This window comes from Bombus bifarius, unplaced genomic scaffold (genome assembly GCF_011952205.1).
Source record: "Bombus bifarius isolate JDL3187 unplaced genomic scaffold, Bbif_JDL3187 scf7180000008244, whole genome shotgun sequence".
NCBI lineage: Eukaryota > Metazoa > Arthropoda > Insecta > Hymenoptera > Apidae > Bombus > Bombus bifarius.
The window spans coordinates 733917-878095 of NW_022884538.1; the positions used below are offsets into that span (position 1 = coordinate 733917).

Here is a 144179-nt window from a genome sequence, read left to right on the forward strand (position 1 = left end):
CGCCGGGTTCAGCGATGCTGCGCTCTCTCGACTGGAACGCACGCCAGCCCGTGAATCCAAGCAAATTGGAAATATACTTTCGTACGGCGGAGGAGTCGTTCGGAGGACCGCGCTTGAAGATCGCTCGCTCGCAAATGTTGGCCGGTTGCACGCGCAATGATAACTTGACGATTCCTTTCGGAGAATGGCACTCACGGTCTTTGTATCGTTCTTTTTCCTGCAATTCTAATTCACACGGGGTCTCTGTGAGCAGATTACGCGCCACTATGTTACGTGATCGATCGTCAGATATTTTTTCTCTATTTATCGATATTTGAATATATAGATCTTTGAAGGTTGATAGTAATGCGGATTATCAGGATAAATAAATTAGGATAAAAATAAAATCAAGATAGATTCACACAGGTCTCTGTGAGCGGATTAATGCCACTATGTTACGTGATCGATCGTCAGATATTTTTTCTTTATTTATCGATATTTGAACTTTTTTTTCAACAGATTAGAATTACAACAGGGTCGTAGAAGACGAGGGGCAATTACGAGTAACGTAAGACGCGCGTAGATCTGTGCAGGCTGATATTAATGCGGATTATCAGGATAAATAAATTGGGATAAAAATAAAATCAGGATAAATGCAGGTAGTTGTACTATGTAATATCGTTATTGTACTGGTATCGTGTATCGGTATTGTAATTTAATTTTCTACTCTTTCCTCGTTTTTCCTCCAGCAATTATAACTCACACAGGTCTCTGTGAGGAGATTACGTGCCACTATATTACACTATACTACGTGATCGAATATCAGATATTTTCCAACAGATTATAATTACAACAGGGTTGTAGTAGATAACGGGTAATACGAGTAATATAAGACGCATGTAGATCTATACAGGTTGATATTAATGTGCATTATGAGGATAAATGCAGGTGCTTGCATGTATAGCTAATAGAGTTTACCTTAAGTTATAATTATCATTATGCTTTAACGTGCATGTGTTTTTGTTTATGCGCACGTTTTACGATTATTGTTCTGATTTATTTCCTATGTGCAACTGCGAGTGACCGCAGAGCTGTAAGGCAGGTCAAAATACACGATACGATTATGATTCTAATTACTCATTATGTTCTTATGATTAGTTTACTAGTATACTTTCTCAACTATCCTTCATACTATGCTTCTTGTATCATCTGTATAGTCGCAAGATAGTAGCTGCACATATTTTTCAAGAATGAAACGCTGTATGCCTGTGTGCCACATTGTTACGCCACTTTGTGCTCGCTTATCTGCTATATTTCTTACACTATACATTTACAACATTACATAACACGTCGTTGCTCTTGAGTCAACGGAAGACTCACGCTCTTTTGTGCCTTGGAATACCAACGTTGTTTTCGTTTGCTAGATACCATCGCCGTTGTTTTTGATCGCCAACCGGAGTTACATCTGAACTTTTCATAACAACACCGGTCGATACAAATAAACGAACGTGTTCTCTAGGACAGTTATCATAGCGAGTCAGATAGTCGAGCAGAGGAGCGTACGGTCGAACGGTAGCATTGAGCGAGCAACGACTACGACATACTCTATCTCTGCACTTGTACTTGCGATGATTTTAATATAATCGACTATTATCATTTTCATATCACTCGTCTCTTTAATAAACCAACCAACACGTTTAATATCCATCTGACTGTTATACAATTTTTAAGGAATTGAATGAGGTTACAGGGCTACTACGATACGTTTGCACGATAAGATATTCGCACGAATGAAATACAATTTGCAGAATTTGTTAATTCATTTAGTTCTCTGACTCGATCGTTTGCACTTGGTTTATTTTAATATGCATTTTCGTTGGGAATTTGATGGATCCTTTGGAAGGAGAAATATTTTATTCGATATCCTAGTTAGTGGCCGGTTAACCGAATTTCTGCGGATTAAATTCACTTATCTAAACGTGAACTCCTATTATTTGAATGAGAAATTGTAGGTAGCAGGCAGAGTCAGTAAACTTTCATTATATGAATTCTAGTTACAACGAACAGCATAACCGAACGAATTATTCTCGAATATATCAAGCCACTGGCGAATAACGAAATGCTACTGATTGGAAACAATTGAATTCTACTTAATTAATTTTCATAGCAAAAGGAAATAGTTCGTAGAAATCTTATGATTGTTTGGTATTCACTATAATAGAATCTATATATCGTTATAATATAATAATAATAATAATAATAATAATAATAATAAATGACGAAAGTATTAGAACATGTGAACGTTCATATTTAGAGATATGCATACAAGAAAATTTGATGAAAATTCGGAAATTTACATAGAAATTACAAGACATTTATCACATTCTAAACAACCAATTGCACGTTACAATTGCATATTTAAAAATATTTAAAACGTTACATTAGTGGGCCTCGATATTTAGCGCTAATTATACGTTCAAATTATTCATTTAAAAATACAAATACAAATTTGAAAATTTACATAGAAATTACAAGACATTTGTCACATTCTAAACAACCAATTGCACGTTCCAATTGCATATTTAGAAATATTTAAAACGTTACATTAGTGGGCCTCGATATTTAGCGCTAATTATACGTTCAAATTATTCATTTAAAAATACAAATACAAATTTGAAAATTTACATAGAAATTACAAGACATTTATCACATTCTAAACAACAAATTGCACGTTACAATTGCATATTTAAAAATATTTAAAACGTTACATTAGTGGGCCTCGATATTTAGCGCTAATTATACGTTCAAATTATTCATTTAAAAATACAAATTTGAAAATGTACGTAGAAATTACAAGACATTTGTCGCATCCTGTACAGACAATTACGCGTTTTAATTACACGTTTAAAATGTATATATACAGATTGGAAATAAATTCAAGAACGAACGTAAAAAGCACAAGCTGCCTGTTGTAAACGTGCAATGAATGTGAGTCGCAAGATTATTTAAACAATTCAACATACGTTACAGTAACAAGCCTCAACGTTTAGAACCAATTAAGACAACTATGTTAAGGCTCTATACTACTTTTTTATCAGGTATACGACCACAGTAAACGCCTTGTAAGTTTCATAAACATTTGCAAATCGCAGAGAATGAAATTGATAAGAAATGGAATTTAAAAAAGCTTCGTATAATACGCGCAATAGGAAATGTATAATAACAAAAGTCACCGCGCGAATTCATGCGAACGTTTTGCTTCCTATGTTCGGATAAATAAAATCCTAATATCTGCGAATTATCGCCATATTATTCAAATTACAGTGAATAAAAAGTAATGACATTATTAGGAACAGGTCCGAAGCGATGAGTATCGTGTGGAACAGTGAGCCGCGTGTTTTGAAAATTGGCCGGAAGTGGCGGCGCCTCGGCACCTTCGAGCGAAACGCTGAAAAGAGCATAACGCGAGGGCAGAAGCCGTGGGAGAAAAGCAGGATGAAACGAGTGGCCGACCTTGAAACGTATCGTACGAGTTCCGTGTAAATGGACGATCTGTGCCCGGCCGAGCCAAATAAGCGGTTTCGAGGTATCGATTTTAATTTAACATTAACGAGCTCGTTCATTAAACTTTTGATAATGCATTGCTCGATAAATTTCGCCAGGTGAACTCTCGCCCTCGTAACAAATACGCGGGGTCACTATTACGCGCCAGCTATAATTATAAAATACTTTTCGAAACGCGGGAATATTTCCGCTACAACTTTTCAGCGTTAACCTCGAACAACGAAATTAAATTCTCGTTAACGCCGTGGATACAGCTCGATCAATTAATCCCGATTAATAAAAGAATAATAGACGAAAATGAGCGTTTTATTCGACGAATTTCATCGACTAGAATTGTCGCGAAGAATTATTACGATCGATGAAACGAATCGCGTCAGTGTAAATCATTGCCATTAGAAATTGTTCTCAGACAAGGATGAGAAATGTGCCGGCGTGTGTGTGTGAATTTAAAAAAAAAAATGGGATTGCCATGAAATTTTAAACGTGGAACAGAGAACTGTGATAAAGAAGGTCGGAGAAGAAACTGTGAATCGCTTCGACTACGAAATAAATGTATCAATTATTTCGTGGATAAGAAATGGAATTTACGCAATGAAATTTTCAACGATAAATAAACGAACGACGAATTAAACGAACGCAGTGCTTCGAAAAAAGTAACTGAACCTCGCTTCGATTATGGATTCGATTGCCGTTAATTGCACGCCAGATATTTCTCACGGCGACAAGAAGTAACATTAATGGAAATAAAATTGCACATATAAATGTATAAATAATCTGGCTAATATATAAAGCGAAAAACTTGGCGTCGACCGTGGACTTAGTCGGCTAACGATCAAATCGGTGAACCGTTTTGCACCTCGTATTCACGCGCAATGGCCCGTTCGTGAGACCGACGACACCGGAAGTCGTCGACCATTCGTACGACAAGGTGGAGACTCGTGGAAAGTTAACGAGCGTGCCACGACGTCGCTCCATCTCCTCGCGTAGATTTATCGTAGATTTCCGATTTACAAGGCAATTCGCGCTCACGCGTGCTGCGATAATAAACATAGTTATTTGGCGAGTAGCGATAGCAACAATAACAGTAGAAACAGCAGCAGCAATAATAACACTTTGAATTTCACGAGCGATGGTATTAACAATTACAATGGTAAAAATAACGACGATCGTCGTAACGAATAACTGATAACTTGCCTGTAACGAGCGTCGTTGTTATAATTGCGAAATGAAGATACGATAATAAAGGAATAGAATACGAAGAAATTGCAAGTGGCGTTTATGATAATTTCCGTATAGTTGCGATATTTTCGTTCGACGATAAACGGCAGCGCGTACGTTCTTGTAAGATAAATCCGTCCAAATCTCACATTTGTCGCTATGATTTCTAAGGGAAAATAAATTGGGAAATTTAGTTCGCTTTCTTACTCGTTACGCATCGATTTTCCATATCGACCTTGTAGTTTCAAGTGTGACACATTATTCTAATTTTAATCGCCACTTAATCTATCATTAAGTAGCTTAAACTTTCATAACAAGTTGAGCCGAGATTAAATGTAACATTGAATACGATAACATATTTCTAAGTATTAGTTAAGTACCAGTTAAATGCCACATTCTTAAGATTAACCTACAACTTCTGAAAATGTACGCCACGTCCTTTCTCCTGGCTGTGAAAATAAATAGAGCCACAGACACACACACACACACACATATATGTCGGGTTATCATTAGAGTTAGGGGCGTTTAACGAATGTTCCCGTGAATCGGTCATCCTTGTTACGTGCTATAAATGATATCTTACTGATACAAACGTAATTACTGCAGAGTTTAACGAGTCATAGCGGTGATGAGATAATCGGGATGTTGATGACGATGAATTTAGATTCGATAGCGAATCCACGGTCAACGGGACGACGAATGCGATTTCTGCCACAGCCTGAGTCGAACTCGACCTACCGATCCACGATTCGGCTGTGTCTCAACGTACTTGTCCCCAGCACGAGAAGAACTTGTCTGACTGACCCTCAGTCCAAGTGGAACTGCCCTTGTGTACTCCTCCCCGTACCTCTCTGTACCCCTCGGGTCAATCTTTGTTTTTAAGGAGAGCTATTTAATTGCTCCGTACCTCTGTTAGGTACAGTGACCGTGGCTACGTTCAGCGACCCGTTATGTCACTTCGAGTCAAAGCCCACTGTCATAAATCTGGGGCATTAAATCATAAACAACTATTTCTCGGTTTTATTGTTTAAGCACAGCTATGATAAGAAGTGTGGACTATAGTATCGGGGACCTTGCCAAATATCCCAAAAGAAAGGCCCCGATGTGCCTTCATCCGCGACGTATGTGTCGGAGTCAGGATGGAATTTTGGGGCGTTCGATGAACCTTTGCTTACTTTACGGATGTAGCTAATGTTTATCGGTACAAATGTGGACACTGCAAGAGGCTGTGAGTAATAGCGGCGATAGGATGGTCGAGATGATGGTGACAACGAATTCAGGTTCGATAACAAATCCGCGGTCCACGGGATGACGAGTGCAAACGTGATACACGATTCGGCTAACTTTCTCAATCAACAATTCGTCCAACGACTAACTAACTCGTAATCCAAATGAAACTGCCCTTATATATTCCTGTCCCCACTTCTCAATCTTTGTTTTTAAGGAGAGTCATACAATCATTCCATACCTCTGTCAGGTACACGTCTCTCCCGTGACCCTGGCTACGTCTAGTGACCTGCTATGTCACCTTGAACCAGAACCCATCGTCCTAAAGCCAGATTCGAACATTAGAACTATTTCTTATTTTTATTACTTAAGTGTAGCTATAGTAAAAGTCTGGACTAGGGTATTGGGGTTTCTTCCAACATTCCGTTCAGGAAATCCCCATGTTCTTTCATCTCCGACATATATAATCCGTAAAATTGTTATCATTCGCTGTACCCATAGACTACGACGTGAAATCTGACAATTTTTTAGAATTATAGATCTCGTTAGATATTCCTGCAAGCCGGTTGAAAATTTCATTTTGCAGCGGAAATATCGGCCATAAAACTCGCAGCGATCATGCACCTTTTGCTCCATCGCGTGAATAATACAACCTCGTGGAACAGCGAGCCTTTGTTTTTTCAAATCACGCGTGAATATCGTTTTGTAGCGCTAGTTAAACGTTGCAGCGAAAACCACAGGCAATGAAATACGTAAAGAGCACAGCGTGTACTCGCGCGTCCAATAAACTGTATGTAAAATTGCTGTACGTGCTGCGTTATTTATTTCGCACGATTATAGACGTAATTGTACGGTAGTAAATACGAGCGCTTGTTGAAAAAGCAAAGAAGCGGGTTGGCGCGGCTCTGTGCAAGGGGCGGAAAAGAAAGCGATACTCGACGATCACTTGCAGGAGCAACCTTGAAAACTCCGCTTCGGAGAAACCACCGTGGAAAAGTCACGGGAACGTTGCACGGGGTTAACGGGGGACGAAGAGAAAAGTAATTATTGCTATACAATGCACGGATCTTTGATCTCTTTGGATAGGAAACCGTAACAACCAGGTAAAACTGTACGCCAAAGTATTTGGAGATTTAGCATGGCAAGCTTTATGCTCGTATCGCGTGCTTTATGTTGAATACTTTGAAATTTCCTTGCGACTGGCTTGATCCTATTGGTAAAGTTTGAAAACGATGTAAAATTGTGTACGTAGAAATTGCAAGGTATTTATTGCACATGTATATTTGATAAAAAATTAATATACCGAGTGAACGGCACTTTTAAGCAGCTCGTAACAGATCAATGAAATTTGAAAAATTCGTAAAAGGTTTCTAGAAGCGAGCCTATGTATATCAGGTCTATCCTGAGAGCTGATATTATATTCCACTTCAGGTTCTTCTTTTTCAGATTAATCAGTTCTTTTGTACGTGCGATTGATGTAAGTGAGAGTGTTTGCCGTTAGAAGCTGCTCCTTCTGTCAGAGTTCTCTTCTATTGTTTAGCGTGAATGAAATCAAGTAAATTAATTATTATTGAAAAGAAAGAAGAAAATAGACCTACAGTCTTAAGTACACGGATTTGTACGGGTCTCTCGTACTTGTGGAAAAGCAGCGACACGCGATCTTCGACAGACGCGTCGTCGTATAAAGAGAACCCGGTTGCAAAGTAACACTGAACGCCATCATCGTGGCGAAACAAAGCGGCTCCGCGGCACAAAGACTATTTCATCCGTCTGTGAAGAAATGTCAAACACGTCGGTTGTCTAAAGGCAACTGGAAAACGAAAGGGTAAGATAGAGAAAAATCGCGGTCTGTGTATTCATAGACGCGGCTCGAAAGAGACAGTGGCGGAAGAAAAACGGAAGGTGAAAGAGGAAGCGAAACGTGAGAAGCCGAGGAGGAAAGGGAAAGCGAAGGAAATGAAATAATCTGACGGCACAAAGCAGACAAGAAGAATCACTCGAGGTGACTTAACTCTCGAAAAGTTTGAACTTCCAACGAAAACCCTTTAACCAAGTGAAAACGACGGATGTAGAAAAAGAGGAGGCAGAGTAAATTTCAATTTCCACGGCGCAACATCGTGTCTCTTTGTCGAATGTTCGAAAGAGGATTCGGCACAGCGTTGTCGCGTTTCGTTTAAAAACAAAGTAACAGGAGGAGAAAAAAGAAGAGGAGAAAGAAAAGCGGATCGGTGTTTCACCTCGCCTTTCTCCGCTAATTACAAAATTAAAGGACCAAAGAGACTGCTCGCGCCGCATGAATGAAACCCCTAATTTACCGGGCAACAGTCGCTTCAAGGTTACAAACGTTTGAAACAGAAACGCGGCGGTAAAAGCTGCGCTGAATGCTCCGTGCATCGTGCGGGGGCAGGGGAGAAGCGTAAAAAGCACGGCGACGCCGTCATCGTCGCCGTAAGAAGAGAAAAAGCAGGAGAACAGAGAATTAAAATAGTGGCGCCAGCAAAGAACAAGATACAAAACCGGCGTGGATGAAGGGAACGAAAAGGGAGGAGAGCCAGTGACACGGTACCGGTAAAAGAAACGAAACGATCGTGATACGCGTCTAGCGAAAGGGGTGACGCGAGTAAAAGCGGCCACAGCGAGCAACAAAGAGGAACAGAGAGGAGCGAAGAGAGAAGAAGAGATGGAAAGATACGTTGGAAAGTGAAAAATAAAAGCGTCCTTCAGCCGTCTAATTATTTTAATTTGCATCGGATAATGAACGCTGCAATTAAAAATAATAAAAAAGACCTGTTCACTCCTCGCGTCCCACGTTGCCTGCTCGCAATGTGCAAAGAGAATGTAAACACGGATGAACGAAGGCTGACGCGCGACAACCAGCCAGAGAAGAGAGGGGAAAAGGAAACGGGAGAAAAAGGTGGAACGAAACGAGGCGAAAATCGGGCTGACATCGAGTCCTGCGTGATAGGGTTAATGAGTCAACGGGTCAATTACACGGCGTCGATTGTAAAGCGCGTTCGAAATACAGCGGAGTCTCGGCTATCCGATTGCCGTTTAGCCCAAGTTCCGTATTTTATCGTGACTTCACTTTGCTTCTTTTTCCTTTTTCGCCATGTTTTCACGAAAAGCACGAAAGCGTAAATAGTTGAATATTTGCGAAAGCAGTTAATCAAACTTTCGACGACCATCCATAACGAATTAAACTAAAACAGCCAAACGTGGAAACGTTTTCTCTGATTTCATTGCACGATTTACGAACAACGATACCGTTTTCCGTGCGTGTGCCAGATAAGTGGCATCCACGACACGTGGAATGATGGAGGTGCCAGTGCGAGGACGAAAAAGCAAGACGAAAGAAAGAAAAAGGTCGGACGTATTGAAATTGTTGTTTGGTCATCGTCGATCGAACGGCTCGCTTCTCCGATGTTCTCGTTACCTATAGGAGCGACGAACACCTTGAAGCGCAATCTCGTAGAAAGGATTTCTTTCCTTAATTTCAATATGAGCTTTCTTCCGCCAGCTACGGCACGATAATGGGCGAAACGAAAGAAACGTTAATTCCATTGGCCTAATCCGATGTTATCGATGAGAATAAAAAGCCCGGCGAGTGACTTTGCCGCGGTGGAATTTCTCGGCGAGCACCGCGCGCTTCTTCCCTTTCTCGCGTGCCCCGTTCCCAACCGACCAGATCCTCGAATAATTGTGATTCTAAAATGTAGTCAGTCTTTCGCGAGTATCTTCAGAAAATGCACGCCTTCTCATACTCTATTAAGAATATTATTTCCTTCCGTGGAATCGTTCTTCCGCCACCACTGCCCGAGGACGCGAAAGACCAGAGTGGAAGAAGCATCCCCCGATTCAACTTCTATCCAACCACGTGCGTCTCTGTCTTGCTCCCTGCGGCACCGTTTCCATCCTTCTTCCACCCTCTTTCTTCTCGTTTCGCCTGTTTTTCCTCGCCTTTGGCCGATCTCTGTCGCGCTCACGACCGGCGCAAGCCAGCCTCGATCTCTTCCTCTTCCGCCTCTGTCTCGTGTTCTTTGCCACCGCGCCGTTTGCTCCTTCTCTCTCTTTCTTCATTTTTCTCTCCGTCTGCTTCCCTTCGGCTCGCCCTAGCCGCCCTCGTGCGCCCGGCGCACACGCGGAAGGGGAAATTTTCTCTCCTCGAGTTTTCTCCTCTGCTCGCTAAGCTCCGCTGATATTACCCGACGAGGAAATTTCGCGATATTCCTTGGCGAGAGATTTATAGAAAAATTAATTATGCAACTTGGAATCCTCTTGCCTCGGACGGCCGGTTTGCACGCGAGCCGAGAAGAGAAGGCGAAAGCGAAGCAGCCGGTAGACGCGCCACGCGTGCACACTTCCAATCGCCGATCCTCTCGCGTTTCTATCGATTTTCCTACGTTTCAGTCGTTGACCGCCTGAGTAGCGGCCAACGCGACAAAACGCTTCCGCGTCACGAATCCTTTTTTCGCGGCCGTCCTATCGATCTCTTGGAAAAATAAAAACGCGCTGTTCTAATGCTTAGTCTTACGTGTATTAACCCCGTTGATGATGGATAGTCTCGGCGAAAAGAGAAGAACGAAAAGCCGAATGAAAGTCGGCAGCAGCTACCGATCCTACGAAAGGGACGCGTCACTTGCGTCTCTCACGTGTTTGTTCGTTCAAGTACGACCAGCGTTTCTGCTGTTTTAGATGTCTCTAATGAAAATATAAATTCATGAGAATAGGCGCCAGTTGATGTATTAATCGTTGGTAGGGTAAGATCAAGATTGTGAGAGAATTAATTTAGGCGAAGCTAATGAATTTAGGGCCAAGGTAGAGATAAGCTTTGTGTAATAATGTTTATAGAGCAGCTAACATTATGTGCGTTATGTATGTATAGGTGGTACATGTGTGTTTGGGTTACGATCTTATTAAATAGAATAAAACGTCTATATACACATGGATTTTATTGTATTTATATTCTGTGATACCGTACGATGCGCGGTATTTGTACGGAAGCGAACGTAGTAATCCCATAGGGAAGGCAATAAAAATTATTATAAATTTATAACGAAATATATTTTCATAAGTTTTTATTCGAAAATAGTGTTCGATATTTGTCGCTACTTTTGCACGTTCGTAAACATTAATATCCTTCGATGATTTATTCGGTTTTCCTAATTGTTCGCGTGCAGTTTCACTAAAAGTTTGCCAGACACTTGTACAAGGCAAGCAGATATCAAGAAAACGATGAGAAGGGAATAATCGCGGGATCTATAACTGGCACGATCACGACATATTCGCGCAACTATAAATTCCCTCGATTCTAAACACGTCGAGCATCGTGTATTATCTCGAACATGTTCAAAGATCTGTTAAAACAATCAATGTCCGATTCTCATCCTTAGAACCGATACGTGCAAGAAAGAGGGCGGAGATCTCGCTAGAGCCAGGCGAATTATGCGCTGAAAATGTTTAATGGAAGATAAAAGCTGGCATAAAAGCCTGACGTAAATAATCAACAACGAAAATACGCAAATTACGCGCATTGTTTCATACGACTGTGCACTTTCGCTGTGGACAATAATTTCCTTCGAACTGCATCTTTCAGATTAATCGAGATACACCAAAAGGAGTCTCGTGCGTGTGTCACTGTTATTTCCAGATCATTTCAATCTTGACATTTTCACAAATTCACAATTATTGGAAATATATCAGGCGTTTGTTCTCGCCCAAATCGTACAGGAAACAATCAATTTATTACAAAACTGCCATAGACGACAAGAATCTTTCAACAAGCTCGATCAAATTGCAGGGATAAAAGCTGCAAATTACAAGAGCACCAGTACTTTGCTTGATCGTTTATGCGTCGAATTCTATATCGTTCTACGAACAGAGCGAATAAAATTATTACGGGCGCCGTGTAGAAAGTTTCCTATAGGCTGGCGCTCCGATTCTATCGAGAAAATCAGGAAATCGGGAGAAACAGGATCCACTGAAAGGGAATAAGCGAGTTTTCGAGTTATTTCAGTAGGTAGAGACCTTTCTGGAAACGCGCGAGGCACACCGACTCCGCCAAACTAAAAACCTACAAGTGGCACGAAAGCTCGCGATTAATAACAATTTATGTGGCAAATTCTGCGCTGTCGTACGAACGACACGCGTTAACAATCGAGTCGCTGTGTCAGAGAAACGACACGCCTCTCTAGAAGCAGCGTACGAACCACCTCGGTTCTACCGATAAAAGCTGAAACTCGTGCAGAGAAACACCTGATCGATAATTTACATAGCGGATAGTTCATTCGTATGGCAGATTGCGCGATATTCTGCGTACGGTGTAGAAACGAGACACGTGAGCAGCCCGCTGCCAAGTCCTAAGGGAACGTTACCGAAGAGGAGACACCGCGAAATGGCAGATTGGCGAGCACCGGCGAAGACTGTGCCCGGTAATGAGATGAACGAGCACGCGGATCGCGGGAATTTCAAGAAAGATACAGGATAAACCTGGACAATGCGGAAAATTACAAGGAGCCGTTGCACGCGGATAACAATGCCGCCGGTGGAGCCCTAAATGCCCGGGCCCTTTTCCGCTGACGAGGTTGCCTAGTTATTGCCCCGGAGAAGATGCGCCCGATGCATAGATTACGCGCGGCATGCGACGCGCTCGTACGTGATGCGCCGCAATTTCGGGCAAACGGGTTTATTCTGATACGACGTCGTTCAGACACGCCAGACGAAATTAGTCCAACGTTCGTAAACGCCGAGCCCCCGAGAGAATTTACAAGAGTTACAAGGACTCGCTCTCCTTCCGGATAATAAGGAACTTTATCCTGTCGCAGACTTTCATTGCGCACGCCCCTCGCTTACGACGTTTGCGCGAGAACGTATCCTGGTTGACACGTGCAAGAGTAGACAGGTCTTTCATCCTTTGTCTTTTCGTTTATCTTTCTTTCTTCCTTTTGGTGATTCCTTTGGCCAAGAGCTTCGCTTTTATAGAGTTCGTTTAAGTTGCTCGTTCGATAGGCTTTCTTGAAAGTTGAAAGAAGTCGAATCAATTTTCAGGGGGTTTTTTTTACGAGTTTGTTCGCGTTGACGGATTGCGAATTTAGCGTTGCGGTTGTTCCACGAAAGAGGATTGCGTGGCTTTCACTGGGAAGCTAATGAAAAATTGGTCCAATGTGCTCCCGTTCGAGTTTTTCGAATTTTTCTCAAACGTTCTACGATAATATTACTTTTAGATCCTGATCGACCGAAGTAGTTGGTAAATCACCTCTTCCTTCTCTATATTGTCTTCTCTCTCCTCCATTATTTCCTCCTGCGCTCGAAGCTCCTCCGTTTTTCTGCCCTCTTCGTGCTCTGTTTCTTCTAAAATTTCCATAAAGTGATTCTTCTTCATTTATACCCTCTCTTCTTCTAGATTTGTTTATGTATTTCCACGCTTCCTGTTCCGTTTTGATCCTGTTGATTTTCTCCATTTCTTCTTCTTCGTGTCTTTCCTTTCTTCTTTTCCTCTACGAGCGCTTCTCTACTGCATTTTCCTTTCATAAACTTTGTCATCTCCCTTTTCCTCTCGTTCCACTCCTTGTCGTACCACACTTTCCTTATCTTCCTTATTCCTTCCACAATTTCCTTATCTTCACTTTCTTCCTTGGCATTGCTTCGTTTGTCTTCTTCATTTCTGTCCACATTTCTTCTACTGTTCTTCCATCGCAGGTCCGGTCTTTACGTTCCTCCAAGTATTTTTCCACACTTTCGTTTGTCCATTCTTCTTCTCTTCTTCTTTCTTTTCCCCGTTTCCTCGTACTTCTATTTCTAACGGCATGTGGTCCGACTCTGTTCTTTTTCCTACTTTCGTGTCAATTATTTCTTCTGATCGACCGAAGCAAATCGATCAGAAATTACCATGCAATTCGCGTAATTTGGATTTGGAAATGTCCTACCACTTCTGATTGCTCCGTTTCTTTTATATCTCGGCCATCGAATTCCATTTATATTCGTCAATGGCAAGGAAATGATTTATCGAGCGATTTATATACGATCATGTAGCAGCATGACGCGAGCAACTTTTTCCTATCGTTCAATTAATTACTCGATAAATATCCATTGCTTCGGACGTTGGACTAACAGCCTGAGCAATTATTACGAGCTATATATGGAATTAATTGTTAGTAAGAAATGTCTCGTATCAATAAATTCATCGGATCACGCTGTTCCATTAACATCACCTCGCCAGCCGAAATTAGCACCTGCACTCGAGAGGCTATTTCATACGCTGAACCGGCTAATACGCGATGGTATGTATCGATGACGTTTTACGCTGCTTAATGACTGTATTACGCTGTAGCGTTAGCTCAAGAGATGCGCATCGATAGAGAGAAAGTGACGCGGATATGGCAGAAGCTAACGGGCCCGTTTCGCCACAAATTAGCGTCGTAAACGCGCGCCTTGATATTTCATTTGCAACAATGTCGCGTGAAATAAACTCGCAGGGAAGACGCTTGAAACGTGTGCTCGTATTTGCGTAATGCAGAGCTTAAGCTTTCGATGGCGAAATAATTCGTAAAGTTTCCGTAAATAAAGGAAGCATCGGGTCCAAGGTAGTTGACTGTAACCAATTGATAAGACGATAAAACAAATAAATTTCCTAATACCAGGCAGTCCAACTATCGATGAGCTTATCAAGCAACGAAGTAACGTGTGAAAGTTAGATAATGAAAAAGCTCGTGTGCAGAAGATTTTCGATCGGAACGACCAATTAATAGGATGATAAAAAAAAGCAGATTTCTGTCGTTCGTACTTCCGTAGTTTCGTAATTCCGGGCTCGAAATAGTAACGAGTTTATCAAGCAGCGAAATAATGTGTCAGAGTTACGTAAACGAAGGAAATTGCCATGTCCAAGAGATTGTCAATTCTAACGACGAGTCGAGTCTAGCCAATTAATAGGATGAAAAAACGCGAACAAGTTTGTGCAGTTTGTACCGTTCGTATTTCCGTAATTCCGTGCTGCGACTGTTAACGAGTGAAATAACATAGGAAGGTTATGCGAATAAAGAAATTACTATACGCAAGATGTTCTTCGATTCCAACGACTCTGGACTCGACTCTGGTCAATTTTAATACGACGACAGACGCTGAAGAAATTCTGCTTTTTATTTCAGTCGCCAAGTATTCTTCAGACCCGCTAGATTCAATTAATTATCTAAATTAAGTAATATTCACTTATTTATAATACTTATAAATTATCTATAATAAGTATTAACTTATTATAAATAATTAGCCACGTCACTGCGCCACGCCGGAAAAAATTACGGAAAATTCTCAATGCGAGGATTGATTGTAAATTTTAATAAATAAAAAAAAAGTATTCTTCAGATGTGAGAGGTCACGTTTGACCCGTTTGTCAGCCTATATCAGTTTATTGCATCGACCATTTTAAAGAATTCCACGAGATATAAAATAATTTAATTTCTTATTTGTTTCTTCCAGACAAATAATTTTTTCTTTTCTCCTCTGTTATAGAGAATGTATGAAGTATTAACTTATTATAAATAATTAGCCACGTCACTGCGCCACGTCAGAAAAAATTACTGAAAATTCTCAATGCGAGGATTGATTGTACATTTTAATAAATAAAAAAAAAAGTATTCTTCAGATGTGAGAGGTCACGTTTGACCCGTTTGTCAACCTATATCAGTTTATTGCATCGACCATTTTAAAGAATTCCACGAGATATAAAATAATTTAATTTCTTATTTGTTTTTTCCGAACAAACAATTTTTTCTTTCCTCCTCTGTTATAAAGAACGTAAGACGCGATGTTTGCGAAGTAACATTGTCTACCAATCTTTTTTTTTTTCTTTTTATTTAGTTGTTTACATTCACAATTTGTCCGATTTGGACATTTGGTAGAATTTTTTGGCTGTTTGGTTATCATGTGGGTGGCTATACCATCTTCGTGTTCGTTAGGTTGTATCCCTTATGAGATCTGCTGGGTGTTTCCTTTTTAGTCTTCTTTTCTATGCTCGATGCGTCGATCGTTTCCGCTGCCAGCCGGTTCGGCTGCGTTGCTATTCTCACCGATCGTTTCGAACAGTAAATTTTCGATAGACTCCACGAAGAATTCGGATGTCATTTACTGCACCTACGACCAGTCCTCTGAAGCAGGGCAAATGGATCAGACGATCCAACAGCAAAGTGGAATAACATGATAATCGAACGATTTAAATTCGTCGAAATCGAGCGAAAGGTTGCGCCGATGGAAGATTAACAGCGGACGAATTACGAAAAGCGCGGGAAAAGCCGAGCATCGGGAAACTCGGTAGTAGAGGAAAAAAATTGAGTAACACAGATTAAAGGCGGAGACTGGATTCTCGTTGTAGTCGTACCACGTCGACGGTGCTTAAAAAGCGCCCCCTCGGCGCCGCGCGAGAATACAAACGCGACAAAAAACTCCCCCTCGAGAAGCTCCTCGGGATTCCCAACAGTCGCCCTAAAACCGACCACCCTAAAAGGGCATCCCTCCGCCCTTCTAACTTCCTGCCTGGCCGCCACTGCTGCTTTACCGACGTAGGGGACCCGATCGAGGAAACTTTTCCGTAGAACAGGCTACCTTCGTCCGATGTCACGATCACCAGCAGGTCGAAGGGTAGAACCGGCTTCTCGCAAAAATTACGCTACCCTTTTCCATCTTCCGTTGGTTCTTCTTTATTTAGTTGCCAGCTAGTAGCTAGTCAGCTTCGGCGTCTTTGCAGTCTTTCGAAATTAATTCGAAGGAAGAATATCGTTATCTTTCGTTATTCACGATGAGAAAAGTTGTACGAGTACGGCAGAGAGTTAGATGGGAAGGGTGGACGATATTATTGGCGGAAAATTGAGGAGTTAAAGTGGCCTCTATGAAAATTTAAAGGTTACTTCCTTTTTTTTTCTTTTTCGCATTCTTTTCGAGAGATGCCGCGGTCTCGTCGCCTTACATCAACCGCTCGTTGTTCCTTAATTAAATTGACTTTTTGACTACGATGCAATTACCGCGTCGTGAATAAAGCCGGAAAGAAAATTCTCTGACCCAGAAAGCGTTGCTGAAAAATTGCCGTGGTTAAGCATGACGAAGAACCGCCATTTCTTTTCTTTTCTCTAACCTTTTCTTTTTTTTTTCTCCACTCCCGCCCTCCTCCTGCTCCTCCTCTTTCCCGCTTCTTTTTTTCCTCGCCCTGTTTTCGCAGATTAAAAGTAAATTTCGGATTTACGCGTGCCCACCGGCATCCGGAAACCGCTCGATCCGAATATTACGGTCGGTTTAATGAGAATTTACGATAACAAACCTGACTGTAAAAATCGATCGCGGTTCCAGCTATCGTACCGGTTCCACTCGAAATGGAGAGTGAAATGCCCGCTTCGAATCATTTTCATTGGCTCTTTGATAAACGCTGGCGACCTGAGCTTCGAAAAATAAGAGAAATGGAACTAAGGCTGAATGTTACGTAAGCGAAAACTCCGTCCTGAGTACGTAATTCCTGCTAAATTATAAGTTTCTTCTCGCTTCGTTTTTTTTTTTCTTCTTTTTTTTTAATTCAACATATACGCTGGATATTAACATTTCTTTTCAAGCAGCAACATCCCGTGTTACGATCGATAACGTGTTTTCGGCACACGCGTATATCTGGAATTGGACCGGCCGCATTTCGTATTCATTGCGTGGAATGAGCATTAATGGGGAAAAAATAATAATTCATCAAAAGTGCGGACAGGTTTTCGTGCTAACGACCTCCAGTCACGAATCCAGCATTCCTGCGTAATGAATCAAGATGGTGACACAAAGTGGCGGCACCCTACTGACCCTAATGCGTACGATCGCGTTAAAAAGAATAAAACGCCGGGAAGAAGGAGACAAAGAGCTGTGTAACAATTGGCAAATTTTCTATCGCTCCTCGATATTTCTATATAAAAGACAAAAATATAGATATACAGCTACGCGAGAAGATCTCTTAGTCTGGCGAAGAATGCGATAACAGAGGCACTACTAGCAGGAAAATAATTAGCCGATAAAAATTGCTGCAGAATAACACGGTAAGACGAGATCGTGCAGTTTTCGATAGGAAACAGATAAGAAAGTTATTTACAAAAGATATTTGCTGGAGTTGTAGGGAAACGGTGGATTAGCAATTACGTACACGTATCAATTCACACGATCTTCTGATCTACATCCCGTTAAAGTTATCTGGGATAAATTAAACAGGAAGCTAATAGCAGATTGATTGATTATTATTATTCATTTCTCTAAGATTTCGATAATTCCTTAGGAATCTTTAATCTTGCTCGTTAATCCGCCTTTACGTCGTTCGGTTTCCAGCTGCAGCTTTATCGTAGAATATGATAGTTTGCAAGAACAAGCGTCGATGTTCGAAGATATTTCTAGAAAACAAGGTGTTTCTTATAAAAAGCCATAAGAATATTGTTCCTCCATTTGTCACGAACAAACATGTTCGATTGTTTTCTTTTTTCTGGTTTCTTAAGGCACAAATACCAAGCAACACATTACGTAAAAAACAGGTAATCGCTACGTAATAGGATGACACGTGTGATTTTTTCGCCAGGAGCCGCGTCCTACTTGTCGCTTGGCGCGAGAACGTTTGCACAATGATAAGCAAGTCCATTTCTGTATCATCGCTAAGTGTCCTAACTTTCCGATGATACGATAGACGATAGGCGATCGTTTAACACTGCACATTAGTTTACACCAGTGAATATTCCTTAGCCGTCTGAACGATGAAACGAAACAACTATTACATAATATCCACGTCATGTAACACCTACGCTCTTCATATTTGAACACTACTGCCGTGAAATCGCGTTGTTATTTTAAATATTGCATCGCTGGCTACACACGCAACCGCTAGAATGCGGATTTTTCTGCGTTTGCAGGAGATTCGAAAGCGAAAAATTCTGCAAAACGCGTGTGTATGAAATACCCAAAAGCATAGTGTTTTCCACTATACGATACGATACTTTGATACAATAATTTTATAATAGTTGATCGATGGAACGCAATTTTCTACCGAGATCCTATTTGTTTAATTATATTCTCAAACGCGTGAATTCGCATAAAAATGTCTGATTATTATGTTTCGGATGTTGGATGTAGTATATTCTGTAGAAAATTTGGAAATGTTAGCCAATTGTTTGGAACGGTTAAAAAATTCTACCAAGTGTCCAAATTGGACAAATTGTGAATGAAAAGAATTAAATAAAAAAAAAAATTGTTTGGTTGCTTAGGATATTTTTGAAATTAGTTCATTTCGATTCGTTAGGCGAATAAAACTGATACGTGAAATTAAAAAATTGTTAGGAAATTAGTTTCAGGTGAATTGTTTGGTTACATAAAGTTACATTTGGTTTTAAATGTTAGTGTATTTACATGTATTGATTCACGTGTATATGCGTTTAATACGTCTCTTACGAAATTAGAAATTCTCTGTTAAATAATCGTTAGTTACTTGAAGCACGTTAATAAATCATTTTGCTTCTTGCACAATTTACGTGCTTTTATTTTGGAGAAATAGCTGTATTTATATCATTCGTATAAATTAACCAAAATGTGCTGTTCAAGACCGAAGCTGGAGTATTTGAACAACAGAAACATTTATCTTATTATTATACTAAGCCACGTCACCGTAAATCAGGCACAGATTAAACCTTGATTCTACGACCTTCTACTATTTCAAAATATATTTAATATTACACGTCTTAGCTGCACTATATGTATTTAAAGCTACAACCTTGTAATGAAACATCGATATAAGACAAGAACGAAGGATTGGCTACTGAACGAGAAATAAAAATGATTTACAATATCGCGCGTTAACGAGGCAACAAACAACGAAGAGATTAGAACTAGTCAGATAAATTAGTCGCGTAAATAGAACAACGACGAATTGGGTAGAAAAGGACAAATAAAGAATAATTTACAATAGAGCTCGTTATTAATGAACATGAAACACAATGACGAAGAGATTAGAACGAGTCACGTAAATATAAGGAGCGTAGAATCGGCTACAAAACAGGAAATAAAAAATAATTTACAATTCACGTTAATGAACGCATAAAACGAATAAAGGAGAGATAAGAAGTAACCGCGTATAAACATAACAGCGATGAATTGGATAAAAAACAAGGAATAAAAAATGATTTACGACAGTGTTCATTAATGTAGAAACAAATTGACGAAGAGATTAGAAATATGTTAGTCACATAAATTTCTCTGTTCGTTCCAATCGCTTCTCTACGTTCTTTCCACCTGCATTTCCAAGACGGACGAACGAAGAAGAAAAATCGGACGAGGAGGCTTAAATATATTCAGCTACGTGTACACGTGAAACGTCTTTTGAGTCGAAGCTCAGGGTCGACCACACCGGATACGGGGACACAAAGTTTCGACTCTACCAATTCCACAGGCTAAAGGAATTTCGAAGGCCCTTTCGGGATAATGGGCCATGGGACCGAGGGTTCAGACCTGTTTGAACCCGGCTCTCTGAACTTAGGCTACAAATACCACTGGGCGCCAATATTTCGAAGTAAACTCGACCCTTACACTTCAGGTAGGTCGCACAACCTTTCGACCAAGCTTAGGCCCGTTCAACCACGAAATCGTAGACTTCGCCGATCAATGACCAAACTTTCCAAGAACTACGATTGTAAAGCTGTAAAATGTTTGAAAGCGAAGGAAAAATATCTACTTTATTACCAATACATATCTGTTCCTGCTAGAACGAATAATTTTTCATTGATCAGAAGGACTTGAAGAAAGTAGAATATCTACTTTGTCATCGATATTTATTTCACCATTAAATCGATGAATAGTTGTTTCTGTCGGAATGAATAATTTTTAATTAGCCAAAAAGGTGAGCTTGAACTTGAAGGAAGAACACTTTGTTATTAATCCGAGGAATATTTGTTTCTGTTAAAATGAATAGTTTTTAATTGGCCAAAAAGGCGAGGATGCTTGAACTTGAAGGAAGAACACTTTGTTATCAATTCGATGAATATTTCTTCCTGTTAAAATGAATAGTTTTTAATTGACCAAAAAACTTGAAAAGTTTGAACCTGAAGAAAGAAGATCTGCCTTGCCTTTGTCGATGATCTACTTTCTTATTGATCCAATGAATATTTCTTTGCCAGGATGAATATTATTTATCGATCAGGAAGCTGAAAATGTTATAACTCGAAGAAATGTCATCGATACCCATTTTATCATTAAACCGATGAATGATGTCGAAATGAATAATTTTTAATTGGCCAAAAAGGTGAAGGTACTTGAACTTGAAGGAAGAAAACTTTGTTATTAATCCGATGAACATTTATTTCTGCTAGAACGAGTAATTTCTAATTCGTCAAAGAGTGGAAGATTGGTCGCTAATACTAAGAAACGCTTATTCCTGCAAAGCCGCCATCGATAAAAATTATCTGTCGAAGGAGAAATTCTGTTCGCACCGAGGATGAAAGAATGAAAAATAAACTACAAAAGAAGACACGGATATGGTAAAAAGTATTTATAAAAGGTATTTTTTTAACAGAAAAAAATTGACAAAAAGATGACAAATGACAGTTTCTTCCACCCGTGTTATATCTACAATTGTTATCTGCTTTGCTGTAACATTCAAGGCTAATGTTTCTAAAAATGTATCGTTTCTGAACAAGAGAAAAAATGCGCTATACTTGAAATCGATTTTCGCTATTCCAAGGGAGAAATCAAAGTTCGCCTGCGGAGAAGAGGTCGTCTCCTTTTAAAGGGTCATGAGGTCACATTAAAGTCGAGCTCGTGTTACGCACACCCTTTTCGTCCTATCTACGCACACGTAGCTTAAAAATGCGGACGAGTCGGAATAAGGTCGACTTCAGCAAACAAGTGCAACCCTCGGTGACAATAGAATCCTTTAAGACCGCGGTTAAGCCACCTTGCACCTACAAAACGGGGTACAAAGGCTTCCGTAACTAGCTAAAAAGCCAGACGCCTTTTCTTTCAAGTACAATGCTTTGACCCCGTACGTTGCTCGGTTCACCGATAGAGTCAGTCGATTCACCAGCACAACCATCGCACGCACAACCATCGTGTTAGCGTTGTATTCGATAACTGTATGGATTATCGACACGTATATTAGCGTGCCAGTGTTAGGAGATTGTTTTAATCAACTAGTTGATCCAACGTGTCATGATTGTTTTCACCGAACATTCAGTGACTGTACATTCGAGTGTAATTTGTGTTAAAGTTTAGTATAACGCAGAGACTTATCATTTGTTATGATGAAATTGTAATCAAGTTCGTACTAATATGGTTAGAAAGCATATTACGAGTGAAACGATAAATTGTTTTTTCGTTTCTATGAAATTTGATATATTACAAAGGACATGGTAATTGTGCCGTTGCTGCGTTTTTATACATTTATAAAACTGCTTAGGCAATTGTGAAACATCTTTTAGCATATTACAAAGTTAAGTCGCCAGATATATGAAATATTCGTCAGAGTGCAGCTCTGTAATATTTATGATAAAAGTTTTATTTGCCTGCAATGTTTCCATTTTAACAGAAATAAGGATCGAAATATGACATCCCTTCGTGGGTGGGACATGCAACATTAACAACAGAAAGTTCTGCATCTCTCCCCGTAGTAACATTCATACGCAGGTTTCGTAAAAGCTGAATGAAATTCCATTATACGCTTCGGGCTAATCTTCAATTACCCGCCATCCTTTTCGCTACTTAAATAATTTATCAAAAGGCAAGCTATAGAATATGTCTTTTGGAAAATGTATAAAATACAGGAAATTTATAAAAACCAGATCTCTCGGATTTGTCCTACGGCCACCAAGTTCAAAGCTTTGTGATTTCGCTGGTAAGAATACAATTATTTAAATTAATCAAACCGTGAACTCCTCGGTTAACGAAATCCTGTCTAGAGAGTAGGAAATACTTTTTACTCGAGTCGCGAGTATTTCGTGAATCGTAACTCGACACTTTCTAATTAATAAACAAAGAGACACGAAGACATCGCAAATTAATTTTCACTACTTGGAGAAGCTGAAGGAGGATTTTTCATCGCTTCATCCAGATATCACAACGCCATACTTTGGATATCGTAGGCATTTTGCTGTTGTATCTTTGAATTTCCCACGAATATATAAACGATTATTCAAAGAAATTCAAAATATACAAACGACGTTAATTTGGTCTTGTCGTATAAGCAGGTCAACAGGCGTAGCATTATTTGCACTGCGTGACAGCATTAAAAATGCAAAAAGATGGACTTGGCCTCGCCACGTCCAGTCGACGAGAGGAAATTATCATGAACGTTGCGTCAGTGTCGGATCAAAGTTCGAATTTCCACCATCGAATAACAGATCGAACTGTCTTCGATTCGTTCGCGTAAACTCTGCAAGCAAATACAGGCGCATTAGCAATTAACGTCGCGATATAACGCCAGCGCAACACATAAGCCTTCGGGTTAATTAGGTGAATATCGAATTCAGCTGCACACGCGTCTGTCAAAATTCCTCTTACATAAACTCCAACTGTACGTTTTCGTGGAGACAGAAATTTCGCCAGCGGAAGCCCCAAGCTAAACTACCGTTTGGCGCAAACAGTGCAGCGGGGCTAAGATTTAATTCGCCGAAAGCGCGGAGGTGCGGGTCATTAACGTAATGGTAAAATCATCCGCGGATCCCCGCTTAATCTTTCCAGTTGTAAAATCCTCACGTTCCTCGTCATCGATGTAACGCTGCAGAACGACCGCCAGAGACATCGTAGAACATCATCGCGAACTGTCGACGTCCCGTGGCGGAACGACGAGGACGAGAATTCTCTGCCTCGTCGCATCGTCCGAGTGCATCGGAACGTCCACTTAAAAATAGAACGCGCGGTCTTGATTCAATTTCAGAAGCCCGAATTACATCTGCCCGGATAAATTTGCGGTCGATCCGTTCTCGAAATCAATTAATAACGATCCCACCAAGTCATCCTGCGAAATATATCGCCGCAAAATCGTGATTAGCTTCGGTTAATAATCCACGGCCATTATGTATTTAATCCTCTGCTCGAGATAGTTCAAAGAATTATTAACCCGCGTATGGGTGTCGCTTGATAAATTATCGAGCATTTTACAGCGTAATGTAATAAATAAAACAAAGTATTTAACTGGTAGATAGGGAGGACGGCGAGTATATTCGTCATTCGCCGTATCGATCTGTTTTCGACGTAATAATTTCTTCATTCGAGGATTCATAATATTTTTAGGTATTTCTGTTAACGATAAATCACGTCATGGTTAAATGTGGAAAGGGTAAATTGACTTAAGTGAAATTGATTTATCTTTCTTACTTTTTTGTTTCGTGATTATGCAAGTTTCTAATTAAGGAATAATCTGGTTAATAGGTTAAGAGAAGAAAAATATTTCCTTCCGCGAAATTTCCAATTAACTTGAAGATTTTGATATTTGAACTTATTTAGTAAAAACGGGGGGGGGGGGGGGATGGGAAAGCGCGATAACGTGAATCGAGCGACGCCTGTGTTTCCAAAAATGGCCAATTTTCACCTTCCGCCTCAACCTCGAATCGAAATCCAATGACGAATTTCGATAACGTTCAAACAGCACTATAATTCCGTGAGAGTAAAAGAGAATCCATTTCGTATAATTTTACGTGTAAACTGTAATATACTATAATATTGCCTTTCGTATATAAAATATATATGAACACGTTTTTCGTATTCCATTATCGTGCACGTATATCGTTTGTATAGAGCGACATAAAGGTAAAAAGATATTTTCTATTCGAACGTTATAACGTTAATTAATTAAAATGTCACTATACTATATTTTTAAGAATCCATGATATTTGCCGAGAAAATTATTTCCGTTTCACGAAGCTGGTTGCCTGTGAAAATGTGCGCCGGTATTTATACGGCGACCCGAGTTTACCAGGCAACGTACAACACCTCAGACGAATGGAGAGGAGAAATGCGCGCGGCTGCAGCGAAAAACACTGCAAGGACGCACGCCGGATGCTCATCCGTACATGCTGGCCGACATTCAACAAGTGACTGACACTGATGTCGCGCGAACGATATCCTACATCCTCTACCCTACGAACCGACAGGGTTGCATCGACAGGAACGCGGAGCGGGGTCGATCGTTTTTCCCCGAAAGGTCAAGAACGAATGAAAAAAAAGTTGTGTTCTTTCGCTATTTCTATGCGCCGGCCCGCCAAACGAACAGAATAACGAGCGCACTAAAATACTTGAAATAGCCGGCGTTGAACCGCATAGTCGCGTAACCTCAATATCAGCAACAGTAAAACAACTTTTAGACGTTCCTCGTAAAATGTAATAGAACGCTTCGAAATCGTTTAATAACCCCTTCCCGATTGTGAACTCGATTAAAAAGTCCGCTTTCGTACAAAACATGCAAAATCACACAAGATTGTTCGGGGCAGATGTTAATTAACGACGTGAAAAGAACGTACTCATATATTCGTAGGGAAGAAAAAAATGAAACTCGAATGTCTGTCGTTGTTGTGGTTCTTGTTATTAATTCGGTGAATATGGTTGGATGTACGATTATCGAAAAAAAAAAAAAAAAAGGAAGGGAGAAAGAATGAAATCCGTAGCGGATTTCAATAACAATCAAAACACGGACGTAACAAACGAGATGCGACGGGTTTAATAATTTACCAATTGAAAGTGCAATTACTCACCGTGCTCGCCGATAATTTCAAGTGACTGAAGGGCCCGTGAGACATACGGAGTGTATCTCAAGGGTTAATTCTGGCCGGTATACCGTTGCCGAGATTTCCAGCCGATCAATCATTGACTGGTTACGCCAATGCAGCCACCTATAAAGCCACCAAAAATTAACGTGAAGCGATAATTGCCGCACCTATTCCTCGAAATATGTATACGCGATCAGCCTTGTTCATGCCTCTCCGCGATCTCTGCACTTACGAGTGAGTTCGTGCATATCGGCGTGAACGCCGTGAAACTGCGTCGTTACTTTCCGGTTATGACTCAAATAATTAATAAAACTAAATTTTCATTCTACCTAATTAAATTCAAATTTCATTACGCTGAAAGTTTCGTTTGAACACGGACAACGTGCCTCCCATTCTAGCAACGTCTAGTAACGCGGATTAACCTAAATGCCATATTTTTTCGTTTACTAGTTCAAGTATGAAATAACTTTTACTTTTTCTTGCATGCGTTTCTTAATACTGTACATAAATTTCATTGAATGAATATATACATCGACTATAATTTCATTACAGACGCATAATGATACTGATCGACGTCATGAAATAAATAAATATATATGTGTGTATAATGCGATAAAGAGAAAGAGGCAAACACAATGGCACGTTCGAAATAAACGATTAGCTACGGAATTTTCTGACGATAAATTCAATTTCATTACGTATTAAATAAAAAATACGTTTATTTAATAATCACCGTAAGAAGCTTTATATTAAAAAATTAAGATCCAATTCATGTATTAAAAATAAGAAGATAATGTATTTGATTATTATCGTAATAAAGATAAACTAATGGTTATGCACAGCAAGTAAGCATGTACGCTATTCTATTGATTGTTATTGTTTAAAATGAGACGACTTTATATAGTGTTAATTGTAAAAAGTAGATTAACACAAAGATGAAATACATTTGATATAATCATCGGTCGTTTTTAAAATATATATATCTACACAGAATAAGAACATGTATGGTAGGTACGCGGTATTTATAATTAACGATCGAACAACATACTCGCCATCAGTAGTTCTCTGTGTTCGTTAATGTACGCTGATTTCCGCTGTAACTTCTTTATCTAACCTTCAAACCGGTTGGCCATCGTTCATCGTTATGTTGAAAAATTGCATAGTCGAATTGATTAACGAAGAAGAACAAAGCTGCTACGACAAATACAAGTTCTTCTCAAACTGTTCAATTAGACATATCGAATCGAATATCGAGAATTATATTACAAATAACCTAACCTCGAAACGCATTCATTTACTCCTGCGCACCATCGACCATCAGACGATGGCGCTGTTTCTGCAATTCTTGACAAGCACATATATATTTCTTCCGCGTCGCCACAATTTCGAAATTGTACGTTTTCTTTGTCGCTTGAATCAACGTACGGCGCAAATTGAGGATGTTCAAGGAACTTTGAAAAATATCGCTTCATAATTATATCTTTGGAACGCAGCTTTCGATTCTCGAACTCGCTTTGTATATCGAACGATATCATTGGTGGAGTTCAGGTAATGGCGGCGCTCGCTGCACGGGGCCCATAGGCGCGTAAATATCAGCACGGATGAGCGCCAACGAGCAAAGTAAAGAACTGGCTTTACTCTCTACTCATCTCGAAACAGAAGAGAAAGAGGGATAGAGAAGGAAACTAGTGACAAAGAACGAAAAAGAGGGGCTAGCAAATAGAAAAAGAGAAAATCGAGGGGCCGTCATAATTCCTTGAATTGAACGGCGGGTTATTCTCCACCAAGGTTACACCGACGTAGAGGTTGAACGAAGCAAGCGGGCCAAGCAAGCAGGCTAGCAACCTAGCAGGCAGACTAGCATGCAAGCAAGTAAGTAAACGAGCAAGGCAGTCAGGCAAGCCAGGCAAGCAGACAGGCAAGTTGGCTGGCAGTGAGACGCAGAGAGAAAAGCGAAAGAGGGGGCACATGACGAGTAGGATGAGAAGAGGTTGGGTAAGAGAGGAAGGAGGAAGGTAGGGAATCGATAGAACGACAAGGACGGTGCGCGAGTATATACCGCAGCACGGCAGCATCAGGCGTCGTCGGCGGTATATGGAGTTGGATCAGACGGGTGGAGAGAGAGGAGGGTAAAAACGTTTCGAGGCGTCCCTGTCTGGCGGCGCCACCGTTGCGTCGCTGTAGAAACGTGGTACCAATGCTGCTGATGGTATATGTGTGTGAGTTAGCGGTAACGATATAGAATAAGGGAATGTTAGTGGTAGTAGGAGTACGGTGGGGGAAACGTCAGGCTGGCAGGCTCGTGGGAGAGAGAAGTGAACGGCGGACAACGAGAGCTCATGGGGCGACAAGGAAGGGGATTGGTCGAAGCGTCGGTACGACTGGGGGGAGGAAGGAGGGCAACACGATCAGGTCGGCAGGCGGGTGAGAGAAGGAAGAATAGAGAGAGAAGGGGAGAGAGAGAGAGATGGAGGAAGAAACGTTGATGTCGAGCAGCGAGGTGAGCGAAACAGAATGAGGAGGGGAGTGGACGGGCGGTTGGTCGACAGCATGGGAGAGGGTCAGAGGGGTAAGGGGAGGTAGAGCCGACTTTATGCAGCTGCGGGACGATAACAACGATGGGCTACAGGACCGCCGCTATAGCTGGGGAAATGCCAAATGGGCTACAGGACTGTGCCGGCCTAGCTGTACGTTCGCTCGCTCGTAGTGGCATGGCGGACGGGCGGTAGAGAGAAGCAGGCAGGAAAGGCGGGAAGGAGAAAGGGATTTCAAGCGGTCGTCTCTTCTCGTCTGCCTCTGCGCTCTACCTACCTATGTATACCTACCTACCTACCCGGCCCGGGTGCTCTCTCCGGGTACTCTTCTCTCCACTGCCTGGAACGTACCGTCCTGGCCATACCTAACCTCTACTGTTTTCTGCGGCTAGCGCCCTTGCTGATGTTCCTCAACATCGGAGCACGTAGCCGCTTACGCAGACTTCGATGTCATTCATCTTGAGCGAGGTCGATTATTGTTCTCTTTCGGGTACCTTATGTCCGCACGAGTATGATGTCACGCAGTACTTAGGAGCACAGCAGTCTCTGTTAAAAACCATAGAAAAATGTTGAAAATTATTTCTCTTCACTTAATTGGTTGAATTTGTCAAAAATTTTATATTAGTTTATAATAAGTTTAATTGTTCGAAAATGGACAACCTTTTCGAACGAATACGTATAACTTTTTGAAACAAAATATCTGTGCCAATGTTCAGACTAAGGTTATGTAGAGTACGTACTAATATTTTGCTATGTATGTTTTATATCGTTGAAATGGGAGTAATTTTCCTCTTCATTTAAAAGAAACGACATTCGTTACTTAAAATAAAATTTCTCTTATAATTAGTAATTAGTAATACCAACGAAATTTTAGAATCGTATAATAAACGTTATATTAATAAACACCAAGAGAAGTTGAGTTCACGGTTTTATAAAGCATATTATGACTTCTATGTAGCACAAAGAATACAAGCAATAACGTAGATGGTACGTGAGGAATGGGGGAATTGTATATACATATACAAGTGAAACGAGAGTGTATTCTTTATATATATGTTATATATATGTTATATATATACATACATATATATATAAAGAATACACGACCCGTAAAAATCCATATTTAAAACACCAGGACTTCACCTTCATGAGAGAAATTAATAATTCGTCCCTTTTCTTTTTTTGCTTCACAGTTTTATACCAGCCTGTCCAGAGTTCTATCTGGGAAATTTAGATTTCGTTGGAATTTCAAAAAACCATCCGAATCGATAATTCACTGTTAGAGACGAAAGACTAATTTTTTCAAATGATCGTACCTAATTCACTCATCGTTGCCAGGCACGAGAAAAAGTAACGTTCGATTAATGCAATACAAGAGAAATCTAACTTTATCATGTGTTTGAATTTGCCGCTGATTGCTGTAGGTGGATATATAGAGGCGCGAGAACAGCATGCTTTCGACAATCGTCAACGAGATACGTCGGTCCACGCAATGACGTCAGAGGCTGGTCCAATCCTGTCGAATACGTCCGTGGCCCGATCTCACCCTATTGAGCGAGAGAGAAAGGAAGATGCGGTGTATACGTATATAAGGTAAGCTAGACAGAGATGGAATGGCAGGTATATAGATATCGACAGGGAGGAAAGAGACAGAGAAAGAGAGTCGCAGAGGGACGCAAGAGCCAGCAAATAAGAGCACAGTCCGACAAATAGAAGGAGAAGACAGTTCGAGTTCCGCTCTCCTGCTCTTACGAGACGTTGTGCACGCTGATTCAAGCCTTGCGATATTGTTGCCAGAATTGTTCGTTATAATTTACAATGTTCAGAATATTCCTGATGTGATCGTTCAGACGAATCCTGATTTTCTATGACATATGACACGCTCGAGCACAAATACATATAAGTATTTTTCATACATGACAAATTATTTTTCATGCAAAAGAACGAAAGAGGTTATGCGACAATGATTGAGAGAAGAAAGTATCAAAACACCTACATATTTTCTATTCTATTCAAATGTCTAAACTAGAAGTTTATTAAATGTTATAGCTTTAACAGACACGATTGATAACGTAAAATAATTTTAACTGTGTTTTATATTTTTACCGTTCACAAATTACGAAAGAGATTCAATGCTAGCTTGATGTTAGAGTTAGAATTTAAAATTTCCAGTAAAAATCCCGTCTTTCGAACTTCATTGCATATTTATCGACTAGCAGTAATAAATGGACTTACAAATTAGTTCTCTCTACAAAATTGTTTATTGCCACTGCGAACTAAAACGGTCAATTACTAAAAGACAGATACGTGCATACTCAAACAGAAAACGATACAAGTGTTTCATTCGAAAATTAAACGTGTGAAGTTATTAGCAATAAATTATGATAGTAAAATAAAATTATTAATGCGCACCTCATGTACACATGATATTTCCAAAAGTTTTGTATTATTATTGAAATTATTGAACTTAATTGTCGAAATTAAAAATTTAGTATCTGTTTTTTTGGTATTATAGTAATACCGTGTTTATGAAATGAGATATTATTTCATTTTTCAAATTATTAATTAGAGGTTAGTAAAATATTCAAATTTGCAGTAACCTCAATATTATAAATTCAATATTGAATTCAAAACTTTCAATAAAGCCTTCATATGTTTAAAATACTTGTATATCATGAAAATTAGGCATTATTATATAAACTTTTAGAGAGCTTTAGAAAGGGAGATTTAGAAAAGTTTTCTACATTTTATTATTTGAATGTTTTTTTATGTGATTAATAACTCCATATTTAACATTATTATATCTTTTCCAAACTACAAATATAAATAAAAACATATAGTATAACACGAATTGCAATATTTATTATATAAACGAAGTTGAAATAATTTTAAATATAGAATAAATATAATCATCGGGAAAACTGATAAATATAATGTTAATTTTAATATTAATGAGTACATAAATGCAAAGACATAATAAATTGTTAAAAAGTATATTATAATATAAATTAATAAAAATTTCATGGTTCGTAGATTGATTAAACTCAACATAAAATTAAAATCTATAAATATACGAAATTAGCAATTATATGTATATACATATAATGTAAAACTTATTGTAACAATATATACTATTATTAGCTAAAGAAAATAACGATAAACTATTAAGATTGCTAAAAAACATTGCTAATTTATGTTGTATTTAAATTATACATAAAAATTTATTTTTAATAATAATAATAATGCACGTTTAGTTTTTTTGTTTCGTCAATTAAGATCAATAATTTCTATAATAATGTAATTAAAGAAGTATTCTTAGTGAGCATATACATATGTATATATAAAACACAAGGGAGCAGTGAGAAAGTAGGTTTGGCATAGCCTACGAATAGGAATTTCTGATGTTCTAAAAGAAGCTTACATAAATATTGAAATCCGAAATATTTATCTAAATATCTTTGTGTGTTACACAAAAAAATGGGAATAATAAAAATTAAACGCACATTACGTGCAAAAATGAAAGTAAATATTATTTTACATAAGAGTTTAAACTCCAGTTATAAGCTTAGTTCGAATTGCAGTCGCTAGGCAGCGCATGCGCATATACATCTATCTTTCCCACTGAAAGTTTTTATGCAAAGGGAAAAATTGAAATTTGACGTATAAAAATCAAAATATTCTATCTTGAGTTATTAACCGCTGACAGTACTAATAGTGTATAATTATTTGTAACAGAATTCTTTCTCACATTACATATTATGTTGGAAAAGTACGAAAATAATTAGATACAATATCGATTAATACATTAACACATACATATATAGGTAACTATATTAATAAAGGAACAAAATTGTATTAAATCGTTATGTTACTACTTACAACTTATTTTCTGAAAATGAACGAACATTTTCCTTTTCCTCGCTGTTATACCGTTCAGCAATTTAATAAATATTAATTAATCAATGAAATTAATCTTTTCCAAACTTCAACATATTCACTTTTATACAGGTCATAATGTTCAAACAATCTACACTAAACCAAACATTAAAATAATTTAGAAATATACTTATTTCATGGGTAATCAATTGCAATTATTGTTGATTAATTTTAAAATACTGCACATAAGAACTTAGTATAAAATGTTGTAAACCAAGCATATAATTTCAACTTATTAATTTTTTAAAAATTGTATACTGATATAGATTTGTAAAATTTATGCAGGTACTAAAACAGTGTCAGCAGTGCCATCTGTTGATACCATAAAAAAGTATAACGGTTATAGAAAGAGTCGATAATTTAAATTTATACGTATCTTTTTACTCTATACATATTTATTAAAATTAAAACCATAAATAGAATTAAGAAATATGAAAAAGATGATAAACAGTAAAAAGGATATAAATTATTTATCAATTATTAATCAAATTATGTTATTATTAATCAAATTAGAAAAATATGTTTTAAATTACTTATTTTTAATAATAATAAAATTTAGAAATCACTTTAACCAATTTTTTTATATTGTACACATCACTGTAAAACGAAAATAAAATATTTAGACGCTATACCTTTAGAGATAAAAAATACTGCAGAATTTTATTAAGGTTCAGATGAGGAAATATATCAGGGGATATGTAAAAACACTGAAAACGAATTTTCATTATTTTATTTAAAAAGACATTCGTCGTACAATATATGTATAACAATTCATCTTTGGTATAGACTATCTAACGCGTAAATTTTAATCAAAATCTCTATGCTTCTATCGACGAAGCATGTACAAAAAACCTTTATTTTAAAAAACCGTCTAAAAATTCACTTCACCATATTATGAGTATTATGATATTTGTCAACACTTAGAATCACGTCTCAGTATTCCTGACACAGATGAAATAAGTAAATTATCTCTGTTCCCAATGTAACTAAAACACAAAGAAAAGGAAAAAATATTTGTATACACTTGTACTTTGAAAAACTAAAGGAGAAATTAAGAAAAGTTATAGTTAAAACCATTCTCAAGTATTAAACGGTCGTGGTTTCATCTTAGGATTAGATTTTACATTCGTGATAACTGGTGCCTGGGACAGAAACTGCATACACTGCATAGCAGCATGGAAATATAAATCAACATAGAAGGGCACGTTTTACCGCAAAAAGGTGTACAAAGAATAAGAGGGCGCAATTAGGTGCAATATTCGCGAAGAAGAAATCATTAAATTTTAGATAATGCCGAGATAACATGTAGCAAAGCATTGAAAAGGAAGCTTATGTATTACTTGTAGCGTACGAGAAAAAGGTTTTAAAACGAACACTTAGTTGAGGCTAGGTACGCGAACTTTTTTGTACCGGTGAAAGACCTTACACTTACTTCGCGTGTAGTAAAGGCTTTCAAACAGAAGCGACTATAAAACAGTTTTTTATTCCCTTCGCATAGCATACGTTTTGTAAGAGAAAGTTTAAACGCTTGCAGCCTTTAATTTTATATAAACAAACCTCTAGTAGAGGACGTTTTGACTCGTTTATTATTTTCTAAACATGCACTCTTAAAGCGTTGATATATGTGGAAAAAGAGATAGATAAATAAAGGAATAAAATTTATTTGTTGTAAAAGAAATTTATATAGAAATTAAATAATAGAGAAATAAATATGACACAATTTAATCGGTAAATGAGTATATATTTGAAAAAATGTATTAAGAAAAGTATTATAAGATAATACGTATAATCAAACGCATAAAGTTTAAATTACACGAAGAAGTCAATTAAAATATCACAAAAAACATGTACATATATGCATGTAAAGGTAGCAAGAACATTTCAAAGTTACTAGTATTCTTTTTAATAGAATTTATATTTCTTCTTTTTAATACAAGTAGAAAAAGTATAGCATGATATATTAGAGCGTATTGAAAAATCTTTATAAATTATTTATTTAGAAAGGAAGTCTCTTATTGACACAGATTATTTGGATTTTTAAATTTCTTTAATCTTTAATGTCCTTCAATTCGTAATTTTAAATCAGTGTACCTTCAATATTAAATATTGAACCACTGCATGGACACTGAAACCTTCTGTATATTCTTACATGAAACATAAAACATCTTACAAGATGATTTGCATTTCCCAGTAAAAAATGGTATTTCAGCATTTTATACAAGAGAAAAGTGTCGTAGAAAAAGCAATATCTCATACGTTCGAACAATATGTATTTCAAGTACCAAATATTCGATACATCTTGTTCTTAACATTATGTCGAGGAAAAAAAAAGAATCGTATCCAGACAATATTATTGCTTCAACGGAAATTATCGTTAAAATGACGGAGACTTTTTACATCTCGATCTACTGAATTAGTTGGTTGAAAATTGATGCTCCGGTGCGCATAGTAGAATGACTAGCACTCAGGATCGATCGGGTGAAAATGCTGCTGCACCTAACATTATCGACTAGCTGAGGACAAGAGTAGCACGAACCAATTCGAGGAAACAATACCGAGAGCGGATTAGTTTTCAATCATGTACATCGATATACTTTAATCGCAATTCTTTTATCTTTTTATGCCGTTCCTTTAACTCTATGTTGCGGACGCTAATCTTTTTTTTTTTTTCTTTCTTTATCCCATTATATTTAATGTAATAATATTACCACGAGAATATATACACCTAAACAAAATTTACAGTATGAAGAATATAAGGATGAGTACGCTCTGATTTCGATTCGATATCACGGTTATCCTTTCTCTTCTAAAATAAGTTTGCTCGCGCAAATTCGAAGCCTTCGTTAGGAACAATGAAATAAAAGTTGAATGCTCGGATTCTAATTGCAAAATTCATTTATTTTGCTCTACGAATGCAGTCAAGAGTTCAGAGAGAACAGAATCCTCAATCCTTTTCTTTTCCTGTACAGTGCATACCGTTCCGGAGTCAGTAATGTGTTACTCTTCGTTCAATAAAATGTGTGTTAAGATCCGATGATCGTCGAACTTGATACGATGAAATAGAACTGAGTTTTGTGCCCCTGCCATGTAATACACACACGCACGCACACATACATATTACCACGCATACGTTAATTGTTTAGAGAACACTGGAAAATAGTAATTTTTCTACAGATGATCTCGTGTAATAAAGAAGAAAAGGAAAAGTATTCAAAATACTTGACTGAGAAAGAAAAGCAACGGAGCAGTCTCTTAGAGGATACGAGTCTTTAAGGATCTCCGTCGAAGGTTATCGTTAAAAAGTATCAATTAAGTCCGTACATTCTCTCCTACACTTATATTGACATGTTACATAAAATAGCCAATGAATTACAAATAATAATCGCTAATCGATACGAAGCTATTGTTTATTAGTATTCCCTATCTTCGGTACTTAATGTATCTCGGTATCTAAGGTATTTTGAAAGGACGACAAATCTTATGCATACAATTTAAGTAGCTGTACCACTTGTAAGCCGCAAGAAAACGTATTCTTGATGGATATCACGTTCTTCGGTTCGCTTACAAGATCTACAACCATTATTACATACGAGTTCAACTGATAAAATGTGTCACGAGTAAAAATAATATCTATATATAGATATTTACATATAAATACCGTTTTTACTACATTACAGTATACATATATATACACTATACATGTACATATACATACACATGTATAAGCGACACATTCATTTCATTTCTAACAAAATACAAAGCATCAACGTTTTATTAGTGATTTACGACTGATTTGACGAATATCCGATATTATATCACGAAAAGATAATAAATAACAAGGCAGTGTACGACGGCCATGCGACCATATGCGAATAATAACACAATAAAGCTGCGATGACATACAATCTTAGAGCGTAGTCGCATCAAGTCGAGTATCAAACGCTGATTGAAGGTCTCTAAGTTGACACGTCACAGTAAAAAAAATGTCAACGTTAAACTTACAAACGCTTCTTAATTTAACGCTTTGCGGTTCATAGTCACATTGAAAAAAAAAAAAAAAACAAATGATTTATTCCATTGAATTTTACATGATCAATAGATTACATTCTCATTTGTCGTATCGCGCGTTATCCAATTAGTTTTATCAGAATACTTCAAGTTCGACGCCTGTAAATAATACTTATAAATCAAACCGCAAAGAGTTAACGATCCCTAAACTTAGAACATCAACGACGCTATTTTACGTTAATTGAACATGATCGTGTACGTTTGAAGAAAAAATACTAAGGTTCGTTGAAATCGAGCACTCGAATAAAAATGAAACACAAAGCAAGTAAAGAGCAATCTCATACGTCGCAAATTATCAATATGTACTTCGGTTCTTCCGACTATCGACGCAAGAACAAGAATGGATGATATGGGGATGATGATATCTGATGATGCCGTGAAAGTCAGCCGAGAAGAACTTCATACATATTGTCAGTTAGCGTCCAAAGATTTTAATTTTATCGTACTGATTGGCAGAGTCAGTTCACATTTTCAAACACGATATTAATAGACATAATATAAAAATATAAGGTATTTACCGAAAGAACAATTAAAAAACACGTTATGGCAAAATGTCGGCAGTTTACAGTCGTTAACGCTTCGGGGCTGTTAACATCGAGCTTTTTAGTATTTTTATTAATTATCGTTAACAGAGGTGACCCTAAAAATTTCAATAAAATCGTTCAATCGTTGCGGTTGAGCATTTTCGGGCACACTTATGTTATCGATTATGCATTCGATGAATTTGCAATCGTACTAGATTTTATAATATCAATTGGAAATTTTCCTTATATATCTGACTTAAGGATAAGTTATTGTGTAGGATCAAATCGAACATCGGCAACGGTCTTATCCGCTCTGATATATCCTCGGATATATTTCATCGTGAAACGAGGACTATCAAGCATACAAGATTCAAATTCCGTTTCAGGTAATAAATGGAGATCATTATTTTTTAACAATCTCTATTCTCTTTCTATCAATTCATGGTGAATCGTGCAACGCCAAAAAAAAAAAAATTTATTGAGTATTGAAATGGTTTTTGTTGTAAGGACACCTTATAAATAAATGCGAGGTCTGTCAAGTGTCCTGTAAAATATGCATTCGTTTAAAGTCTCACAATCGTTTAAGGTTCAAAGTCTCATAATCGTTACTGACTATATGTGCACTTATAGATAACAAGTCTAGAACACGCTGACGTCGCAATTCGTTTATTTCATTTATTCGCTTTTGTGGGTCGCTGAGCTTTTCTAGCATAGCCGCTGGCGAAAAAGGGAAACGAACCAAAATCAAAAAACAGAAAAGAGAAAATACGGAAGCTTCGATTGCTTACTATACTGTCTACAGTCTACAGTCTTCACAGTGTCTTCAATCAGGCAGGATGTATATTAATTTCAATAAAAATATTAGTATTAGTACGATAATCTGCCAAAGGAATTACTACAGGTGATTAACAAATGAATTGTTTTAAATTCCCTATGTCTATCAGCATATCGTTAAATCACAGTCAATTTTGCAGGAATGGATAATAAATAAATAATCGAGTTCTTGTCAAATTCGGAAAATAATTTACGAATCCTAAAAAGAAAGAAAAGAAACTGTCGGGAAAAAAGCGGTCATTTCATAGAAAAAATGTTCACATTATCAATCCGTAGGAATAAATGAATAAATTTTCAAACCGAAGTGTTTTTCCTTCTAATCGGATTGTTCTATATTAAATACATTTTATATAACTAATAAAATAATGAATACGTGCAATACACCATGTTACAGTCACATCATTGACCATATACGAATGTCATGATTTTTATAGGACATTAATAAATGCAACACAAAACTTCCAATCGCTCAAAATCAACTTAATATCGATAAAATGTTAATTATGATACACAATATAAAATACAGAAATACGCAATGCATATAGGCCAACATCATTCTAAGCTAGAAGTATATGTTTCGATAAATAAATGTCAAAAAAGGCAAAAAAAAAAGAGAAAAAGATAGGAATATGATATTACGTTATAGTAACTCGCACAACGTTCCTCACAACGCGAAAAAATATATCTAATATAGTCGAATAAAATTCATTGTAAAACACAGTTTATCGATAGTAAGTGTAGACTTATGATTCAAAGATCACTGTGTTACTATCAGTTTATAAAATTAAGTACACAAGAGAGTATGCAAAAATTATATCGTATAGTCTAAAGCCAGCGACTTTTCGAGGCATTACCAATTCAGTCTTAAAATCATATATAATCAAAGTTCCCTGATTGTTGTTAGAAACTAAAACAGTGATCAGATCTTTAAACATTATATGTATAATTATAGAAAAATCTTCAAACTGATGAATTAGTTCATTTGGCACAAAGTACATTCGGTATTTTAGCATACTCCAACTATGATGAATTTGCTATCCTATAAATGTTCATACCGTAACATTTCGTTTAGGCAATACAAAAGAAGGATACACATCGTAAAATCTAATAGAAAACAAAAAATCAAAAATACTTTTTAGTCTTGCTACAGCGAATGACATTTTCGATTATCTCTGGGTCGATTTAAATTAAGAATAATCTGTCTACTATAAAAAATACATTTGTGTAGACAAACCAAAAATGGCAGGATAAAGTATAACGAAATAAATTAAGCAAGTGAAATAGGAACTGAGTGTTCGTGAATTTTTAAAGAATTTTCTATTTAACATAATCGACAAGCATGCAATATATCAAACTGTAACATTAGAAAAGATAATCGAACGTGAAACACGCTGTATATGTCGCATCATCGTCTTCCTTCACATTTGTTGAAGAAATAGAAATCTTATGAACTGTATTTTAAATTAACGTATTACATCTTTAACGTCGTACGATTTATGTAAGGTGTAGGGAGCCAACTTTTCAGTTTATATCTGCGGATAAGTATTGTGGGTTGGGGTTATGTATGAAGGACTTCTTAAAATGTATAAGAACAAGATTAAGACGTCGCAGCTACAACTACAGGGGGAACAACGTCAGGTTCGCCGGCACCATCGGCTACTGCAGAATCAACGACCTTTTTGACTTTTATAGATTCTGCACTAGTCTCAGAGGAACTCTCTGGTTCACCATTTTGCGCAGATGTACTACCGCTCGTTGACGAATTAACATTTTCATTCGATGACCCCTCGTTTAGTCCATTTCTCTGTAATTTATCATCTGACAGTGGTACATCTGTATCTCCGTTTTGTGTTGTACCATTTAATTTTTTCTTTTCAGAATCCACTGTATTCGTTTCTTTTGTTTCATCCGCTACAGCTTCTTCTTTCGTTGGTTTCTCTGTCAATTCCTGTTTTGATGCTTCTGCACTTACTTGTTTTTCTGCATCGTTTGCGGACGTTGCTGTTTCCTCTGTTTCTTTCGTTTTAGGGGATTTTACGTTAGTCAATTCTGTTTCTGTTTCAGATTTTGTTTCTTTAGCTACTTCTGTTGTATTTTTAATTTCAGTATTTGTATCTGCTTTGCTACTAGTAGCTTCTGGCTCTGTTATCGTTGGCGCAGTAATTTTTTCTACACTTGTCAATGGTACATTACCATTTTCTGCAGGTTTTTCTTCTGTCTTAGTGGGTTCCTGCGCAGGTTTTACCGAAGATTCATTTTCTGATGCTTTAGTTTCTGTTATACTAGGAGTAATTACAACTTTTTCAGTGGATTCCTCTTTCGTTTCTTTTTCTGGTTTATTAGCACATTCTTCTGATTTTTCGTTTATACTGTTACTATCTTTCTCTTTTGATGCAGTTTCAGCAGGTTTTACCTCTGATACTTTCATGTCATCAGATTTAGTTTCTTTAGCAGTATTTGACGATTCTTCAGTCTTATTCTCTGTAATAGAAACTTCTTCAGACTTTGATTTAGGCTCACTCATTCCAACGTCCAAGGGGTCATTTGCAGTAGGAGTTGCCTCTGGGATAGATTCTACAGACTTCTCTGTATCTATTGGCTTTTCGACTTTTTCAGAAATCGCAGATTTCTCATCATCTTTTGAAGGTATTGCTACTGATTCGGCATTACTACTCACGTCAGCTTGCACATTTTCGGAAGTGTCTAGTTTTGTACTCACCTCTGATGGCTGAAGTTCTACCTTTTCAACTGTATTTTCCAGTTTTTCAGCGTTTGGCGCATCTTTTGTATCAATAACCATTGGTTCTTCCATTTTCACGTCTGTGACTGGAGCTTCCTTTTGTTGCTGATCTTTTATACATTCTTTTGCTTCTTCTTGAACAACTTCTTTTGTTTCTACTTTATCGGTCATTTCAACATCTTCGGAAGTATCCATTGGTTCACTAACATCAGATGTACTCTTACTTTTACTTTCTTGAACTTCTGTAGTTTCTAACTTTTGTCGTTTTGTAGAAGTTTGAAACGTTAAATCTAAGAATGATTTAATAGTTGTGAAAGCCACTCTTTCTTCATCAGTAAGAGGAGCATTGCCTTCACGCAGTACTATAACCGTTGATAAGCCTGCTTCTTTTGCAGCAGCAGCTTCTATAATAGAAAAACATAAGAATTAGTATCTATTCATGAGTATCACTGTGGTTTGTAAATGCTAATATATCACGATATACATAGTTACTAACCTTTGACAACATCAGTTAAGAAAATTACGCTTGATGGTTCAGCTCCAATTTTATTTAATATATTTTTATAACTACTTGATTCTTGTTTTGCACCTACTTCAGTATCAAAATAACCACTGAAATACTAAAACACACACAACAATATATTGTTATACTTTATATAAACTATATAATAAAATATAATATAAATAATTTATTACATTCAACGCTCATATAGTTATAAGTACTGGCATCTATGACAGGTAAACTATAATAAAGTACCTTAAGTAAGTCACCATGTATGGAATGTCCAAATAGAAGTTTTTGTGCTTCAACACTACCACTTGAATAAATATAGACTTTTTTACCATCACTCGTCCATGATTCTAGTGCTTTGGGTACATCTTCATAAACACTATACAAATAATTCATTTATCATTTCATGAATCATTTTTAATTGTTCATTATGTTATAAATTGTTTATCATAATTGTAGTGATATATTTATGCCAAACTGAAGTGAGCCCTTACACAACATATTCACCTCACTACATATGGTGTTTATATAGCTATATATCATTATTTATCTTTAAACTCTTTTTAGATATATAGCATTTTCCTTTGATATTAATTAAAATATAACAGTTAGCAATAAATTACGAAATATATTCAGGGATATCTATAGTAGGCTTACAGATAAACTTTTTATAAGCATACTATTGAAAATATATCATATTTCATAATCACATATATCATAATCACATTTTTTACATGTACTAATTTTAAATATTGAATTTTGGAACCTGAAAGTGTTTTTGTTGTAAATTATAATGAGAAGAAACTATCAGAAACTCACTGTGCTTTAATTGTTCCAGAATTATAAGCTTCATGCCACATGTGCCCCTGTAATTGTTTCAGTGCTCCAGTTTTTCTGTCGCCATCCATTTGCCATAATATATTTTTTGCAAGTGATTTTCTCTCTTCTTCTGCATTAGTACCAGTAATTGGTACAAAACCATCAATTTTATCTTCTTCATCTTTTTTTGCCTACAATCAAAATATTGAATACTTAAACACAATGCTTTCTTTATTAACAAAATCACACACGTGAAATTTATTTTAAATAATAAATAAATATTATTATAAATATTATATCTTTAAAAATATGATTATTTTTAAAAGAATATATAACCAAATAATTATAAAATAATTATCCCAATTTATATTTTTTTAAAATTGTATTTTTTATTTATAATAAACATTCTTGTATTTAATTCTATTTTTGTTTTAAATTTCTTTTTACTATATTATTTATATTTACCTTAGACATATGTGATAACATTACAATAAATTTATTATAAGTAAATGAACTTTAGAATGTAAAATAATATGAAATAACATGTAATAATATAAAACTTCAATAATTAGAAAAGTAAAATGTGTATATTAAATGAAATTCTAAAAGAATAATCAAATAACAATAAACAAATGAATATTCAATGATTTGATTTAAAGAAAATTATATTTATATAATTTGAAGAATAAATATAGTACTAAAAATTTATTTAGCTCCAATCTCAAGCTTTATAAATGTGTAATCTGGGTATCAATCTTCTGGGACAAAGAATGTTCCCAGGTCAATGTCTAGCAGCAAGCAGCTGCCTCTTACCTGTCATGCTATTGGTCACTCTCTAAAATACATCACTAAAAGTTGAAGCACTAAATTTACTGTACTGAATTAAGATTTTAACAACAAAAGAAAGATATTTAAAACATAAATAAAAGAGTAGTATAACATATATATATATATATAATATATATATATAGATATATACATTTACTATAAACAATCTATCTCATTCAAGTATCATAATTCTTTATATTATCCTCAAATATTTTAATATTTCAATATTGATTAATAAAACGGTTATTTTTACATACAATATTTATGTTAATATTCAATTGTTTCCAATATTTACCTGCTCCTTTAATTTTTCAAAGTCTTGTTTGAATTCTTCATCCTCCCATTTAGTTTCAATATATTTCTTTAAATTCTCTCGCACGTAAGGAAAAAGTGTGTCCTGAAAGGAAGGTAAACGTGAATGTAGTGTGTGCTCGTCGATCGAATTAACTGTGCGATGCGCCGTTACGGTTTCCGTTATTTTGAAAAATCGCATGTGTAATTATGTTACGCACAGTAATGCTTTCGTAGCTAAATAATCCACGTTTCGAATATGCAGAATTTTCTAAATGTTTATTTAGTTTGTTTTCATTTACAACATGTTAAAAGTAACAACCTCAACATTTCGCAAAAAAAAAGAACATTAACAGTAAAAGTAAACAAATATAAAAATGTTAATGTTCGAAATAAGAAAGTTCGACATGATTTATATGATATTTTATTCGCTTTAGATTAGACGAAAGCATCTATTGCCTGCCATGAAACTCGCTGTCTCACGAACAGGGAACCTGAAACTGGATTTCAGCCGGCATAGTAAATGCTGAGAGAGAACACACACATACAATACGCGCGAAACTATAATCCACAAATTTTTTTTCGTACAATGACTCCATGATAACATTCGGAAATTTCTCTGCGAGATATTAGCTGTGTGGAAAATTTTAATCATTAGGTAATGTCAGAGAATGTGTTGGAGAACCGGTGAAATGCGAGAACTGTAGGGCGCGTTCTGCCTCACGGCCATAGTCTTTGTTACCTTCACGAAGCTTATGCTCGTCGTGGTGCCTTCGATGTCAATTAAGATCACCGTTTCCGACAATAAAGTTTCCTCTTGATCCTGAGTACGTTTTTCCCCGGCCATTTTTACGATTGACTCGCCTTCGACCGTAGGATAAATAACAAATATATCACCTCAGTACGTTCAAGCACGGTGTATATGTCGACGCGTTCTTGTTGAGAGCCGGCGAGTGAATTCGTTCCTCGTTCTGCGCCGGTGTGTGTGCGAAGCTGCCTCTCCCTTCACCCCTACTTGTGCTGAGCAACCAGGATCGTATTTATCACGCTTATTCTCGATTGCATTACCATTAAACTCCCTATTATTTTTTCCATTAAATAGTTGCAATTTTTACAGCTGTACATAAACTTTCATAATATTTTAGTTGTTTAGACATCAAACATTATTTTTACCGCCTTTGCATTCGCTATTACTATATTAATTCTATGAAATTATCATTCTACTTCTATGGCAAATTGTTCATTATACGGTATTTAAATTTACGATTATAGAAGTATAATTCGAATGTAATTTGCAAATATAATGTTTATATTTAGTAATGCAATGGTAAAGTTGAATTTTATATGTTTTTGTTCGAATTAAAAACTTTTTGATAGGATTATTAGTTTGATCTCAATAAAAAATTATTATCACTACATGCAATGTTGTTTTGTTACGAAATGGATGTTTAAACATATAATCTGAGACAATAAATTACTGAAATAAGAAAGATATTTTTTAAAATGTTAAAGGGATCTCAGGCGATAGATACATTCCTGAATCTGCTACGAAAATTCTAGATTGGTGTTGGTGAATATGTACTTGCAGAAAAGAGCATGTGTTACGTATGTGTGAATCGCTCACTTCCTTCAGCCAATGAACGAAGCTGGTTTGCGTCTGTGCGATCGTAGCACGTCATTATTGCTCCGCAAAAATTGTTTTGATGAATAGCCATTTAATAAATGTAGACTTTCAAAAAATTTTCTATTAGAAGCTTTCTAAAATTTAAGTATGTTCTCCACGATTTACTTTTCAAGTAAAGTAAACCATGATTACAGTAAAAAAGCAGGATAAATATTGACTCGCTCGAACGGTTTCCGATATTACTCCGCGTAAAAGTAGTTCCTCATGTGTTATTTTTGTTGATTTTCCAAAAAATTAAGGAAATTTGAATGATATTTACAAGCAATACGAAATACTATGTACGATTCTTTTATATTTGCTGAAAATGCAGATTTTCCTACATCAAAAAGTTAAATGCCTTGTTATGTACGATTGCAAGTACAAAGTAACACAGCTGGTAAATTCGACCACCTGATTTTTGCGAGACAGCGCCGCATCGGACACTGAGGCGCAACCATTTAAATTTTGACATTTGTCTCAGCTGCACGTGTCTACCTTGACTGTATCTACATATGAGAACAACGTGCACACTACTACTGTTAAAAATTGTTATGCGTTTTCTTTTCTTTTTTATTGCTCCATCCACTTATGTTATGATATTATATATTTCATTGTAAATATATAAATATTTGAAAAAATGATATTAAATATAAATATAAATATTTAAGCAGCACTTTAATTTTTGTAATATGATAATAAAGATGTTGCAATGTATAAAAGTTTCAAATCTTATTATTTTAATTCAACAATTATAAATAAAATTATTACATTATTAAATATTTTTTTGGGACATAGAAACTATATTTTATACTAATTAATAAGGTTGCATGGAAAATATTATACTACAAAAAAATTAAAAATATAAATGCTTATTTGGTTTTTATTATAAAATTTTTTTAATAATTTATTCACAGCAATAAGAAGTAATTACATGTCATATATACAGTATGTTTAGAAAATGTTAACTATGTACATGTATAATAAATTACATATAATTCTTTATTGTAAATATATTCAATGTAATTACAGTATTATAGAAAATTGTACTAATGTTATAAATACATAACTGAATGTATGTATGTGTGGAATAAAACTGAAATAATGCACAATAAAGACTACTTTGCAATGATTTTTCAATATTTTATTTTTGTAATGCTGTTTATATCTATGAGTTTTTTCATATACATACATATAAATTATATTGCTTTACTAAAGTAAAAAATGATATGTTAAATACGTCAAATAGTTTTAATATTTTTAACTGCCTTGATGTTGTGAAACACGTTTATGACATTTTCAATATTAAATCCTTAATAACACTAAAATTAGTAAGCATTCCTGTAGTTACAGTGGTATCTTGAGTAATTAGAATTTATTTATTTTGGAATCTTCATATTTCTTCTACATTTGAAGTTTTAACAATAGTTTATTTTCAAATACTAAAATTTAATTTTCAATGTTTTTATAGATAATTTCAGGTACTATGTTTGCAACACATTGCAGTATATGCTGTTTATGTTTCATACTTAATTACTCTAAGATATTATATACATAATGAAGGACTAATTTGAAAAAGTAGTATAATACACATATTATTATCATTATAAACCAAATAATTATAAATTTACTTGAGTGCTATTAAGATCATTCTAAATTAGAAATATTATAGTAAATATATCTTACAAAAACAAAAAAAAAATGAAGTACATTACAAACATATACAAAAGTTGAAAAATATTTCTAGAAACATGATATTAATTTTATACAAGCAAAGAAAAAATTATTTTCTTTTAGGAAGCTTTGTATAAAATTGTATAAGTTTTTGTGTAAAATGCTAATAAGCTTTTGTATTAAAATATTTAATAACAAGTAGTTTAATAAAATATAGTATTTATAGTAATACTATTTAATATAGTATTTATTATTCAGTTGTTTAATATGAATGTATTTATTTCATGAAATAATAATTCAATGATTAAAATATACAAAGAAATATTTTAATACATTATTTAGTAGCAAGTTACATGTCATTTTTTTATGGAAGAAAGATAAAGAAATTCCTGCTTTTAATTATTTAAGTAAAATAAAATTAATGAAAATAATTTAAATTGTAATGAAACAGTAAAAAATTAGATGTTAGTCCACATTCTTAGTCAGCTCTTTTAATTTTAAATTGCATTTATAAATATATAAAATAATTAAAATAAATACATTTTTGTAAATAAAATAATCTACTAATTATAATTAATCAGTGCAATTTTAATTTAGAAATTTAATTTAGTTTCACTGTATTTTTGTTTGAATTGTATGTAGATCATATCTACTTAGATTTTATATTTTGTAATTTTTTTAGTTTCTCTCCCAGATGTTTATTTAAATGTATTCTAATTTCTTGTTGATTATTACATTTTTTTCCACATTCTGGACACTCTGGATCTCCTTCTCCGTGTTCTTTCTTTCGATGCTTAGATCGATTATTATAGGTAGAAAATGATTCACCACAATCTGGACATTGATAAGGTTGTTCACCAGTATGTTTTCTACGGTGATAATCTCTGGAGTCTTTTCTTCTAAAACTCATATTACAATATTCACAGACAAATGGTTTTTTTCCAGTATGTAATAATACATGATTATATAAAGATTTAGTGTCATTAAATCCTTTTTCACATTGAGCACATTTATAACGTCTTTCACCATCATGTTTACTTTTAATATGATTTACTAAAAGTTGTTTTACTCTATATGTTGCATTACATATGTCACACTGATAAATAGGGTCTACTCTTCCTTCATGTACTCTCTCTTTATGTGCTTTTAAAGACATTTGATGTTTAAATTTCTCGTGACATTCTGCACATTCATACCATGGTTTTTGTTTTATTAAAATTGGATCCTGATTATTTATTTCATGAATTTGTACCATATGATATTTTAACATACGGTAGGTTGGAAAATCTTCTACACAAATTGGACATGTAAATAATTGTGGTAATGTTACACTTTTATCGTTTTTCCAATGCTTCTCTAAATGTTCATTCATATTTTGCTTTTTACTAAATGACTTATTACATACGTTACAAATATATCTGTTATGAGAAAAATGAATTTTTCTATGAAGCTTTAAAGCGTTTGTAGTTCTACATCGTTGACCACAGATATCACATTGATATGGTCTCTCACCTGTATGAATTCGATGATGTTCTTTTAATCTAGCTTTTAACTGAAATGACTTACCACATAGTTCACAAATGTGAGGTCTTGCCCCTTTATGAACAAAGAGATAATGTTCATATAAAGAATTTTCTGCTCTAAAATCTTTTCCACAAGTACTACAAATGAATTCATTCATATTTTCATTATGCCTCATTTCATGAAATTCTAGTCTTTCTTTTCGTACAAAATGTTTAGGACACTTAGAACAATGATATTGACGTGGAGAAATAACTTTTGTCTCATTTCCATCTATCATTAAAGAAAGTGTAGAATCTTCACAAGTAGCACATGTAACTAAGTCATTAATAGCATCTGGATCTAAGTCTGAAATTAGTTTACCACAAAGATTACAATTTATAGATACTTTCTCCTGTTTTGTTGTTGCTATAGCTTTTTGTATGACATCTTCACTAATATCATCTTCACTAGTACCAACTTGTATTTGTTTTACACCAGAATGTTTATAATTTTTTTGATGCCCATTCAATCTAGTTCGTTTTGTAAATAATTTTCCACACTCTACACAAATATAACGTTGTAAACTCTTGTGTGTGTGAAAATAATGATCCCATAATAAGTTTTCATTACTTGTTTCTTTATCACATAATGTACATTCATATCTATCTGTTTTACCTAGCTTGTGTCTTTCCATGTGAAATTCATATTTTAAGTGTGAAAGATAGCGAGCACCGCATAATTTACATACATATTTTAAACAAGATTTATATATATCATTTTCATCTTGTATATCATTTTGTTCAAGCATAGTGTCTTGTGATGTTATACATGTATCTTTCTCACTTTTATAATCGGTCTCACTGTCTAGCCAATAAGTATTATCACTCTCAGGTTCATTTTTCACTAATGGATCTGCAGAATTATAAACATAATCCATTAAATTATTAGACACATGTGATATTTCTTGTACTTTTGATATTTTTGAGAGATGAACAGAATTAGATTCCTTAAGATCTTCTTTTGTGTCTTGTTCTACTTCAATTTTTGTGTTTTGTTTGCTAGATAATGCATCAATACAATTTAAATTTTCCTCTTTGTAGTAGTTTGTTGAGATTAATACAGGTAATGTTAGGCTTACTTCTTGATTAGGCATATTTTCAATATCTTCAGTAATTGTTGTTTTGTTTCCATGTTTTAAATGTATATTATTTTTAGTATTATTAAGATGTACTACATTTTTATGTATTTGTATATTCTTTTTCTTTATATGTTTGTTTTCAGAATGATTTACCATAGCTAATGAGATTTGGAAGGTATAATCACAGCCTTGAGAATTACTAACTAATAAAATCATTAAATCTACATTACAATTTGGACATGTATAAATAGCATCACTATGAATTTGTGAAAAGTCTGTTACTTCTTTAGATCGATCAAAGAAGGATTCTATTTGTGATACATTTTCTAATCTTTTAGAATATTCCAATACTTCTTGAATAAATTTGTAGTAAAAAGTAATTTTGTCATAACATGACAAACATACATATTTTGAGCCATTATCATCAATAGATATCTGTAAAAGTCATTTAAGGTAATATTAATTCAAAACCTTTTCATATGATATATTAATAATGTAACAATATATATTTTCTTATATAAAACAGATAAATTATTAAGATATTTTAATAATCATTAAGTTTAAATAAAATGTTCAGATTTTAAACTGCAATTAATACTTTTAATTTCTATCACGTATTGTATATTAACGTACTGAAATTGGCAATGTTTCCTTTATTTTATGTATTAAATCTGTTGATCCTTCAAAGATACTTTTATGCTTTCCTTTTACAAGATTTACACCACATAAACGACATATTAATGTATCCTTTGAAGTATCCATAATTAGATCTCTGAAAAATTTATTATTAAATATAATTTATGTAAAGATTAAAAATGTATAATATATTGCATATATTAATATTTTTCCATATCTTAATAAATCATTGAGTAATTAGTTGAAATTTATAAAAAATATATTGTATTCACTAAAATATACCACACTTACACATAGTTTTGATGATTTGTTTATTTGAGGTTATTATATCTTTATGCAGGTGTAATTACCTGCATTAATTAAAACATAATTCTTTTGTTATAAATAGTATATATCTTATTAAGCTTTGTTTTAGAGATTTTAGATATTACTTAGTATTATAATTATATTATTAGAATTACAATATTAGCAAATATTTTTCTCAATAGTAACTTAAATTTTTATATATACTATATAAATGACGTTTGGCAAGTTGTTTATCTTTAACTCTATCATACTATACAAATCTTCATGCAAACCAATAATTACTAAATACACATTTTCAAATGGAGGTTACATGAAAAGATGGTCTTTAAGTTATGATTTATGTACATACGTATGTAGAATGTATATATACATCATTTGAAACAAATATTTGAAAGAAAATAAAAGCACGTCAGTGAAATGTACAAAATGTATTAGTGGTAAAAGTTAATTCTATAATGAAAAATTTAATAGAAACAAGATGGATAGATAAAAGAGTATAAATTTTCTTATTTATAATGCGTTCAATATTTTCTGTCACTTTTATATATCAAAACAATAAGTTTTGGCAAATGAATTGACAGGTTACATGCTTAATTTGCAGTTTATATACTATTTTCACTAACTCATATGCAACATAATTTGTTGCTAATTTGAGAGAGTAATATTTCATCCAATTAAAAAATATCAATAAAATGTTGCATGAAATATTAATGTCATTATGGGGATGTTCAACCAATGCTTTGCAAATATTGGAATCAGATGTAATTATAATATAATATTTATTGATATTGTAATTCATTTTGAATTATATATACAGTTTATTTGTGTTTTTTAAATGTGCTGTTTTCAGACTGTAGATCTTGAAAAATATTTACATCCTGGTGAACGTGTATTACTTAAAGAAATATTGGATGTAGTTGAACAATGTAATATTATTAGGAATTTCATTCAAGAATATACCACATCTGATGACTTAAATTCTACTCAAAGTATTACAATTTAGCAATTAGAAAATTTATCTCATTATATATTAATTTATAAATCATTAATTCTTAAATATAAATTGTAGATTTACAAGATGTTCCTCGTGGTTTATACTTACAAGCTCTTTGTGAAGGAATAGATGAATCTTTGGAACCATTTCGTAAGGAGATTGTTGATTTAGAAGATGTAGTTCTTCGTGATAGTTATACTCCATTGTCACTAATACTTTGTCGTATCCAAAAATATATTTGTCTATTTTCTGTTTTAAATTCTATCATAAGAGAGGTAAATAAAGAATATTAGTATAAAATAATATAATATAATATCATATAAAATGATATATAACATACTTAAATAAAAAATTAATTATTTTAATTTATTCCAGATTCGCACACAAAAAATTCATGGCTGTAAACTATTGCAATGTTTGCATCAAAATATGTATACTGGTATTCCTGATGTTAGATCTGCAATAGAAAAGTAAGTATTATATTACATTATTTTGTTTTCTACTATTTTAGATATTTACTTTTGCCAATTATTTCATTTCATTTAGAATGTCTCACTGTGTGCATACAGTTTTTTATAAACATTTAACTAGCTGGCTTTTATATGGCCATATAGAAGATATGTACAATGAATTTTTTATTCAAAAAATATCTGAGAGGGAAAACAGTTTGATATTAGTAGACAATAAGGATAATTTTGATAAAATAAATACAAAATTTACTGCAGATATGTGGAATTATGACGTTCAAATTGATCTACTTCCCTCTTACATAAGACCATCTTTAGCAACTAAAATCTTAACTATAGGGCAAACTATTATAATGTTTGGAAATGACCCAAGACAGAAAAAAGGTAATTTATATTTAAAAAATTTTTAATTGCTTAAAACATGAAATGAAACCACTAACTTGTTTACCTATTAACAGATTTTGCTATAGTTGATCAAACTGAAACTTCTATATGGGGAGAAAAAGAATATGAATATTTTCTTAAACTTCAAAATTTACAAAAAAAACATATTTTTAATATTGTTGAATTTGAACGTACAATCGATGAATTGAAACAATGTATAACAGAACTTTTATGGCGAGTTGCTGTTGAAGAAGCACAACTTGTGCAACAACTTAAATTAGTAAAAGATTTCTTTCTTATGGGACGTGGAGATTTGTTTCTTGAGTTTATTAGACTTACGGCTCATATATTAAATAAATCTCCAACACAGCATACCTCCAGGGATATTAATTTAGCTTTCCAAATGGCCTTAAGGAAAATGCATTTAAATGATGAAAATGCCATGGATAGTTTTAATTTTATAGTTCCAGTTCCACCACATGAAAATGAAGATATTGAGGTAGAAGGTACAGAATTTACTGAAAAGGAACGTGAAGATCCAATTGGTAAGATATTTTCTTATTTAATGATATATTTTTTAAGTGGACAAATCTTCCGATAATATAGTATTGATATTATTATAGAAAGACGTGGGTGGGGTATGATTACTTTAAAGTACAAAGTCATATGGCCATTACATTTGTTATTTAATCCATCAGCTTTAAATGATTACAATACATTATTCAAATTTTTGCTAAGAGTTAAAAAAACACAAATTGATTTATGGAACCTTTGGAGTGAGCATATGTATTATAAAAACATGTAAGATATGATTCTAATATTTTATACATAAACAATCTGATTTTTATCAAATATTAATAGTTTTCATTGTTACAGTGATATTGGTGTAATTCAACTAAGAAATAATTTAATTTTCATTATTGATAATTTACAATATTACTTACAAGTTGATGTATTAGAAAGTCAATATACTATAATGGAAACAAATATGAAAAATACCCGAAATTTTGAAGATGTACAAAAAGCACACTGTATTTTCTTGGCTAATGTTATGTCACAAACATTTTTATTAGGGAGTTCAACAGAAAGAAAAAATCCTGTACGTTATATTTTAATTTAAATAATTTTTTAATTTTTATCTATCAATTCATTTGATATATATTTTTGATAGGTCAACAAATTAATAAAACTCTTATTGCGACTTTGTGATGATTTTATCTTACAAGCATCTATGTGGGAAGTAGGTAATTTGCTTTTAACAGAACAAGAAGAGCTTAAAACATTATCTGATACTCTTGATAGTTTAATGGGTTGGTTAACCAAAACATTGAATAGAGTACGTGCACAACCAAGTGGAGAGCATTTAGCTCAATTATTGTTGAGATTGGATTTCAATAGATGGTTCAGTAAAAAAATGTAAAGAAGATTTATTTGAGTATCAGTAAATAATGGAGAAACATATGATGTATCTATGGTATTTTGTTTTAAAATTATTCTTTGCATAAATTTATCTATTATGTATATATTGAACTTATCTTTTTTTTTTATTTAAAGTACTAGTCCTTTTTTGACAGTGAAAAGTACAGTTATGTAAAACTCCAATTTTGAGCTTAATTTAATAGGAATATATTAGAAAAGAAAAAATAATATCTTTAAATGAATGTAACACATAACAAGTATTGAAATAAATTTTTCATTCATTTGTTTATTGAAAATAAATTATTACTTATTATGATAATTAAATATATTAAAAGTGAATAATTTAACTTAAACTTCAGCCAGACTATTGAGTACATTCAGTGATATCAATGGAAGGATAAATAATTGTAATTCTCATAGAGGAAATTAAAAATTTTATATTTTTATTCTCATTTACCATATTGTTGACTAAGTGTAGTCAACACATATACACATAGATGAAAATTCATCATGAAAAATATATACAGATATGCTTATGATAAGAATAACAATATTAATGATTTTATTTGAATTGAAGATATTCACATTTGTACATAGCCTACCTCTCATGTACCCAAGTCAATTGTGGATATATATATATATATATATATATATATATATATATATATATATATAAATGTATTTACAAATTTAAATACTTTTCTTTGCAACTTTTATAAATAATACCATATCTGAAAAATAATTTTATTATTGTATAAATTCTTATCATATTTCATACAAGTACATTATAAATGTATTTCATAAAAATTAATAACTACAAAATTATGCTATGATATTTCAATATTATGAATACTATAGCATAAATAGAGTTACATTATGCACTAATACTTACTGAAAAATACAACTAAAACAAATGCGATCATCACCCACATCCAGCACCGCCAATATGATTGTGTTTGTTCTTGCAGTTTTAGTGATTCTGTTTTTAATTTACTTGTATTAACATCAGTTAATTTATCAGATTTTTCAAGTAAACCAATATCTTTTTTTATAATGGCATTTGCTGCTAAAGCATGTTCTTTTATGCTACTAGTCATGGAAAGCATATTCTCAGCAATTTTTTCTTGAATATTTCTATTATATTTTAAAATTGCACCTAAATCATCATCATGCATGTTTGTACTAGTTAATCTTTGTCTTATACCATCTTCTAATGTCCCCAGAAAAAAAGATGATTATTATAGTTGTAAATTATCTTTTTTACAAATAGTGATATTGATATACCTTTATCACTATGGAATAATTCAGCACGCAATTCTCTATTATATTTTGCTGAAGTTTTTTGATGTATCTGGGTTGTTATATTTGGACCTATTGAATCATTAAACGTTGTAGAACTTTTTGGTAACATTTGTACAGCTGCAACTCTATCTACTGGACTTGTAAGTTTAGTTGTATTTACTAATCCCTTCAGGAAATCTATTCGTTTAATGTAACCCATCATGGTATCCTTAGATGGTTTACTGAAAAAGTATTAAATTTTAATAATTTTATAATAATTTCAAGTACATTAAGTTGTCATGTTGCTCATATGGCGCACATTGCTTAAAATTGAAATCTTTGTTAATAAATATATATTTTTATTAAAAAATAAAATAGAATTGTACCGTGGTAATGTTTGTAATTGTTTGATCATATCATCCAAAGCAAGGATGTACTGAAATGATTAATACATTTGTTTTGAATAAATTATATTAATTTTAAATAATTAATCATTATTTAGATTATTTTTTAACCTTTTCAAGCTTCCAATCCTTATGAGGATCATCTTTTGCCATGATTTCACATCTTGTTAAAAGTCGCCTGATATCAATTTCTTCTCTGGACATTTGATTCATTTCTGGTAATTAATAAACAGTTATAAAAGAAATTCATAAATAAGTACTATATATAAACATATAACGTTTTTCCAAGTTAATCCTTTTTACTTCGAGATTAAAGATTACATATGTAAAATATATACAAAAAGCAGAAGTAACCACAAACTGATACAAAAGCACCACACATTATGTATCTATGTCATTTGCACACTGTTTTACACGTTTACAAAATCCTCCTAGAAACATCTATCTAAATTATTTATTAAATTAATATATTATGCATTGAGAATAATGTTTAATAGTTTGTAAATTTTTAATCGTCGGTTTTTTAAAATATTACAGTACACCTGGCTACACGTATTATTTCGAAAGTAATTAGTACACTATTAACGCAATATGTACATATTCTTTGTTATCATTTTTAAATATGCCGCTACAAATTCATAACTAGACGATAACAATTTATTGTGAACGAAACGGTACATAATGCATTTTTTGATCCTACTGCAACTAACTGACTTCATCAGTAGACGCCTTTATAATAACATAATTGTTAATTTGTTCTATGTATATTACATATTACAGGTGTGAGAATTCTATACTAAGGCGCGCGGAATGTGTAGTAAAGATAAGTTAGAAAGTTTATAATACACGAATATAGATAGGCACTTTGAGAAATACGATAGTCACAGATAGCGATTGACGTTGGCATACGGCATACATCACTTGGGGGGCCGATCCCAGTACATTTCTCGGTAGATTGACAGAATCGCTAAGATGGCTGATATAAAAGAATCTCCGCCGCTATTTGATACTAATGACGTGAAAGTTGATGATTTAGACGACGACGATGAAGATATTTTTGCATCAGCAGTACAGGTAGTTTTTATATTGTTTTCAGACATGTGCATAAAAATTTCACAACCTATGTATTAGGTTCACAAGTTTATTTCTGTTGTATTAAATGTAATATTTGTAATTTGTTACTAAAATATAATAAGATCGTTTGTAATAATTTGAAACATTTCTTGTAAGATAAAATTTAATATTGTTTAAACATAGGATCAAAGTCAATTAGAAGATTCACCTCCTTACAACGGAGTATCAACTATTCAAACAGAATTACCAAAGTTAACTTTACGAGATGCACCAGAAGAAAATTCATTTTCATCGGTATCAAGTCCTGCACCAGGACCACTAAGTTCACCTTTGGGACCAATGAGTACTGACATAGGTGATCTCCATGATGTTCCCATAAACGATAATACAGATGTACTTTCAACAAATGTTATACAGACTCAGTCACCTGATGTGGTATATTTTAGATTATTAAATGTTAATAACAACAAGTTAAAAAGTATATGTTATAGTTTATATTTTACAGGTATCGACAGATTCTTCTGATGTTTTCTTAAAAATTACTGTAACTTCTCCTCAAAAAATAGGAGATGGAATGGGTGCTTATGTTGCTTACAAAGTTGAGACAGAAACAAATATGCCAATATTTAGAAAGAGAAATTTCAGTGTTATTAGACGCTTCAGTGATTTTCTTGGCCTTCATGACAAATTAACAGATAAATATCTTAGAAATGGCAGAATAATTCCTCCTGCTCCAGAGAAGAGTGTTATTGGTATTGATAGATATTTTGAAGTCATATTATTTTTATCATACTATTCAGTAAAATAAATGAAATAATTATGTGATTAGGGACAACTAAGATTAAAATGTCTGGCGACAAGAATCAAGAACAAAATTCCAGTTCTACAGAATTTATTGAAAAACGCAGAGCAGCACTTGAAAGATATTTGAATAGAACTGCAGCTCATCCAGTGCTTAGTGTTGATCCTGATTTTAGAGAATTTTTAGAAGCTGGTAAATCGTAGTATAAAATAAAATAACTTTTTAAATGCAATCATACTTATAACTGTGTATGTCTTAAACAGATATGGAATTACCTAAAGCTACTAATACATCTGCACTTAGTGGTAAAGGAGTAATGAGGCTGTTTAACAAAGTTGGAGAAACTGTTAACAAGATAACATATAAAATGGATGAAACTGATAAAGTAAAATTAAAAAATGTTTAATAACTTATATTTGCAATATATATATAAAATATATATATATGTATATATGTGTGTATATATATATTATATATATTATATATATTATATATTATATATTATATATATTATATATTATATATATTATATATATATTATATATTATATATTATATATATATATATATATATAATATATAATATATATATAATATATATTATATATATATATATATATATAATAAATATTTCGTATCATTTATTTTATTAATTATATGGAAAATTTTTAGTAATTAAATTTATAAAACATATTCGTGTTAAGCTGTATTTTTCATTTTTCTTATTTTTCAGTGGTTTGAAGAAAAGACATCACAAATTGATTCTCTTGATGTTCAACTGCGTGCATTACATTCTGCTGTTGATACCTTAACTAATCAGAGAAGAGAATTAGCAACATGTACTGGTGCAACAGCAAGATCCATTGCAGTTCTTGGTCATGGCGAACCAGGAGCATCTCTTGGAAGGGCATTAGCTCAGTTAGCTGAGACATTGGAAAAAGTAGAAGCGATCAGAAGAGCGCAAAGTAATAGCGATCTGTATCAGTTTGGAGAAATGTTAAGAGATTATGTTGCACTGATTGGAGCAATAAAGGTTAATAATCTATTTACATATAAATGTTGCGCATTCCAACATTTTAGATATTTTAAAATATTACCAATTTTAGGATGTATTTCATGAAAGAGTAAAGGTTTTTCAAAATTGGCAACATGCTCAAATGATGTTAAATAAAAAAAGGGAACAGAAAGCACGATTAGAACAATCTGGAAGAACTGACAAAACGAGCCAAGCTGCTACTGAAGTAATAGAATGGGAAGCAAAAGTTGATAGAGGGCAAGAAGAATTTGACAATATTTCAAAGATAATTAAAAAAGAAGTTGAACGATTTGAATTAGTGAGAGTGGAAGACTTTAAGAAACAATTAACAGAATATTTGGAAACCATGTTACAATACCAAAACCAACTTATTAAATATTGGGAAAGCTTTTTGCCTGAAGCACGAGCAGTGGCATGAACATTCCTGAAGTAATATTGAAACTTTTTCTTATTATAAGGAAAAGCAAAATCTATAAATGAAAAGTTTCGTGCAATTTTTTAAAGCAAACTTTTAATGAATGATAAATAACGTTTTATGGAAAACGTACATTTATCGATTTGCGGTACAATAATAATGTTTGCATAATAATGAAAGAATTATCATCTTATGGCAATATTTGGAAAATTCATAAACAATAATTTCGAAATACTGCCAATAATGCTTTTATACATGAAAAAGCAACAAAAAACGTGGCATATTTCATTCAAATTCTTTTATGTCGATTATTCCTGAGTATCATGCGTTTACAGTCTTCTTACTATTAGTTTATATTAGAGATATAAAGCGCATAATACTGTTTGTTAAGAAATGTTATATGATAATAAAAATCGATTAAGATTGTATAAATAGAGAACATTAAATATCTATTTGTTAAAACAAAGATTTTTCATATTATTTTCAGGATAGTATATAGGCATTCCAATAAAATTTTTATTAAATTTAATATAATTATAATATATATACTTTGATAAGTGTGGGATAAAGATATCATATTTTTCTATATGTTAAAAAGTTAACTATAAATTACAATAAAATTAAATCGTTAAATAATATCTATCCCTATTTTATTTATTAAAAACATTTCATTAATATTTAGTAATAAATATTTTTTTGACTATACGTAAAACACATTTAGAAGGCTACAGAGAACGAGAGAACTTATCAAATGCTGTTTTTATAAAGTTGGCCAACTTGTTTTAGTATGCAAAATTGGTATAGTGTCACGAATGTGTTAACTCTTTCGTATGTCGTACAGTGCGTTAGTGATCATGAATTAAATTAGGTTATCAATTATTTATTGTGGTTAATTGTCATTGACAATTAACAAAATTCATGCATGAATATTGTTCTCGTTTGTACGAGTGTTTTGCATACGTGGCAGAGGTTGCCACCAATCAGAAAACGGGAGTTTTGATAGGCGTGGCTTCGAACACGTACACTTGTCTGTGCCTTCGGCAGCCATAATCTTGAGAAGTCGTGTGTGAATTCTTGTCGTGATTCTCTGTAGACAAACAGAGTTCGTTGTTCATTTTACATTCCTCAGTAGGAGCGATCTACTGAATTTTCGGTGAGCAGTGTAAGTTTAGTGAGTTTATTAGTTCTATTGTTTTAACGAAATATTAGTACAATATAAATCATTTTGCCGGTTCTACCCGATTCGTGGTTTAACATTAAGGAACTTGACTCATCTTCAATGATTATGTCGTCGACCTGCTTGTCATCCATATGTCATGTTTACCATACTTTTCTCCAAAATTTTCATCTAACAAATAATCCCATTATAAAACACTTTACATATACGCACATGCACGCATCGAATATACACTTACGTTACGCGCACCCGCACAATATATATATGCATATATGTATATACAATTATATGTTATATATATATATATATGTGTATATACACAATATCATTTATTTTTTTACTCTATATTATTACGTGCCATAAAATGATACATATATTTTACGGAAAAGTATATTTAATATAAATGTAGAATTAGATTTGTTACTAATTTATAGAGTTTGTAATGGAAATCTTTTTTATTGAATTAAAGAATACGTGTGTTTAAATATACTACATGTATCATGTACAAAGTACTATTGTACATATCAATAGTACTCAAAGAAAGTTAACTAGAAGATAATATTTCAAATAAACTATGATAAGATTGTGTAATATCATGCAAGAAATCAAGAACACTTTAGTTAACTGCTCATAGTCAATCTTTTCTTATTATATACAAATTAATTAATGAAATCTTAAATTATTATTATATAAATTGATTATTATCATATAAATACTTTACTATTACAGGTAGAAATATATAAAATGGATGTCCAAACAGGATTGGTATATGTAGCAGTAGTAGTCATTTCTGCAGCAGTTATTGTTTTAGTATCAATGTTTGGCATAAAAGAGAAATCTTATGAAGAAGCAATAGCAGAACAAAGAAAACTTCCTGATGATCTTTTGTTAAGTATGTATAATTCTATCATAATATGATATAAAGATGTCAAACAAATAATTTGGTTTGTCAATTATTGAAAAAGGTATTTGTAGTATCTTATTGATTAAATGAATTATATTAAACATGTTTTAATATTATTATGGATAATTCTTGGCACTTAACTTAAATTATTATATTGGAAGTTAGTATGAAACACTTTTATAAATGAATATGGTAATAGTTGTATTAATATTCATTTTAGATAAAAAAGATAAAAGTAAAGAAAAGAAACATAAAAATAAGGCAGGAAAGAAAGTAAAAGAGAAGAAAGAAGAAAAGGAAGAAAAGGAAGATAAAGAAGAGAAACCAGAGCATGTACAATTTGAGGAAAATCCACAAATTTTACCATTAGAGCCATTACTTCGTGTAAGTACATTTATTAAGTATATGATTACCTTTCTTCAAACTTTCAGTTGATCTAAATAACTTTTGTAGAAATATTTGTTTAACTTATGCACAGAGTGTCCTGCAACATCGGAGAACTGCTCAGTTGTGGATTCTGCTGTTTATATACTTTTTTTATAGTTTTCATGTGCAGGATCCACCATCAAAGCAATTCCCCAATGTTGTGTGAGACCTTGTATTTACATTATTTGTTCAAAAAATAAGTAAAACTATCAGAACCAATTAAAACTGCTTACTTAAAAATACATTTGACATTATATTTGTTAATAAAATAAGTTAAATAATTATCAAATTATTAATTTTCTAAGAAACTTCAATTAGAATAATTGTATTGTTTATCTTTTTTTGTCTAATAAGATATAAAAATTGATCTGTCTTTTAAAAAAATGTATTGTTTAATGTTAATTGAAGTATATAACAAATATAGTTTAACAACAAGATTGAAGTTCGTTTCTCTAATTTTTAAATATTTATTGTATATTTATGCGTGAATCGTCATGCATATTTATAAAATAAAGATATACACATGCGCTTTTTTATTCTTGAGTTTTCATACATTTCATGCATGAAATATGGTATGCTTACATATTGTATGTCACACTTACATATATGTCATTTAAGGTCTTTCTATTCATGATGTATCATATTTCTGGCTAGGTGTCATCCAAACCATAAGGACTAATTATAATATTTTAATGTAACTGTTCAATAACATGCAACATCTTTTTACATTTGTACATCACTTTATCTGAATTAATACATTTATGTTTTACATAGTTTAAGATAACAATCTTATTTAATCAGTGAAATTTTGTTAAAAACGCCCAAAAAATGTAGTTTGTCTCTTTCTATTATCTTCCATCTTAGTTTTTTAATTACTATAGTAATTTTTAAAAATGTACTAATGTGAAATAACTGCACACTCCTATATCAATGTAAAAAATCCAGTTAATAATGTTTTCCCTCTAGAGTCAAATAAATCGTATATACATTATATTAAAATGGACATTTGCTCTTTTAAAGAGATAATTTCACTTTTTGTTTGCAGAAAATTTGTATAAAATTAAATTTATTTAATTAGCGTATGGAGAAATAAAGTTTTGTAATAAAAAGACAATTTACAAGCAAGTTGTAGTATTTTAAAAACAAATGATTAGTGTTTGTTATACATATAGTAATATGCATTTTTAAAAATATGTTTACATAATTAAAATTTTCTACATAGCAACTTCGTTCTAATTTTATAATTTTTTAATTCTTTATAAATGTATGTAATATAATTAAAATTATGCCATGGTAAGTTAATTTAAATTATAATGTTGAGTATGTAATGAAACATCTTATCTTGTATTAAAATAACCTCAGGAAACATTCAATATATTTAAAAACTGAAAAGTACAATAAGAATTTATGAATTTTTATATAGATTTACATTAAAAATGAAATAAAATACCAATATAACATGAGACAAGTTATTTAAAGCAAAAGTTTGTTCTTTTTTGTATATTGCTCATTGATAAACAGTTCTAGGACCTCAAGATTAATTTCTATAAATAACTGTTCCACACATGATAATATCTTATTTTTATTGCTACTTTATCATGTAGATGAAAATTAAGAGAAATAACAAAAAGATATAAAATCCAATTGAATAAAAAATACTCTTTTAATGATACATTTATATTTTTTAATTATACATTTCTAGAAATTTGAAAATGCTATTATTGAATAATTAATATTTTCACAATTATATTAAAATTTAGTAGTGGTGAAGAGTATTAACTGTTTTTTCATATTAATATCTTTTTCTTTTTAAATTGTGAATGATGCAGTGGCTTTATCAATTTCAGGTATATATGTTTGGCAAGAAATCAAAATAAATACAATTTCAAGGTGAAAAATGCATCTATAATATTTATATATAAGTAAACTAAAAGATACTATTATTTTTTTGTAAAAAATATTTTATCTATTGATAAAAACCATAATGATTAAAAAAACTATAAATTTTTAGCTCCTTTATATATACATATATACACAATAACTAACCAATATAAATAATTCTATATGTCCATTTTGATATAATGTAAAATTATTATTATATACCTGTTATTATAAAAGTGAAAGTGCATTGCCTTCACTACTTTTAATTAGTTCAATACATGGGAAACATTTTATATATACATTGAAATCATAGGAGGGTAGCAAAGGAAGTAAGAAGAAAGGCAAGCATGAAAAGGTAAAGCCAATTCTTGTAAATAAAGATGAGCCATTGGTTATTGTGACTGAATTAAGTCCTTCACAACCCCTCTCAACAGAGGTTAATCATTTTGACCTCATTCAACCAAAGGACGACCTCGAACTCATACGGAGTCATAGTGTGAGTGAACTGCTTTTGGTAGAATATTTTATCTCATATGTGTTCCATTCATGTTTTCATATTTTGCATAACTTGCTGCTTCTTTAACACTAAAGCTATATATAGTGCTTCTTTTGTATTGTTAAAGCATTTTTCAAATTTACCTACACCTTCAGATTTTAAACTGATTTTAGTTTGATAAATTAATAATATTAAAAAAATTTTAATAAAAAAAGTTTTCATAAATTGAGTTTAAATGTAAACTTTTAAGTTGATATTATACACGATATAATTGTTTATTAATATTTTCGCTGCAATATCAAGTTCTTCTAACTATTTATTTTCTTTTTGTTGTGTGTTCTGTATGTATGTTTTTTTATGAAATTTTATTAACACATGATTTAATACAAAATTAACTATTATATCTTTAATCTTTAGAATTGTCCCATACACAAGTTTAAATACATATCCTAGTATATTTTAATATGGTTTGTTCAACAGAAAGAAAATTTACAACAAATTGGTCAGTCTGAATCAATTATAAATAAATCTCCAAAGGAAACTCCAACAAAAGTAAAGAAGAATGTGAAAGATTCAGTAAAAAAGAAGGATGACAATATTAAGGAAGAGAAAAAAGAAACAATTAATAATACCAATACATCAGCAGTAGCTAATAAAGATTCTGTAAAAGAAATTAAAGAACAAAAAGAAACTCCAGTTAGAGATGTAAAAGAAATTATAAAAGAAACTGTAATTTCTACTCAATCAACAAATAAAGAATCTAAAAAAGCAAAGAAAAAGAATGATATTCTAGCACAAATTGGTAAGTTAATATATTAGTTAATTCAATTTCTATATTAATTTCTTTAAATGAATTTAAAAAATCTATATATGTGTTTTACTTAATGTCTTTTCATTAATTTTTATAATTTATTTTTTATTTAATATATTTATACTACATAAAACAAAATTATATATACATACAGCCATATTTCTTTTAGTATAATGTTTAATATTTCTTAAATTAAAGATGATTAATTAAGCTTATGTTATCAACTGAATAAGGTGATTCCATATATTAAACTATCTTATCAAGATATTTTTATTATCAAGTGCTTATGATACATATATCTTTTTTAATTTTTGACTCCTTTTTTACTTTAGGTGGAGATAAGGATGCTGTCAATGTATCTTTATTAATGCCTTTAGTTCAGAAAGCTGAACTTAGCCGTTCTGAAATACAAATTCTTATTGACCAACTTTTAAATAAACAAATGGATAATCCTTCAGAACATTCAGAATGGACAGAAGGTCGCGCAGATCCAGTTATTAAATTAAAAAAGCAACTTGCAGAAAAGGAGAAAGCTTTAGCCGATGAACATGAAGCAAATATTGCATTTCAAAATAAATTGAAAGAGTTACGTGCTGAGTTGAATTCTGAAAGGTCTAGATTATCAGCTAATGTAAGACAATTAGAAGAAGCATTGAATGCTAAAGTTACAGAAACTCAAACTCTACATACACGAATGCAACATATCTTGGAAAGTCATGCTGCTGAAAAACAAGGATTTACTAGACAAATTGAACAATTGCAAACTAAAGTAAATGAAAATGCTGCAATTATTCATAAGATGCAAGAGGATCAAGGACAAACTCAAGGTCATATGCAACAAGAGTTGATTGCACAACGTAAACAAATGGAAGTACAATTTGCACAAATGCGTGATAATGAAAATGCATTAAAAGCACAATTAGCTCAAAAACATGTAGAAGTACAAGAATTACAAAGTGAGTTGCAAGCAACTTGTGAGAGTAGCACTGCTGAAATAGAAATGTTACGGCAACAATTAGGACTTATGCAAGGTCAATTGATGCATTCAGAAGGACAATTACAACATTTCAAGGAAGCTGGAGATAGATTGCAAGATGTTGCTAGGCAGCTTGAGGTAAGAAGAAATTGATACAAGCCTTTAAAAGGCTTAATATGTCAATTTTTTCAAATAGATAATTAAAAAAATTCCAGAAGGGAAGATCATAGATGTGGGTTGTTATTTGTACAATAAGCTTCTTCCTTCTCCTCATTTTTTGTTGATAAAAACAAAGATAAATAATAATTTTTACATTATACAAAGCGTTAATAAATTGCTAATAAAATATTTATATTTATTTGTTTAGGATTCCCATCGTGCACAAGCTGATTTAGATCACAGACTAAAAAGCGCTCATCGTCATGAACAGGAACTTCAAAAACAAGTGAATTCATTGCAAAGTGAATTAAATTCTGTAAAAACAGAAGCTAATGATGCTTCAGCATTAAAAACAGAATTGAATAAAGCTCAGTCTGAATTAGTGAAATTAAAATCTGAGCTGTCAGTATCAATGAATGAAGTGAAATATGAGGCAGCTGAAATTACAGCTCTTAAAGTGACACTTGTTGACAGAGAGGAAGAACTGAAAGTATTTCAAGAAAAGCTTATTAACAAAGACAAGGATCTAGAAACATGTAAAGAAGAACTTAACATTGTACGAACTGAACTAAAGCAGTCAACAGAAAATATAACACAGTTGGAAACACAGTTAGAGGCAGTACAGAAGAATTTAGATACTGTACAAGACGAACTTAACGAGACAACAAAAAGTCTAGAAATAGCACAAGGCGACGTTAATACTAATCAATCGAACATGGAGAAGTTAGAGGAACAGTTAAAGCAGTCCCGAAATGAATTAGAAGAAACACGTGCCGAACTTAAAGCTGCAAATGAAACAACAAATGAAATGAACGTGTTAAAGGCAGAAATAAGTAGGTTACAGAAACGTGATCAGCGATCAAGTGAAACTCAGTTACTGATTACACGACTGCAGGAAGAAAATGATAAACTTTCTATACAGGTATCATTTATTTAAATATCAAAATAAATGTAAATTATATTTCGTTGAAAATATACAGATTATTTTTTTTTCAGCACACAATTCTCGCAGATTTGGAAAAGAGACTTAAGCAATTACAAGAAGATAATGAATCACTGGCTTCTCGATTAGCAGCAACGACTGAACGTCCAGCTGCAGAAGGCCGTGAAAATGGAATTGATGATAATGTTCAAAAGAATGTACAACTTGTAGAACAAACCAATTTGTATGTATAAGTCTATTCTAAAACACTTAATTTAGTATATTTTGATTCTTGATAATCAATCTTTCTTATATCAATTATATCTTAAAGGTTGGCCCAAAAGGAGAGTCAATTGAATGCTTTAAGAACTGAATTAACACATAAAGAAGTGGAACTGAATCAATTAAATACTCAGATTGATGCATTACGAAGTGATGTAAACAATCAACGTACTCTTGCTGCCCATTTAAATAATGAATTGGAAGCACAAAGGTCCAAAAATAATGTAAGTTATAATATGTATAGATAATCTTTTTCCAGTATATTTATTTAAGATATATATACATGTATATATATGTGTGTATATATATGTTAATACTACCAACACGTAAGTGGTTAAATTGTATATATAAATATGCAGTTAAATTTTTATATAAAAATATTTTTTTATATTTATGTATTTTTGCAATCAATTTTTATTGCTTCCATCACTTTGCCAACCTCCTCTTAATTTTGAAATTTCAAAAGAATTCTTTAAATATATTTGTCAGTCGTTTATATGAAATATCTATCTCAAAGTTTTACACTGATCTTCATTTCTTTATGGTTGGAACAGGAATTACGTGTAAAAAACTGGAAAGTGATGGAAGCTCTTTCCGCCGCCGAATTGCGTGCTAAATCTAATAATGGGAAGAACTTTGATGTAAGTCCCCATTTTACCTATCTTAATCTTTATTCTTTTCTTTCTAAATTTAGAACTGATCTGTTTGTTTTTAATATTTTATATATGTATAATTGAATAAATTATAATTTCTCACCTACGCTCTCACCCCTTTTTCCCTCCACACTCTCTCTAAAATATGAATATCATACATGTATATTCATTCATTTTTTTCTCTTTAATAAAATAGATTAAATTTAAATGAATAACAATTAATTTTTAGGAAATTACACAAAAAGTAAAAGCAGAAGAAGAAAAGTTAACAAAGGCTTTATTAGAAAGGATATTCCCAGAAATAAAAGTATCTGAAAAATCACATGAACTGTGGCTCAAAGTTTTTGAAGAAAAGGTGAATACAGTTTTTACTGAATTGAAGAAAAAGAATACTACTGATAATCATTCAGAATTAGAAAAACAAAACAAAAATTTACAAGATATGGTTTCGCATTACAAACAAATTATTGATGATACAGTAAGTTTCTATTGCATTTGTAATATGTTCTTGTTAAATTTTTACTTCGATTGTATTTATCAAAAATGTATCTACAGGAAGGTATGCTTAATAAGCTGCAAAGTCATGTAGAATCAGAGGAAACAAGGTGGGAGTCACAGCTTCGACAGAAAGAAAGTGAGGTAGCAGGTCTTAGAATTGAATTGAATGAACTCATGAGTAAATTAAATATAAATGAAAAGGTAAGCTCTGTAAAAATATAAAAATACATTTATCTTTAATATTTTGAAATGTAAGTAAATAATTTCATATGTTTGTAGTTACAAGATAAGGTAATAGAATTGGAAACCAGACTAAAAGAAGCTGAATCTTTTAAAGAACAAGCTAATGTTGAATTATCGACACATAGATCCACACCAAAATCGGTTTTGAGTGAAGTAGATACTCATGATTTAGGTACATTAGAAAAGCTTCAAGAGGTAAATCAATAAAGAAATAAATTATTACTTGGATATGCTGAATAATATGTCATAAAGCTATTGTTACATTAATTATAGGAAAAAGCACGATTGTCAGAAGAACTTCAAATAGAATGTAACAAAAGAGCAGCGGTAGATGCAGAATTGGATAAATTACGATGTGTAGTTACACAACTTCATCAAAAAATGTCACAACTTAAGGTATTATATATGTAATGTATATGCATATGTATATGAACAATTTGAATGTTACATATTTTTGAAATCAAATTATAAAATATTGACATTAATTATAAAGTATTATATACTTTTAAATTGTAAATATTATCAAGGATTTCTGTTAATTTTAGAGTGAAGTTTATGGTGGTTGTAGCAGTTCAGAACAGCCAATATTAAATGGACCGCCAGCTTCTGAATGTTCTAATTCCGAGGTTAGTATACATTGATTTTAAATGTTTCATAAGTGTCATAATTAATTTTTGTCCAGTGCCTTTTGTATAAAAAAGTTAAAAAGCTTATGTTATAGCTGTAATGACAAATATTATGGCTATAATGCGAAAATGTGAAAAACTACATAATGCTGCAAAATTCTGACGTGATGTATCAATTATAATTAATTTGTGAAATTAATTACTAACAACAGACCTTTTGTGTTTTGCTGTTATTGTACTATATGTAATGATTATATGGTAACAATTTATATATAGATATTATTTTGTAAAAGTCAATTAAATACTTAACCGTTTCAGTGGAAAGTAAACATTTTCTATTATGAAGTTTTCTTCAATTGAAACATGGAATTTACTTGATGTAATATGATTCTAGTGATTGGGGTTAGGTTGTCTTTTACAAAGTATTATCTACGAAAAATTCGTTGTTTATTAGATACGTAATATAGGCAATCAAATTGATAAATTAATGGGGAATACATAACATTGTATTGAATATAGTTAAATCATATTAAATTTTATTTTATTAATACTAGCAGCAAGAGAAAAAGCCCAAATATATATATAATTGTAGACCTTTGAATTTGGCTGCTAAATTTTACAAATTCAACAAACTCAAATGTGGTATTATTGCCTGCACATATTAATTTAATTCATATATACACAATTTCATTTAATATATTATACATATTAAACTCATATATGCTAATTATTCAATGATACCACAATTTATACCTATATAATACTTTTGTGCATTTAATGAAATTTCGATATTATACGATCGCTAACAACAACGATTAATTTGCTAATGTTGCTTATTAGCAACTACTATTACTATTTTATAGATATTTTGTGTATAGTTTTGTATTTAGAAAAATGATATCAAAAATTTACATTTTTGATTTAATACAAACATGAAATTGTTTTCGGAAAAGAAAATATTACTTTGTCAACCTATAATTATATAGTTCTTATAGAAAAAGAGTTATACATTTATAAATAATACATACATTTTACTACATTTATTCATGTGCCAAAATGTAAATTTTTTTTAGTAGTATAAAAAGATATCTGCTTTCGAATTCCATCATTTTTCTAAATGCAAAGAAATTTTATGGATCATATATTATTTTGAAATAATATAAGAAAAATATGTGAATTATTCTAATAAAATATAAAAAGTTGAAGTTTTTATCAAACAGATATGTATCAGCAATTTGATTGTTGTGTATCATTTGATGTTTGAACCATCTCTATTAACAGAACGACAATTTTGAAAATTTTTCTTTGCTTGATACATTAAAAAATTTGATAAATTGTCGTCACCTAATGTAATGTGTGGTGAGTTAAATAATTATATATCTGAAATGCAGCTCCCACTAGCAACACAGACTCTGATAGCTGCATTAGAAAATATTCTTCTCAAGAATACAGAGTTCGCAAATTGTTCCATAACCAAGCCTATCAATTTGGTTCAGTCTCAACAAGAAATTGACAACAGCCCCCTTACTACAAAATACTCCTCCAAATCTTGTCATATGACAGATCACAACACACAGGCTAGCTGGAATCCATTGATGGGCCAGCAGCATAAAAAGCACAAGAAAAAAAGGAAGGTAAACTCCAAAACTGTGAAAAGAGGAACAAATATTACTGGCTCTGTTACTGTATAGGTGCACTTCAGTTAGTTATTAAAATATGAAACATTTTTATTTGGGCTCAGTATTACAATGAATGTTATTTCAATTAGTATTATGTGTTTTATTAGTCCTAATTATTACATTCATTACAAACGCTTACTCTTTGCATTGTAATTGAATGTTCTATAATATTGCAATATAAATTACATAATATATAATTTTTAAACGTCTGCTGCAACATTTAGAAATATTCAATACTAGAAACAATTTTTTTATATTATATACGTAAGATAATAACAATTCCTTGTGATAATCCTGAGACCTGTGTTATTATTTTATTATAATATTACAGAGTATCATTTGGTAGTCTATAATTTAAACAGTATTTTGTAGTAGATCTATTCTTCATGTATCTCAATAATTTCATTGTTACATACTTTATTGTGGCTGTTCATATAAGCATTAAGAGCAACCATTTACAAGTGATCTGTAGTTATACACAAAACGATGAATTTATATATACATATAAAATTGTGTTTTATAATCATACATATAAACACTTATTATATATTGGTTTTATGTATAGTAAAATAGTATTCTGCACAATTTATTAAGAGTTACTTAAATATGATTTATGTTTGATCAATGTATGTATATGTATATATACACACACATATATATATATTGGCTTTAAATTATTAATTTCATATGATTTAAAAATGAAAGATTAAAATGGCAGTACTAATGACAGTAAAACTTTACATTTTGCTACACTTGTATGTAGTGGATTTGTTTATGAAATGTGTACAAACACATAATATCTATAATATTTAATAAGCTACGATATTCGTGATATATCTATCGAAAGTGTATGCTAGCAGCATTTTATTTATCATATATGCATTTTGTTTTAGTTTATTTCGTTCTGAAAGGAGGAAATGCGAATAGCGTATGTATTGCAGCAAGCATCCTACCTAATTTTGTACAACAATGTTTTCTAAAAGTGAAAATAAATTATTTTTTAGGAAATTATCTATTATGAAATCATTTAGTATTGCAAAACAAGTTTCAAGAATCATTGGCAATTTTAGTTTGGAAAACTCGATGCAAACTGTAATAACATACTTGTCCCATTGTCCCAGTGTTTGTTTCATAGAAGATAAAAAAGTATTTAAGATTTGCTTAAAATAGCGGTTATTATTAAAACAGCAGCGATTCATCGTGACTCCACGATTAATAAGAACATTTGCTTTGACGTACGAAATCTCATGCTATAACGATGAATAACAATTTTGTTATTTTGATTGTTCTGACAGTCCACTAAGAAACCCATGGCAAAACGGCGCAGATTCGCAGGTATGCAAATCAAAGTATGAGATTCTGGAACTTTTCCTTCTTTTGAAAGGGTTGATGGTAGACTGCTATTAGCAGTTTATGCCAGGTCTTACTACAATAGTCTATTTAAAAATATTAATTTACGTTGCACCACACATTATTTTTTGTAGTATTAAATGTTATGTTCTTTTTTTAATGGGCACTATTTTATTATTTGCTTACAATTAGTAGCATTTCTACAACCAAGGAATAACAAACATAATTACTCAATAATTGAGTTATTTATAATATGTTAGACAGACTGATATTTTATAATATATTTAATATTATTTTTTTTTATTAGAAATTTATTGGTTATGCTTTTTGTTAATTTCTATAAAATATAATAGTCATAATTCAGATGTTAGAAAAAAAATTTTGAAATTTCTAAGAATTGCAAATTTATTCTTATATTATTAGCTAGATATCTCTGGTTATACATAAATATTTAATTACATGTAACATAAATAAAATTTTATCACATATTGTGTAATATCTTTTGTATTATATTTGTACATATTTCATTTGATAAATTTTCAAATTTCTTAAAGATATTTTCGTTAATGATTTTTTATTATTAGCTGTTTTAAGTTATGAGCTATCATAATGTGTGTGTCCCCTGAAATATGTTGCACAGTGTTTAGATCTCATTAGCTTTATACTTTATTTGATCATGCAGTTTGAATGTCTTGCATCTTGTCTGTCCCAATATGTTGTTAAGGGAGATCAATTTCATATATTTTTATTTCCAATTACATCAAATTTTACATATTATGAAACTTGTTACATTATAGTACAGTGTTATTTGTACTGATGTAAAATATAATCATGTGTCCATCAAATTATTTTAGAATATATCAATGCCATATGGATAGTAAGGAAACTAATTGATTTGTCTAATATCAACTATTCACTTCTAGAAAGCGCAATATTTTTTATATAGATATAGAAAAGTTGTACAAAGACGAACAAAAGTTTATAACATTGCCGGTGCGGAAAGGAGCGATGCGAAGATGATGGGTATCAAAGAACATGCATAGCTACATGTGGATCAATTTTTATGAACACAAACACTGGGGTAAAGGGCACACTATAAAGAAATTTTATGTTTGCTCTATCAAATTGATTATGTGATTTTTCATTAATTTGAATCATAAATAGTTATTCATTATAGTTTCCCATCATTGTTATATTTTATTTTCATAATTTGCATCGCTTTTGCTCTTATATGTTTAATTAACTTTTTTTACAGATGGTAAACACATTATTGGACATAACATAGCATTTTTTTTTAGCAGCCACAATGTTTAGTAAGAAACATGCTTATATTAATAGATAACAAATACTATTAGTATTATTTTGCTATATAGTTAAGTTTATGCTGTTTGATTTAAATTTTCTAATATTAAATTAATGTAAGAGAATAATTAAAAAAATACTAATTTCTTTATTTTGAAATTTTTACTTTTTCTAAAAGTTCAAACAGCATGAATGTTATTCAAGCTTTTTAAGTGATCTGTTTATATATTTTTTGCTTGCAGTAATATATATATATATATATATATGTATTTGTGTAATCCTCATATGTGCAATTAATATTTTATTAGCTAACTAAGATATTTAATATTGCTTTTGTGTACGGTGATGGATTCTATTCAATACAATTTTAATATTGCGTGCTAATTTATTAGCATATGCTGCTAAAAAGGGTATGTGTAGTAATGTATAAAAATGTATCATATAAGTAACATACAAAATTAAAATATAAATAAGCACGCAAAAAGTAATTAGATATATTGTTTTAGTTTTTATTTCCAGTAGATATATTGTCATCTATCTATTCATATTATATATACAATAAAATTAATGACATTAAAATCAATAATGAATCAGAAAAGTGAATTGATTGTTTTGTATCTGCTGGAAGAAAATACAATTATTTTCAATTTTTATCTATATAAATTTTTTTTCAAGCATAGGATAATATGATAAACCTTTTAATGTATTTTTCAGGGTGGTTCAAGAAAAAAATAACTTTAAAGAACAAGCTGCGTTAACGCAGCACGACACCAGATAATTGATAAAGAAAATACACGAGAAATTACATATGCTCCAATACTACATAAACATCAATGGTAAATTTTGCTATTGAGAAGACTAATATCACGATGGAAATATGATGAATAATGTTTCTTATGGAAAGAATATATTATTTTATTATATGGAAAGAAATATAAATAATGAACTTTGTAGTTAGACACTAAGAAATAATGAAACTGCTGTTTGTCACAATTACACAATTAATAGATATAAAAAAAGCATAATTAAAAAATGATTAAAATCATGCAATGTAAATTACAGAACAACAGTAATTATTGTTTAAATATTATTTCTGTTACATAAAGCATGTTCATCAGGCGTGTTTGAAGCCTTCATAGTTTATTTAAAATTTATTATTCATAAAATCATTTATAGAATAAAATGTACGTACATATGTATAAATGTACGCCTAATGGAACGCACGAATTCTAATTTTGAGTAGGTAACGCAAGTATCTTTACGTACATTTTTTTAAATTAATAGCGTGCAATTAGCAGAGTCTTAGATTATTTTCATATTGTTAAAGAATTTGTATACAAAGCTGAGATCGTTAATGAATTGATGTGCAATAAACATGTTCGTGCGATCATTAGTATAAAAGTATATAGATGGAATTCAATACGTGGCTTGTTAACGCAAATTCACGAACAAGTAATTAATTTCGTAAAATATGAGACAAATTTAATAAATCAACTCTAATGAACTTATAAATCAATAATTCAAAAATGTGTTCGGACAGGATGTTTTGAATATATTAAAATATAACGAAGTATACAAATTATATTAACAAATTTATGTTTTAAATAATTTGTAAGTACGAAATTTGAACAATGACAAGGAATAGACCGTATGTAAATGGGGCATTTAAAAGAGCGTTTGTTAATGTTTTTATGTGTTAGTTTATTTTACAAAACAATATAATTTTTATTATGATCTACGTTACAAGATATGAAATAGGTGATAATACTCTATTTATAATATATTAAACACTTGTTTCTTAAAGTATCATTGTTTCGTTTATTTACAAAATTGTATAAGGTTTAACACACATAGTACTTATTTATATTTTACATTTAGTAAAATACGTAATAAGATTATTGTTTTATTTCACGTTACGCAATATACAAATTTCAATAATAATTTGTAATTATAGTGAACGATGTAAATTATTTATTCACATTTTATAACACTCCCAGGTTTCAGGGTAAAATACCTTCAATTAAATAATTTTAACCAAATACCTGCTATAATGGTTATTCAATATATTTCTTCAGTTTTTGATAATATCATAAAAAATGCAGTAATAGTATTTTTTTAAATGGTATTTAGCTTAAAGTACGAAAAGGAGTAAAAAATGGTATTTATTTTATATAAGTAATTAGATAATCCATATACGATACTACAATGAAAAAATATTTTTAATCTATCAATATTCACAATTATAATAGTACAATACAACACGATAAAATACAATACAATATAATGCAATTATTCTAATGCACTTTTTAAAATGAATTAATGACTTAATCTGTGATGAATAAGTATATAAAACACATAGAATTTATAATTTATACCTATATACACTTTATTAACCATAGCAGTATCACAGGTTACAAAAAGTCTTAAGATCCATTATGTACCAATTAAGTAATTGATTATTTTTGTTTCTAATACATGTAATCATCAGATCATTGCTTAGTTTAGCATAGTTTGTAAAAATCCTAGAATGTAACTACCCAAATCTTCATCTTGATTTGTCCATGAAACATACACGCTTTTTTGATCATCTTCATCGCCTTCTACTTTTACTAAAACAGATTCGACAGATATTGATCCATCTGTTAATTGAACTGTCCAGCCTGGTAATCTCTCTTTCAGTGGTTGTAATAATTTTAAAGTCGTTGAATGTGCTGGACCAGGGTCCCTTACTTGTACAGTGGATGTAAATCGTACTATATGTTTAGTTATACCTGCAGCTTTTGTCACCTTAAAACAAATTTTCAATTATTTATTATGTATAGCTTAACAAATATACAAGTATATATTATCGATAATTGAACGGAACGTGATAATTACTTCATCTGCGTCCACAAGACATACTCCATCTTCTCGTAACATTAAAACACTGTGAAGTAATCTTCGTCGTTTAGGATCTGGTGGCAAAGCCGAGTATCTTTTGGCTTCAGACTTTAATAATGCTAAAGAAGCGTCTACTGGCACTTTGGCGATGGTTGTGATAACACAAGTTTCTCCATTTGCAGGATTGTAACAATTTGTTCCAAATTCTTGTTTTATTTTTTCTTTTAAAAATTCCATTTTAGCAAATTCTCCATGTACAAGCATAACATTTTTTGGCTCACAATATTGTATTAATTGCATAATACCTTTTGCATCTGCATGTGCAGAGAAAGACATATACTCTACTGCCATTTTGACTTCGACAATCTGTCTGTTTTCAAATTCAATTCTTCTAGAACCATTTAAAACTTTATGTCCAACAGTGCCTTGAACGCAAAATCCAGGCATAATAACCATATTTGCTTCGTTTGGAGCCCATTTCTTAAAAATTTGTAAAGATAATCCTGCATGCAACATGCCCGGTGTAGCAAATACTACCATGGCTCCAGGATTATCAATATATGCTTTATCAAATGGTTTTATATGTTTAAAATCAAACATATTTCTTTGCACAAAAGTTTTCTTAATTTTTTGATTAGTCCAAGTAATAAACATTTTATAATAATTATTCGCTTTTTCAGTTAATCCTAAAGCAAAATATACAGGAACTTTTAAATTCATTCGCTCCCAATATGTTTCTAATAATATACATAATTCTTGTGCACGTCCAAGAGCAAATACAGGAATTAATACTTTGCCACCTCTATCTATGCATTCATGAACCTAAAAGATAAATTTATAAGTTTCATGTAAAATCTAATACACGTGTAGTATTAATAATATCAACATACTTTCTTTAAGAAGTCTCTTTCTCTACATCTTTTAGAATCTCTGATAGTTGTTGCATATGTTGACTCTGATATTAATAAGTCTGGTCTACATTTATCTATCCAAGCAGCACCTAAATGCCTATCAGGAGTCATATTGTAATCCCCAGTATAAACGATTGATTGTGAGCCAACTCGAATCCAAAACATTGCAGCACCAAGTACATGTCCTGCATAATATGCTTTTATTTCCAGTTCCGAATCAACCATCACAGATTGATGCAATGTAACAGCAATGACCTTTTTCATACAGTCTTTTATCATTTGTGACGTAAAGAAGTTGCTTTCTCCTTTACGTTCTACTGCAACTTTTCTCATATCTTCGAGTAAGATTGGTGCAATGGCTTTTGTTGGATGTGTCATATAAATTGGTCCAGTATATCCTACCTGTAAATGCAATCATTTCGTCAAAGATCATGTTTTAATATGTAACTTTTATGATCTATATTACCATCTCTGTAAAGTATGGGAGGGCACCACAATGATCTAAATGAAAATGTGATATAATCACACAGTCTATGTAATTAGTCGTTGGTCCTTCTGGGATTATGTATGAAAAATCTGGGAATCGTCTTTCATCATTGAATCCCATGTGCATGCCACAATCCAACATAATGTTCTTTCCACCCATTGATACAAGAATGCAGCTCCTTCCAACATCTTGACCAGCTCCCAAAGGGGTTACTTTGATATCTGGCATTTCTCTAAATAATGTATCTCAATTAAAATAACCTATTTACTTCATTTATTTATATAATATTATCATGTAATAGAAAAATATCTATTATAATAAGGAAAATTAGTTTCGTAAAAATAGAGAAAATTTTCTATCATTATAGTTACCTACAATATCAGTCCTTTGACTGATAGGCTGTTTAAAAGATTTATTTGATATGTTATCAAAAACGATCAATTCACAGATATTAATTAATCATCTTTCATTTCGTTGCTATTTTTGTATAATGAAGAAAAAACCGAGTATCAGTCCTTGTTGCTTCATGTTATTAACCTATATTTTTACCGTCTCTTTACCGCAGACAACATAGAGAATGCAAGTGACTGATAGAATACGACCAATATAGTAGCGGCCTAAATTAAAACTAAAATCTTCTATGAAATTACAAATAAAATATAGAGAGGATATTCTATAATCGCAGAAGAAGTGTAGACTTTTATTCTTATACATACTTCTGCTTTAAAAAATTGCGATATAATCTATAAATAACTTAAGCATAAATTATGCCGGATAAGTAATCAATTAATATAACCGTACCGTTCGTATTACCAATTTAATACAGTACACATAATTTTATAAAAATAGATATATAGAATATACACATATATCGGACTAATACTACGACTTATAAGATTTGTTTATTTGCATTTTTTCACGTTGTGGAAAGTATCTAATAAACTTTAGTTGTAAAATTCTGTTTGTGATAAAGATTGTTTTGAAAGACATGTCCATAACATGTACAAAATTCTACGATACCATTTGTAGATACGTGGTGTTCCTGTTTTACCTATAATAAACATTGATATTTTACGTACAGTTACCTACATGATCGACCGACACTCAAGAATTTTTAAAGTAGCGTTGCGCCTGTATCATGTCCAACCTTCTTCCACCGGACTGTGGAAACACGTTCCTGCCCCTGGATCGTTAGACGCAGTTTCACCAGTAGCCTCCTGTACGGCTACAGTGAATAATTAAGTAAATTAATATTGCAAAAATGAGGAAGCACTCGTGGTGATTTGGTTTGAGAATTTTATATTTTGTAGTTACATATGGTAAACTAGAGTTGCAAGATGGAATGAATAATTCACTTTGACAGCCCTTCTGGCTTTTAGAGTCATTTCTTTCTCAGCACACTTTATTGCTAGAATATTTATGATTGAAAATACTGCTCCGGATATGTCGTTCGTTGGTAATGAATTTCTTTTCAGGTGGGATTATACCGTTTACGCGATAAAGTTGTATTATAAATAATACGAGCCGATCGTTTCTAAGGATATATTAATAAGGAATAAAACTAACTTACCATAACGATTATGGTAAGTTTCAAATTTGTCAAAAAAAGGAAAACAAGTGACGTTTTATATTATTTTATAAATTCGAGACGCGATAGATTTTAAACACAAACGCAAGACTTGCGGATTTTCCCGATTTCCTAAATCACAACTATCTGGGAAGGTATGGAGGCAGGCTCGTACACAGTTTCAATACTTTATTCATATAATTTCGTAGTTACGGCATTATTTCTATATATTTACATATCTCCAATTTTTTCAAGGGAGCTCGTAATGCGTGCCTGTGCGCGCACTACTATATTATCCGTGTGTACCTGTACGTGTATCTGTATGCGTGTTCACATGTATTCGTGTTTGTTCGATCATGTTTCAGATCAAGTTGTAAAACGTATCGTCGATATCGTTTCATTTTCTCTTGTCGCTGCTTACATTTTGTTCTCGTCCCCTTTACACTCGTGTCCTATAAAACATAGAACGCTACGGCGAAAGAAAGAGAAACTGCGAATTGGTTGCGCGGATCCGTCGTGTTGCATCGTGGCGTCGAAGATCTGCGCGTCTCTAAAGTCGGGAATTCTAACGAAAACGGCACAGGAGGCTTCGCATCGACATGTAAAAAATCTAAATGCATTATTTACGCTACGGCTCGTATTTTATATACTTGGCTCGTGTCCACACTTAAGTTCCCGAAAACGAAAGGGGCTGGCCCGTGCGTGCCGAGCCAGCCAATCGGCTCGATCGCTTTTTCTCTTTCGTCGCAGGAGAACACATGCGTGTGATTACACGTGCATCCACGCGCGCCACGCACCAATGCGTATGTGTATATACCCTTTCCTGTCCGAGGAGGATCGATTTCCGATGTAAGCATTATACGCGCTCGAATCCTATTATACATACACACATACGTATAACAGTATACATGTATACGTGTAAGAATCGGGAGCTTCAGCTTCTTAAAGAACAAAAATATTCAGCGAGGTCGCTGTTGATCTTTCGGCATTGCGTAACATTCACCGCACAATATCGTCTGTTTTCCCGTTCTGTCATCCGTTTCTTCTTCCCCATTTCACACGGAGTCTGCGTTTTTCTCCGCTCTTCGCTGTCCACGAACAGAGAGAAAGAGAGAAAGAGAGAGAGAGAGAGAGACACGCGACACACACACACACACACACAACACAGTTACTTTTCGACTATCTATAGATTGAATCGGTTTAGCACGCCCGAACGTATAATAACTGTACAATTGTAAAATATAATTCCATCTAGCTATAGCGATTCTAGATACACTTGTGTGTCAGCTTATTATTCATTTTTTTTCTTTTTTAATTCTTTTCTCTTTTTGTCTGCGTACTATCCAACGACTTTCGGTTCGCCATATCAAGTGTCTCACGCTAATAAACTTTTCGCCTGCGGCACGCGCCATGTTTCTTTCCTACGTCTCGTCACGTGCCCACACACACACACACACGCACACGCACACACATGACACACGCGCGCGTTCCGTTACAGACACAGACACATATACTACATTCGTTCGGTTTTGTTTCTCTCGCTCTCGCTTTCCTCTCACCATTTATCATCTATCACGCGTTCCTCTTTCTCGCTAACACTTTGCTTGTTGCCGCACTACGTATTTTAATAGTTAAGTTTAGGTATGACGTTATCCGCGACACACTTAAGTTCGAGGCTTTTAACGCGTTAAGTTAGAGTTTAGAGTAACATTTTGCTCGATAAGATATCTTTATTAGAAGTTAATTAGTTTAGTATAAACGTTAATCGTCAGTACACCGAAGGATATGCAGATAGAGAGTTTGGAGGGCAGTGATAACAATATGTTCGTGTTTTCTCGATGGGTGGAACGCGTGTTCTTGATTGATGGCGTGGCGTTCGTTGTGCCACGCCAACGAATAGCAAAGTCAGTTGCGATTGTTCATTTTTCAAGAGAAGAAAGCAGCAAAAAATTACCTTCACCACGGTACTCTGTTCCGTATACCACGAACACGCTGACACGTTATCGTCGATGAATTACGACCGACATCGTTTAACTAACTCGATAATCGTATCGCGTTCGATCGTACGTCAAAGGCGCGCGACTTTCTCGCTTCTCTTGTCCCTACCAAGACAAACGACTTGTTTAAATTATCTTCGTACTCGAATGCATAACCTTTCGTATAAGCGTTAGGAAAACGGCTACGTTTAATCGCACTTGCACGCTTCGAAATTTCATACCGTTTCACGTAGAAATTGACGTGACGCTCGTTTCAACGTACTGATACATCACGTTCCATCCTTTGAACGAATACGAAGCAACGACATAAGAAAGAAAGCAGTTTCGAGTTTGACCAAGTTTGACCAGAAAAGCCGTAAGACGATCGATCTTCTTCGTCGTATTTATCATTCGTCGACGTGGCAGCGCCAGGACGTTTCGTTGTTTTAACCTTTTCGCTACTACGGGCAACTGCAGTCGCTCTGCGTAAGATGCCACGAACGCAAGTCGTGCTGCACTTTGCGTTCGACGATCGCGAGAATTTTATTTCGCGGGGGACAGCAACGACGTTCGACGAAAAACGAATATGACGTTTCTACGCGGAGAATAGACAACCGGAAAAATGCTACGTCGTACGATGTTACGATGCGATATCGTTAAGACTGCCCACTCAACTTTAGCCACGTAAATACACGAAATCCACATCGACTTATCGTTTCTTATAACCTACGATCGATCTCGATGGCGTGACGACTGTGGCGATGTCGACGAGCGAAGATCGTCCTGCCATCTTTAAGCGTCCTGCGTAAACCGGTTTGTTCGATCGAACCGATTCGACGAGGTATCGTGTGAATAAGAAACCAACGACAAAGAGAATGAAGAGAGAGAGAGAAAATAGAAGAAGAAGGAAGATAAGAATAAAGCGGAGAGTTGGAAAGCTCGTGACATTTTTACATCGGCAAAGATCGTGCTATATTTGGATTCATCGAGTTCTTGTGCGATTAAGGTCGAAATGTTTTCGTTCGTCGTATTTTTTTTTTTTACTTTCAATTCTCCCCTTTGCTTTTTACGATCGTTTAGAGAGAGGGGGGGGGGGGGAGTTTAAAAAGAAGTCTCGGTCGCGTGCCTAGCAATACTTTCGCGCGCGAGCGGTCGTTTCTTTTTCGGTTACCGCACGATCGGCCAGTTTTTGCTTTTCGTAAAGAGAACAGAGAGAAAGCCGGGAACCAGCAGCGATAAACCGCGAGAAATACCGTGACTCGCCTCCGCCATACTTTCGATTCGTACGAAACGGCCGATCGGATCGGTCGAAGAGTCTTTCGTTCTGATATGCGTTGGCCGGTTCGGTTCGGCTTCGGAGTTTCTTCTAATTAAAACGCGTTAATCGTGCTTCCCTGAGAGCCTGTACTCCGACGTTATCGAAGGTGACGCCTCACCAAGTTTCCGCTACCGTCGTCCTGTTCGAGGGCGCTGGTCGAGTCGCTCGCGCGAGAAAGAAACATCCGCGTGATATCTTGCACTCTGCTTCGATCTTAGACTTTCGTCGTAGATGTCGGACCGCTAATTGTAGAAGTTAGTTGGCGCAGTAGTTCCTTGCGTGGAAAACGTTCGAAGGCCTCGTGGCGAACGATAAGAGGCGAGAATTCGAATAAAAAAGCCGCGACGATGCAGACAAATTGGCGTATGATGAAAGCAGAGAAATTGGACGATCGATCGAGTAAAAATCGCAGGCGGAACGCGAGTAGAAAAGGAGAGCGTGTCAGCGGCCAGGATACTGGAAAACGGTAGCCTGCGTTTCAGCCGCGACGCGATAACAGCGCGTTTATCGTTGGCGATCGAAGCGATAGTCGAAGTACAACGAGAACGAAGTTTCGCGGGGTCGTAGGGGCGCGCATCGAGGCGCGTTCAACGATAACGAGACTAATGAGCGCACTCGTTAGCGAGAGTCGCACGCCGTGGAATCAACAAGAACAGGTACGATAAATCCGATAAGAAAATCCTCCAGCAACTTTCTCCGCGAGTCGTTCGACAGAGCGGTGCGAGGTCGAGTAGCGAACGGAGAACAAAGTTGCCGGCGTTCCTCCAACATTTAGCCACCGTGCAATCTCTTCGAGGCTGGAAACACTTAGCGTGAACATAATTAAACACTTGAAATAATCGTTGCATTTCGTGGAAGAGAGAGAGAGAGAGTGAGAGAGCGAGAGGAGGTAACGAAGAGGCTGAGAAGATTCCTATTCTTCTCTTTTTCTTTCTGTTTCTTCTTCCAAACTGTTTTTTAAATTTTCACGCTTTTGGACGTCACACGATGTTCGAGGCACGCCGTGCGTGGATCAAGTGGCGAGTTCTTGGCATACGTAATGAACATTTTACAATAATTGCACAACTTAGAAGCCTTTTAACCATCGGACGTTTTCTTCGTATCGTCGTTCTTAGCCAGTTTCCTGGCCGAAACGAGAACGTTTCCTCCTCTCGACCTCCTGTCTCAGCGTCATCTTCACATTCTCTCTCTCTCTCTCTCTCTCTTTCTCTCGCTCTTTCGTTCATTCACGAGTCACACACACTGGCACTTGCCGTTTCGACGAATGGTCGATCGCTGTGGGACGACGCACGCCCACAGTTGGGAAAATCAATGGCAATGGCGTTTGCAAGCGAGTACGTATCGAACGATCTTAAATTAATCGAACTTACATATTCCCCCCTTCTTGTCAGTATCACGTTTCATTATTGCTTGTCCGCGAATCCATCCACCGATTCTACGATTCTTCCTTCTTTTCCGGACGACACGCTCCATCGGGAGACGTCCTTTAGCCGACTGCGGGACATTTGGACGAGCGCTTTCGCTTAAGGAAATCCCAGCGGGAGTTTAGTTAATTCAGCAGCTTCGCGGCGATAGAGACGACCGGATTACGGCAACGAGTGGCAATTTGGCTTAGGTTGGTCGACGAGGGCGTTGAAACACGCGCTACGAACCAACTGGATCGTCAGCTGGTCCAGACTGGTGCCGTTTTCACGTGACAATGTGCCCCGGTCGGTTTCAAAATTAGGCGAAAGGGTACGCCGCGGCTAACGACGAACATTCACCGGCGAATGAAATAAACGAATAACAAATGAAAATAGCGCTTTGAAACGTACATCGTGCGGAAATTAAAGCATCGATGGTCTGTAGGATATCCGTCTTAAGTTTATTATCGATTCGACACACGGTAGAACAGTAATTTCTATGTACACGTAGTTGCAATACGAACACCAGTCTCGACCAGACGCCCGTTAGAAAGCCGGGAACACCAAGCAGCGTGGTACGAAAATATAGAGTATTTCGCCGATAATTATACTTTGGTCGCGCAACAGGCAAGCTACGCTTTCGGATGGCAAGGTGCATATCGTAAGAAGAGATGCCGCTGTCGGCTGGAAGCCGGAGGAGAAGCCCGCGGAGAGTTTCCAGAGAGGCGGATAGAGGTGGATTGAAACGGCCTCGAATATCCACGAAACGGAGTTCGTGCGACGCGCCAGTATAATTAACCCTTTGCAGCCCTTTGTTCGAGGATGTACGTGCAGCGAAATTTCGCCTGACAGTTTTCATTTCGCAAGGTATGCGGCGGGATATCCGACAGGCTATCCGACAGAGACGCGAAACGAAAGGAAGCATCGCGGCGGCGCAAGCAAGAGGATACAAGACTGATCATTCTCTGCAAAGGAAACAACGATAGTCTTCCACGAGGAGTATAAAAAGACTATGCCGCGCAAGTATCGAGATAAAGCGGCACGAGGAAGGAACGCGCGCTGGCGATTTCGGACATCAAAGGGTTAAACACCGGTCAAGCTTGATTCGTTTTTTTGTCTTTTTCTTTTTTTTTTTTGGCAATACTGCGTTCACACCCTGTGTATACGTATAAGCATCGATCTGCGCATGGCTACGTGTCATTTACTATTTCGACAGTGTCCTCCGAGCGTTTCCGCGCGCGATCACTTACAGCTTACAGTGTCCGCGTCCCGCAAGAACGCGTTAAATTTACGGCTAATACACCGACGTTACTTCGAGTCGCTTCTTTATATTCAAACAAAACAACGCGGACTATCTCTCATCCCTTTCATACCGTTTCCATCATGCACACCGTGTAACACGTATCCGCACGCTCTCTTCCATTGTTGTGTTAATAAAATCTATAATTTAATAAACAATTTACACGCATAACATAATCGATAAATATCGTGTATGTATATATATATATATATTTTTTTTTTGCTTTCTTCTATACAACAATAAGTTCATTAATCGCTAGATAGGATCGTTCGTATTGATACTTTCGTTCTTGCGCGTTAATTCCAACACTTTCTCGTCGCTTTGCGCTCGCGCTTCATGGACTATTTGGAATTGGAATTTTGCTCTTCCTCTGCTGGTCTTTGCCGATCCTCGAAATACGCGGCGCGCGCAATTTACGTCTCCTCGAACGATCGTTTCTCCTCTCGAACGCTTCGCCTAAAGGAGGATCATCTGAATGCTATCGTTAATGCGCGACGAACCTGTCCATGTACAACGAATATACAACTAACAACGTGTCTAGCAACGAGGAAGAAGTTTGATTTTACGAATATTCGTCTCTCCCTTTCAATTTCTTTTCCTTTTTCGGGCAAGTGGCGCGCTCGTATTTCGAGGACTCGACGCTTCGAGTCGCGTCGCCTGTGCTCGACGTCGACAAAGTGCTGCAACTAAAGCCGAGCGTCGCTCTGACGAAGAGTAACAACGCCATGCTCCGCGTCCGTCGCCGCTCGGACACGTTTTCGATCGGCACAACCACTCCATACATCCTTCCGCAACGCACCTTCCGTGCCTCTATCCCTTTCCCTTCTTCTCTCTTTCGCGTCTGCGTTTCTTCTTCATCCGCCTGTTGCTCTTCCTCTGCCTTTCCGCTCGACGCGATCGGTCTCGTGCCGTCGTTACGCCGATCACCGCCGCGAGCTTCGAACCGCTCGTTGTCTTCCATCCTGGACGCGCGCAGCCTCCGCCGACAGGATCGTCGCGCACAGCGTCGACCAGGCTCGACCTCCATCGATATAACATTGGATATGCTTATAACGCTGATTCATCTAAAGTTGACCGGCGCCTGAGACACGGAGGAGATGGGATCTTGCCAGCGCGATGACGCACGGTCATCGGACGCTGGCTGTCTGGTCGTGTGCCGGCGGAGCAACGATCGCATCACGACGTCTGCGAAGATCGCTCGAGACGACTCGTCTCGGGCGCAGTCTCCTCTCTCGTTCGCCGCGTTTATCCGCGAGGAACACAGCCCGTTCTATCGTTCGTGGAGAAACGCGTCGAAAAACTAATAGCTAAATAGTTCGCCTAGCACCAACGAAGGACCTAAGAAGAGGCTGTCACACGTTCCTCGTCAAGTTCTTGGACTCGCGTGTTCACCTGGCCACGAGGTTTTCAAGAGCACGTGCGCCACTCACGCGGACGCGTGAATCTCGAAGACTGGCCGTCTCTACACGTACCACTCTTTGATGTCTATCAGTTCCCGTTTCTTGTTCGCTTTGCTGCCATTTGCGCCGTTCTTCATGGGCCCGTTGAACGGCTGGCCGGAGCCAGCAGCGCCGAGCAGCGCAGCGTTCGGGTCCTGACAGAAGGTCTTCGTCTCGTCCACTTTGTAGCTGGTCTCTGGACGATTCTTGAACTTGAGGATGATGAGGATGATGAGCACGATGGCGATCAATGCGGCGGCTATGATGCCGATTATCAGCGCCGCGTTCTCTGCCGCCTCGGACGTTATCCTCTTGTTGTTGTTGTTGTTCTTCGGCGGCGTCGGCATCGGCGGGTAGATGGGCGGCGGAGGCGGTGGAGGTGGGTCCGTCATCTCCGTGGTCGTTGTTTGGGTCGTCACGGTGCTCGATCTCTGCGTCACAACGCTACTGCAACGTTCGAAACGAGTGATTATGAGTATCTGTCGCCTGAATGCTCGGAATATCCCATCATCTTTAACGTTTACGTGATATCGTTTCAAATATGATATCGAGTATGATAATGGAACGTAATGAAAAATTCAGAATGAACGACTTGACCAGTTGCGATCTGTTTGGAAAGCGTGTAGCTAAAACGTAAATGCGGCTAGTAAATGCGTGCAAGCGATGACGAGTATACTCGTGCAATACAGAGTGTGTGTACAATTAAGTTGTAACGAAACGATCGTTTTATTTCTTAATTTTATCACTCAAACTTATCGCAGTTTACTATGTTGCAATTTGTAACTACTTTTACGCGCGACGAGTATACTCGTCAGAAACAGCCAACTGGTCAACGAATGGTCATTCCTTTGTTGCTGAAATTGCTTGCGTTTTTCATATCGGAACCAGAGTTACGTTTCAAGTTTATGCAACAAATAAACGTTAATTATTCGTTTATGTATAACAAAATTGAAGATTTTTAATTTATAGATAATATCTATAATATAACAGTTGTAAATGTAAAACCAGTCGAAAATGTACATATTCTCTCAGTTGTTATAATGGTACAAACTCTGATTAGAAGCGTGCAAGCGATGACGAGTATACTCGTGCAACACAGAGTGTGTGTGTACGATTAAGTTGTAACGAAACGACCGTTTTATTTCTTAATTTTATCACTCAAACTTATCGCAGTTTACTATGTTGCAATTTGTAACTACTTTTACGCGCGACGAGTATACTCGTCAGAAACATACTGGTCAACGAATGATCATTCCTTTGTTGCTGAAATTGCTTGCGTTTTTCATATCGGAACCAGAGTTGCGTTTCAAGTTTATGCAACAAATAAACGTGAATTATTTGTTTATGTATAACAAAATTGAAGATTTTTAATTTATAGATAATATCTATAATATAACAGCTGTAAATGTAAAACCAGTCGAAAATGTACATATTCTCTCAGTTGTTATATTGGTACAAACTCTGATTAGAAGCGTGCAAGCGATGACGAGTATACTCGTGGAGCACAGAGTGTGTGTGTACGATTAAGTTGTAACGAAACGATCGTTTTATTTCTTAATTTTATCACTCAAACTTATCGCAGTTTACTATGTTGCAATTTGTAACTACTTTTACGCGCGACGAGTATACTCGTCAGAAACAGCCAACTGGTCAACGAATGATCATTCCTTTGTTGCTAAAATTGCTTGCGTTTTTCATATCGGAACCAGAGTTGCGTTTCAAGTTTATGCAACAACTAAACGTTAATTATTCGCTTATGTATAACAAAATTGAAGATTTTTAATTTATAGATAATATCTATAATATAACAGTTGTAAATGTAAAACCAGTCGAAAATGTACATATTCTCTCAGTTGTTATATTGGTACAAACTCTGATTAGAAGCGTGCAAGCGATGACGAGTATACTCGTGCAACACAGAGTGTGTGTGTACGATTAAGTTGTAACGAAACGACCGTTTTATTTCTTAATTTTATCACTCAAACTTATCGCAGTTTACTATGTTGCAATTTGTAACTACTTTTACGCGCGACGAGTATACTCGTCAGAAACAGCCAACTGGTCAACGAATGATCATTCCTTTGTTGCTGAAATTGCTTGCGTTTTTCATATCGGAACCAGAGTTACGTTTCAAGTTTATGCAACAAATAAACGTTAATTATTCGTTTATGTATAACAAAATTGAAGATTTTTAATTTATAGATAATATCTATAATATAACAGTTGTAAATGTAAAACCAGTCGAAAATGCTGTATACATTCTCTCAGTTGCTATATTGGTACAAACTCTGATTAGAAGCGTGCAAGCTCGAACAATACCATTTATTGAGAATAAGTTTCCATCATTTTTTGTCTATCGCGCTTTCACGATACAAGTTGCTCTATCCGATAGGGGAGAAAATATTTCGGATAATAAAGTTACCCGGTTACGAGTTCGCCTAACTGACAGTGAACAAAAACTGGTTCGGACAAACCAACTTTTACCGAATTTTTATCTATTCTCGAATTTATCAATTTCACGGAAAATTTATATTTTTCGATGGTTTAATATTTTGAAAAATTCCCAAAATTCAGTGACCGCTGTCTTACGTTTCTATCGATTCTATCAATTTTGAAAATAACCGGTATTTGTATTTCTCCGTCGAGAGGGAAGTCGTTAAGCGAAGAAAATACAGGAAAATCGAGATATTTCCAGTCGTCCTCGTTGAGGACGTTCTCGCGGCAAGCGCGTGGAAAATTTGATAAAGCGGAAGATTATGCGACGTTACTATAATATTTAAGCTACGTAATAACCGTGTGGCCATTAATTTACGTTAACGCGCTGTTCAAAAACGAACTATCATTCGAAGTATCAGCTACGAGAACTTATTTCTGCGAATGTATTTGAGAATTTATAGTAATCAGCAAATGATTGCTAATCTTTCGTCCAATTTTAAGATCGCAATGGAGGAAATTGCGAACACTATTGCTACTATCAATTTCGTCTCGAACAATTCGACCAGCGGCTAAATCTACCGCCAGTTTTAAATGTCCGATCGGATGAATCAGTGGAAACTCTTAATTAATCAAATTGACGAATCAAATTTCACATGAAACTCCGTAACTCTGGGATTTTGTGCAATAATTAAAAACGCTTTTACAAACTTAAAGACAAGTTATGAAAAATTGCGCGTGCTGCGGTAGGAAATACAAAATACATTAAAAGTTGCAAACATTTTTAAACAAATTGCAAATATTTTTAACGCTTGAACCATCGACCAACGCTTTCGCGAGATATTCCATAGCTCTATGACAATTAATGTCCGAATAATTATAATTATGTAGATATTCTGCATGATTACTTCATAAACACGTTATTATCGTTTCCCTAAAATCAATTCCTTTGATATGGAACAACGTATTATTATTAGATCGTTAAGCCACGTTATATACGTCGTTTAACAGCGGGTTAAAAAAAAAAAAAGCTCCCTCGCGCGAGAACAGTTCGCAAGTCTTTCCATTTCCTTCGAAAAAATAAAACGCAATCTCTGGACGAAACTTCTGTCAAATAAATCCGACGTGAAAAACGTACATAATACAATATCTAATTTTCCCAGTTCAATAAATCTGTCATTTCGTTCCTATCGTTTTCGCAGCGAAAGTAACTAAAGAAATATCGTAAAATAAATTTACGGCGTTACAAAAATCATATAGTTAAATAAAACGTACAAATTGAAAGAATTTGTCGATATGTTTCTCGCTATATAGGCAGCTGTTATAATTATAAAAAAGTACGCTGAGAATCTGAGAAGCGATCTAATCGCCAGTGAAATACCAGTGAAGCACGAGAAATTTGGAATTCCTTTGCTCACTTCTATTATTTTCGAAATTTTTTTACAATTAATATAATAGTTTCTTAATAATTTAATTAATTTATTAATTAGGAGGTTGTATGTGTTTGCCTAATTGTTTTAATTAATTTACAAAATAATTGATTTTATTGAAAATATATATTTTTTAATAATATATTAAACTTTTAATTATTATGTTATTTTTTTGGAATTGCTTTGCTCATTCTATTATTTTCGAAATTTTTTTACAATTAATATAATAGTTTCTTAATAATTTAATTAATTTATTAATTAGGAGGTTGTATGTGTTTGCCTAATTGTTTTAATTAATTTACAAAATAATTGATTTTATTGAAAATATATATTTTTTAATAATATATTAAACTTTTAATTATTATGTTATTTTTTTGGAATTGCTTTGCTCACTTCTATTATTTTCGAAATTTTTTTACAATTAATATAATAGTTTCTTAATAATTTAATTAATTTATTAATTAGGAGGTTGTATGTGTTTGCCTAATTGTTTTAATTAATTTACAAAATAATTGATTTTATTGAAAAAATATATTTTTTAATAATATATTAAACTTTTAATTATTATATTATTTTTTTGGAATTGCTTTGCTCACTTCTATTATTTTCGAAATGAAAACATTACATAGACGACGATAATAATTTCCCTTGCCCCGACAGATTTTTAACAAAAGACTTTCCGAGAATTGTTTCTCAAATTTTGCCGGAGCAACGTGTGGCAACGATCGGAAACCTGTGACTCGCAGCACGCTTCTAAAGCAACCGAAGTGCCTTCTTCATTAGCACGAAAAGAAACCAGAAAGCCGGAATCACTTCGCGAGTTCCATCGTCGATTCGAAATTAACGCTACAGACATCCACGTAGTTACAGTTTCTCTCGCTTCGAGCAACTTCCAACGAAAGAGCTCCCCTAGGTATCGAAACCAAAATCCCAGATCGATCTCTGCAAACTCGTGGAGGACGCTACCTCCCGTACGAAACTCCGTAGCGATTCCAAAGTTCTGGCCGAGCAACGAAAGTACACCGTGTGCATCCAGCTGGCGCAGAACAAAAAAAGCAGAAGAAAGAAGCAAAAGGAAAGAAAAGCGAAAGCGAAAGTCAGAAGAAAAATGGAATACGTTTCGATGGCGATGGAAACGGTTGAAAATTGGCGCGGAGCAACGACGCCGGAACCGACGTGTCGCCGGAAACGCAGCAGACAGACGTGCACGCACAACGAACCCCGGACGAGTTAGCGGAATTCGTGTGGCGGCGAGGTTCCAACGTCGCCGCGGCTGTCCTCGCGAGCAACTGGCAAACTCACCTGACGTGGCTGGTTTCGAGGTCTGTGGTTGACACATTGTACTGGACGGAGTCGGTGACGATGTCCCGGGTCGATGTCGACGGCGAGCCTGGAGACGTTTGCGTGCTGATGTGGCTGGTCGTGTACTCGCGGCCCGTCGTGTACGCCACCGAGCTCGAGTCTGCTTTCGGATATGGAAACGAGAAACACAGACAGAGATAGAGAGGGAAGCGTCAGCCGGCTGCTGCAATTACGTGTATCCGATTGGCTCGAACAGGGGGATGGGGTAGTAACGTGCTACCGACAATATTTACGCGTGCGTAGGCCGGCGATATTCACGCGTGCGTGGCCAGCAGCCACGTTGCGAGCACCCAACCGCGCTCTGGGACTCGTGTTTCCTGGCTTCCAGGGACAACCGTTCGATCATTCACGCACGCATACCGACGCGTTTCCATACAACTCCGCTCTACGACCGGTTAATTGCTTTCCTTTTTCGCCCTGCCCTTTCGTAACGTCGTGCCGAACGCGCCACTATAGACACGTTTACGTAAAACGGGTTGAGAGATTCCGGGAAATTTCAGACACCGGGTGCCTCGTGCTTGTAGCTCGGCCTGGCGATGTGTCTTAATTACAAGCCTCACCGTTATGTTTCGTAATTGGCGAAGAATATGGCTCGGTTTTGCGAAGAATCGACGATCGTTAGGTCCTCATCTTCGGCTTCTATTTTTACGACGAATTGATTGGAAGCTGGCTATAGTTCTCCTGTTCTTTTCAGTCACTTCCAAGCTGACGATTTATATTATACTCTTTGCCACGTTTGTCTTCGCTCCATTTAACTCTGCTCTTCGCTTCCCTCCGACATCCTTTTCTTAGGTGTCTTATTTTATTCGTGTAACGAGTGGCATTGCAAAATGCTATATTTGCAAGCTACTCGTATCGTGATAATATCTAGCGAAATGCAATATTCATTTGGGATAGAAACCCGGTCAGAACAATAGGATTAAAATATTCAGCCAGAATTTCGTAACGGTGATACGACTCGGTTTAAGAGCTGGAAATACACGAGAAATTTCCAGCGTTTTAGAATGTTTCGGCCGATGGAGAAATGCCAGATACGACGTTTTAAGCAAACAGATTTTATGTATCGCAGCAATTTATTTGCAGCAACGTATTTGGTTCTGGTGAAATTGGTCTGGCTATAGTCTGCGAGACACTTTCGTCCGCTAATCCTCAACAAACATCACGCGTCTGATAGTTCGCCTGAATTTAAACGCCTAAATTTAAAGGGATCGTCGGATGATGGAAAGCACGTAGCAAAGTTAAAGGAAGAAAAGTTGGCCGGTTGACGTTCGTCCGAGGTTGAAGTAGGTTTGATAGTGGTTAATGATGAAGTGGCTGGATTAAGCTGAGTCGAGCAACTAGCAACTTGCGTTAATTTTGTATAACACTAGAGGTAACTCGCCTTGCTTTGCCGACAGTGGAAAGTTCAGCAGAGTTCACGAGGTACGAAGTTCACGAGAATACTTGCAGAATCCATGAAAGCGAAGAGAACGAAGAGGCGCGAGTAATTTGTTGTTTCGCTTCTTTTTAAATACTCTAAATATCTAACATTGTCATTTTTCGTGTTTTCGATATTCCGTTTAAGATACTCGTTTTACTGGAAATATCTATTTTTCTAAAAGAACTGCACTGACTCTACTTAGACTCTCTTAGAAAGCTTCGCTTTTGTTTCGAAGCAGAATTCGTTTTATCGCTGGAGGAATACGAAACGATTAGAATCGGAATGTCAGTCGACGACGTGGTCGTGGGGTCGATGATCGTTAAAGAAACAGCCTTGACTAATTGTAAGTCGGTGCACACACGAAACATAACATGCGAGGCAGAAAGCTCGCTTTACAACGTTCGCCATCGATTCGCCGTTGAACTAGTTACAATATGTCTACCGGGTAGGTTCGTTAACCGACGACTAGGATTCGTCGATCGAAGCGTCTGCTGTCCTAAAAAATTACACCTCGCTGAGAATAGTTGTGGAAAAAAGGTAATTTCGTCGTCAAACTCGCAACCGTCTGTTAGATGTTAATTGGTTTTATCAATGAAGCAATCTAATTTAGAGTCTTGTAAATACCTATGATAATTGAAGATTAAATAGAAGACTATCATATTCGAAAACTATCAGGTTTGTCTGTACATAATATGACAGGATTTCAATAAAGATAGAATTTTCAATTTCTTCCAACGATGTAACGATACGAAGATTAAATTAATAATCATCGATCGAGAACCTTTATTCGACCAGATTACCTTAGGCTACTATCTTTTTATACGTATGGTATAATTACTGCAACAAGACTGTTCGAACTTTTTGAGAAAGTGTAACGATATGTACTTTATATGAAAGAAAAAACTATAAAACTATTGGTCGAAGGCTGTTATCCAACCAAATTACTTTACAATTACTTCAACAAGACTTCAAAATTCCTTAAAATATTGAACGATATCGATTTTAAATGAAACAATATGGTCTTTAGATGAGACAAGGAACCACAAAACCATCGGTCGAAAGCTATTACCCAACCAAATTACTTTACGCCACTATTTCTCAATAGATAGAATAATACAATTACTACAACAGGACTGTCCAAACTTTCTCGATAAATGAAACGATATCGGTTTCAGATGAAAGAAAAAACCATAAAACCATCGGTCGAAAGCTGTTGTCCAACCAAATTACTTTACAATTACTTCAACAAGACTGTTCAAACTTCCTTAAAACATCGGAAGATATCGACTTTAAATGAAACAATATCGTCTTTAGATGAAACAAGAAATCATAAAACCATTGGTCGAAAGCTACTATCCAACCAAATTACTTTACGCTACTATTTTTTCATATATGGTATGATACAATTACTCTTAGAAGACTTTCAAACTTTCTCAAAAAATCGAAAAGAACATTGATTTTAGACGAAACAATTTAGATAAAACAAGAAACCATGAAACCATCGGTCGAAAGCTACTATCCAACCAAATTACTTTACGCTACTATTTTCCCAGACAAAGTATAATACAATTACTCCTAGAAGACTTTCAAACTTCCTCAAAAAATTGTACGACATCGATTTTAGATGAAACAATATGGATTTTGGATGAAAGAATTTAGATAAAACAAGAAACCATGAAACTATCGGTCGAAAGCTACTCTCTTCAACCAAGTTACTTTACGCTACTATTTTTCCATGTAGAGTATAGTACAATTACTCCTAGAAGACTTTCAAACTTCCTCAAAAAATCGAAAAGAACATCGATTTTAGACGAAACAATTTAGATAAAACAAGAAACCATGAAACCATCGGTCGAAAGCTACTATCCAACCAAATTACTTTACGCTACTATTTTCCCATACAGGGTATAATACACTTACTCTTAGAAGACTTTCAAACTTCCTCAAAAAATTGTACGACATTGATTTTAGATGAAACAATATGGATTTTGGATGAACGAATTTAGATAAAACAAGAAACCATGAAATTATCGGTCGAAAGTTACTCTCTTCAACCAAGTTACTTTACGCTACTATTTTTCCATGTAGAGTATAGTACAATTACTCCTAGAAGACTTTCAAACTTCCTCAAAAAATCGAAAAGAACATCGATTTTAGATAAAACAAATTAAATAAAACAAGAAACCATGAAACCATCGGTCGAAAGCTACTATCCAACCAAATTACTTTACGCTACTATTTTCCCATACAGGGTATAATACAATTACTCCTAGAAGACTTTCAAACTTCCTCAAAAAATCGAAAAGAACATCGATTTTAGACGAAACAATTTAGATAAAACAAGAAACCATGAAACCATCGGTCGAAAGCTACTATCCAACCAAATTACTTTACGCTACTATTTTTTCATATATGGTATGATACAATTACTCTTAGAAGACTTTCAAATTTCCTCAAAAAATCGAAAAGAACATCGATTTTAGACGAAACAATTTAAATAAAACAAGAAACCATGAAACCATCGGTCGAAAGCTACTATCCAACCAAATTACTTTACGCTACTATTTTCCCATACAGTGTATAATACAATTACTCCTAGAAGACTTTCAAACTTCCTCAAAAAATCGAAAAGAACATCGATTTTAGACGAAACAATTTAGATAAAACAAGAAACCATGAAACCATCGGTCGAAAACTACTATCCAACCAAATTACTTTACGCTACTATTTTTTCATATATGGTATGATACAATTACTCTTAGAAGACTTTCAAATTCCCTCAAAAAATCGAAAAGAACATCGATTTTAGATGAAACAAATTAAATAAAACAAGAAACCATGAAACCATCGGTCGAAAGCTACTATCCAACCAAATTACTTTACGCTACTACTTTCTCATACAAAGTATAATACAATTACTCCTAGAAGACTTTCAAACTTCCTCAAAAAATCGAAAAGAACATCGATTTTAGACGAAACAATTTAAATAAAACAAGAAACCATGAAACCATCGGTCGAAAGCTACTATCCAACCAAATTACTTTACGCTACTATTTTCCCATACAGGGTATAATACACTTACTCTTAGAAGACTTTCAAACTTCCTCAAAAAATTGTACGACATCGATTTTAGATGAAACAATATGGATTTTGGATGAAAGAATTTAGATAAAACAAGAAACCATGAAACCATCGGTCGAAAGGTATTATCCAACCAAGTTACTTTACTATTTCTGCATACATGGTATGATACAATTACTGCAACAAGGCTGTCCAAACTTTCTCGCTAGATGAAACACGATGTCGTGTTCATCTGAAGCAGAAGCCCATAAAACCATCGATCGGCAGCTACCATTCGACCAAATTACACTACAATTTTTCCCTACGCGATACAATTACTTCAACGAGACTAGTCAAACTTGCTGAAGCTACGTTGCAGCGGAGCTTCGATCGCGTGATAAAGTAGCCGAATCAGGATTTCGTCGAAGGTGAATCGGGCGAATAAAAATGAACAATAAGACGATAAAATGGAATAGTAAAATGGAGAAACGAACTTCACGAAGATTGTTGCGAGCGTTTTGCTCGACGTTGGACGCGAAATTGCCTTAACCGTGATAAACGAGCGGCGAGCGAGCGATGAAGAGGAGCTTCCTATTCCGCGATGAAGAGCGGCGTACTGAAAAGAAGTCGCATCAACGATCTCGTCGAACGGGGGAGTGCTATTTTCGTGACGGTCAACTTAACCAGTGGCAGTGGGGATTGGCGGAGCTTTCGCCGCATCAAGTTGAGGGATATGCAGATGAAGAGGACGCCCACGGGCCAAGTATTTCCATAACGAGTTTCCATGCGTGCCTCGATCTTCTTCTCCCATTTTTCCATTTCTTTTCTTTCTTTTCTTTCTGTTTCGTTAGCTTCTTTTCCCACTTTTTCTCATTTATTCACGTTAATGGTTTCAAAGCTCGACGAACTCGATTTGCTTCGATTACGAACAGCGTAAAGGAAGGTAGACGATTCCACAGCGAATTCTACCTGGCTAGCAATAAATATTAATGCGGTGGTGCGTGCAGAGGAACGTCACCGGAGGCTGCTTGCGATTTTCATCGACCGTTCTTCATCGCGCGCGATCCTCGACGTTGTTCGGCGGGCAACTTTCGTTGTCGATATTTGTACACATAATAGTTGATTTTCGACGTTCGTCGAATCTATTGTTTCACCTTAATGAATTCTAGATGATACGAAGATACGAAGAATACAACGCTTGCTAAAATATCTTGTACAGAAAGGCGCGTCTTTAATCGTCTGATATTTTCATATCGTTCTACTAGAATCGACTAAAAGCAATTGTTTTCTATTCTTTCCTTTAGTTTTTAATTACGCGTACTCCACCTTGACCTGCATAAAGCAAGAGAGATCGTTTCTAACATGAAAAAAATCGCGGCTCTATTTCTGCAGACGAGAGAAGCTCGAAGAGATTATCAACAACAGCTTCGTAAATGATGCTCGAACCGTCTTTGAACTGGCGGAATTAGAAAGAGACGAGGAGTGGGAAGCAAAAGAAGAAAAGAAGCATCGTCGAACGATGCAGAGATGTAACGACAGTAATAGAAAAGGAGTACTTGGGTCGAGTGACAGAATCGTGCGCAGGAAATGTTTCTCCAACTAGATACGCATTAATGGAAACTTCTCTCGAGCATTCTCTAAACAAGAAGTCTCTTTCATCAACGATGCTCTGTAAAGCCATTGCGAACGGAATACGAAAACCGTGGCTCTTGAAAAAGACCATCAGACGAATTTCCGGCGCGTCGAGCCTCGGAAAACCACACGAGTCTTGGAAATACTCCGCCTGCATGAGCACGTAGCGCATACTAGCAAGTGAACGAGAGGAAACTATGCGCGGAGGATCAATACCTGGGATAGTATGGTTCGTTGTGAGTATAGGCAAATCAAGTGTTCCGAAAAGCAACAAACAATAGGGAAACTAAAAAAGAAGAGAGAAAAAGAAAACAGAGAAAAGAAAGAGAAAAATCGGGCGAAATTCCTGCAGAGGTGAAAGCTCGGGGCGAGTACATAGGAGGGAAGATTTTTGCGTAATAAGAGCCTTATCAGAAAGGTTTGATAAGAAGCATTAAAGAGTCGTAAGAACTGGTCGTATGAATTTCACATATGCTTCCTTGTTCGAGAAGGATGTCCAACGATTATGCAACGTTTGCAATGCGAAGATGACGATCGATCGTGTCACATCCGATAGGAAATAGCACCGTGGCAGAAGCTTGTAGCGAATGAACGACAAGTCTACGGAATTTGTCTGAAACGAAATAATCGAAGCTATTAAAAATATCTAATCAGCGTCTAAAGATCTTCGAACGTTTGAAGAACCACCCGCACTCACTTAGCTGCCATCCTGAACGATGCACCGACTTAGCTGCCATCCTGAACGGCGCACCGATTTATTCGCCAGCTCGAACGTCGTCGATTTATTATTATTTTGCCATTATATGAACAATGAAAATACTTCCGTGGCTTCCTGAGCGAAACACGTGTTTTCGGCGTGGCAGTCAAAGTGTTAATCCACCGCTGGTATGGTCGTTGGTCATTCTGCCACGTAGACAGGAACGTTTAACGAATGTTTAGTCGGATTAATACCTTTGGTTAACGATCACCAGGCCATAGCTGCAAGCTCACGAGTAAAATACGATCAAAGTAAACGCAAGAAAATCGCACGAAACCGACAAAAAGAAAATACAGAAGGAAATGAAACGGACCAGTGGCGGACGTGACGAAGATCTCCTCGGTGGTGACGGGTTCCCCGGAGCCTTCCTCGCAGTCCTCCTCGTCGTCGCACGACGGACGCTGAAGGTCCTCCTTGTGATGCTTCGGCCTGAACGTCGTCGGCGACCTCGTTGGCGCGACGTAGACGGGCGTTATTATGTCGTCTGTGAAGAAGGAGAGAGAAAGTGGGGTTAACGATTATTGAAATTGCGTAGGATGGCATGCGACGCTCGCATAATTTCCGTACGATTGCGTGGTTCTCGCCACGGTTTGCGTCATCGGTGTAACGGAAAACGAAAATGTGGTTACCCGGCTGGCGGCGGTGGCGCAGGGAAAGGGCCGATAATGGAGATAGAATGCGTATTTGATTGGGGAATTTTGTTGGCCGATATCAGGCTCGTTTCAGCTTTCAATTCGGTTGCCACGGGAACGTGGTCGGTTTTTCATTTTCAACCATATCATTCCGGGCTACGCGCGCTGATCCTGGCTCGATGGATGACAGGCATCGACGGGCTCCGAGTGGGAATAATGATATTATTAACCCGGCGATCGGGATATCGGTTGTATCAAACCCGTGAGTGGAGAGGTTTTTCTTTTTTTTTTTTATTCTTCTTCAAGATTCGAGAGACGATTGGATCGGACGATCGAATGGTCGAGGGTACAATTGGAACGGGTGTAATTGACGTAATTCGCGCTATTGTTGCAGCAAAAGATATAACGATGGTGTGAATATCGAGTTACGAGTAATCGTGAGCTATAGTTGATTCGTATGGCGCTTTGGTCTGGTTTATTTTAACATTTCCTTTCTTCATACTTGCGCGTTCACGCTGTTTATTATTTCAGGCAGAAGACGTAATTGCAATCTCTAAATCGTATAATTCATACGCATAATTCATTTAGTATTTCGACTATATTTTTTGGAATATTCCAACTCACTGTGTTTCCAGGTTTACACTATGCATCGCTTTGGAAGGAAAGCGTAGTTTCTAATTTCATGGAATATTATCGTAATCTACCGACACTAGAAAATATGTTAAAAACCAGAGTATATTTATATGGAAAATGAAAACATGGAGGAAAATTTCCGTCCTCGTAAAAATGTTTATCGACGTTTCGTTTAATTCTATATTTAGACCAAGTGTGAGGGTAAGTTTTATAACCGTGGCCCTAAATAGCTTTAACCTTTAAGCTGTGTTACGTTAGTCATTAATTACAGGCGGACTTGATCTGCCTCGAGAAAATAAACAGAGAAATGGTATTTTGTCAAGTGGATTATTAGACTATTATCAAATACCGCGGTGAAATAATAAAGATGTTTATTCTGAAAGCAGAAATCTACGTCTAAGGATTATCAACAGGAATATGTTTCATCTCGTGCATTCGAAATTATCTTTTCAACCTTTCGTTCAATTGTACAATTTCTAGAAACGTTCTGTCTATTTCCAGAAATATATTGTTTCACGTATCGTCATTATTAACGCATATCGTATTGTATTTAATCATTGACGAATTTCTACATTACATTTGTATTATGTTTCATAACGTTGTGTCGATACCTTTGCGAAATGTTCTCAGTAAAACCCCTTAAACTATACCGCGCTCGTATGCGTGTAAATTCGAATTGCTTAAAATTTCCCGCGGGAAGCTTCCTCGAAAATGCGCCACATTAACAAACGAAAAAACACTGCACGTAAAATGCACAATGAAAAACGCACAGGTAAATATTACAATTCTTATTATTGAATCTACTTTTACCATGTACAAAAAAAAAAAAAAAGAAGAAAAAGGAACGAAGAAAAGGAAGAAAAATGCGTTCTTCTGTGGTACAATGCTTTAAATACTTGGTGACTCGGTATTATCGCTGGAAATATCGCGCTTCTAAAATTACTCGGCGCCAGCTGTTAGTTGTTATTAGCTGCTTTCGTAATATCGTGACGATCGGTGCGCGTCGACTTATTAAAGGGATCGTATTAATTCAGTTTTTAGTCAGCCGGAGAAGATTTCCGAGCCGGCTGCCAGAGAAGACGAGGAGGTCGACGAAGGAAAGAGAAAGGAGGGGCGCCAGCCAGGGATCCTAAATATGCAAATGAATCGAAGATACAACCGGGCAAGCATGAAGACGAAAAGGTGGCATGCCATGCGATATGCGAACCCATTCGTGCGTGTGTGTTCTCGTTTGGCCTCTTTCGGTTCCGCTATTATTTTCACCTACAGAGATATATATCTCATCGACGATATTTTCGCAATCGATTTCTTAGAAAAAATTCATCGCCAATTTCGTTTGCGTTATGGCACATTCGAATGATTATGCGAGGCGATTCTCCACTTAATGAGGATATTTTGTGATATGAATTTGCTATCGAAGTGACTATTTGGTTGGCAACTAAGTGATTGCTGATTTTTACATTAGGCGGTAATTACAAAATCAGCAATCATTTAGTTGCCAACCCAATATATTTTGAAATAGCATTTGACTATTTATCACTGAGTATTATCAAGAATATAGTTATCGCTTAATGAGGATATTTTGTGATATGAATTTACTATCGAAGTGACTATTTTGTTGGCAACTAAGTGATTGCTGATTTTTACATTAGGTGGTAATTACAAGATCAGCAATCACTTAGTTGCCAACCCAATATATTTTGAAATAGCATTTGACTATTTACCATTGAGTATTACCAAGAATATAGTAATCGCTTAATGAGGATATTTTGTGATATGAATTTGCTATCGAGGTGACTATTTTGTTGACAACTAAGTGATTGCTGATTTTTACATTAGGTGGTAATTACAAAATCAGCAATCACTTAGTTGCCAACCCAATATATTTTGAAATAGCATTTGACTATTTATCACTGAGTATTATCAAGAATATAGTTATCGCTTAATGAGGATATTTTGTGATATGAATTTGCTATCGAAGTGACTATTTTGTTGGCAACTAAGTGATTGCTGATCTTATAATTACCACTTAATGACAACATCAGCAACCACTTAGTTGCCAAACCAATATATTTTGAAATAGCATTTTGCTATTTACCACCGAGTATTACCAAGAATATAGTTATCGTAACGCAGTGTAATTAATTCAACGAAGCATATTAATCGTGAAAAACATATCTGGGAAGTTCATACGAGATAAAATAATCCGCAGAAGCTGTCAGCAGCATATTCTAATGTTTGTACGCATACATCATAAGTAATTAGCGTTTATCGATATTTTTCTGCAAACATATTTCCGAATGTACGTATAATCGACGTTTGAAATAATTAGGTCTGTCTCGAGATAATTATAAATCGTGTTTGATCGAGGGTTTAAGCGATGGGCAGATTTAATGCACGTTTCTTTTCCATTCGTAATGACGGGATAACTGAAAATGACAGTTAGATTATTTAACGAAATGTTACGTCGATGTACGTGATGTTGAGAGGGCCGGTGGAAATTGCATTTGCACAGCATCGCTGTTTATGATAAAATGTCGTGTATTTTATATTTCAAGTAATTTATCAGTATTATTCATTCGGAACAAGAACGATAAATTTATATGACGAGAGTTCTGCGCTTTCGAAATGATTGATTTCTATAAATGATCACAGTATTTGAAAAAATAAACAAGTGCGAAAACGATCATCGATGAAACAAATAACGAAATATTCCTATCATCTCGACTTGTCACATCGATGTTTTTTATTTCATTCCCGACATTTATAATCGATAACATTTTCATAAATAATATATTAGATAACAGAGATTCCGTAGTTGCCGAACTCTGTCAAAATATTGTCCCTCCGTCGATTTCATTTCTTCATTTCTATTTTAAATAAATTGCTTTGCAAAACGTATTTGTCGAAAAATCTGCCAACTACGATCGATAGCACTTTCATAAATAATATCGTCGAACAGAAGAGATACCAAAACCAAATTTCCAACGTTATATTTCAATTCCGTTTCGATTTAAGTTTCCTCGTTTTTCTCATCGAATCTCATTTTCAATTTACGTCGAACAATTAGTCGCATCGCGTTGCAATTAATGAAAAAAAAATCTGGTAAGAGCCACCGAAAGGCGACCTGTGCCTTACCATTTATATGTGTTCCATCCTTGTCTAGGGGAGTGCTAAACGTCTCTCCTTTCATACTACACGCTAGATGTCGTCTGTTGCGTTCTTATATAGTAACGTAGCGGCCAAACGACCACTAGCGAGAAAGCAATTTTTCGTGAATAGCTCGAAAACGAGGGATCGAATCGAAAAGCTGTGAGGACGTTTCTTACTCGCCACGATACAACCGATCGAACGATGTAACGTTCGAGTTCGTTCGTCGTGTATGAAAAATTAGTTATATCTATATGTATACACTATATGTCTATATGTATACTTGGCTATTCAGCTTTAATTTTCAGTTCACGCATGCGAAATTATGTTCTTTCTCAATTTCTTTCCATTTTGTTCTCCTCGATCTCCGAACGTGTCTCTTAATTAATAGATGCTCGGAATAGCTGGTGCAACTTTCTGCGACTAGCAATAACATCGAGATGGAAATTATTTTGCGAATGTACATGCGATTGGACCAGATGACCAGATGATCGGATGGCTAGGTGAGATTGTCTCGTCGAGCAGATCGATTTGTGGACGCGTGACTGGCAATTCCCAGTGAGTAATTGTTCTCTCTCAAAACAGAAAATATCGTGCGATTAACTTTGTCATACGTGTTGCAGCAGAAGTTGGTGTAACGTGCACGCACATATATATATAAAATCTGAATATGTGGTAGATAGAGGAGGAGTTAGGCGCGTAGAAGAAATTCCTCCGCGAGCAGGCGTGCAGAAGGAATTACTTACGGCCTTTGGAAATGTTACTTACACTTACCGGAACCAGGCTCGTAGATTGGCGTGCATTCTTCGTCTTCGTCGTCGGCGGCGCAACCACTTCCGGCACCGGAAAATATGAGGTCGTCCATGACGCCTGGGAAACCGGACGCCGGCGTCTGCGGTGGAAAAGAGATATGAAAATTTATTGCGTCGTACTGAGTAAAAAGGTATATTCCGTTCGAGCGTTGGACCGTTGTTTCTGCTAATATGAAGGAAGAAAATATTAAGTAAATTACGTAATTTTTGTTGAATAATCGATAACAATTTGTAAATATCTAATACCTTTAATAATAGTACTAATAATAATATTATTAAATAATAGTTACTTTTACTAATTACTTTTACTAATGCTATTATGTATTATTTAATAATAGTATTATTATTAATACTATTAATAATAATAGTATTATTATTAATACTATTATTAAATAGTACATAAATAGTATATAAAATTATTATTAAATAATATATAATAATATTAGTAAAGGTAATAATAATACTTTTAATAATAGTCTTAATAATAATATTATTGTTAAATAATAGTTACTTTTACCAATTACTTACTATTTTATTATTATTTTATTATTAAATGGTATATAGATAGTATATAAAATTATTATTAAATAATATATAATAATATTAGTAAGAGTAATAATAATACTTTTAATAATAGTCCTAATAATAATATTATTGTTAAGTAATAGTTACTTTTACTTTTATTTACTATTTTATTATTATTATTATTAAATAGTACATAAATAGTATATAAAATTATTATTAAATAATATATAATAATATTAGTAAAGGTAATAATAATACTTTTAATAATAGTCTTAATAATAATATTATTGTTAAATAATAGTTACTTTTACCAATTACTTACTATTTTATTATTATTTTATTATTAAATGGTATATAGATAGTATATAAAATTATTATTAAATAATATATAATAATATTAGTAAGAGTAATAATAATACTTTTAATAATAGTCCTAATAATAATATTATTGTTAAGTAATAGTTACTTTTACTTTTATTTACTATTTTATTATTATTTTATTATTCAATAGTATATAAATAGTATGTAAAATTATTATTAAATAACATATAATAATATTAGTAAGAGTAATAATAATACTTTTAATAATAGTCTTAATAATAATATTATTATTAGAAGTATTAGGGTCAGGGCTAAGCTATTAATATTTCAGCTAATTAAATATTTTTAACAATATTATTATTACAAGCATTAGGGTCTGCGTTAGGCTATTAATATTTTAGGTAATTAAATATTTTTAACAATATGATTATTAAAAGTATTAGGTAAAATACAGTTTCACTTTGGAAATTTAAGGCAGTTTAATTTTACTAGAACACGTGGAAGCATTATCTTCAATGTGATATTCATATTTATTAAAGCACACGGTAAAAGTTATGTACGTTGCTAGAGAGAGATTTTTATGAATCACCAATTTCTATTATCCATATCTATATTCTAATATTCATACATCTAATATAGGATTCGGTTATTACGAGTAAACACTTCGTAAGCGTAATTAAGCCCAGGACTTCGCAACGATTTACACAAACTGATGTTACAGATCATTAATTACGATTATATAACGTACTGATGAACGCGCTATAAACGCACGACAATATCTATATATAACACTGCTAGCGAATGATTTATCAGTGAATAATACCTAGTTAAAAGACATAAACAAAATTCGAAAGCAGAATATCTTTCCGTGTAAAACATAATCGTCGTTTACGATACTTTACGTAATCCTTTTAACGAAAATCGCAAGACTCGAAATTAATAGAAGATAGTACAACAACTCAATTAAATAACCAGACAAATCTTCGTCAAATTTGTTAGAAACAAGTAACTATAAATCAGGTGAGCAACTATATTATCCTCTGCATTTTTCTAATTTTTCTATATGCCATTTCTCTACGTTTAATTTTCCAGGCATCCATCATCATGTGCATAATTTCCCTGACCAACGACTGCGTAAAATATCGTTGGAAATTTGATTACCTGTTGCATCCTCTGCAACGGAGCAGCACGGTCCAGCAGACTTCCTGGAGGTAATAACTGAACATCTCCTCTGGTGATAATTCTTCCATCCTTCGCGGCAGCGAGTTCCAAAATTCGAGCGCCATTTACGACCAGACCGGCGATTATGCCCAAGAACGACCTCTCTACTCTGCCTTTGTTGCGATTCCATCGACCACCAACTTGAATAGTCGATTGACTATTGAACACCGTCAATTGGCGACCTGCGAGCGACAGTAAATATTGTCAGAGAATGGCCCTTTCAATTAACGATTCAATTTCCCTCGATTGGTTAGTCGTTACGCGTAAATGGTATCTAAGCACAAACAGTTGTAATTAGACCGATGATATTCATGCATATTCGTATTTGTATCGATGTAATGAAAAATATAGAATTTAGGTAGAAAATTGCTTTACCTATCGTTAGTATCTTATACACCTGTTAGATATTCTAGACAGTGGCTTATTTCCCATATTTCACGATTATTAGGTGCTTTCTGTGTATTTTTGCATCTGCAAATTTTCCATACTATACGCGGTTTAATTATAATATCGTATACGATAGTACAGTTAAGTATACATTGTTGCAAATATCGATCAACGTAGAACAGGATTTTACAATTTGTAGTTTACAATTCGCAATGTTTAATATTCAATTTAATGGGTGTAATATGAAATGAATTATGTTATTACGCTTGAAATTTTGTATTATATATATATAGATATAAAAATAATTTTCGAAAAAATTTCATAGGTTGTTATTACCTATCGATACTTTATATTCGTTAAAATCGTACACAGTAAAACGAGGCATTTTCCATTTCCATGGGGAAATTATTTTGCAGTAATAAAATTATCAAGCGAGTTACAGCTAAAATTATGAAATGTTTATCACCGTTAAATAAACTACACACAATCTCTCGGTTAAAATCAACTTAACTTCTCGAAATTATCCGATTACCCCTCGAAACGATATTAAATTACCATTAACATATTTAATTACCACTCTGCGAAGTGATAACAAAGTATAACATATGACCCCCCTCCTCAAAAAAAAAAAAAAAAAATAAAAAAAAAGAAAGGAAAATGCTACTTTGTACGCGCTGGTGAGTACCAAAGGGATAATTTATTCCGTTTCATTGGCTGACAAATGTTTTCGTTTGACCACTTATCAGGCGAACAGAAGCCTCTGAGTCTGGCATGGACTATTGACTTGTCCACTTGGTCAAATAGCGTGTCTTATAATTAAAATTAGATGGAGGCGATCTTCTCGTATCCCCTACTCTTTCGCCAGGGTTTGCTTCCAGACCTTTCCCTTTGAACGGTCTAAATTTGGTTGGTTTTAAGAACAGGCTAACATGTCACGTGTGCAACTCTTTAGGGTTCGATTCGTCCTTCGAAGACGACACACACGCTGCTTCCACTATCGGCGGCAGATTTATGATAAGAATAGCTTCCGTGATAGATTCTATTACGCAAGTTAGAAACCTGTCTACGACGAGGCTGACAGTGTAATCCGTCTATCTATATATATATATATATATATGTATACATATAAATATATTCATGTTAGCAGAAATGGAAGTTCGAGGTTTCAAACATATGTGATAAAAAGAACTACAAATTGGCATTTTTAAAGGATGTCATGTTACCACGAGCGAAATTTCACCCTAGTTGTTTCTTATCCACCTTATTGGAAGCCTTCTTCTTTTTTGAACGTTCAGTATGAATCGATTTTTATTGATTTTTCTAATTTCTACGCTACTCGCTGGCTATGAATAAATACAATTATTTGAATAAAATATAATTGCAATTGATTCGATAGAGCGAAAAATACGAGCTTTGCAAAGATAGATGACATGACGTCAATATATCTTATATAGAACCAATTAATAATTAATGTTATGGTTGTAAATACTTTGGTTCAGAAGGCTGACAGAAATACCTACCCAACTCAAGAACCATAAATAAAATACATTGGTATTGAAGCAAGAACATGTAATTAGCCTAATCACCTCAAAATATCCTAATGAAGTGAAAAATTGCCCGCTTACAAAAAATATGACTCAACAATATGACTTACGTCCTTCTTAAGGACGTTTCGTAAATCCCATTAGGCGGAAAGCAACGAAATTGTAAACAGCACTGCGACGGTGTCGTTAACGAGGCGATAACGTTGCAACGAAATTCGTGTCGGATGAAATTTCATCCGAGACAATTTTCGAGCAGCAGGTGGCTGACTGACGGTTTCGCTCACAAGCGAAGCGAATTCGTACGTTCATCTCAGATATGTATATTAACAGGAGACACGGATCAGGCCAGCATAGTCGTCTCAGAGGTCCCCATGCTCGTCAACCTCGAACCGTGACGATAAAGTCGATCGGCAGAAGATCGATAATGCGGCTATTTTTTTATTAGGCGACTAGAAACCGAGGACTTGGCACGCGATCGGACACGTTCGAGTAGCTTCACCCACGTGATCAGCCATAGGCGAGTTAAATACCACTTTGTAATAGGAAAGCAACAAACCGAGCGAGCTTTCTCGCCATCGAGCTTGCTCAGCTGGAGGACATCGAGGGCCATTATCCTTCGACTATGGATAATAATTTTCGGCTGTCCCGAGAAAAAATGAGCCTGGCTGACAGCCTTACCAGGGTCGCAGAATCTGCCAAGAGGATCACTCTGGTGCCGTTTTAGGCAGTGCGGCAATGGCCTCTTCGACTGTCCTGCCCTTCCGCTCGCCTTTTTGCTTCTGTATGTTTCTTTATATCAATTGGAAATATTTTAGTTAAGAGTGGAGACGTCCTTTTGGCGGGCGGGGGGTAGGAAATGATTTTCAATGATATTTGACGCTCGGTGTGTTCAAATATAAAGTAGGTACTCGGTTGTACCCTTTGGATATAAGGCGCGTGCGAACGATAAATTTGAAACATTGTTTGCGTGATATATTTGCGATTGACGATAGTTGGTTCCGTGGATAATGTCGATTTTGGTTAATATTGATTTAATTCATTGGTGAAGCTAACAGATAAATAATTTATGAGATCATCTAAATAATTTATAACAAATTACATATTCTTTTTCCAATTTCTCTTGCTGATCTATCCTCATCTGTAATGATCCGCGATGTTGACAGTATTTATGTAATTATACTTCGCAGCTGATGCTAATTTATTTACATTTAGTGTAACTAATTATGCACGCGAATTAGAAAAGTTTCACGTAGACGATTTCTTTAAAATTATTTCATTTTTAAATATCGCCTAAATCGTCGACAGCTTCTATTATCATCTGCAGAATTATTCTAATTCTTTTGTCATCGTGAACAGTGCCTATATATAAATTATTACATGGGCAATCTTTGTCTTATTAAAATATAGCTTTCGCTAGCTATTCGCAGCTGGTAAATTAGGAAGTTTCAAATAAGAGATGGAAACGTTTCGATCTGGCATTTTGTACGTATAACCGATGCGTATTGCGATTAAGTGAATTCCAAGCTTCTCGTGGATCTTTTATACGTGACGTCAATCGAGTTGACGTCATTACTATACTATACTGTGACTTCATATCCACTGTGCGTCAGATAAAGCGGACATTATACTGTGTTTATGGCAGCACGCTTGTATTCTGACTTATATTTAGTATATCATTGAAACTTCCGCCAGTTCTTTCTCCATTCTTGTAAAATGTACATTTTATCAAACATATCTATATACACCGGAATAATATTCGCCAGAGCGTTAAACTGACATACAAAAGGAGACTTCCCTGGCGTCGACGAAATTTCAACAACCTTTTTACGCGCCTAATATACTCGTATAAAAAGTTTCTATGTACGTTCGAACACATTTACGGGCTACTATGTAAACACAAAAAAAGGCACGCGTCAGCTAAACTGAAGAGGTGTTCTCTGAGTGACTCACGCGGAACTCGACTCTAGTTCTGCGACACATTTTTTCTGCCCACTCGGCTGGCACTTGCCGACCAAGCATAGTGAGTCTATCAGCGTAGTATAAAAATACAGTTGGTTGGTCTCAGCCTAAGTAACACACACATATATACGTATATATAGAGTTACATAGAAAGGAACGCACGTGCCAGCACGCGTCTCGCAAGTATATCGTCAATACTATACTTGGCTTCCTCAATGACTTTTTGTCAATAACAATGACAAGAAGAAGTTGGTGGAGCGACAGATGCTTCCCCGAAGAAGATAATCGTGTCACTCACACCGCATTCCGATTTGAAGAAGTCCAATAAACTGTATCACTTTATTAGGAGAGCAGAAGGTTCGTGAGTGAGTTCGGGTTCCCTGTCCGACTTAATCGTGAGATTTTAGGCAACCAGACCTCGTTCGTCGGAATCCATGACCCCTCCAAATCCTCGTCGACCAATAGGAAACGACTCGTGAGTCTTCCACTTGAGTCTTTTTCTTCAGTTTCTTTAAATACAGTGTTTTGAGTGGATCGCAGATTTTATTTATGTATAGATGAGAAATTCGAAGGTGTAAAAATAATGCAGAATATTCAACGTAAGATACGTACTCGCGTTATTACTTTAATATTTGTGTAATTATTTGGAACGTAGTTAGATGCTACGAATGTGAGTTGTTTAGTTATATTTTTGGACACATTAAATTGCATAAATATCATAATTGCATAAATATTTGATTCTTGTAATATATTGACATTCACTTTGATAATTCATTTTATTGATACAATTAGAATTATTACGTTCTATTCGAGCATTACGATAAAATAATTTCTAAATTATATATTTTCCAAAAGCATAATTTGTAAACTATAAATCTCCATTGTACAAACAATTTATATATGCGATTATACGCTACAAATATTATTACCACGCGTATAATTTCTCAAATAGAAATTATACTGGTTTATTCGATATACTCTGCTTCTTATCATGGCGAATGAATTAAAATAATTCCCCACCACTTTTCCCTATTTAATATACAACCCGTCTCTTTATAGATACACGTAGAAACTTATCGACAAGACCATCATGTTTTTAATGAAAATGACGTTCGACTTGCCGATCGTGGAGAATTTTATTTTAAACAGGCCTGGACGCGTTGCTGGTTAGATCGCTGGCGTAAGAATTTCGTTCGTTTAACCGTCTAACGTTTCGTGGCAATTAGCTCTTGTACGACATAATCTAAATTAATAAGTAAACTGACAGGCAAGTATGGCGAACGTGGAGGTGGTGGACCTGAAAAGTGGGTTAAGAAGTTGCCTTCGGACGCTTAGATAAGTGGCGCATTCGGTTAAAATGGATCAGGAGAGAAGAACCCGAAGGTGGATCGGGTTGCCTAATATTTGGCTTCGCCTTGGAATTCCTAAATCGACGTCCGGCAGCGATGGCGTCCGCTTTTCGAGCGTAAAGCGGACGTCCGGCAGCGATGGCGTCCGCTTTTCGAGCGTAAAGCGACGCGACGCACGTTGCAGTCGCGAGCAAATTTTATTTGAAATAAAGGCGGGAAAATGAGAATGTTTGAAACAAGCTATTTCATTATTTTTATCTTGTTGCAATACTATACCAATGGCTTACCGTTGGTAACGTACGAGAAGAACATATTTATTGCGTTACTCGTACGTTTTTGGATTATGATAATGCACAGTGTGAGTCTAATAATACTGCATCGGTTCATAAGATATGCAAGAGAAAACAGATTTTCCGTTTCGATTCATTTCTGCGAATAAAATAACGAATAATTTGCATCTTAATATCAATCTGAATTTTAAATATTTCTTGTATTATATTTATTTATTATAGTTAGTGGATGCTGTATCTAACAGATGAATAGAAGTAATCAAAAAATAAAGAGAACAGCGGATAGAACGAAAAGGTAGCGAAACTAACATCGAGTTTATATTTGTTCACAACAAAAGACACGCTTCGAAAAGAAAATTTCATTTTTTTCGCCACTTCGACGGAAGAACTTACACGAAAGATTTCGTCGGTTTTTCTTTGAATACGATGGAAAATCGAAACATATCGTTGGCAATCTAGTTGTCCGCTTACGGATAATCGGAATGCCACGATTCGGTTTCTGGTCGATCGGCAGGAAACGGTAAACGCGCGTGTGTTCGATTTAATTCCACGCGACGTTTATCGTGCGAAACAGGCGAACGATCGAAATGGAAACGCGGCGGCCATCGGACATCGGTCCCACGGACTCGGTTTGGGAACTGTTTGCTTTCACAACGATTTTACGGTGGGAACAAGGAATGCCATGGCGCGTACGCTTGGGTATGGGAAACATCGATGATTCCCAGGCGATGGGAGCGCGACGTTTCGTACGTACGAAACGTGAACAGGACATGTAAACGCACTTTAACGTGCGCTCTCTAACCAGTTTAGCGCGACATGAGTCGCTTCTTGCTTATTTAACGCTAACGTTACCAGGTCCGGTGAAATGACCAGTTTCAAAATTTCATTTAAAATCATCGTCTGATTTTACGTAAATTCTCACCTTAACAAAAATTCTGAAATTGATTAGTCAAATAATATATAGGGTGGTTGGTAACTGGTGGTAGAAGCGGAAAGGGGGTGATTCTACGAGAAAAAAGGTCGGAAATATAGAATAAAAATTTTTTTTTTCATTTTTCCATCGAGACAACGATCTACAGTGAGATCCGTTATAACGAGACGCGATAAAGTGCAAATTCAAAGTCGATTTTCTCGAAAACAAAGCCATAATGGCCAAGCCATAAACAAAATATAATGTTAGTAACTTGTTTTCATCAAAGAATCTTCTTCCAACCTTCTCGAACACTTTTTATCCTCGATATACGCAAATAGATACACAGCTACTTGACGAAGTTTCTGAGTTATCGAACGATAATCTTAAATAAACAGCCACTTGGATTGCCCTTACGCAATCTACCAGCCAAGCAAGCAATTGAGGAGCGTGAGAATATTAACAAAACTTTGATGCGATACGCAGCACGTGCTGTGCCATTATGATTACGCATGGTCAAGCAAACAGGCTGCAAAAGGGGTCTGAATAATGCAAGAATCGTGTGAGAGCCGTGGGTACGTGAGCTTCGTACGGCAAAAATCATTTTACGCAGGAGAGAATGGCCGTGAACAAGGATCTGTGTACTGTGAACGAAGCTACGATGGAATGTTGTTACTATGTCATACACCTACGGCCTATATATCTAAATAATGCTATCCATGTTTATTTTTAATAATAATTTTCAAAGTTTGATATAATTGTCTGCTATAAGATTTTCAGATTAATATTTCCATGAAATATTCGTAGACCAATGGTCCGCTATTTGTTAGCAAAAATTTCGCAACGTCGAATATTCAGTGTATAATATATAAACTGATATTAATAAAAAAGAATTTCATCAAAATACTATTCTATCGTATTTAAAAAATGATTTCATTATCCTTTGTCATTTTTGTCTTTTTGTTGCGATGTAGAACATATGCTTATCGTAGAAGTATGCTTCTTATACCACGAAGCGTTATAAATCTTCATTTCGAGTAATAATTACGAACGAAATAAAGTGGAATTTTATCTAAGATACTTTATCGTTGTTACTTCATTATTTTTATTTCTTTTCTATGATATAGAACTCTTGTGTAGAAATGTTTTTCTTGTAGTTTGAGGCAACATAAATCTTTATCTCGAGTATCAATTAAGAACGAAGCAAAGTTGAATTCGATGTAAGAAGTTTAGCTATTTATCATTTAATAATTTCACGACGAGTATGTTTCATCTCTTAGTTGTTTTCATAGTTTCGTATCAATATTGATAAAACGTAATAGCGTAATCTAAATAGCTAATAGCATTTATCTGTCGAGTTTATCGTCTTCTTATAGAATTAAATTAAATTGTACAGGTATTGAGAGCTTTGAAAACTTTAAACTACGATATCGATCCTATCTCAATTTTAATTCCAAATGAAATTTTAATTCTAAGTAATCAATTAATTCTAATTAACGTTTCTCTATGAGACTTTACAATTTCCATTTAAAATACCTTTGATAGGTGTAAATATGTTTAACAAGTAGCATAAAAATTATCATGAAAAGGTAGCATTCCGTTTGACTGAAAATTATGTTTGCGTATATATATCGTAACAAAATTGCATTTCCTCTGATTGACACAAAGTTTGTATTACATAAATATAAATATAGCTCGTTAAAAAATATATCGAGCGGAATAAAGTTTGTATTCACGCGGAGTTATCAATGAAGTAGTAGTAGTAGTAGTAGTAGTAGTAGTGGTAGTAGTAGTAGTAGTAGTAGTACTAGTAGTAGTAGTAGTAGTAGTAGTAGTAGTATTGATTCTAATTAACGTTTCTGTATGAGACTTTAAAATTTTCCATTTAAAATACCTTTGATAGGTGTAAATATGTTTAACAAGTAGCATAAAAATTATCATGAAAAAGTAGCATTCCGTTTGACTGAAAATTACGTTTGCGTATATATATCGTAACAAAATTGCATTTCCTCTGATTGACATAAAGTTTGTATTATATAAATATAAATATAGCTCGTTAAAAAATATATCGAGCGGAATAAAGTTTGTATTCACGCGGAGTTATCAATGAAGTAGTAGTAGTAGTAGTAGTAGTAGTATGCGGTGGGCGATGACTATAGAAGTAAATGGGCGGAGAAAACCCGTTAATACCGCTATAGTAGCAGGTAGTAGGCTCGTCTGGTAGGTTCAGAACAACCTTGAGATTTCAAGGCCGTTCCTAGTACGAGCTCCACTGGTTTAGGAGAACTACCACTTCAACATGTTCGCCGGATGCTTCTAAACACACCGCTTAGATCAACCCTAACCTTCTTTACGCTTTATACGTGTCGCTTACCTATGCCAATGCCTATAGATCTCTACGTACTGTGTCTTTATTATCCTTTTGCTGAAATACAATTTTTTATTTCCACTTTCGTTTACGTATTTATATTTATTAATTTATTAATTTATGATATTTGTCATGGTGGTTGGCATTTGAGTTGCAGCTTCAATTACTCCATCTCCCCATTGTCTTGTTTATGCGGCTTTCATACTGATTTCTTGAGTATATTAATTTAGCGACGAATTATTTTCAATGATACGAGAAACTGAAATTAGTGAAAATATTCTGAAGAGCTTTTAATTGACGGTGTAAATGAGGGTTTCAGATTTCTTGAATGGATTAAGAAAAAGGCGATTAACATAATTTAATAATAATAATCGATCCACGTAAGTTCATACTTTGACGAACATAAGTGAAGAAACAGAACTGCAGTAAAAATTTGTTTCTCTTATTTAAGTTCTACATTTTGACGAGTCTTATGTTAACACATATTTTCAGCATATTGTATGTTCTTTTGTTATGTGTTGTGTATTGTATGTTATATTTTGTGTGTTATGTGATGTATGTTAATGTCGTACCCTAATAACAGTTTACGTATCCCAATACTCGGACTTAATCGAGTTGTAATCTGAGAAGACGATGGCAAAGTGTGGATAGCCACCTAATAAAACGGCCATAAAACCGAAATTAGATTCAGGTTGGCAAGGCGTTCCTTCTGTCCGGCACATTTCAAAAACGTGAGAAGCGTATACAGAGCCGCACACTCCAACAGTTCGAGCATTCGATACGTATAGAACCGCCACTTTCCCATGCCACGTTTTCTCATGGCTTTGCTACAAAAAATAATGAGATTTCGGCGGCTCGTCGAGCCGCTGCTGTGAGAACCAACCCGTGAGAAGATGTTGAACTTGAGGCTGAATTTGGTGATTCTTGTATCAGGTGACTATCAAAGGGATGCAAGTCGTCCTACGACATCGTTAGCGAGTCTTCTCCCAGCTGATCTAAACGTCCATCAATGACGTTGCTGCGAGAAGGTGGCGCGGGAAGAATACGACGATGTAAACTAAAAATTATAATGAAGAGTAATATAAATGACATTTAGCGGTTTGTTTCCCTTATACTTCCAGCAAAACTATCATCTACTTTATAAAAGACAGTTCGATCGTTTGATTACTCTCTTCGGTATATCGGTTCTTGCTTTTCATAAACCGAGTTGATTATTTTCCCCAATGCATCCCCATTTGTGTGCTTTGCTGCGTCCAATCGTTTCGTGTACTTTGCTTTATTACTTTTTGCCAATTTTCAAGCTTCTAACAACAATACCTTTGTCCACAACGAATCGTTAATTTTTTATCGAATAAAAATCTAATCTTTCCTCGTTCTGCTTAACCTTTTTCGCAAGGTTTACGATAGCAGCACGTGCGTTGCTTCGTTTTAATCACGCACCTCGTGAGGGATTTTTTAAACAAAATCCCGCGGTTGACTGGCTAAAATCTTCCTCGAGGATGGAGCGGCGTGTTGGCAGGTCGATGGAGCGAGGAAAGCGCGCAAGGGGTAAATCGGCAGGGCGTTCGTCGACCAGCTTGGCTTCTCTGGTCTCCTAGTCGATCTGGGAATCTGTTTCCCCTGAAGTCGCTCGAATTCCCACGATCATGGGAACAGCGTTTCTCGGTTGGCCGGCAACTCCCTGGGAACGGTGTCCCGTGGGAAGTTCCCTAGCGTCGAGATCGTGCGAGACGAGGAAGAAGAAACGACGCGCGCCCAACTCTTTTCCAGACCTGAACGCCTACTACCGAAGCAGATCGGTCCGCTGCTTCCAGGGACCAACTTGTCTCACGCTTTCGACCAGCTAGCCTGTGGGAATCGGCCGTGTCTCGTTCGGGAATCATGCACCAGACACGTGAGAAAGTATGCGAGACGCGGCGAGCCGACCAGATCATCCTTGACATTTTTGTCACGTGCCGAGCGTGATCGTCCTTTCGAATGGCGAACCTCAAGTTCAAAGGGCGCGCGTCGGGTTCAGCCGGCTGACGGCGTACGAACAACGAAAGTCTGTCGATAGCAAAATCTCAGATTTTTCTTTCCTTTCTTTTTCTTTTGGGAAGGTCAAGGTCGCGGCAATTGCATGTCCCTGCAATTACGCGCTTATCAATGACGACGATACGAGCAGAGAGGAAGGTTCTCTAAAAAAGAGGTCAGGTTTTGCTAAAAAATTTAAATTATTTCTTGCCAGACTTGTACGTACGAATTTTTGGTATTATTAAGTTAGAGAAAATGTCAAATCTTTCACGTTTCTGTTGGTCTTGCACGAAATTTCATTATACATACAGGTTTACCAGCTTCCTATCGGTCCTTATTGGTCTTCTAAATATATTGCAGACATATTCTCCCCTAATCAATAGAATCCACGTCTGGTCCAATTACAAGCCGCGAGAAGCAATCTCGATAAGGGTGGAGCTTTACGATCGAGCAAGTTCCATTCCCAAGGATTCCAGCGTCAGGTCGAAACTCGATACGGAGGGTTGGAGGATTTAAAGACCGCTATAACATTGCTATTAGGTTACCGCGTTCATACCCAAAATAAGAGAACGATTAACACGCTAAAACGAATTGCTATGGTGTTTTCATGCCGTGCCACAATTAACGGGATCCTTTCACCGTAGTCGTCAAGAGTAAATTAATTTTGAGGTTGTAAGGGCGCGACAGAAGGAAAGTTCTCGTAAAACAGACACAAGGCAGGCTACTGATATTCATGCAAATTCCTATTTTTCCGAACCAAAGCACCAAAGAACCGAAAAAAGATATGGGAGCTGAGCAGGGATCTATTTTACCCACCAAATATTACAACGAATACTATACTTCGAATTTGAATATTTTTACATGTTATACGCATTCTACGTACCTCCGCAGTTTGGAATTTACATGCATAGAAATTCGCGACCCAAACGAAACGTGAATTTGTAAAGGTTCCACCGACGAACGATATATTTAGCTTGTTCCAAAAGTTGCTTTCCTTTCATAAGGAAATAATAGACGCGCAGCATTTTTTCTTTTATACCGTTTTACTGAATTTATATACCGTGTGTCTATTATTTCCTCGTAAAGCGAAAGAATCTTTTTGGGACAATCCAATACACGCCTATTAGTATGTAGCTTAACGAGCTGTATTGTCAACACGTATTTCAAGATTCTGGGGTGAAAAATTGCCAGTTTTATACCGGCGACATACGTCCAATACTCCAGATGGTCCCTTTACACACCTTACGCGCATATTAACGCGGTGGGAATACCGAGACATTGACAATATGCACACATCGACGTCCTGAGAGTCGCTGGGGAAACATCTACGAGATACTCCGGACAGAATTTACGCAGCGACCTTAATAGTTAACGAGGCCAAGCTGGAAGGGCCAGGCAAGGGAAACGAAAAACGGGAACAAGACGAAGAAGAGATAAAGAAGGTATCCTCTCGGAACGAGGTCGCGCGGTGAGAACGAGGATCGCTTGCTTCTTCGGCCAATTAAATCGTTCCCACGGGATCGCACCGTGGGAGAGTCTATTCGGAGACGCGAGAATCGCAGCACCGGGTTTGCCAGGGTTTCATCCGACTCGAGAAAGTCGTCGCGAAGGGCGACGATCGCCTCTCCTTCGTTTCGCTTTTTGTTCCCTTTCTCCGTGGTCGTCTGTACGTCTGGTTGCCTGGTTTCTCTTTTTTCATTTTTCGGACGGGTTCCGCGGACACGTGCAAATAGCAGAGGAGACGTCGGAAGCACGAGCGTGCTCGCGTGAGAACTCGACAAGGGCTCGTGGGAAAACAACGAAGGCGCGTGGCGCTTGTCGCACCAGGACTGCATGAAGTCGCAGAAAGTCGACCGCTGTCTGAGCTTGTGGCGCGAACCCACCCCCTCGCGGGTTCCGCTTTTCGCTACATGTTTACGTGTACAGGGTGTTCCATAGCACACGGCACCGCTTCAGCGGTAGATAGAAGGCACGAGAACGATGAAAAACGTTTTCATATAGTCATGTGTCCTGTTTGACTTGTTCATGCTGTCGATTCTTTATTTGAAATTGTCATTCTTCATTCTTATTTTAAATAAAATTTGCCCAAGCCTGTAGTTTGCATGCGAGATGTTTCATAAGACGCGGCAGCCACTTCAGGAGTAGGTGGAAGGTACAAGAACAATGAAAACTTTCAAACCGTCATTCTTTATCTTTACCTCAAATGAAATTTCCGTATTGTATACTTATACACGTATACATAGCGTCTGATAACACGTGGCAGGCACTTTACAAGTGAACAGAAGCAATGAAGAGTAATGCAAAAGGTTTGTATAAACGCGAGTTCTGTTTTGACTTCATTTTAAGCTCAGATCAATCTCGCTATGAACAATGGACCAAAAAGAAGTTTCTGTTGAACCCAACGAGTAGCTCCCACTCGACCAAAGTTCTCAGAACTGTTAGAAAATGCAAAACGAAGTACATCACGTGGAGCAAGTTCTTCTATTCGACGTTGCGACATGGCAATAGTCCAAAAGTCATCCACCTCGAAATTAACTCTAATATTACCATTACAAAGATATAGTAGATATTCCTTAATAGACAGCGCCGAGTGCTCCGACAATGAAGATTCTACCTCGTTTCCTTCGATCCAGCTTAGTTCACTAACTAAAAATTCGCTCCGCTAACGAACAGCAGAAATATTCAATTATTTCCAAAAAGATTCATCGACCTGCCTCCGTGAGAGCCATTCATTCGTATTCAGAGTGCGCCGTGTAGTAGGCAGAACAGGTTTCTCGACGCACGGACACCTGTTCTCCTTGCAACGCGTGTCCCAGGACGTAAACAAGAAACCGGTTTGGCATTTTAAAAAAAGAAATTTTTATCAAGTACGTTCGCGAAGATCCTTGAAGGATGTGTCTCACTGGTTTGTTAGTCTCGGAGATTAGGAGATCATGAGGAAGAAAGTTCGCCCTAGGCATTTGGGATCTCCCTCCGAACCTGCAGGGCTCTCCATTTAAGGAAATGATCACTAAACAGAATTCAAACAGCAGGGTAGCATAACGTAGCTGGAAGTTCCTGCTTTTGGGCGCATCGTTACGTGCAACGCGCGTCGTTCTTTAATCGATCACGCAAACTTTCTTCCATTTTCAATATTTAACTGCAGTCTTCCCTTATGGGACGAAGAGACACTGCTTGCTGCTTTTACGGTGGTTGCAAATATGAACGAACGACTAATTACCTGTTCTTTTACAAATTCCCTTGCTGATGAATTTCGAGCATATCGGCGCAAATAATAAACATTTTCGCCATGCATTCTGATCATTGTACGCTCAAGATCGGAACAAATGGAATTTCGAAAATAATTTCAAGTCAGTGTAGCTTTTTCTGTTTGCTAAGGATCCAACGTTTGCCGCTTACGGTACTGTCCACAAGAAATCTGACTACTGGCGACTTGCCTAACAGAGAAACATGATACAGCGAAGCGTTGAAAGCCTAAAATCTACAAAGGAGGGTCTGGCAGATAGCCACCCGATCCTTATAATTTGTAGTTTCACGCCTATTTAAAGAAATGAAACTGGTAAACAGACCTTATAGGGTAGCATAAGGCGTTTGGAAGTTGCGTTCTAGAATGCGGAACGGAGGTATTAAGGGCGTGAAGCTTGGCTTCTTCGCTCATTCAATTAAAATGGCTAACTACATTAGAATGCGCGGACTTCTGTTCCTTTAGAAATTAGAAATTAGAAACGATGCTCAGCGTCGATACAGCAGCAAATAAAATTAATATCCGCTGAGTTCGACATCGGGCAACGAGAATTAATTATATCGTACAAATAATTCTTTCTATAAACGCGGAGAAAATTATATTTCGCATCATCTTAATTAGATGAGAAATTCTTCCCTCGTGCAAAGTTTAGAAAAAATTAAAAGTACCTCTGTATACAAAGCACTGTTAAAACCTTCGTATTTCTAAATTTCTCATCGAGTCATATGTATTCTTACACGGCCTCAAATTTCTCATACTAATACAAATAAAATAAAAATAAATTTCAAAACCTAGATTAATGATATTTATTAATGTTTAACCATCTTAATTATTCTTCGTACGACACCTGGAAAAACTGATTTCTTATTTGAATTATTTACTTGTCTGCGGAGGTTAATGAGTCAGTCTCACTATCTCGTTGTTCTTTTGCGATTAGGAGATTCAGGTATGATTCACCTTCCTTCCCTTTTACCCTTTCGCTTGACCTTCGTGTGTAAAGAAACCAATTTGGTAAACAAGTCTGCTAGGGCACCATAAGACGCGTGGAGCTAGGTCCTGGCTTGTCCTGATCCTGGAGGAAGTTACAGGTGTCCTTAGAAAGCTGCGGGCACGCGCGAATCGTGCCACTCAGGTTCCATCGTTTTTCTATTACGCGACGAACGAAGGAATTTAATTTTTAATAGTTAAAAATTCACGCCAAATATTATACGTGATATTTAGAAGTTTGAGTATTAAATTTCCCTAGAAGCATTGACATTATTATCGTTTAAAGCGCAAATTTTAAAATATCCATTATCTATCTTATATTGTGTCTATCGGTTAAGGAAAATAAAAGAAAAGATATAACAGTGCTTTTAATAGTAATCATTTAATTTAATCTATTCTATTTAATTTAATTTAATATTTAAATGTAACTTAATTAACTATCAATTATGATTGAAATTTAACTATTTAATTTAATCTATTGCTCAAAAGAATTAACTGTAACTGAAGGAAATAAAAGAAAGAAAGGAAAAGGAACGATTCGAGTCAATTTTTAAATATTAAGAATCGGCTCTGAATGTTGCTCGACTAATAATTTTGGACAATGTTACATTTCTACATTGGATACGTAAATTTTCAGAATATTACACACACACACATAGATATATATAAATCGTGTTTGTACAAAGAAATGACTAACAACAATGTAATAAAACATGATAAAAAATCGGATTTTGGTGGTCTCAGGGTGAGTTCCACGAGAAAATAAATTCCAACAGAGCAATATTTAATAGCAAATTTTGATAACGACGATTTTTACGTCGTTTTACGTCTCTTTCTAGTTACACGCTCAAGCATGATGCACGCATGCAGTAAGAAAGAAGAGTAGTGAAGAGAATCTCACTACCTAGATACGCTTGGAGACTAGGAGACCATATAATCCAGAATCCTAGACAAGCTGCGTGGCATAGACCACGTTTTCACATAGACGTGCCGTATCTATGGGATCTACCTTACCAGTATTTTAGACATTTTATATCGTTATATTTATATAATTATAAATTGAAAATCGAGGCTTTTCGTTATTTGCTAAAAAGGCGTTCCGTTACCCTGTAGAGTTAGAACGATTTCTCTGCTTCGATCTCGATATTGCAAAGACATATTTATATTTTTATACGTTCGCACTTTAATGTGAGAAATGGGAGAGAAGCTTGGATCACGTTCGATCAATTTTCCAGTTGTATTGGCAGCACTCATAGCCAGCTATTGATTTTAACATTCAAAAACGTTCTAAATATAAATTAACAGAATATTTAGTATCAGGATCTTAGAAACGCGAAGGAAGCGCCTGAAATTCCTAGATCGCCTGCGTCAATTTCGAGACTCGTCTACGATCCACAAAGCTGCCACACAGATATCTGTCTACGCTTTCGTACCAACATTTTCAAGTTCCTTTGCATCGACACGTGCACGTTACTAACACGCGAGCAGCTAAATACCAAACGGGAACAACCTCGATTATTATTTTCCTAAATAATCTGCCAACAATTGCGATACATCTTCGCGCGTATTTTACGACTTACAACATGCCAACTTGCCCTAACACGCGCCAGTCGCACGAAAATGTCTTTTACGCACCACGTATCGATATTAAATACGCTCTTCCTGTGACAAAATGTCAAGTCAAAGTACGCGAATTTCGCGTTACGGAAGGTGCACATGGTAAGAAGAAAATTTTGCGAATTATGACGCAGAGTCGTACATTATGTACGCTGCACATGTTCCAAAAAGGAATATTTTCGCTAACGCGTGACTTAACGCTCGCCATCTTTGTTGCAGCTACTCGGGTGGCTACCAGGGTAGCAAAGAGCAAGAACAAAATAACCCGCGAATCCTTCGTAGTCCCGCCAGTCCGCCACGGTCTTTGAAAATCACGCTAACGGAAATTTTATATCCTCCAGGTAACAGGATCGCATGATCTCGAGGGAAGGACACGGTGTCGGGGCGCGTCGGTGAGAAAGGGCGAGAAAAAAGGAACGAGCCGGATTTACAGGCGCGCGGATCAAGAAGAGTCACGTGACATTAGGAAACGTCGATCGGCGTGCGTTAATGGCCCGTTAAAGTTCGCGGGAAGGCGTGAAGAACGTTGTAAACACGAATTAATCGAAGACCCAGTACCAGGCTCGCAGAATCCGCCAGCTGGTTCCTTCGTCGTTGCCACGAGCGCGGTTTCCGCGTCAGAGAAAGGGTTAATTTTCGACGACCACCGACCAGGCTGCCATGAGATGGCCGAGATGTGTCGAGCACGAGCGACTTTCCTCGTTCCGCTTATCCCTCGGCCTGTCTCGGTCGTTGCCTGTCTCTTTCACTTTCGCGCGAGAAAGTCATCGCCGCACCTGCCACCGAGCGAACAAGTCGACCTTCTTTCTGGGTTCGTCGGCTGGCGAAAGGGTTAACACTTGTGGAGAATCTGGTACCATTTTGATCAGGCGAACAGGAGAGCTTGGAGGATGGGCAGCGCAGGTGCCTGAATCTTTCGCCTGGGTTAAACCGGCTTTCTTTTACTTGCCACGGTCGACACCTGCCACTGCTGCTCCGCCCATGAGTTTCGAACGGCCTCGAGCTACGCACCTGGCAGTCTTTTGCCACCTTCGATGATTTCCTTCGTAAGCGCGTTTAAGCGAGTTTAACAGGCGACTTGGGCTACTTGTTACGATGCGTAACGAGACGCGCGCGGTATTTGGAAACGCGTGCGTATCACGTTGAAGCGAGCTCGTCGTCAAGTTGCACGCGAGTGTAGAAGGAAATTCTCTTTCACGTTCGAAGGACACCGATGGTTGCCGCGCGTCTGAAAGAATGCGGTGATAGGAAGCATCGATTGAAGTCGATGACGATCGGTGTCATTGACAGTCAAAAGTCAATATTCTATAGCGCGGCGATTAGGCGAGCAGGTAAGGCGAAGAAGTCGCTTTGGGCCAGATCACGGGACGTCGAGGACCCCGAAATCAAAGGCTCCGGGTTCGTGGCTGGCACGCGGCAAAGATTTCCCCGAAATCATTGGAGCGTGTCGAAGCAGCAGGGTATTAGAACAGAGATGGAAGTGTTCGGAAAAGGCGCCAAGCCTGTCCGACTTTTATAAAGCGTCGCATAAATTTCTCAGTCGAATTCTGAGTCCGCCCATATTGTAAGCGTATGTCGTTCGACAGGACTCGTGTAACTATTGTAAACGCTGTACGGCTGGCTGTTGCCCTACGAAATTGCCAGTCGCTGTAAACAAGAATCAGGAAAGCAGGTGGCCCCAGATGGTAAATTTCTGGACGAAATGTACGTGCACGGACGTCGCAAGAAGGATGTCGCCGACCAGATGTAATAAACGGTAGAGATACATCGCGCCAGTGAAAACGGGATTGATGGAGTTATAATATGAAAATAATTCATCGATCGCGATATTACGTTTTCGGCCATAAACCTGCCAGGAGACTAGAACCGCGCAGCAGGCCTTTCTAAGTCGTTCTATCTAGCTTTTTATGCCGAGGTTTCTCTCCGGCGTTGGGTGTTTCGCGCGTTATTTAACCCGTTAACATAATCGTTGCTCGGCCGTTAGGTTTTCTGCTCGCCAGAGTGGAAATTAATTACTGCGGGCTAATAGGGAATTTCTGACCGGATTTAGGTTTCGCGATCGTAGACGCGAAATTGCGGTAATTTTAATGGAAACGTGCCGAGATAGATCGGCAAATGATATTCTGGTAAATTGCTATCTCCGAAACGCGGACGATTTATTTGACAATTTGGACGCGTGCGGCGACAAATGCAAATTTTTGTCGTTTTACGGGACGATTCTTTTCTCACGCGAATCTGTGACATGGGAACGACAATTGTGCAGAATTGCATCGCAGATAGTAAAATTAAGTTCGCGTTTATTTCTATGAAAATGGAAGCTCCAAATATTACGATAAATTCGTAGGTCGTTCTATTCCCGCGACATATTCAAATTTAATTAATTAACGCGTTATTAAAACAGCATATTTATCGTTGCTTTTGTACATTGCTAGAAACAAAATTAACTAACAAATTCCACTTTCGCAAATCCAAAATCCCTCGGGCCGGACAAGATTTTCCCATCTCGTTAACGCGACGTCGATTATCATCCAGCGTATTTTGTTTCTCAAAAGGGAACATCCTTCGCGTTGGCGACGTAAATTTTCGATCATCGCGCGCAAGGGACTTGCACAGGACAGCGGCTCGTCGTGCTTTCGAATTTCGCGTCCAACTCGCTCCCGTCTCGTTCATGCTGCTCTGATGAACGTGAGAATAATGTCGATTCGAGGCGTGCATTTTCGTTCTCACGCTTCGTGCGGAGCGTGACAGCCTTCGGGAATGACTTGTCCGGAGTCGGCGAACGCGTCCCGTCCTTTATTAGTCCCGGCATTCCTCGTGTTTGCCGCGCGACACGGCAGCACGTGCCGCGCAGAAAAAAAGAAAGAAAAAGGCGACTGGAAAAAACTGCGACGCAGTGTTTCGACGTATCGCTGCTTCGTGATCCTGAATTTCGGTGCACTTCCTCGTCGTGCATGCTTCTCCGATAATCGTGAGAAGGAACCGGACTCGAGCAAATTCCCAACGAGGATAAAAAGTGGCAGCTCGAAATCGAGCTTGAAAATTTGTCAAGAATCCTCGAACATAATTAACGGTCTACGTTCAGCTCCCAAGTTTACCGTTTTCGTGCTTGAAATTCAAACTTGAAACCTACAGCTTCAACTTCGCTTTGTTTCTTATCGCGTTACCTCAGTGTCTGTGCTTTTGCTATTTGTACTCTGACAGCGTCTGCGCTTCGGAAACGTACACGATCGAAATGTAGAAAAGAAATGTAGGAATACCAAAGCTAAAGTATTAAAAAGTCGTAAAAGTATATGGAAAGCGTGAAAGGAAAGTAAGGAAACTACTTGGTCGAGAATTATAGATAAAGCTCGTATCAATCACTCGGTTCGTAACGTGTCTTTCACTTTCAGTGTCGAGTACTTTTCCAACCGTAGAGCGCCTGTAGAAAACGCTGAAAAGCTGCCAAGAGACAAGTTAGTTGTATCAACTCAACGACTCAATGTTCTCATTCGTTCAGATTTAGACAAGAGCCAAGAATCAATTGAACCGATGTTCCTCGTTGATAATTAACAGCATAATAATATAATAAACAGCATAATTGAAAACCATTTAGAAGAGGAGATTGCACCGCGATTCTACGCTACGTATCCCGAGAAAAGAAGCGATTTTCGCCGATCGTCGCGCCCTTGGCGTGTTCCTTGGAGCGGCGTCCGATCCACTCGGACGATCGCTTCACGCGTGATCACCGTTTGCCAGACGAAGGCTCTTTTTCGCTCATGTTCCTCTATCACGCGCGAGAAGAACGCACAGACCACGGAATCGTGGTTCTCACGGCCCGTGGGAATCGAGCACGCAGAACAGCACGCGGCTCGGATCTTCCAGCAACGATCTTTTTCCAAAGGAACCCCGCTGGAATATTCATCAACGGGTTGCTGTTCGCCGCGACGCACAGGCCAGCTCGGTTTATACGAACACAGCAGAGATAACGAGCGCCTTTTTCTTCTCACATTCTTCGCGCCAGCGTCGTGTTTCACGAGCAGACTTCTAGTAGTTTAGGGTTCGCCGGCCGCAGAGGAAACCCGGCTGACGAAATAGGCTGCGAAAAGCTGCGAATTTTTTAGCGAGAATTTTTAGCCGGCCAACTGGCCCTCGCAGGAATTCGTAGAAAAAACCAAGCCAGATGTCCCGGCGGAGATTACCAGGAGAGAAGAGCCTCTACCTGCACACAGATAACGCGAGACGCGAGCGTGCCGAGCGTGAGAAGCGAGGCACGAAGGGGCGGCTTGGTTTTCTCAGAGATAACAAGCTGCCAGGAGGCTCGAGGAGATAGATCTCGAACGCTAGAAAAAACCAGGTTACACCTGCACCATCTCGCGCGATAATTTGCTGACCAGCCTGCGAGTACGAGAGCGCGAATATTTTTTTGGGGGGCTGCGAGCTTATCGCAACGAAAGCTGCGTAGACTGCGGATTTTGAGGACATAGTTTAGAGAGCAGAGACTCGGCAGAAGATTGGTTTACCTGCTGCGTATCGCAGAAAGTACTATAGTTCGTATATTTTATGTATCTCTTCGTGTTACGCGACGAACTTGGGTTTTTTCGGCCTCGAATCTTGCAAAGGCACGGTGGATCTGTTGGAAGATGAAGAGATCGCCGCAGCTTGAAAAACGAGGCTGAGAAGACGAAGGGAAAATTGCATGTTAAAGTTTATAACATCGTTGCGTAATAACGTCATCTCTTCCTCGACTGTTCGCTGGAAACGACACTCGGTCAGATACAAATTTTTCAATTTTCCGCATTTCGTTTGTTCCCTGGAATTGAAATTTCCAATTTCCAATTTTTTCGATTATTTCCGACGTGCGCGTTTCGTTGTTCTGTTATCGACGAGATCAGCCGCTTTGCAGCGCAAAGTAAATACTCGTTGCAATGCCAGTTGTGTTTTACGATTTTCTGTTTAAGTAAATTTCGATTCGATTCTCCCGCCGCTCTCCGCTTCCTGCGGCTCCCAGATTTTCCGCGCCGTTGCGTCCGCGTTGCATTTTCGTCGCCTCGTCGAAGCATTGTTTCTTCGATAAACGATTCGTTCGTCTTTTATTGCGTTACTATTCCATTTAATCGATTGGTGTTACATCACGTTTATGGGACAGCCCTCGGCGTCAGATTTATACTCGTTCGTCGAGTTCTCCCTTGAATTATTAGCCCGAGGAAACGCAACCGTATTTACGTTTATATTTCATATTTGTAAATAATTTTATCGCGCCGTGTGAAAAAATATTAAAAAAGAAAGACGACTATAAACTACGATTTTCTCGTTTTATTTTCACCCCATTCTATGTACAACTGAAAATTGAATTCGTCAAAATTATTTCCCCTGCAGCCATTAACTTTGACAAGTTCTATCATCCATTTCATTCTGCCATTCTTCGATCAATTTTGTCTATCAAACACGAACGACCAATTTCGCTTATCGCGCATTCAGCTTCAACGTTATTTATTTTCTATCTCTGTCGTTGTATATTTAACGCTAGGCTAATCGATCTTTACCACCTACTCGAATATATCGTAATATATCAATACATCGCGTAATATAAGGTCCCCATGCGCTGAAATATTTTCGCAGCTGTCGTACCATCGATCTAAGCAGACTCATTCGAGATTTCCAAGTTCCTGCAATCTGCTTGTTAACTTCCAACGATCGCTTTAGCAGCACGCGTCCGTCCTTTTCATTTTTCCCGTATTTTCCCGCGTATGCGCCGTTTCCAAGATAGCCGCGACTCTGCACGCGGCACATCTCGCCACTTTTTTTACGATATCTCGTTTGCCGAGGACCTTCCCACCTTCCCACCTTCGCCCCGTCGCCCTTTCCTTCCTCACCTCCTCCGTGAAGAAACTTTCTCGCATCGACTGATTCCCTAGTAACCCTGAGAAGAAGCGATCTCTCTCCGGGGCCGCTTTCTCACGGGGCTCGGAGCCGCTGCGGTTCCCACGAGCCGCCCTCGTGGACGACGCACACTCCTCGGGAATTTGCCTCTTCTTTCCAAGAACGGCGCAAAAAGAAACGAGATAGGAAGGAAGCCGGTGCACAGAAGAATCCTCGTTTCTTCGAATAAAGAGGACAGATCCGGTCGAGGTACGTACCCTCGCCGAGGTGCCTATTCTTGTCGCACTTTTCCATCCGCACGTCTACGTATCTCGTCATGGCAGTCGTAAACGAGAAATAATAGCATCCCCGGCGGTTGGCTGGCAGCGGCACTGTGCAGCCACGTGGCGGTCGGCTAAGTCCATTGGAAATTATCGACGAGCCGCAGCCAGACGCGAAATTCCACGAGTTCAAAGGTCCGCGACGCTCGTTGCAGCGAAGGGGAGAGATAGGCGGGAAGGACCAAAGGTTCGAACCCTCCCACGACCCCTGCGGGTCTCCGACTCGCATCGACCGACAGACTGGTTCCTCCTCGAGGAATCGAGCGTGAGAAACATCCTTGCCCACGGTCAAATTCAACCACCTCGGTATTAGGGCCTTAGGCGATGCTAAGAAGCGCCACTCGAATCGCTGCGAGCAAAACGCTCGCCGTAGGGCTCACCGTCATCGCGCTCTCGCAATGCTAATTGCACATCGACGATTAATTTTCCACGTCGCAGGAAGCACGCTGAGCGACTTGGTGGAAGCGCATTTAGAAGGATTTTGGTTCTTAAAGGTAGCAGAGTGTTGCACTTTTTAGGAAAATTATGGTATTTGATGTAGGTATGGGAAACACATATGTGATTGTCAAAGTGGTCTAAGTAAAGAGAATTAATTTTACATGTTGCAGGAAGCATAGTAAGTGACTTGGTGAAACTGGACTTAGGAGGATTTTGATTTTTAAAGATAGCAGGGTGTTGCACTTTTTAGGAAATTATGATATTTGATGTAGGTATGGGAAACACATATGTGATTGTCAAAGTGGTCTAAGTAAAGAGAATTAATTTTGCACGTTGCAGGGAGCAAGTAAGTGACTTGATGGAAGTGAAGTGGATCTAGAAGGATTTTGATGCTCACAGATGCTAAGATTCTGCATTTTTAGTAAAATTATAGTATTTGATATACAGTAGCAAACACATATGTGGTTGTCAAAGTGGTCTAAGTAAAGAGAATTAATTTTGCATGTTGCAGGGAACATAGTAAATGACTTGGTGAAACTGGACTTAGAAGAATTTTGGTTCTTAAAGATAATAGGGTCTTGCACTTTTTAGTAGAATTATAGTATTTGATATAGGTATGGCAAACACATATGTGATTGTTAAAGAGGTCTAAGCTGCATGTTTCTTGTTTGGAGAACTAATCTTGCACGTTGTAGGAAGCATAGTCAGGTAACTTGTTGGAAGTGAAGTGGATCTCATAGATGTTAGGATCTTGCACTTTTTATCAAAATTTTGGTATTTGATATAGGTATGGCATACACATATGTGATTGTCAAACTGATCTAAGTTGTATGTTTTTTGTTTAGAGAATTAATTTTGCATGTTGCAGGAAGCATAGTAAGTGACTTGGTACAACTGGATGTAGAAGGATTTTGATGCTTACAGATGTTAGGGTTGTCCACTTCTTATCAAAATTTTGGTATTTGATGTAGGTATGGCATACACATATGTGATTGTCAAACTGATCTAAGTTGTATGTTTTTTGTTTAGAGAATTAATTTTGCATGTTGCAGGAAGCATAGTAAGTGACTTGGTACAACTGGATGTAGAAGGATTTTGATGCTTACAGATGTTAGGGTTGTCCACTTCTTATCAAAATTTTGGTATTTGATGTAGGTATGGCATACACATATGTGATTGTCAAACTGATCTAAGTTGTATGTTTTTTGTTTAGAGAATTAATTTTGCATGTTGCAGGAAGCATAGTAAGTGACTTGGTACAACTGGATGTAGAAGGATTTTGATGCTTACAGATGTTAGGGTTGTCCACTTTTTATCAAAATTTTGGTATTTGATGTAGGTATGGCAAACACATATGAGAATATGAAAGTGGTCTAAGTCGTATAAGTACGTATCACTTACTAATTATATAGTAAATTATTATACAAGAGAATTTTCTATTATATTTTATTATACACTAAAATTAACACCATAATATGTCCTACTAATTTATTTTATTTTTTGCTGTTATTTTTACCGTTCGAAAAATAAATATCTCTTTCTAAAAAAGCTATATGACACGTAGAAAAATTTTTGTCAAGCCGAGTCAAGATTTCGTTAACGTTGGTCGCATGAAATTCGAGTTTAGAGCGTAACGTGCTCTACTAAGAGCATATGCTCTTAAAATGGTCAAAACTACCCCCGAACCAACGTAACCTTGTAGATCTGTGAATTTTCGACCGAGGCGTGACCTAAGAATTAGGATGTCAGAAGTTGGGTAGAACGATTTTGAGATACTCTCAAATCGCTCACCTGTTCATTATGTTCTCTCGATAATGAATGGTTTTAAAGTTCGATTTAACGAAAATAATTGCATTACTTTCAATAACTTAACAAACATTTAAACGACAAATATAGTTCACTCTCATTGAATTGAATCCCTGTCATCGATAAATGAACTTCTCTAAACTATAATTTTAGCATTTTTTAAAAAAACATACACATCCCCTGTCATAGCCTCTTCAATGTACATTACCGATTTCTTCTTCACCAATCGTCAGGATCCACCTGTTTACTAATTACTGCCATTGCACGGACTAACTTCTTTAAATCCCTACGATATATTAAACCTGGTACATTAAACCCTGAGAATTTGAACTAACGCCATAAAGACAAGATATTGGCCGATAAATATCGCCAACCACGGACGGTCGTAATTACTCGCAACAAGCGGCGGCATTGTCGACCTAAATTCCCTGATATTGAGATTCACGTCGCCCTCATCCTCCGTTTTATTATTTCTGTCGGCAATAAAACGACACCGGGCTTCTTCATGGCATATTCATGAGCCGGCGGAGCGCAGCCATTCGTGGAACGACTATTATATTCCGGTCCTATTAGAATGCATAGAAAGTTGCCGCAGGGACGTAAGGCGTCACCCCAAGGGGAACAACTGAATAGATTCTGCTAATTAGCGGCCAGGCAAGTATACGACACGAGGAAGGTTTTTCAAATGCCGGGCGTGGCCAACGAATGGCCCTCTAATGCTCAATTTATTTATCGCTCTGTCGAGCGCCATTGCCTCAAACCTCTAAAACATTCCGAGTATCCTAACGCAGGAACGTCGATTTTCTTCCAATCGTCACGTTCGTTTGCAGATGGTTCGCGTCGAAATTGGCGATCGGACGCGCGGCTCGAGCGACGAGCCGGGCATTTAACGCCAGTTTACACGGACGTTTGTCTACGACGCGCGTTACAATTGCTGGGAGCAGGAGGAGACGTCCGGCAGCGTCGAAGCTTCCCTTTAGTTCGACTGATCTACTTAGGTAGCCAGGAAACACGAGGCTGCAGGAGGTGGAATGGATGAATTGTCCTGGGAAATAGGACGCAACTGGCGCTTGTATCGCACCGACATAGCGGGAAGGAAGTAACTTGATTATCTTGGAAATACGAACGACCGAGGACGGAGAAAAATCGAGTTGATCAGCAAGTCTTGCGACGCGCGAAATATTTGCGTGGCTGTGGCGGTTAAAAAATACGCGGAAGATATTTTTTAAATAACTTCCCGAACTTTTCGTTGCGTGGTCGATTATCGTTCGAATATCTTGCGATTTTGTCGTCGATAGTAACAGCAGTCGAGCTGAACAGCAGTTGCGGCGTCTACGTGCTATTTAAGATATTTTTGCAGCAGAGAAACATCGACAACAGGGGGTGGCTTGCAGAGGGGTTGCTTGGAAAGGGCGCGCAAGTAAAAACATCCTCGAACAGGGTTGGCTATGAACAATACGGAAAAAGACCTTCCACGTGACCTTTTTTATCAGAGTCTCAGCGAAGGAAGGAGGATTTCGAGGAACTGCCTCGTTGGAGAAAATACCATGTCTTTCTAGCGAGCTTTAACATCGCATCAGCTACTTGTGTGTTGCTATTCCTCTGTGAAAATCCTCTGGCAATTTCATTTTCTCGCGCAACATCGCGTCTCTCTGAGAGGAGAGACTTTTTCAACTGAGACTTTCCTTTAGAACGTTTTCTATTCTGAAATTTAAAATGCCCTGTACTTAGAGCAGTTAAAAATAACGCGTGTTTATTAGAGCGACAGTGTGAAGTCTTGTGCATTTTTCCTGAAATTTTCTATAAACCAAATTTTCTATAAACGCGCAAGAATCGTACTTTTTACCGAACACTCGAGCGAAGTATTTAAATTATTCATTGTAACAGCATGTCAGACAGTTCCTTAAAAAACGAAAGAAACTTAAAACTTAAAAAACTTAAAACAAATAACTTGAAGAAAAATAAATGAAAAAGGGACGATCGGGGACGACAGAACCCAGTCACGTGATTCCAATGCGCTCGACATCGTATCGCCAGCAAAGAAAAAAAATAACGATCATCGCGTGTAATGGGATCTGGGCACGCCCAAGGCACGCGCGTGTCACACGCATGAGAGAGGACATGTGACTTGGGGACACGCAGCCCTCCACATATGAAGCAGAGCAGCAGGAAGCTCGAGGAGGAAGTCTTCCAACGCGAGACGTCGCTGGGATGTGTGGAAAAGGGGTGGCGGGACGAGCCTCGAATCGAGGACGATGATCACGTTAGGAGGTTGCTGCGTCGTCATGGGAAAAGGGTCGAGGTTTCTACGCTGTGTCGAATTTCTAGGGAACAAGGTGTCAGCATCGCAAGGAAGGATCCTTCCTTCGCTGTATCAGTTCCAGTATTTCTCTGTCGATGTTGATTTTTTCCCCATATAGTACACATACTACCAAATATATAGCACGTGTATAGTATCGAAATAGTAGACCAAATACATAGTTGACGTAGGAGGAAAAGCTTCAGGCCGTTTAGCGTGCAAAAGAAAAATCTTTCGGTGTGAGTCGTCCTCGTTCATTTGCCATCTGCTACAGGTGCATCTGGATATTCATGCGAATTCATATTGTTGTTAACGTGGTCGAAGGCTGCTCGTGGCAAAATTGAAGAATCGTGGGAAAATTGAAGAATTAGACTGGAATTGCAGCGTAGAATTTAATTGCAACTTCCCTTGCTACATAGTTTATTGATAATGCTAGAAGATGATGACACAACTGTACAGTCAATAGAGAGAAATACAAGTTCCAATGAGATTTAATTAATTGTTTCTTGGTTTTCGTCTGAGCCATCTACCTAAACGAATGGAACTTTCAGTCTCCTTTGCAACTAACAGGTGGCACAGCTGCACGCTTTTCCAAGAATACCTTGTTCTTTTTCGTAAATTTCCACTTGCGTTAACGCATAAGCTTGCTTTTTCTCCTGGAAACCTTGTTTCCTATCACTCACTGTGTTCTCTGCAAGCTCTGTTCGACTTCGAAGAAATGGAAGCTAGTCAGAGATTGGTTCCACTTATCAAATATTGTCGATAGTTCGCGTATTGTCAGCCGCATTCTGCGCGTTCTCGCTGCTCCTGTTGGCAATAACTCGCAGCTTGTGGCTTGTAAAATCTCAACAATGGCAATATACAGAGGGATTAAACGTTCATTTGAAAAGAAATGAAATATTCCTTCGAGAATCATTGCAGGTGAGTTAGAAATTCAGAGAACTACTCAATTCATCAAAGAATCTATCGTGTGCTGTAAAAATAGAACTCGACTGTTTCCTATTATTAGATACAACGATTATTATAATTTCTACGAATTCCTCGTAGACATTGACGACAACGATAGTGAAATGTTCCACAGAAAAACGAAGATTCCTCGCATTTTTCTACCTCAAAGACTTTCTCCACCGCTGTGCACGTACAAACCAATTTACAATTCTTACATTTCCATTCCCTGGTCGATTAGAAAAACATAAACCATGTTTGTCCTAAAGGGTTCAGATGATCTAGAAACGTATTAGGCGAACACGGACGTCAGGAGCTTGCTGGGAACTTGATTCGCCGGGTCGGCGCGGTTTCAAATGGGGTGTTGGAAGGGACGAAATTGGAGCACAGTGTTGTTGCCTCAAAGGGTTAATGCGACAAAGGCTCGAGTTGTGCGCGACTAGGACACCAGAAACAGACAGAAGCTATACATCTGTAACAAGAAAGTCTCAGTCCTCCTGGTTCCTCCCTTTCGCGACTCGCGACCGAATAATCCCGATCTCGCAGTAAATTAATGTTCAAGGTCATTATACAACGTACTTATAATATCATCCCTTCACAGTACGCACATTTGCAAGTCTTTAGATTCCGCTGCTGCAACACCCTGTTTTTTAAATAATCCTCGTTTTTTAAAGCTTCTCGTTTTAAATTCACCGTGCAATATTTTTAATTTTTCTACAACGTGCTAATTCGCGGCTTTTAATTCTACGGCTGCGGTTTGCGTTCCAACATCTTCCAGATCGAGCGACAGGACCAGCGCAAGGCAGGTTCACCGCGATCTATGAAAATTACCCAATTGAAAAACACCGATTTTGATTAACTTTTTACAGAATGATGATATACCATTAACAGATGCGAGACATTTTTTTTCGCGACGTGGATTCGGTTCAAAGGAGCGAGAAAAATCATGAAAGTTCAGTGTAAACTCCATAAAGTCCTCGTATCCTGGAAACTACTTTCAATGAAAAGTAGAGAAATTTTTAGAGAAATACTTTTTAGAGAAATTAAACTACATCAATAGAATTTTGCAAAAGTCATACATGATTATCGATCTTGTACTTGTATTACATTTTTTGTCTCTTGAAGGCGAATTATGGATGCGAAAAAATATTACTTGGATTTGTTTAAAAGACTGCTTGTAAAAAATATATTATATGTAACAGAGCATTTGTGAATAAATAATTCCTCGTAGAATTGAAGTGTAGCATTCGAATGTGTATTGAGGCTCCGCAAAATTTGTCAATCTGGCCCTGCAAAATTATCGAATACTCTTCTTGTTACAATGAAACGAAATTACAAAAAGAACATTCGCATCTGTATTCGTAGTTGGCGTTGTGGTAGCCGAAATGTAAAACGAATATTTAGCCAGGATACAACGCAGCAGACGATGATAGAAATTTTCTCCATATTTTTTCTTCTATATTCATCCGCCTCGTCTTTACAACGCGTGTAATAAAAATGAAACAACGCATTGTCCTAAACGGTGCTTCTGGAAGGTTTGAATCATGCGCGCGCTCAATGAACGTGGTTTTGGCGCAGGTCAGGACACGAACAAAAGCTATGTGGCTTCGCCTACCAGGATACCATGAACGCGCAGCGACGATTCATGGTCACCATGGATATTTTTTCTACCTGCAGTCGACCTGAGCCTAGTGCCCAGGCAATGCGACTTACGGAATGTCAGTTCGGCCAATTGAGTGTTCCGAGCGATGGTGTTAATTAGTCGGAATCGAAAGGGTTAAGGGTCTACTTCGAAGGTCGTACCACTTAAGGACTAGGAGAACATGCAGTAGCAGGAGCTACAGCCAGTTTTTTGATGGTGTCCACCGAAAGTCTTTCACCACGCCCAGGGAACAAGTTGCGGCTGGCTATGGCGTCTTGGCACCATTTTGACGCCGACGATGCCAGGCCCGGTCGAATCACAGGTTTCGAAATGAAATTAGAAACTGTACGTTCATTGCTACCTCTTTCGCTCGTTTAACTCTGCGTGAATTTTTATACTTTTATACGATTTTTGTATTTTATGGAAAAATTGAGAAATTGATTAATCAGACGATAGAAGAATCGACGCGAGGTCAGAGGAAGAAGAAGAAACAGCGATGGACGTACAACTTTAAATGAAATTTTGCGTGTCCTACGATCGAGAGATTCAACAGCGTCGACTGCTCTCGTTTAAAAACCATTTTTCAAGGAAATCGCGCGAGTGAAAATTGTCTGATATATTCTACGTTTAAGTACGAGAGATGGCAAGTGCTTGGCAAAATAACAACGTTATCTGTTTATCAGTTTTAGATCTATTGAATTAATTTATAAAAACAAAAAGGTCTATGTGTGTATTTTAATTAATTAATGTACGTAACCATCTTTGGAGAGATTACATTGAATGTGCAATTAGCAGAACTTTACAATGGCGATTGTTTGCCATTCATCGTGAGTTTAAGTCGCTACGAATCAGACGAGCTACGCATAATTTGATAAATTTAGCTACCAGGCTAATATAATTCGCGTGGAGCATGCCCCGCCCTGCAGCCTTTTATGCAAGCAAATTTATTCTAATTAAATCAAATTAGATGCACCCCTCTCCACTCTTTTGCATCTCCTTCTTCGTTGCCTCTCTCTTCCTCCCGTTTCGCTTTCTCTTCGCTATGGAAATATAGCGATATCCTCTTACTATATTCGCAGCGAACGTTCGCAACGTTCATTCATTTTCGCAAGGACGAAAATTACAGCAACTGGAAGAATGAAAATCGCTGTGTCGCGTGGTTTACCGTAACGTCGTAATTACATCGTCGATTTCTTCGTATTGCACGGATAGAAAAGTCTAAATGGAGGAGACAAGAGAAACAGTGGAAGATAAAAGTATCGAACGGGTCTTTGGAATTGTCTGTCGCGAGCCACGCTGTTGGCAAATAGCATTCGATAGCGTAAGCTGATTTTATTACGAAAGCGAGCGCTGAAGATGATAAATTTCACTGAAGCAGTTACGAAGCCGGATCGCACGCAACCCGGGAGACTTGAACGCGCGACTGCGAAACGTCGTTGTGCGCTTAACGCGCGACTGCGAAACGTTGTGCGCTTAACGCGCGTCCGTTGCACGTGCACGCGGAAAATAAAATTTTACCGAATCTGCGTGGCGAGGCAGCTGCTGGGAAATTAAAAGGGAGGAATTCGAAGAAAATTCTCCGCGGATTTCTTTGCTACTGAAATTTCCATGAAATTTACTCTCCGAAGTTACAGCGAAACGAAACGTTCCAATTTATATTTTCTTGTTCGTTCGTTTTATTTCGTCTTGGCCTCCAAATGCTCGAAGCGTCTTCGAATTTACGAATAAATGTTAATTTCCACCAAAAAGCGCAATTTTAACAGAGCATTGTAGCTACCTTTGACGCATGACGAGTATACTCGTCGTAACGCAAAATACTGCCGTTTATTCGCGACGAGTATACTCGTGCAAGACAGGTAGCTGGTTAAAATTCTAGTTATTATTTCACCTGAATTAAAATTCAGGTTAAAGTTCAGTTAGCAGTTTCACGTGACGGTAAAAATCGCCAGCTACAGTTGCCAGAGAACGTACCTTTACAGAGACGTTTACTACGATGGAGAAACACCATAGACGTTGCCACGAGTGGCAGGATATTATGAGCGCGCAGAAGGCACTTCCATGGTTACCCATAGCTCCCATAAAAACTCGGCGTTAAGTATACTTAAGAAACAGATTACTCGGAGCAACTGTTTACCTTCTTTTTAGACATTTCACAAGCTGCGCGATAGCAATCGTAAAATCTAATGAAGTGGATTAATATCTTGGAAGGTATTAGGATACTAGAACGTGGAGGTGGTTTTGAAAGAAAATTTTCGTCGGTCGTTCGAACGGCCGTGTTTACCATTTCACTTTTGAAGACGTTTCCATTAGGAAAACATGAATTAGAAAACGGGAAATTACAGGAAAACACGTTGCGAGTGCGATACCCGATGCACTGATCGGGAAACCCGCTAGTTTTTTCGTCGACTTCTATCAGGAAATTATCGGTGTACGAGGAATTTGGTGGAAAAGAAGGTACGAGAAACCTTTGCTGTCACAGCTTTTTCCATAGGACGCCACAATATCGTCGGGGTGAAAAGCGAAAATATATTTCCCGTGACGAACAGGTACTCGTTTATTCCTCGAATTTTGGTCGAACGAAGCTGCAAATTGTTTGCTTTCGAACAGGATTTCAGAAGAGCGCGAAGGTTGCAACGGCTGTGCGTGGAAATATTGAAAATCGTGGAAAATTGGCAGGAGGAAAGTCAACGGATCGGGAAAGCATAAACGTCGGAAAACGTGAACGATTTTCCTTCCATCGATATATTCTTTTGCGTCCTTAATTCGTGCAGTGTCAAGAAAAATAGATCAACGATTTTTTCCGTGAAATAGAAATATTTATATCGTATTTATTTATCGCGATGGAATTTAGAAATTCCCTGGTTAATTCATAAAAAACAGAGGATCGTAGACTTATTGACACGTTGATTTCTTTGCAATCAGGATAGCATAGGTTTCAAGCAGGTCTGTAGGTCTAGGAAGGTAAAAGGACATTTTGAGGAATCTATCGATTTCGTTGTCCGCTAGAACAGGGTAGTATGAGCAGTGGAAAATCGTGGATAGAGCAACGTGTTTTCCGGAAAGCTCGCTGCGCATACCTGCGCCTGCAATGTGTACGCAATGCTATCGTTAAAAATTTAAAAGTAATTAAAGTGAAGTCTTACGGAGCTAATTGTAACTTGCAGATGTTTTTTAATCAGAATAGAGAAGCTTACGTGTGTATATGTTATAGTTAAAAATTAATTGCAAAGTAATAGGACACATAGGAGAACAATAGGAAAAAACAACTAATTGTTAATCGTTGAATGGACTAATTAGAAACCTGTGGTTAGAAAATCGAGTGGAAATGTTTGATCCCATTGAGTTGGCTAATGGCTTGAAAATAAATCCTACCAAATGATCCTATCTACTCTATTATTAATTATTATCATAATAACAAAAGGAATAACAAAAGCTATTCCTATTTTGTAATAATTATTTGCTTCGAGACAAAAGCACAATATGTTTCTTGCTGTTTCATTGAATTTATTAGTTGAAAATAAAAGATTCAATTAATTTTGTTACTAATATAATTGTTATATGATTATTGCTATTAATTCTGTATATAAGAACAAAATTTATTCCCGAGTTATTATAATTACCGTTTGTTTAAAAAAAAGTGTACAATATTCTAAAATTGTCCTACTGCACAAATTGTAAAATTTAAATTAAATAAAAAAAAATGTTTTAAAAGAACAATCGTATTGTACTTTTTCTATTAATCCTATCATTGATATAATTATCAATAAATTAGTGCGATTAGTTCAACAATTAAATTCCAATAAACGAACTTATCGCTGTCTTATAATGATCATTTACTTCGAGACAAGAGCACAATATGTTTCTTGCTGTTTCATTGAATTTATTAGTTGAAAATAAAAGATTCAATTAATTTTGTTACTAATATAATTGTTATATCATTATTGCTATTAATTGTGTATATAAGAACAAAATTTATTCCCGATTTATTATAATTACCGTTTGTTTCAAAAAAAGTGTACAATGTTTTAAAATTGTCCTACTGCACAAATTGTAAAATTTAAATTAAATAAAAAAAAATGTTTTAAAAGAACAATCGTATTGTACTTTTTCTTGCGCACCAAGCTGTTCCACTGAATTCACTTGGCTGGAAAATAAAAGATCCTATTAATCCTATCATTGATATGATTATCAATAAATTAGTGCGATTAGTTCAACAATTAAATTCCAATAAACGAACTTATCGCTGTCTTATAATGATCATTTACTTCGAGACAAGAGCACAATATGTTTCTTGCTGTTTCATTGAATTTATTAGTTGAAAATAAAAGATCCAATTAATTTTGTTACTAATATAATTGTTATATGATTATTGCGATTAATTCTGTATATAGGAACAAAATTTATTCTCGAGTTATTATAATTACCGTTTGTTTAAAAAAAAGTGTACAATGTTTTAAAATTGTCCTACTACACAAATTGTAAAATTTAAATTAAATAAAAAAAATGTTTTAAAAGAACAATCGTATTGTACTTTTTCTTGCGCACCAAGCTGTTCCATTGAATTCACTTGGCTGGAAAATAAAAGATCTCATTAATCCTATCATTGATATGATTATCAATAAATTAGTGCGATTAGTTCAACAATTAAATTCCAATAAACAAACTTATCGCTGTCTTATAATGATCATTTACTTCGAGACAAGAGCACAATATGTTTCTTGCTGTTTCATTGAATTTATTAGTTGAAAATAAAAGATCCAATTAATTTTGTTACTAATATAATTGTTATATGATTATTGCGATTAATTCTGTATATAAGAACAAAATTTATTCCCGAGTTATTATAATTACCGTTTGTTTAAAAAAAAGTGTACAATGTTCTAAAATTGTCCTACTGCACAAATTGTAAAATTTAAATTAAATAAAAAAAAAAAATGTTTTAAAAGAACAATCGTATTGTACTTTTTCTTACGCACCAAGCTGTTCCACTGAATTCACTTGGCTGGAAAATAAAAGATCCTATTAATCCTATCATTGATATGATTATCAATAAATTAGTGCGATTAGTTCAACAATTAAATTCCAATAAACGAACTTATCGCTGTCTTATAATGATAATGATCGTAATGCTTCGAAAGAAGCGTGCGATATTTTTCCCGAAACGAAGAACAATCGTATCGCGCTTTTTCTTCGTGCACGAAGCTATCGGAACTTTTCAAGCTCGGCTTTCTTCCAATTAATCCCTGACCATACACTGACACAGCTACAAAAGGAGAATTTAATACCTCCATTCTTATCTTCCTAACTGCCCATGTGTACTTTCTTTTCAGCCCCCAAATAAAGAAGCAAAATTGTTTCATACGCGTAAAAGAGCTTCTCACAACGACAGTGCAAGCGACAGCTTAATTATTCGAAGAAACGTATGATCGTGGTAACGAGCGGTGTCGTGGTTGGCGCTGGAATTTAGACGGTACACCCTCGAGGTACTTAATTGCCTGGAAGAATTTACAACCGGGCGAAAGAAACCAACGAAGAAGAAGAAGAAGGTTACCGTGAAATTAAGTGAGAAGTGACCGTTTAATGAGCGCGCCAATTATCTCCGGCTCGGCTATTGGGACCACAGTAAAACGATGGAGGTGGACTTTTCTTGATGAGTCTCCGCTCATCGTCCGCTCGTTAGATCTGTCTCGTGAAGCCAACTTCTTCATCCATCGCGTGGGAATTAAAGAAGAAAGTTTAAGCATACGCTTTGAATTATTAACAGGTTCGTCAATAAGATTTCCTTGAAAAACAAATACGAAATTTCGTCCGTTATTTTGAAGTTTCTTCGTTGTAAGAAAAAAAGAATAACGCCATGTGCAGATATAGATTTCACGTTAAGATAGAAAAATTTACCGAATTAGAAAAGAAACTGGAAACGGCAGAATCTTCTGTGCGAAAAATTATTCAAAGATGAACTTTTTAACATATCCTTAACTGCTAATATCTCTTTGTGAACAAACTGTATTAACTTCAAAAGTACAGACCTTGCAAAAATATCTTTTGCATTATTTAATTTGACGTAATATGTATATAGCCAACTGCAAATAATATTACTGTAATAAAAAAACACGGTCGTTAACGATCCCCCAAAAATAACGCTTAATTCAACACGTAGTCGTTTAAAAAGAAAAAAAAGCCCTGTATCTTCCACGAAAAAGGTCGACTAATCCATAAATCATAGTTACACACATAGTTAATTACCACAAGAAGCGTCACGCGGTTGGTTCTAACGGAACAGGCAAAGGGAATGAAGGAATGTAACAGAGTAGCAAAAAAACGAGAAATTGGGCGTGAGAATGTGGTGCTAGAAAAAAAATTCAAGTCTATTATTTGTCCTTCTAATGCCAGGAGTGCAGCGAACCTAAGAAGTTTTTTCGCCCCAAGGAAATTTGACACCGCGTCGCGTGATCTTCTAACACGTGCGAGAACATAAGTCTGGTGGCTCGGGCTACACAATAGAATCACGTTAAAGTTGGTTCGCTCGACAGATATCAATTTATCATCACCGGTAGCCTAGTTCTTTTCCAGGAGAGTAAAATATCCGAAGAGCGACAACGATTCTCATTTACTTTGGACCATTTGGCCGCCAGAAACCAATCTATCCAGCGACATAAAAAGCTTCGTTAACACGAACGAAGTGAGTAGGTTGTTAGAAACTGGCAGCAGGTCAGCGGACCAACCGCTGAAATTCAGTGACAACGATTTATGTGGGCAAGGGTTAAAAGCCTACGAGCCAATTAACATGCCCTCGGAGGCTAGGGAAGCAGGAAAGTCCCGTAGGTATGTTTCTGAAGGAACTTTCGAGGAACCACGTTAGGTGCGTTCAATGGCTGCTACCTCTCGAATATGTAGCCTGAAAATAATTGTGCCATTCAGTGAAAAATTTCAATCTTTCTTATGACACGTAGCTTTAGAAATTTATATTACAGCTGTGTACATTGGCTGATTTTTCAAAAATTTAATTTTGCATTTAAAACGCGTCTACGTCGATCGTTTGAAATTATCATTTTCAAGAGAAAAATTATTATATAATTACCTTGTCGTACAAAATTGTACAATTAATTTTTTTTACATTTCCATGGTAGTCGGAAAATAAACAATTCGGAAGATGAAATGACGTAATATAAGGAATTTGTATAAACAGCGAAGCAAATAGAGTACAGGTATATGTATAGATCTTCAGAATTGTTCTTTAAGCTTTGTTGGTTTTGTAGATACAGTAAACAAAAGGAAAATTAAAGCAGTACTAATTATCGAGTTGTAAGAAAGAGGACGACAGAAGCAGGACAGAATCGCAACAGACGGACATTGCAAAAATGTCTTTTGCTCCGCCTCCAAGGGTTTGCACCTCCCCATCTGTTCTCAAAATTCCTAAGGAATTATACCTGGCTTTATACCCGAGCAAATTTTATGACCGCATGAAAACATACTTCTTAGTTTCCTATTTTCTTTCATACTTCCCCATTCCTATTTTCGTAGTTAATAAGTTAAAACTAATTTTCTCAATGTACTGTACGTATTAATTTCAATTCAGAGTATCCTACTATTATTATTAATTGGATATAGTATACTGATATATAATATTGAGAGTTTATGAAGAACATACTTTCTTTCATACTTACCCATTCCTTTTTTCATAGTTATGAAAATAAGAATAGGTAATTGAAAAGAATACTTTTTAAATTCAATTGCAATTCAAAGCAATTCAAAATTATTTACTTCGCCTATTAAATGTCGCAAATTACAAGAACTAAATTACTTTTGTTGTTCGGTATAATTTTGTACGTTACGTGCTCTTCTGTATCTTTGCAAAATATTCAATCGCTTCGATCATTTTCTATCCCTCAAACAAGTTCGATAGACAAATCACCAACAAATTGCAATCACCAGTTAGATGTTCCTCTACCATTTTCAACAATGGTAACCAATTCCCACGACTCGCACGACACCCGGGTCATCATCGAGAGCCACGAAAACGCTGGCTACTCGTGGGATCATTCACCCTACCAACGTCACTAGCTTCCCACGGTTCTGGGACCGTGAATGGCACGATGGAAGCTTATAAAAGGGATCGAAAGACTACAGTCCCATCCAGTTGCTTGCCAGCAACCATATCGTTGCTGTACCTTCGGCACTTTCTTCTCGAGTCGTGTATTTGAACGTTGCAAGGCGAAACTGAATTGTGTGTTACTTTTCTTTGGTTCAAATTTACCTGTTCTGGTTGTTAATAAAAAAGAAGAATGGTCGAGAAATGGTCGTTTGATTTGTTACTGTAGCTCACTGGTAGAGTAATTTTCTTGTTTACAACTGACGTGTACTGTTATTTTTTAATTTATATAAATGTGTATAAAATACACAAGTGGCTTACAAATTACAAATGATAAAATAATTTACATAATGTTACACATAATGAAGAAAACTGTGACTTTCCCTCTGTTCAGATATTGTAGTGTTATTTAGTAATAACGCATGAAAGTACAACTTTCATGGTGACGTTTTATTATTTCACGTATTGGCGTCTATTTGCTGGCATATTTTCCTCGAGCAACGTGTATTCTTAAATTCAAATCACTATCAAACATGCCAGTTCATAGGAAAATTCAGAGATTATAGCAGGGTCAGGCTTGGGCATTTTTCTACATGGAATATTTGAAAAATGATTATTTAAACGATATATCATCTTATTTGAGCAAATATTATTTTGAAATAGTTGGTAACTAATTAAATAATTTGGCTATATTGTTTACAATCAAACATACCAAAAACTCATATTAATATTCAACTCAAATTAATTATATGTTATTTTATTTTCAAATAGTTAACTAAAGTTTACAATTTATCTGTTCTTAACCCAAGATAAAGTTACTTTTCCCCATATTATTTTGAAAGCAGGAAGAGCAGCAAAGTACTTGAAGACAATTCATCATCTCAAATTATCATTTTTTAATCTTCATTTCAAAGAAAATTTGCCCAAGTCTGAACAAGGCTAAGCATCGAATCTATGACGATTCAACGAGTACGTAAATCTTTTTCGTATTTGATTGTGATTCCTTTGACGAAGAGTGGCGTCTAACGAAACCTGAAGAAAGAGTGGTCGTTACTTACCGG

The 144179-nt window shown here is 35.9% G+C and overlaps 7 protein-coding genes, 3 long non-coding RNA genes and 1 other non-coding gene across 26 annotated transcripts in view; 5 read left to right on the forward strand and 6 right to left on the reverse strand.

Moving 5' to 3' along the window:
- Positions 1–23835: 23835 nt before the first annotated feature.
- On the reverse strand, positions 23836–27124 carry LOC117211798. The gene is made up of 4 exons (XR_004488334.1): positions 27000–27124; positions 26770–26912; positions 25707–25844; positions 23836–23974 (listed from the first exon to the last, which is right to left on the reverse strand). It is a non-coding gene; the product is annotated as an uncharacterized LOC117211798 (long non-coding RNA).
- A 172-nt stretch (positions 27125–27296) lies between these two features.
- LOC117211799 lies at positions 27297–30281 on the forward strand. Of its 2 annotated transcripts, XR_004488336.1 has the most exons (4): positions 27297–27593; positions 29449–29605; positions 29680–29839; positions 29894–30281. It is a non-coding gene; the product is annotated as an uncharacterized LOC117211799 (long non-coding RNA). The 2 variants fall into 2 exon arrangements; XR_004488335.1 differs by having other exon boundaries at positions 29680–30281.
- Positions 30282–34444: 4163 nt separating this feature from the next.
- On the reverse strand, positions 34445–49803 carry LOC117211808 (enolase-phosphatase E1). The gene is made up of 9 exons (XM_033456032.1): positions 49709–49803; positions 49415–49553; positions 47905–49216; positions 43549–43703; positions 42811–42912; positions 41688–41878; positions 41115–41247; positions 40854–40977; positions 34445–40761 (listed from the first exon to the last, which is right to left on the reverse strand). The coding sequence occupies exons 2-9, from the start codon at positions 49541–49543 to the stop codon at positions 39215–39217; spliced, it is 3693 nt and encodes a 1230-aa protein (XP_033311923.1). The 5' UTR covers positions 49544–49553; positions 49709–49803; the 3' UTR covers positions 34445–39214.
- A 286-nt stretch (positions 49804–50089) lies between these two features.
- Positions 50090–53423, forward strand: LOC117211803 (gamma-tubulin complex component 4). Its single transcript, XM_033456022.1, has 10 exons — positions 50090–50217; positions 50325–50484; positions 50574–50712; positions 50793–50992; positions 51093–51187; positions 51264–51568; positions 51643–52113; positions 52192–52369; positions 52445–52667; positions 52740–53423. Exons 2-10 carry the CDS (start codon positions 50416–50418, stop codon positions 52986–52988), a joined length of 1929 nt encoding a protein of 642 aa, XP_033311913.1. The 5' UTR covers positions 50090–50217; positions 50325–50415; the 3' UTR covers positions 52989–53423.
- Positions 53410–55505, reverse strand: LOC117211806 (vesicle transport protein USE1). Of its 4 annotated transcripts, XM_033456028.1 has the most exons (7): positions 55373–55391; positions 54784–54887; positions 54655–54704; positions 54272–54510; positions 53880–54197; positions 53662–53718; positions 53410–53625 (listed from the first exon to the last, which is right to left on the reverse strand). In XM_033456028.1, exons 1-6 carry the CDS (start codon positions 55389–55391, stop codon positions 53678–53680), a joined length of 771 nt encoding a protein of 256 aa, XP_033311919.1. In that variant the 3' UTR covers positions 53410–53625; positions 53662–53677. The 4 variants fall into 4 exon arrangements, with proteins under 4 accessions (XP_033311919.1, XP_033311922.1, XP_033311921.1 ...); XM_033456031.1 differs by lacking the exon at positions 54655–54704 and having other exon boundaries at positions 55373–55505; XM_033456030.1 differs by lacking the exons at positions 54655–54704; positions 55373–55391 and adding an exon at positions 55053–55262.
- LOC117211805 (sorting nexin-2) lies at positions 55365–58464 on the forward strand. Its single transcript, XM_033456027.1, has 7 exons — positions 55365–55746; positions 55930–56181; positions 56252–56498; positions 56576–56740; positions 56812–56933; positions 57281–57580; positions 57654–58464. Exons 1-7 carry the CDS (start codon positions 55645–55647, stop codon positions 57999–58001), a joined length of 1536 nt encoding a protein of 511 aa, XP_033311918.1. The 5' UTR covers positions 55365–55644; the 3' UTR covers positions 58002–58464.
- Positions 58465–58764: 300 nt separating this feature from the next.
- Positions 58765–74189, forward strand: LOC117211802 (kinectin). Of its 4 annotated transcripts, XR_004488338.1 has the most exons (19): positions 58765–59160; positions 59905–60067; positions 60300–60463; positions 62700–62882; positions 63363–63684; positions 64026–64807; positions 65037–65750; positions 65825–65994; positions 66082–66256; positions 66587–66673; positions 66915–67163; positions 67241–67384; positions 67463–67621; positions 67700–67822; positions 67972–68052; positions 69444–69686; positions 71027–71066; positions 72028–72162; positions 73098–74189. XR_004488338.1 is itself a non-coding variant. In XM_033456019.1 (18 exons), the coding sequence occupies exons 2-18, from the start codon at positions 59920–59922 to the stop codon at positions 73139–73141; spliced, it is 3828 nt and encodes a 1275-aa protein (XP_033311910.1). In that variant the 5' UTR covers positions 58765–59160; positions 59905–59919; the 3' UTR covers positions 73142–74189. The 4 variants fall into 4 exon arrangements, 2 of the variants coding, with proteins under 2 accessions (XP_033311910.1, XP_033311911.1); XR_004488339.1 differs by lacking the exon at positions 66587–66673; XM_033456019.1 differs by lacking the exon at positions 72028–72162.
- Positions 74190–74742: 553 nt separating this feature from the next.
- LOC117211804 (integrator complex subunit 11) lies at positions 74743–77870 on the reverse strand. 4 transcript variants are annotated; one of them, XM_033456025.1, is made up of 5 exons: positions 77751–77870; positions 76641–76893; positions 76154–76576; positions 75261–76085; positions 74743–75170 (listed from the first exon to the last, which is right to left on the reverse strand). In XM_033456025.1, the coding sequence occupies exons 2-5, from the start codon at positions 76887–76889 to the stop codon at positions 74880–74882; spliced, it is 1788 nt and encodes a 595-aa protein (XP_033311916.1). In that variant the 5' UTR covers positions 76890–76893; positions 77751–77870; the 3' UTR covers positions 74743–74879. The 4 variants fall into 4 exon arrangements, with proteins under 4 accessions (XP_033311916.1, XP_033311917.1, XP_033311914.1 ...); XM_033456026.1 differs by lacking the exon at positions 77751–77870 and adding an exon at positions 77378–77397; XM_033456023.1 differs by lacking the exon at positions 77751–77870 and adding an exon at positions 77037–77175.
- Positions 77871–84058: 6188 nt separating this feature from the next.
- Positions 84059–144179, reverse strand: part of LOC117211790 (neurexin-3-like) — a 295832-nt gene continuing 235711 nt past the window's right edge. For 4 of the 6 annotated variants that reach the window (XM_033456011.1, XM_033456008.1, XM_033456007.1 and 1 more), the window contains 6 exons: positions 144177–144179; positions 104993–105234; positions 102942–103065; positions 98072–98242; positions 90830–90989; positions 84059–86111 (listed from right to left, as the gene is read on the reverse strand). The exon at positions 144177–144179 is cut by the window's right edge and continues 169 nt beyond it. In XM_033456011.1, the coding sequence (XP_033311902.1) occupies positions 85688–86111; positions 90830–90989; positions 98072–98242; positions 102942–103065; positions 104993–105234; positions 144177–144179 (1124 nt within the window). In that variant the 3' untranslated portion in view covers positions 84059–85687. The remainder of the gene's footprint in view (positions 86112–90829; positions 90990–98071; positions 98243–102941; positions 103066–104992; positions 105235–144176) is intronic. The other 2 variants (XM_033456010.1, XM_033456009.1) reach the window with 2 other exon arrangements.
- Positions 102118–102223, reverse strand: LOC117211820. Its single transcript, XR_004488355.1, has one exon. It is a non-coding gene; the product is annotated as a U6atac minor spliceosomal RNA (small nuclear RNA).
- On the forward strand, positions 102506–104994 carry LOC117211792. Its single transcript, XR_004488331.1, has 3 exons — positions 102506–102731; positions 102853–103116; positions 104924–104994. It is a non-coding gene; the product is annotated as an uncharacterized LOC117211792 (long non-coding RNA).

Excerpts from the sequence above, each read along its gene's own strand:
- LOC117211808 (XM_033456032.1), bottom strand. The coding sequence starts at position 49,543 with ATGGATACTTCAAAGGATACATTAATATGTCGTTTATGTGGTGTAAAT. Across the intron at positions 41,879-42,810 it reads TTGAAAAATTAAAGGAGCAG|GCAAAAAAAGATGAAGAAGA; the intron begins GTAAATATTGGA and ends TTTTGATTGTAG. Across the intron at positions 40,762-40,853 it reads CTTAACTGATGTTGTCAAAG|AAGCTGCTGCTGCAAAAGAA; the intron begins GTTAGTAACTAT and ends TTTCTATTATAG.
- LOC117211803 (XM_033456022.1), top strand. The coding sequence starts at position 50,416 with ATGTTGCATGAAATATTAATGTCATTATGGGGATGTTCAACCAATGCT. Across the intron at positions 52,370-52,444 it reads CATATGTATTATAAAAACAT|TGATATTGGTGTAATTCAAC; the intron begins GTAAGATATGAT and ends TCATTGTTACAG. Across the intron at positions 52,668-52,739 it reads CAACAGAAAGAAAAAATCCT|GTCAACAAATTAATAAAACT; the intron begins GTACGTTATATT and ends TATTTTTGATAG.
- LOC117211805 (XM_033456027.1), top strand. The coding sequence starts at position 55,645 with ATGGCTGATATAAAAGAATCTCCGCCGCTATTTGATACTAATGACGTG. Across the intron at positions 56,934-57,280 it reads AAATGGATGAAACTGATAAA|TGGTTTGAAGAAAAGACATC; the intron begins GTAAAATTAAAA and ends CTTATTTTTCAG. Across the intron at positions 57,581-57,653 it reads CACTGATTGGAGCAATAAAG|GATGTATTTCATGAAAGAGT; the intron begins GTTAATAATCTA and ends TACCAATTTTAG.
- LOC117211806 (XM_033456028.1), bottom strand. Across the intron at positions 54,705-54,783 it reads AGGATTGGAAGCTTGAAAAG|TACATCCTTGCTTTGGATGA; the intron begins GTTAAAAAATAA and ends TAATCATTTCAG. Across the intron at positions 54,198-54,271 it reads ATTATTCCATAGTGATAAAG|AAGATGGTATAAGACAAAGA; the intron begins GTATATCAATAT and ends TGGGGACATTAG.
- LOC117211804 (XM_033456025.1), bottom strand. The coding sequence starts at position 76,889 with ATGCCAGATATCAAAGTAACCCCTTTGGGAGCTGGTCAAGATGTTGGA. Across the intron at positions 76,577-76,640 it reads TCCCATACTTTACAGAGATG|GTAGGATATACTGGACCAAT; the intron begins GTAATATAGATC and ends TTGCATTTACAG. Across the intron at positions 75,171-75,260 it reads GTCTTGTGGACGCAGATGAA|GTGACAAAAGCTGCAGGTAT; the intron begins GTAATTATCACG and ends ATTTGTTTTAAG.
- LOC117211802 (XM_033456019.1), top strand. The coding sequence starts at position 59,920 with ATGGATGTCCAAACAGGATTGGTATATGTAGCAGTAGTAGTCATTTCT. Across the intron at positions 62,883-63,362 it reads AACTCATACGGAGTCATAGT|AAAGAAAATTTACAACAAAT; the intron begins GTGAGTGAACTG and ends TTTGTTCAACAG. Across the intron at positions 63,685-64,025 it reads TGATATTCTAGCACAAATTG|GTGGAGATAAGGATGCTGTC; the intron begins GTAAGTTAATAT and ends TTTTTACTTTAG.